This window comes from Engystomops pustulosus, chromosome 10 (assembly GCF_040894005.1).
Source record: "Engystomops pustulosus chromosome 10, aEngPut4.maternal, whole genome shotgun sequence".
Classification (NCBI taxonomy): domain Eukaryota; kingdom Metazoa; phylum Chordata; class Amphibia; order Anura; family Leptodactylidae; genus Engystomops; species Engystomops pustulosus.
In genome coordinates this window covers 26,058,739-26,202,917 of record NC_092420.1, presented here as the reverse complement: position 1 = coordinate 26,202,917, position 144,179 = coordinate 26,058,739, and the positions used below count along the sequence as shown (strand labels likewise).

The window sequence follows — 144,179 nt, the reverse complement described above, 5'->3', positions numbered from 1 at the left end:
CTGTAGGACACAGTGTACAATCTCCCCTGCTCTATAACACGCTGCCTGCAGATAGGACACTATGTACAAGCTGCCCAGTTTCTCCTGCTCTATAAAATGCTGCCTTCAGATAGGACACTATTTACAAGCTGCCCAGTTCCTCCTGCTCTATAACATGCTGCCTGCAGATAGAACTGCATGTACAATCTGCCCAGCTCCTCCTGCTCTATAACATGCTGCCTGCAGATAGGACACTATGTACATTCTGCTTAGCTCCTCCTGCTCTATAACATGCTGCCTGCAGATAGGACACTATGTAAAATCTGCCCAGCTCTTCCTGCTCTATAACATGCTGCCTGCAGATAGGACACTATGTAAAATCTGCCCAACTCCTCCTGCTCTATAACATGCTCCCTGCAGATAGGACACTATGTACAATCTGCCCAGCTCCTCCTGCTCTATAACATGCTGCCTGCAGATAGAACTGCATGTACAATCTGCTCAGCTCCTCCTGCTCTATAACATGCTGCCTGTAGATAGGATACTATGTATCTGCTCGGCCTCCCCTGCTCAATAGCATACTCTTGAAGCAACAAGTGGGTAGGCTACTCACTCTGCATGGACCTTCTGTCTTGTCACAAGCAAGATGGATTTCACCTGAGATCTTGGTGAGTAATATTCAGATAAGGAAGGAGGAGGATAAGGGTCAAAGTAATAACTTTTCTTACCAAATATATATTGCAAGGTTTCTAATAATCACTTGCACTATGGGTTTATGCAGGTGGTAACATTTTAATTTTGGGTCTGTTGTGTTTAATACTGAATGACAGAAATAGTTTTTATATTACTTGCATAGAATATTAACGTTTCCCTGTACTTTTCTATAGTAGTTTTTAGGATCTAGTAAAGTGTCCCCATTGTGGGAGGACAGAAGACACATCCTGTAAGAAATATGGTGGCCCTTCTGGTATAAAGCCTCCATATAAATGAGTTATTTGTCCCTAATTGCTGCTGGGCGGAGATGTCCCTCAGTCCATTAATTCAACACATCGATGTGTTAGGAATAATGATGTCGCCAGAAAATGGAGACCAATCCCGGGAGGTGGAATAGTTGAAGTGACAACTTCTATGGAGACAAAGGGAGAGACAATTAGCCGGAGGTGCTGGGGGACCCTGCATAGGCGGAGCAGTGGTTAAAAGTGAATTAAAAATGCAGATTTCACAGCACAGGTTCAATAGATGACACGGACGTCCCCTTGAAATATCAGGCCACGGGCTCGGCGCTGTTCAGACAACTCTGTGAGGCCTTAGTGCAATCCTTGGTCGCGTCGAATTGGAATTCAGTGACAAAAAGAATAGTCCCTTTCATGGCGAGCACTTGGCAGGGCTGGAGCTTGTTCTTACTCCGGTCTCGTACACTAACAATATTTGTTTTATAGGGAGAGTGCGGTGCTGAAGGGAAGAGTCACTCGCTTCAAATAAAATCCCTTTTATGTTTGCAGAATCCTGTTAATACACACTGTTCACTGAAGTACAAAGGAAATTATCTGAGCGAGCCGAACGAAGCAGCCATCTATACAAGCGCCTTTACATCACCGCCTAAAATAGCTCGACTCATGAGAACGCAGATTTGGTCCCCGATTGTTTGTGGGATGGAGAGATTGCTTTGTGTGCAAATATTTGTCACGTACATGGATAGACACTTAGCGTCTTACTGTAGCCAAGAATAAAAAGAATACATTAAAAAGCACCTACTTGGTACCATGTGGTTTACATTAAAGGAAATCTACCATTTGTTTTTTATGCATTGTGAAACAAACATACCTTGAGAATGCTGTAGCCACATTGATGCAGAAACATATCTTGTTTAATCCTTGATCCGAGTGGTTTTGGTAAAAAAACAATGATAAAATTCAGGACCTTGGGAAAGCTGGGTTGCATGCTGCTTACCAATCATTACACTGAGCTTTCTGAACTGTCCAGGCAGGACTAATCAACCTGAGCTGTAAGACTCATACACAGCAGCTGGGGGATGGTGCAACGATTGATTACTTCTACCTGTTAGGAACAACACAGTGATAACATCATTCTCTGGAGCAGTGCATAATCAGGGTAATAGGAGAAGCACTGAGCCAGCCGCAGGAGCGACTGAGCATCATTATAATCATTTTAAAGTTGTTTTTTCAACAAAACCACTCAGTTCATTGATTAAACAAGATATGACTCTGCATCAGTGTCGCTACAGCATTCTCAAGGTATGTTTGGTTCATAATGCATGAAATCAAATGGTAGGTTTCCTTTAAAGGAAATCTAGTATCAAAATCCATCATGATAAACCGGAGACACTTACTCATAGGCCCTGTGACTGTAGTAATCTTCTTATATTTGTTATCCATGGTGTCTTTCCTTCTAAAACCAAATTTGAAAACTATGCTAATGAGCCAAAAGTTCAGGAGAACATTGAGACTAAGACACAGTCTGAAGAGTTCTCATTTAGAATGTACCAGCCTGTGAAGCTGTAGCACGGAGAAGCTCTGAAAAAATGCCCATAGCCTTTCTGGCTAATTAGAATAATTCTAAAAGTTGATTTTAAAAGGAAGGAGGATAACAAATATAAGAACATAACCACAGTCACAGTGCCTGGATCGATGAGTAAGTGCCCCAGTTTTATCAAGCTTAACTTCTGTTACTTGTACAGACAGTCCCCTATTTAAGAACACCCGACTTACAGACGACCCCTAGTTACAAACGGACCTCTGGATTTTGGTAATTTACTGTACTTTAGTCCCAGGCTACAAAAACCAGCTATAACAGTTATCACAGGTGTCTGTAATGAAGCTATATTGTTATCCTGGTTCTTATGACAATCCAAAATTTTTTAAATCCAATTGTCACAGAGACCAAAAAGTTTTTTTCTGGGATTACAATTATAAAATATACAGTTCCGACTTACATACAAATTCAACCCACAGAACCTATCTTGTATGCCTGTAATTTTACATGCTCTATGACCTGTGTAAAGGTAACTGTGTGAAGGGCAGTAAAGAAGAACTGTAATCATCACCTATACTGATCACCTATATAGTGAATTGCAGACCCTGTGTTATTATAATCCTGTTAGTGTTAGTTAGAGTAAGAAGTGATTTCTACAGAACAGGAAGTTTCAGTTAGTTGAAGTTCAGAGTGAAAATTTCAAGATATTTTAATACTGATTATAACACTGACAATTAAAAAAAATAAACAAAATTTATGAAAAAATGTGTTGGGAGTAAAAAGCAGGTGATGTTTTTCCCTTTAATTGTATTGTGCAGGGTTTCAGCTGAATGCCATCAGTTCTTAAGTGAAAAAAGCCTCAACACAGAATTAATGTCATTGATTTTATTACCTCAGGTCTGGGATTCAAATTTAACTTATTAGCTGAAGACAGTAAATATGGCAGAAAAATCTATTTTAGAATTGCATCTCATTGGAAAATATGTCTTTTCCTGCAATGACCAGAATGATGTTTTATGAGGTATTTATAGGCCTGTGGTCTCACTATTTAAAAGGACACTACACCGTCCCATGGGTTACCTCACAGATGTTTTGTCTTACACATGTAAAGCACTTTTAGTCTGTTCATTAACAGTAATATAGTCGGGGTCAGCTCCAGGTTTCAGTAGGCCCCTGGGCGACACAGCCTCAGTGGGCCCCTTTGCAGTGAACTCACGTGGCAGCATTCAAAATTCAGAAACTAAAACAGTATCTTGTTCCCTAAAATATTCCCTAGTTTATCATCCTATATAGCCCCCTCACCCCCTATAGATTTATTAGATACAGCTCCCTTCACCCCAATGGATTCCTTATGTACAGCCTTATGTGGACTATGTGAGTCCCATGAGGCCTTGTATATTCAGTAGTTACTGCACTGCCCCGCCTCCTTGATCCTGATTGACAGGTCTCACTGCTACAGAAGATGCTGCTATGTGGAACATTGAGAGAGAGAGTTCTGTGACATCATTGGCCACTTCATGACACATGGCCAAAGTAACCATAAGGTCCTGTTTCATTTGCAATGTCTACTCAATGTATGTATTTGATCACATGAAATCACAGCATGCCTCCATGGGGATGAGAACTCTATGGAGTCATGCCATGATACTCCCATGTGAACACATATATATATATATACATACAAATACATACATGGTGAGACAAATGTATCTGTTGCAAATGTATCTGAGTAAAGTACCATACTTGACATCACCCTGGTCACATGACATGCTGAGAAGAGGCATGGGACATGGGGAAAAATAGATGGGAGGGACTGTCCGAGAAGGACACTCCCCTTGTGATGTCAGGTAATATAAGATAAAGTTGATTTATAGGGATGTGAGGGAAACTATTTTTAGCTAATTAATAGGTCTGTATGGGAACCCGTCACTAGCTGTATCTGTGAAAATGTGCTGACAGGTTCCCTTTAAGCAGTGAATTATTGGTGTCCGGAAAACACCAATACAGTAGGAAGGAGGAATATTATTATTGCTTTCCTTCAGGGCCCCCTGAACAGGAAGAATTGCAGGGTCCAGCGCAGGGCCTCCAATAATAATCCAGGTCTGTCCGCATCCACCCCTCCCGTAGTTCCAGGCAGCCCAGGATATGTCACCTTAAAGCACTGACGGATAAGTGCTTTAAGGTGACACATCCTGGGCTGCCTGGAACTACGGGAGGAGTGGATGCGGACAGACCTGGACTACCTTGGACTGCAGATGAATGCCACGAGTCCTGTCTGGTGAAAAGCCTGAGTGCCACCAAAAAGGGCTCTGAGTGCCCCTTCTGGCACCTACATTATAACTGTGTGAAAGAAACGAGTCTTGAGCAGAAACCATAAATGAGCTTTTGTTCCCCCTGTGGAGATTCTGTGTGGTACATTCCATCAGGGCCGATTCTCCCCCTCCCCCCAACACCAGACCACCCCTAATCGGCCTACTGAATTTACAAACTATTAAAAATAACCTACAAGCTGATAAAAGAATGCTGCCAACATTACCTAAAGTTAGTAACTGGCCATCTGTGACACTCAAAGGTGACAATCAGAGCCATCACCGCCCATGACTGTTGAATTTGCTGCTGAATGTCTTCAGCTCCCGCCACATCTCCGCACTGCACCCATAAAACACCACAGTCACTTTCAGTTACGAAACAACAGACCCTGACTATACTTTATACATCACCCCTTATTATATTATATTACAGGTCCCTCATTATATAATATGCAGCCCCCTTACATTATATACATCTCCCCTTATTATATATTACACGCCCTTATTATATATTACACGCCCTTATTATATTATATACATATACTTATTATATTATATCCCCTTATATTATAACCAGACCGCCTTACATTATAGCTAGCCCCCCTTATTATATAAACAGTCATCCCCCTTATTATAATACACAGACAGCCCCCCTTATATTATAATATGACCATTTCTAAAAATAATAAAGCAGTTACTCACCTCAACTCCCCTCACGCTCCCACACTGCCATTTACGCCCTGTGCATCTTCCTGGCTTTTCTGGTCTGTGCCTGGACGTAGGCAGCGTGATGTCTTCCCACACTGCCTGGGTCCTCCAGAGCAACAGAGGGGCACAGACTGTGCCGCTCTTTACATCAATCGCGTCTTCCCAAATCACCCACATTATGGCCCATTTTTTTGCCGCCTCCCTTAGGGCTCAGGCATTTACCGCCTGAGGCAAGATTCTCATCTTGCATCATAGCAAATGCAGCCCTGCATTCCATGCAGTTGGATCATCCTGAGATGGTGAACCCCTTGAGACAATAAGAGATCTCATAAAGAAAAGGATCCTAAGAGTTTTTTTTTATTCAATGACCCCTGTACATGGTATTTAGAGTAGTAATACATGGTACAGATAGGAGCTCCTTGGTAGAGAGAAATCTATGCATCCATATCTCAATTACAAATGCCCCTTTACAATTGCATAACATTACGTCTTACCGTGATTTTGCGTGATTTTTTTGGTTGGTTCTCCCCTGCAAAAAGTCAGTGGTGCCATGTATAAAATATTATAGGTCATTCCACAAATTTAGGAAGCAGCATTTTTTCTTCAGTGTCGCTTATTTATTCAGAACCACGTGTGATTAAGTCACAGAGAGCCAGGCAGTGTTACGCTGTGCCGCCAGCTCTGTGTGGTCCATTTAGCTAATCCCTGTAGGGAACAAGCACAGAACTTTCTCATCTGCCGGAGTCTCGGTCTTGTTACAACTTGTCTCGTTTGTATTGAAGCTGTCATGATGGGTTTCTTTTTTTGTTGACCGAGTATTTGCTATTTCCAATGCTCCACTTTATAATGTGCCGGAGATTAAGTTGTGCTCTTTATACTTGCAGTGAAGTTTGACACAGTAGCTAATACCTAAATGGCAAGTTATACAACTGTGTATGAGTGTTTGGGAATGTCACGTCACTCACCTCTTCCAATAATGAATATTACAAAATGGATTATTAATCTGTGTACACTCCTACATTCACCTGTCATCCCCCCCCCCCCCCAAGACTAATAACTGTGACCTAATGTCCTTCTTATACAGCAAAACAAGAGTTAGAGGATCCAATTGTCCTTTAAAAAATGTTCTTAAACTAGTATTCTCTTATTCAAATAAACAGTTTAACCCCTTAGCGCTCCGCGCCGTAGCTGTACTGCGCAGCTTCCAACGATTAGCGCTCAGCGCAGTACAGCTACGGCGCAGAGACGATGCCGGTTCAGCGCTGCACAGCAGCTGAACCGGCATCGTTAGCCGCAGGATTTCAGCGGTAATTTACCGCTGACATCCCCGGCTAACACCCGTGGTCGGAGTGGGCTCCGATCGCGGGTGTTTAACCCGTTAAATGCCGCGGTCAACGCGACCACGGCATTTAACATGCCTTCTGGGGGTCTTTACCCCACGATCGGCCCCCCCGCACCGTTTTCGGGGGGGGGGGGCGATCGCTGTTTTGGCACCTCTGGGGTCCGATCGGGACCCCAGAGAAGCCTGGAGGGTTTACCTTTAAGATAGCGTCTGTGACGTCATCTTAAAGGTAAAGTGTCAGCCTATGCATCTGCATAGGCTGGCACTGATAATACCCTGCAATACATTAGTATTGCAGAGTATTATCAAGAACAAGCAATCAGATGATTGCTTGTTCATATCCCATGGTGGATCATGTAAAAAAATGTAAAAAAAAAATGTTTTTCAATAAAAAATTACTTTATAAATCACTAAAAATGCCCATAAGCCCCAAAACATATAAAGAGACATATAACGCTCAAAAAATTCTAAATCATAACACAAACCCCACATATATAGTATCACCGCGTCCGTAACAATCCATAGAATAAAACTAAATAACTATTGAACCCATACGATGAATGCCGTAAAAAAAAAAAGTTAAAAACCCGCCAAAAATTATGATTTTTACCTATTATATCCCACTAAAAATGCAATAAAAAGTGATCAACAAAACATATGTACTCCAGAATGATACTGTTGCAAAGAACAACATGTCCCGCAAAAAAACAAGCCATCAACCAGCTCTGTAGCCAAAAACGTAACAATGTTATGCCACTTGGAAGACGGCGATGCAAAAATGATTTTTCCCCACATTAGGGTTTTATTTGGCAAATTTAGTAAAACATAAGAAAAAATATTCATGTCTGGTATCCCCGTAATCGTATCGACCCATAGAATAAAGATAACATGATTATTAGGATATACGGTGAACACGAAAAAAAAAAAGAGTAAAAAATCCAGTACAGAATTGATGCTTTTCTACTCATGACCTCAAAAAAAGTTCCTAAATTTTCAACAATAGGTGATACCAACCCCAAAATGGTAACACTGGAAAAAGCATCTCATCCCGCAAAAAAAATGCTGTCACATGACCCAAATAACGGAAAAACGAAAATTTTATAGCCTTCAAAAGGGGGCAACGAGAAAACTAAAATCCTGGCAGCTGCAGGGTGCTCCTTCCCTTCTGCGCCTCGCTGTGCCCCCATAACACAAGTAATGTCCACATGTGGGGGGTCGCTGCACTCAGGAGAAATTGTAGAACAAATTTTATGGTGAGTTTTCTCTTTTTATCTTTTGGAAATGTGTAAATTTTAGGGCTAAATGAACGTATAACCGACAAAATTTGACCATTCTAAATTTCACCGCCATTTTGATTCAATTACTATGAAGATCTCAAGGGGTTAACAATCTTTGTAAACCCTGTTTCTGATAGTTTGAGGGGTGCAGATTTTGCAAAATGGGTTGGTTATATAGGGGGTTTTTGTTGCTAAATATCTAAAATTTGATTTCAAACAGTATTTATCCCCAAAATAGTCAATTCTGAAAATACGGAAAATCGCTATTCGATTTGTAGGCCGCGTGACGTCAAAATAAATTATCCAAACATTTCAAAAATTATGAAAATGTAAAGTAGACAAATGGGAAATGTTATTCTGCAAGTTATTTAGGTGGTAAATCGATCTGCCTGAAAACGCGGTGATTTTGAATTTCGAAAATGGCAAATTTTTCTAAAAATTCATCATTTTTTTCTTTTTTTTTAAATAAACGCAAAACTTATCAGCCAAAATTTACCACTAAAATGAAGTACAACATGTGGGGAAAAAAACAATCTCAGAATCGCTTTGATAAGTAGCAGTGTTCAAAAGTTATAACCATATAAAGAGACGCAGGTAAGAATCTAAAAAATGGGACTGAGCCTTAAGCTGTAAAATGGCTGCGTCCTTAAGGGGTTAATATTATATAGGTGTTTAGTTTTTTCAATAATGTTCACATTCACTGCCGCTCAAAAGCTTGGGGTCTCTTAGAATTTTCTTTCAATGAAGCTAACATTAAATAAATCATAAAAACACTCTATACATTGTTAATGTGGTAAATGACTATGCAAACGTCTGGATGTTAATGCAATATCTACATAGGTGTATTTAGGCTCATTTTACAACAACCACCACTCCAGTGGTTTAATGGTATATTCTGTTTGCTAACTGTGTAAGAAGGCTGATAGATGTTTAGAAAACCCTTAAAAACTTGTGTTTAAGTATGTTAGCCCTGCTGAAAACAGTTTGGCTGATTAGAGAAGCTATAAAACAAACCGGCTCTATCCAAAGTAGAAAGTGAAGTGGGGAGGCCCCGCTGCACAACTAAGCAACAAGACAAGTACATTAGAGTCTTTAGTTTGGGAAACCAAAGCCTCACGGGTCCTTAACTGACAGCTTCATTAAATAACACCTGCCAAACACCAGTGTCACCCTCTACAGTGAAGAGGTGACTCCAGGTTGCTGCTCTTCAGGACAGAGTGGCAAAGAAAAGCTGTATCTGAGACTGGCTAAAGGAAAAGATTAATATGTGCAAAAGACAACAGACATAGGACAAAGGAAGATTGGAAAAAGTGTTATGGACAGACGAATCTAAGTTTGAGGTGTTTGGATCACATTTGTGAGACGCAGAACAATTTAATAGATGCTGGAAGATGCCTGACGCCATCTGTCACATGGCGAAGGTCATGTGATGGTCTGGGGCTGCTTTGGTGCTGGTGAATTGGGAGATTTGTACAAGGATATTTGAATAAGGAAGGCTATCGCTCCATTTTGCATGCCATACTCTGTGGACAGCGCTTGATTGGAGCCAATGTCATCCTATGGACAATGACCCAAGCTCCTCCAAATTGCTATTTAGACTATTTAGAGAAAAAACAGGCAGCTGGTATTCTATGTGTAATGGAGGGGCCGCCTAGTCACCAGATCTCAACATCATTGAGCTGTTGTGGGAGCAGCTTGACCGTATGGGGCCCATCAAGCCGATCCAACTTCTGGAAGCATGGGGAGAAATTTCTCCAGATTATGCTGTAACTGCAGCAAAGTGAGCATCTTTCATTAAAGCAAAGTTAGAAGTAGAAAATTATTATTTCAAAGAAAAAAAATTAATTTCAAGCACTGTCAGTGTCTGGACTATATTTTCTATTCATTTTGTACCTCATTTGAAAAACAAAAGTATTTTCATGGAAAACACAAAATTGTCTGGGTGACCCCAAACTTTTGAACAGTAGTGTATCATATTAGTTTTATCATAACTTAAAGGGGTTGTTGGTTTTGCATCCTGTGAGCCACCGTAGGTAAGGAAGGCAACAGTGCACAATGGGCCCATTGTGTAAGTATAATAAAAATAATTCTGTAACTATATAGCGCACACTGTCTCCTCTACGCTAGTCCATGCAGACACTACCCAGAGGTTCATGCAGACACAATGGTATTGTGAATATTATGAACAGTAAGTATTCTCTGCAGCTAGGACACATCCTCATTAACTTGTATGGGTTCATGGATACGGCTGTGGAAATCAATGCCCCGTGTATGAAAGGACTGCTCAAGACGCAGGTCGTATTCACGCCCGGGATGTGATTTTCAATGGTCATCGCAGCTTTGGCAGAGCTTACCCACGGATGGTACACGGGATGCAAACAGAGGTCCATGGTACATGTACTCACCGCTCCCACGCCTTCCTTGCTTCTCTGATCTGCGTCATGATGCTTGTTGTGAGTGTTGGCTACAGGACCCAGAACATAGAGGCACCCAAAGCAGGAAAGGAGGCAGAAGCTGTACTCACCTCTCCCGGGTCCTCTCATGCTCTGGACGCACGGCAGAGAGGTGCCACGATCACAGAATAAAGCTGTAGTGTGGCACAGGGAGAGGAGCCAATAAGAGGGTTTATTGACAACAAGTTGGGTGTCTTCATCAGGTTGGAAACACTAGAGGGTAAGGATATGGTGTAGTGGGTTATACATTATTTACTAAATCTAATATATATATATATATATATATATATATATATATATATATATATATACACACACACAAATCATTTGTTGGGTAAACATGGTAACCAAACCATAAGATTTTTGTGTATATAAATATATAGAACTAGTAAAAATTGTACATCACATGACCCCCATTATCCTTTTTGCAAAAATATGCAATCCCTGTATTTTTAATCACCTAGAAGAGTAACTGCAATCCTTTTTTCCTCTATATACATGTGACATTTTGGGGTGTTGACTTAATACACCTGAAACTAGTGGGATTACAGCATCCGAGAGGTGATATTCAAGCTAAGACTCTATTAACAGATAAAGTGAACTAAATTTAACTTATATCCCCCCCCCCCCCCGAGCCCCCAATGCCAATCCTAGTTATATGTGCGCCAAGTGGCGCTTGTTATTGTGATTTTTTACAGTTATTTTATTGTCTTAATTTAGCATTTGGTTTTCAGGTTGAGATGTATTGCTCTAATGGGGTAATTATAATTGGAAGGGCATTTTGGGTACTATGGTTCTTAGTACATCTAGGGTTCTGGTTACTAGTGCGATGCCTTGAAGCTAAGGGATATCATGATGAGGCCTTTGGACAAATAGAGGTTGTTCACTCCTGATCTAGTGTTATATGACATCTTCATCAGATTTTCTGAGAGGTGAAGAAGCCTAAAAACCGGAGAGATGTAAGGAGGACATTTCGGATTACACTTGCTGGATCATCTTCCTTAAAATTTAAGTCTACTGGGAAAGTGAGGGCAATGATTTAATTAAAAAACAATGAGGACCTAAGTGTGCAATCTCAAATAGGGTGAGAGGGCTGTCAATGGCCAAGCTAATTGACCAAGTTTTGAGATATTGAGCAGTTCTGCAAAGGAGTTCCAATGGCCGTGGAGACCATTTTTCCATAGCCTGAATGGAAACTGATCTTTTTTTTGCTAAGGTGGGTTAGGACAGCATGGAAATTACAAAGTAAGTTGTACAAAATGTCTGCTCATCCAAGGCCCTGGTCTTGTAGTAACACCAGATGTCATGTTAACCCATCTCTCCATTTGACTTTGGGCAGGAAAGAAGTAACTAATGTTCTGCCTTTCATTCCGCCGATTGTGTGAATGTACTCAGATTACTCTGTCCAATTTTAAAAACATTGATAGCTAATTAAAACAAAAAGTGAACAAAATCTATATACAGGCGGTCTCCGACTTAAAGGGTTTTCCCATTAATGAAAGTTCTCAAATTTTAACCCCTAGTGATGTTTACACAATAAAGACCATTACTTTACAATGTTACTCAGTTGTATTGCTGTTTTAGCTCCTATCGCTCAGTGTAAGATTCCAGAGGTTGTTGGGGGACTCTCTAAGCAGACAATGTTCTGAGATTATCAGGGTCCAGATTTATCTACACTTTTATTTCGCTTTTGAACATTCGACTAGTATCTGACGCATAGGAAAAGAGACATGAGACAGATCAGAGTCATGAGAGCCATGAGATGGATATAAAACACAAGCTCTGCTAACTCACCTATAACACACACAGGGTCAGCTATGTTATACGCCTCTCTCCCAGATAAAGATCATGGGGCACATTTACTTACCCGGTCCGGAGGAGTTCACAGAAAGTGTATTGTCCAACGATCATGCACTGTGCCGCTATTCACTAAGATTGTGCACCCGATATCCTGCATGTGTCGCTTCCCCGCTCAGGTCAGGGCAAAGTTCTCAATCTTCTTCCTGGTGCATGGAAGTGCATTGTCTTGCGACACAATTTGAAAGTTAAAGGGAACCTGTCACCAGGAGACCCATTTTTAGTACTCCCCCACTCCCCACAGAGCATTGGTTTTACAGAAAAAAAGATATGTTATATTGTACCTTTCATTGGCATCTGCTGTGTGACTAGGCAGTTGCCCAATAGGAGGGGCTGGAAAGGAGAAACCACTCAGGATTGGCTGTAGAGCAGCAGGGGGCGTCGCTAAGCCAAGTGGTGGGTGTTTTCATATATTTGAAAAGGTCACATGGAGTAGCTGTTCCCCAAGGGTGGGGGGGAACTGCTCCTTTCCAGACCCTCCCATTTGGCAACTGCCTAGTCACACAGCAGATGCTAATGAAAGGTACAATATAACATCTTTTTTTCTGTAAAACCAATTTTTTTTATACAAAAACACTTTGGCAGTGTATGTACTATGCTCTGTGGGGACAGGGGAGTTCTAAAAATGGGTCTCCTGGTGACAGGTTCCCTTTAAATCCCACGTTCAGTCTGAATCAGTCAGATCATCCGACTGCCCGCCTCCCCATTTCTGTCCAATGCAAGCCAGCGCAGTGTGCAGACAAGAGAATCTATTCATGAGAAGAATCCAAACATAGTCAGAAGATTTACGGTGGGATCCATAGGCAACCAAAATTGGAAACACCAAGACTGACAGAGACACATTGGACTTACATCTGTGAAATGCTGTATTTTGGTTAATAACCATGAATTAGAGAAGGTGTTATTTTGTTATCCTGAGTATATTAAATTTTGTCGACTTACACACAATCCCTAGTTATAGACGGACCTCTCTGCCCACTGTGACCTCTGGTGAAGCTCTCTGGGTGTTACTTTACTCCCAGGCTGCAAAGATCAGCTGTAAGGGGTCTGTAATGAAGCTTTATTGATAATCCTTGTTCTCATGACCACACAAAATTCAGAAAATCCAATTGTCACAGGGATAAAAAAATAAATAAATAATCTTGTCTGGAGCTACAATTATAAAATATACCAGTTCAGACTTGTATACAAATACAACTTAAGAACAAACCTAAAGAACCCTTTATTGATCGTACCCCAGGGTCTGTTCCTGTGGCGTAACTAGGAGAGGCAGGGCACCATAGCAGACTTCTGAAGGGGACCCCCTGTCGGCCTAAAAATACACATATATTACATTCCTATATACATAAACATACAGTTCATCACTCATACACACACATTTATACACTGTTACACACATATAGGGCATATACACATCACATATAGACACATACAGTGCCATATACAGACATACAGCTTACATACACACATAACATACTGTATTTATACACAGCATATACACATACAGCATATACACATCACAGATACACACACATAAACAATTTATATACCACAATATGCAGCATAATATGTATATAATGGTGCTTATTCTTCATTCTTTAGTGTCAGGTCAGATGATGGGGCCCCCCTGACACTGTGGGCCCCGTAGAGGCTGCTATCCCTGTAGTTACGCCCCTGGTCTGTTTGTTACTGTACAAAGGTATACATCTTACTGGTTAGTTACGTTGACAGAAGCCTGTGACTATATCAGGAGTCATGTTCAGAGAGTGACACCTGCAGGCTACACAATTTGTAAGAATTAAACAGAATTTTATAAAAGTTTAATACCATAAAAATGTCATGATTCATTCATGATACACATTGAAAGGGCATCTGTGCTTGGGTTAGTACGTGTCCTCTCCACAATGCAGCCATCTTCTGGTGGTAGACAGCTCGTGTTTACGGGTGTCGTAAACTCCTTGGAATCCATGACAATCCATGAAACGTGTCAAGGCTCATTTGTGACCTTCACGCAAAACATGACATAATACGGACAGAAATAGAGACTGTGGTGAATCTATTTAAGTCCCAAATGCCATTTGAGCAGGTTGTGCTGTAATTCTGTGTGGGAAGAGCATGAAGAACTCGATAGAACTCAAGTCCTTCCACACAATGGTCTATCGCAACGTAGAGGAAACCGAGAATGAGACACGTAATACATAAATGACTTTCGGATATCCACTCCTCACTCGTTATACTGATGTTTTCTGTGTGATTATTCTATATTAAAAGCAAGCCAATGATCTGCCAGCTCATCTAATGTACTATACATGGACGTTTTAAGGCTCAGGACTGAATTGAAAATGTACATATTTCTACAGGAGTTTGGTCCTAGTGCTATCCAACCATCAGTTTCTTATGTAGTCCTAGTGTCATCCTACAATTTCTCAGCCACTACCTTAAAACATGAGTAGGAAGAACTGTCCGTAAGATGTCAATTTTTTTAACGCACCCATTGACATCAATGGACGTCCTTCTTACAGGACTTGGAATGGGGTAGGACTTTCTGCGTTTTTTGAAGACAGACTGGACTGCACTGGTACGAGAAAACACTAGTGGAAAAAGAGACCTAAGACATTGTCAGGTGACCCGCTACAGCCCACTAAGGTCAATCAGAGTTGATAAAATTTAATAAAATAACATGTTATATTAAAAACCTCCAGAACAAGTTGCAGGTAGTTATAGTCACAGACAGACCCCCTGAGCAACTTCTAGCTGTGACCCATCAATCACTAGAGCTTCTATACTTTGCAGCTCCATAGGATACCAGTTATGTCACCCCCAGACCCTGTCATCAGCTTTAAACCCCTTAAACTAGCCCCCACAGGTAGGGGAAGAAAAGTCCTTTTCAGGATTCCCTCTTTTATATGAAATCTCACCCGTTTACCTATAAAAATCACTTCCAATGTTATGTGAAAATGAGCAGGGAAGAGTCATATTTACTTTGAGTCAAGTTTAGGTGCTGGAGGTGGAGTTTCACTCCAGATGCTGCTCTTTTTGGTTATTTAAAACCTAGAACAATACTTTGGTGTCATTTTAAATGGCATCTACCAACAGGATGAAGGACTGCATGCAAATGAGACTAAGGGGCTCCCGGGTCCATAGGTGGTAATGGAGCCCCTCAGGTTCATTTGCATACAGTCTTTCATCCTGGTGGTAGATGTCCTTTAAGGATAAGAATCTCATCAGGCTTGTGGTTCTGATAGACACGGAGGCACATTTATCATAAGCATGCCAGTATATAAAGGTGCCCCCGCCGGATCCATCAGGAGACTTTGGCAGCAGGCAACTTCCATTCACTGGAGGGGCACCTCAAAATGTCCTGGCATAAATGGGCAAAGGCTATAGGAACCAGGGCAGAGAATTATGGCCCATTGTTAAAAATGTGAGCTGTAAGTAAAGAACTAATTACTACTTCTGACTTCTGTAATTCCCATCTTTAATGTGACAATAGTCTATAACAGTGATGGCAAACCTTTTAGATGCAGAGTGCCCAAACTACATCCAAAACCCACATATTTTTCGCAAAGTGCCGATGCGACAAAACAGTAACTTATTACTCCCCTGCTCTGTCACATGTTTAAATTGTACAGGCACCTGAGGACACCAATACACTAGAAAGATGGAGAAAAAGCTTTGGTTATCATTATAGCTTCCTTCCAGGGTCCTGGGCTGCCTGGGACTGCAAGAGTCCTTGAGTCCTGTCTGGGTAACTCTATGGTGGGGTGAAGGCGCGGGTGCCCATAGAGAGGGGTCTGAGTGCCACCTCTGGCACCCGTGCCATAGGTTTGCCATCACTGGTCTATAAAATAGCGCTCAATATTAGAGAGAAGCGGTGCCTCTTCTCTTGCATTCATACGATTATTGTTACAATTTTTTTTTAATAGGTATTGGGTGAGATTTAACATAAAAGTGGGAATTGTAGAAAGGACATTTCATATCCTACCTAAAAGTGCGGGTAGTTAAGTAGGGTAAAATCCGATGACCGTGTACCTTTAGGCCTATTGCCCACAAGCGAGTTGGTCACTGGAGCACGCTGGCACTTCATTTCACCGATGCTTCAAGGTCCAATTTCGTTCTTCCATTCTTCTAATTGCTAGGCCTCCCAGTGGTCATACTTCCAGCAATCTATCACCTTTACCCTATGGCAGTGGCGGTAAACCTTTTAGACACCGAGTGCCCAAACTACATCCAAAACCCACATATTTTTCGCAAAGTGCAGATTCAACAATTTAGGCAGTAACTTATTACTCCCTGCTCTGTCACATTTTTAAATTGTATAGGCACCTGAGAACACCAATACAGTAGAAAGAAGGAGAAAAAGCTTTGGTTATCATTGTAGTTTCCTTCTAGGGTCCTGGGCTGCCTGGGACTGCAAGAGGCCTTGAGTCCTGTCTGGCGAACTCTGTAGTGGGTTGATGGCGCAGGTGCCCATAAAGAGGGCTCTGAGTGCCACCTCTGGCACCCATGCCATAGGTTCGCCATCACTGCCCTATAGTTTGTATAGGAGGTAATGGTCTTTGGCGGAACAACACCTTATGCTACATTTGCCCTAGCGGCTTGGGGCAATTGTATCTCTAGTAGGGATTGTCAAAAGATGGATAAAATAATTAAGAAAGCCTCCTCGATAGTGGGTTTGCCATTTGATAGATGGGAGAAACTTGTACAGTGTGGGACAATAAGGAAATTGGAAAAAATCTGAAATAACTGTGACCATCCAATGCATGGTGTGCTGCAGGCACAGATTAGTGGTTTTAGTTCCCGTTTTATTCTCTTGCGATACAGGTCGGAGAGATTCAAAAAGACGTTTATACCGGCCGCTCTCGAGCTGTCAAATACCGCAATTAGGGGTAAAATAGGGAAGTTTTAGAATGTATGACTATTGGAAAGAAGGGTACTATTTTATTACTTTTTATAATTCATTTAATTATTTATTTATTGAATTTTAAGTGAAATGTATATTTACGTGTATTGGTGTTACTTTCTGTCCTATGGTATATGTAAGTCCTTCATATATGTGATGTCTTGTTGATTGATGTACTGCGGATGTGACACTCTAAGTTCCCGTTTGGGATAATAAAGTATTATTATTATTATTATTATTATTTGCAATGTCGGGAGCACAACATTAGCGTCAATTCTTGTAGTTGCCATTGAAGAAGGGTTTCCCACTAATATTATGAGTATAGTATCAGCACCTATAAGCTCACTATGATGGGTGTGCCATCTCCGCACTCTTCTCTCTTGGGCATGACCATCAAGGCTTATATAATACAACCGTATAGTTTTTTGATATACAAAGGAACTGAGTTTCATCTGTCTTCCCTGGAGTCAGAGATCCTGAAGCTTCCATGGGCATCAGGAATTTGTAGCATTCGGCGTCATCCAGGAAACACAAACAAGGCGCCCGAGCCACATATCTGAGCATAATTATGGCCGCTTATTGTCATCTATGAACACAGAAATGATTCAGCCTGGTTGTTTGTACAAAAAAGCCAAGCTGCTAACCCAACAGCGAGTTCCACTAGAGGCTGGAGATGTTCTGTGGGTAATGAGGTAGAAAGTGTTTATCTACTCACAGGGAGCATTTCAACACTTCCTAAGCCCCTGGCATGTCAGCGGTAACACGAGGACTTGGAAAGTGTTGATAAGTTACAGTGGAGGTCCCCCAGAAGCTGTCACCTGTTGTTGGCTTGTGAAAAATGCACAGTATTAACATGTACAATCACTGCTAAAGAGCGGCAAAGTATTAGACAAACACGGTAATTCGGCGGTCGTAGGGTCCTGATTGATGACATCTCATCACTCCAGACCTGTCCGCTCCACCCTCATACATGAAGATAAATGTGCGGATTGTTATCTCTGCCGACTTCTTGTCTGTTTATCTTCCATAGTCCTAATGTAAGCTTATTAACCTGCTAAAATAATGCAATACTTCCGAGGATTAGACGGATCCCAAATGCTTTTACACCAGATTGTCAGATAGAACGGCAAAAACAGAACCAGGCCACCGCATCCGGGCCTGTATAGGTCCTACTGCTGGAGCCCAATCTACAGTCTCTCTATTCAAAGTAACCATCTCCATCATCCACTTACAACGGTTGTACCAAGTTATCTCCTATCCATAGGATACAGCATCACAACCTGATCAGTGAGGGTCCTGGGTCATAGCATCATATTATACAGTTGAAAAAAAGACACATGTCCATCAAGTTCAACCAAGGAAGGGAAGGGATTGCATGAGGAAGGGATTTAGGGGAAACATTTCTATATAACATAACCATCCCTTTTTGAAGCTCTCTGCTGTCCCTGCTGTGACCAGCGCCTGAGGCAGGCTATTCCACAGATTGACACTTCTCATAGTAAAAAAGCCCTGTCTTCCATTAACACAAAAGCAAACCCCCAGCAATCCATACCACATAGGTCTTCTCTTGCACAGGTCGTGGTGGGTCCTGATGTTCCAATAAATAGTATGGGAGTGTCAGAAATTGCTGAGCACAAAAAACTCTGGCATCTCTAGTACTCCTATTTACGGTTTATGAGAGTGATGGAGATAACTGGGTGCTGTGTCCAGTCATTTCCAACACTCCCATAGTATTGAGGCTCAGCAAGACACATGCCCAACCATGTAGCCCATTCTCGTGATCAGAAGAAGTTCCAGCAGTCCAACCCTCAGCGATCCAATTGTTGTCAACTATCACGTGCACAGATTATAACTTGTAAACTTGGTACAATTCATTTAAGCTGCAATATCAATTGCAACCACTGGGGAGAAGTGGGAGAGGGAGGGGGGATGCCTACTGTCTTTACAGAAACCACATTTAGCTAGTCAGTGCGCCTTTCCTGGTATTGCAGGAATCCCATGCTCAACTGCAATACCAGACAAAGCCTGTGGAGAGATGTGGCACCATTTCTATAAAAGAAAATAAATGTAGAGTAGGTAATTCTTCTATTCCTACACAACTATTAATCTGGATATTCACACTTCATTCAAAAAGATGCAAAGCAATGAGAATAGGTCTGTACCTGGGGAATATTTTGTAATATTTTTATCAGGAATACACAGTAGGAACCTGTGTGGCGTCTATCTTGTATCCTGTCCAGTCAGTTAAGGGGAATAGTTATAACTATAAACATTTTATACAACAGGAATTCATTAAAAAAAAAATGATGTTCTCAGAATCTGCAATGTACCACCAGATAGTCAGGATACAATTGTATTTCAATATAAAGACTGTGCCAGTGAGTGAGTGTGTGGCGCCCCCTAGCAGGTTATGCCTTAATATTCTCTGTATCAAACAATACAGGAAGAGCAGTCACTCAGTGGGGGAGTTTTTGCCTCAGAAACTTGATGATAAATCTCCCCCACTGAGTGACTGCTCCTCCTGTTATTGTTTGATATAGAGAATATTTAGGCATAACCTGCGAGGGGGCACCACACACTCACTTACTCTTTATATTGAAATACAATTGTATCCTATCTGTTCAGCCAATGTTCAGCGTTTCCCCTTATATGGACAGTTACATCGCTAGGGACCTTCCAGGGGATACACTCAGCGGAGGCTGGGGATGGATGCACTACCATTGCATCCTTCCCCACCATAGGCGGTTGCGTTGCTCAGTAGGAAAGACAAATCTTGAGGGAAAAGAGGATGCCTCCATCTGCCAGTATAGTCTATGGATACATTCAGCGTATATAGCGAGTGCTTTCCTGGCCTATACACTAAACATAGCCATTTAAAGTGGTGGCAATGTGGCATAAACCATGTTATGCTGCAGGATGGATTTTGCAGCGTGTGTTAACCTGCAGCGATCCTACACGGCCTATCCTCACCTTATGGGTTATTACCCTGTAGAGAAGTCATGAGGACCGCAGTATTCATGATAGTTGGAGGCCTCAGCATTACCCAGTCTTGGGATCACTCATACATTTTGTAGGAAATAAATGGATCCTGAAGTCATTTCCTTATATAGGTTGCTCGATTTCTCCGGTATGGATTATACAAAAAGCACAACCTATGTGGGCCATGGCCGCCGCTAGATGAAAGGCACATGGGTACATTTCATAAACCATTAACACCTAATAGAAAATGTCAATGCATAAATCACAGCGGACAGATCCAACAATTATGTTTTTATTGAAGCAAATGTACCTGTACAATATCACATCAGTAACATATCATTATATACCGCACCAGGCTATTACAGGAGACTCGTCCTGACGTCTTAAGAAACCCTAAGAAAGGCAGCGGGTTGTATAGTTGTCTCCTCCCGGGCAAAATCCCTGCCCTAAAACTATGCAACCTACTACCTCTTCCTAGTGGTCCATGGGGCTCCAGGTCAGGACACAGATAAATGCTATAAATACATTGTCATCCATGCTCTGCACCAGCTTTCACTACACATTGCAATGCTATAAATGGGCAGCAGGGGGCGCACGATGACCGCAATTCACATCAGTTTGAGTAGATCAGGTTTCTCCAGGTTGTGAGTTCGCTCCTCAAGGAAGGCAATAGATTGTATAGTTATCTCCAAAAACAAAAAGGTAAAAATCACTACCTCACAACTATACAATCTACTACCTCACCGTGACGGAGCGATGTGCGAGGCTAAAATCATCAGCGTAGGTTATAGGGAATGACGGGAGACTTGAGGGCGGTGATCGGGAGCGGTCGTCGTTCTGACACTTTGGGAAAGACAGTAGATTGTATAGTTATCTCCCAGCGGTGGGTGTGACCCTAAAACTAAACAACCTACTACCTCATCTCACAGTGCAGGTCTTTACTGCAGCCGAAAATCTATACAATACAATATAACGGGATAGGATAAAAACAATAACATCAGAACTACAAGGAAGCTTCATTGTTTACTTTCTGTGGATACATTTTCAACGCATAAGTATACAGAAAAAAAAAACAAAATGACAGATGACATCAAAAAATATATTTAAACTTTATTGAATGCTAATAGTAATACCCAATATATAAAATTGTCATACAGATAGAGGAGTAACATACAGACAAAAAATAATTACAAAGGCCTGAGTGTAAACATAGTAAAGCTAATTGTAAACATATCCTGCAGAAGACAAAGTGCTAAGTAGATAAGACCCGAGTCAGTCTAAGGACATGTTAGGCTCAATTTAAAACATCAGGTCCTGGTCATGTGATGTCACACAGGTGCACGGCTCGTTATATCACTGGTCATGTGATGTCGCACAGGTGCACGGCTCGTTATATCACTGGTCATGTGATGTCACACAGGTGCACGGCTCGTTATATCACTGGTCATTTGGTGTCACACTGGTGCACGGCTCGTTATATCACTGGTCATTTGGTGTCACACTGGTGCACAACTCCTTAGATACCTGGTCATGTGTTACACAGGTGCACAGCTCCGATTACTCTGACATAACGAGTCGTGCATTTATGTGACATCACATGACCAGGGATATATATAACGAGCCTGCACCCGTGTGACATAACATGACCAGGGATATAACAAGCCATACACCTGTGTGTCATCACGTGACCAGGGATATAACAAGCCGTGCACCCGTGTGACATCACGTGACCAGGGATATAACAAGCCGTGCACCCGTGTGACATCACGTGACCAGGGATATAACAAGCCATACACCCGTGTGTCATCACGTGACCAGGGATATAACTAGCCGTGCACCCGTGTGACATCACGTGACCAGGGATATATAACGAGCCGTGCACTGGTGTGACATCACATGACCAGTGATATATAACAAGTCGTGCACCGGTGATACATCACATGACCAGGGATATAACGAGCCATACACCGGTGTGACATCACATGACCAGGGATATAACGAGCCATACACCGGTGTGACATCACATGACCAGGGACCTGTTCTTATCCACAAAGTAAATAATGAAGCTTCCTATAGAATGACAGAAAGCAGAGATCTAGACAACTAGGAATTAATACAGAAAGTATTTGTGAAAATTTCAACCAAATTTCATAAATTTTCATTGGACAATCCTGATATTTACTGCTAGTAGATGTCCCAAACATATTTGCTCGTCCTTTTGTCTAGAGGATGAAATCACTTTTTTTTGTATGTCTGGCAACATTTTGTAAAGAACAACATTACAAAAAATATATATATATTTAAATGAGCCGGAGGCGCTCCGGTCTATGTCACCCGAGTTCCTCTTGGCTCCGCAGTCTTATAACGTATGCTGCCACCTAGGGGTTCATTGAAACCTGGTCCTTCCCACTGATCCGTAGGCATCACTATCAGAAGCAAGCAAGTTCAGGACATCTACCAACAGTAATAACAGGGGAACAGCACAACACTTTTTCTAAAAAGATGGGCCAAAATTTTAGTAGATTAGAAGTTATGAGAGGTGACACATCCTATATACAGCTATTGGCTGACTAGCGAGATATTCCCACATGAACATGTGCAGTCGGTGTATATGTGCTATATGAAGGCCCGATCCCACAGGCTACACACAGTTGCGGCATGGCTGTTCAGCCGGCAGAGGGAACATTATATAATTATAGCATTATATTTCTGTACAATGCAATGAGTCCCGTTCACCGCACTGTGAGCAGCCCCTGGGACCCTGCCACCATACGACATGTATACACGGGCTCCACACACTTGTCTGTAACCGGCCTTAGTATGTATGCTGAGGTAGGTGATACTTTCTTTTAAAGGCAAATATCCAGCTTATCCGATGGAGAGGGTGGTAGCTCAGGCAGGAACAGCAGTGCTGCGGGTGCCTAGGACACATCCTGGGTGCACAGGTTGCCTGATTAGCATATGGATTACTGTAGGAATAACTTGGAAAACAGCATAATGGACAGAGATAAAAAGTGCATTATTCTTCGCTGCCAGCATATTATAACACCCGGGGAGGTGGTAGACCCCACTTAAAACATCCATCCTTCCAAAAAAGTAGACATTGATAAATGCAGTTCTCAAAGATATTTTGGGGCGTAAAGATATTAAAACTATGCAAGTGCACATTAAAAATGTAAAATTTTTGTTTAAAAAAAAAACAACAACTACAGAGGTCATTTATATACGAATACATTTTAAATACAATAGTCATGTATCAAAATGAAATATATAATCATATTCTAAATCAGTTTTTTACAGTTTTTCCTGCAGTTTTTCAAAAACAAACAATACAGATATATTCATATTTTATTTTAATGGCCATGTAATTAAAATAGGACAAAACCAAGTCAAACATGTCACCTACCTGCGATACCCTCAGGCAATGGAATCTGCTGGTGCGGATCCAAAGGCAGCATAAATCTATGAATTAAAAAAACTTACCATATTTTGTTGGCGCCCGGTAAATAGGAAAAGTCAAATGAAATCATAACGAGTACAACAATACTTGGCACGCGGAGTAAACGTGGCGGGGGCCTGAAAATGAGAAACACACAAAACACAATCTAATGGAGCAAAAAGACTGCAAAAAGAGGCAAAACAAATAGCGTAATGATGTACAGCAAGATGTCATTGTTCCGAAACGTCTCCAAAACAAAGCGCAGGGACGGCTCTGCTGAATGTTAATGCCTGGTTATCGCCCACCCTGTGATGTAAGCCGTAACAAAGAGGGCGCACACATCAAATAATAATAATAATGATGATGATGACATAAAACACAAGCTGCGATACCTGCCTTTTACTTGGACCATCTCCTTTAAGACCCGACTGGTCCACTGACAATACATGATTACAGAACGGGTCATTTAGTATTCTGCCAGCGCTTGGCATATATCCCAGACAGCCTTTCACTGGCTCCTATTCCCAGCGTCAAAATCTCATCTAATGCATTTTTTTCCTAGTATTCCAGCACACAGATGGGTACAAGCAGTTGGTCCAAAATGCCCAAAACACAGATAAAACCAGGGGGGGAAATGGCATGGCGACAAACACCGGAGCCGCTGGCACGAGGCCTACAGCGGTCATATTATCCTGCGAATACAAACCGCACATCATCCGGGGGAGAATTAGGATTTTCCTCCTCGCTCACACACGGTATCCACAGAGGGGTCTCTGAAGCTTCATCGTCCGGGGAGAGAGCGATGGTGGAATCTGCCCAATGGTGTTGGATCTACGTCACCGGCTGAGCAGAGGAGGCGCCATACGCAGGACAATCTGTCACACGGAAAGCTGGGACTTCCTTTATTACATTGTGACTACATTACAACAACTGAGCAAAACATAAAACGCAAGGTAAAACCTCTAATTGTGTCCCGCCGAGCGTTATAATCCGGGCAAAACAAAAAAAAGCTTATTTAATATTATTTTGTGCTCACACGTTAAAAATTTTGCGTTTTAGGAGTTAAATCCAGACAGAACAATTGGAGTCAGACCCTGGCAGGATGACACGGCAGAAGGAGGGGGGGGGGGGGTGTAGTATGACGACTCTACACCCCCCCCCCCCCACCATTCCCAAAACGCAGCTGCATCCAATCACGCCAGTCGTACGTACACCCCATTCAATGTGTTTAACCCTTAAAGGGAACCCATCACCAGATTTTTACCTCATTTAACTACTAGCCCCCCTCAGGTGAGGGATGAAGTGTCCTTTCTCGTATTCCCTCTTTTACCCATTTCACCTATTTACCTTCAAAGTCTCCTTTCAAGTTATGCGAAAATGAGCAGAGAAGAGTCAGATTTACCCGATTTTAGACATTAGGGGGGCAGAGAAAGTTCTATAGCACCTAGAAACATTTGTCAGGTGTCAAATCAGAAGGCAAAAATCTCATCTTTCAGATCGCATCAGACTTGAGCCTGACCCCAAAACAAATCCAGAGATAGATAGATATCTATCTAAATATAAAGTAATAAAGGCAAGAATTGGATTTGTATCTACATCTCAAATTTCAGATAGTCTTTAGCTGCCCGTATCTTCATTTACACAGATCACAGAACCACTAGTCTGATGGGATCTGAAGAAATAGATTTCTCATCTTTAATATGTCACCAGAAGCAGGTTTCTATGTACTATGGAAGTGGAAATAAAGGCTTCCAAAAGGGACTACTAAAGAACATCACTAACACCGCAAAGGGACCCCTGCAACCACTAAACATGACTCATCTAAGAAAAAAAATATGACTCATTTTTCACATGACCTCCTAGAAAAAACATTTAATCCCCAACCTGGTTTAATAGGGTAAAAAAAACACAAGTTCTCAGGATTTATGTCATTAATGAACATTAACCCCTGAACGACTTGGCCTTTTATAGTTTTTTCACTTCCATTTTTCACTCCCCACCTTCAAAAATCTATAACTTTTTTATTTTTCCATGTAAAGAGCTGTGTGATGGCTTATTTTCTGCATAACAAATTGCACTTCATAGTGACGGCATTTAATATTTCATGGCGTGTACTGGGAAACGGGAAAAAATTCCAAATGCAGTGAAAATGGTGAAAAAACACATTTGCGATGAATTCTTGGATTTTAGAGCTTTCACTGTACGTCCCAAATGAAACGTCTACTTTATTCTTTGGGTCGGTACGATCACGTGGATACCAAATTTGTATAGGTTTTATAATGTTTTCATACATTTAAAAAATTAAAACCTGTACAAAATTTTTTTTTGGGATTTTGCCAACTTCTGGCGCCAATAACTTTCATACTTTGGTGTACGGAGCTGTGGGTGGTGTCGCTTTTTGCGCATTTTGATGGCGTTTTCATTGCTATAATTTTTGGGACTGTGCGACCTTTTGATCACTTTTTATTAATTTTTTTATATTTTTCAAAATGGCAAAAAAATGCCATTTTCGACTTCGGATTTTCCGTTACGGGGTTAAACGCAGTGAAAAAACGTTATTATATTTTGATAGAACGGACATTTTCGGACATGGCGATACCTTTATGATTTTTACTGTTTATTTATTTATATCAGTTCTAGGGAAAGGGGGGGTGATTTGAATTTTTAGAAATTTTTTTTTTTTTTCACTTTTTTTTATTTATACTTTTAGTATTTTTCAGACTCCCTAGGGTACTTTAACCCTAGGTTGTCTGATCGATCCTATCATATACTGCCATACTACAGTATGGCAGTATATGTGATTTTTACTGCCCATGCATTACAATGTGCAATTGGTTAAAACGAAGTAGCCTCAGGTATTCGGAACACCCGAGGCTACCATGACGACGGATCGCCGCTCCCCATGACATCATCGGGGAGCGACGATCCGCGGCAAGATGGCGGTGCAGCAAAGACTTACCGGCTATGAGGAGGGCTCGGCCCGCGAGCCCTCTCCATGCAACGGGACCCGGCGCGCGTCGGGAAAGGGTTAAAGATGAACACAAGGAAGAAGCTGATGGCATAAAGTATACCATGCATCTTGAATTAAAGGTGGCCACTCAATTTAGTAGTAGTTCTTAGTGCCGGCTCCCCTTTAAGGGTTACCAGCATTTCTCAATTCATTCATTCATTCATATCCAGGAGAACAAACCAAGGAATGGCACCAAGCCACCATCAGCGGCTGAGGCTGCATTCACACCATGCATTAAATTGTGGTTAGAAAGGCAATTTAGACCCAAGCACTTACATAGAAAGACGAGTTATTCCTCGTTAAATGGCACAACATAGGACGCTATGTAACAGACGCAGCTCTGCCGATCTAACAGCACATGTTTACATGGAGGAGCAGCTCAGAATGCGCTTAAAACAGGTTTAAAAATACAGTTACCTATCCACAGTAGTAGATGGGTAACACCCAGCTGTCACTTTAGGGCGACATCCATTGCAGGTGTTGAGCCGCTACGTGATGATTCGTCACGTCTGGAATATGCAGCATCTTGCAGGTGACTATTCACCTTCATTATCGGCAATGAATGTAACCACACACTGCAGAAGACATAACCCAATGTGCGGTCTGGCCCCTGACATGTGCCATTCCTCTGTGCACAACAATCCGCTGGCCGAGGCCTTGGCTTCATTGTAATACTTCGGGTGATGCTACACGGCGGGTTTTTGAATGCATTTGGCTGCTTTGAACCTGTTTATCTTCATTTCTAGGCAGCTGTGAAACAGATTAAAATCAGCCAAACGCATGGTAAGCATTACAAAACGCATTGCTTTTTTAAATGGACTGAAAACGCCGGCTTTAAAACGGTCCATAAACGTGACGTGTGGCATCACCCAAAGGGTCAGTGACGCAGTGTAAAACAGTGGAATCTGTAAAGGTGGAAAGTTAAGATTTACATTGACTGCAAGCAGAAATCTTACACCATGAAAAATGTTAAATACTGCGAATTGTGTAACTTTTAATCAGACAATAAGATTTATTATCTTTATCCTTTGTTCTATCCTTGTGTATTCTTCTCCCGGGTCACAAGACACAACAGGTTTAGAATTACATCCAGGATTTGTCTATTCAGTCACATCTCTTAGGTTACTATGCGATGTTAATGGGGAGATACACAAGGGAAATCCTCTGGGGTCACCTGCACTCGATAAGGATGTGGAGGAAAGCTGCATAAGTCTGGTTTAAGTGGTGTCCCCCAGGGTCCTGTGCTCGGCCCACTATTATTTAACTTCTTTATTAATGATATAGAGGCAGGAATTAATAGCACTGTGTCTATTTCAGTAAATGACTCCAAGCTGTGTAGTGTAATACAGTCTATGGAGGATGGGAGTAGTAGTACAAGTTGTGTAGAGTAATACAGTCTATGGAGGATGTTCATAGGCTGCAGGTGACTTGGACAAAAAGTGTTTGGTCATCCACTTGGCAAATGAGGTTTAATGTGGATAAATGTAAGGTTATGCATCTGGGGGCTAATAATCCACAGGCAAAATATGTCCTTGGGGGAGTAAATATGGGAGAGTCCCTTGTTGAGAAGGACCTGGGGGTACTAGTAGATCATAAATTAAATAACAGCATGCAATGTCAATCAGCTGCCCCTAAAGCCAGCAAGATCTTGTCATGTATTAAAAGAGGGCTGGAAGGGAGTCCTTACATCATACAGAAACATGATTGTACAGTGCAGGCCCTGCTTTTCAGACGGCAAGACCTTGCACCACACAATTCTAACACAAAGGTGCTCACCATTCCAAGCTCAGGCCGCAAAAAAAAAAAGAGCATGCTCTATCTTCGCCCATGAGGCAATATTTTCTATGTAGAGCGGAGGGGCCTCTCCAGCGTGCTGTCGTATGCCTGGCCGGCCCCATACATCCATGTGAATGTAGCCTTAGAAAGATACATTTTAAGTACACTGCAACGGACATACCCAATGGCTAACTACTTAAGACCCTTGCATACCTGCAAAAATGCAGCCAAAAAAACAAAACAAGATAAAGGTACAGGTCCCCCGCAAAAACTCCCTTCCACTGGGCTGCGTTCAGTCTGTTGGATCTGACATGGGCGAGTTTCCATGGGCTGAACGCGATTGTCTGCAGCCGGCCTTACTTATACTGCACTGAATGAAAATAGAAGTGTAATAGGGGAAGAGAAGAAGTTAGCAGAATGGTAGAAACGGACTGTGATTGGTTTTCAGCTCTTTAAGGGGTACCAAAGAGCATATACTCGACCCATCTCTGGTGTATACAGGTGCCCCGCGATGACATGGCACTGACAGACCACCCACCTGCTACAGCAGCAGTTGGGGTCTGTAGGAGTTGCACACATAGTCACCCATACGACTCCGCTGAGCCTCTGTACCAACGGAGGCTTGTGATGACAGGCAGCGCTGCGCCGAAACAGAAAGCTGGCAGTAAGGGAATATAGCAAGTTTATTTTTTAGCCCCCCCCCTTCAATGTGTAATGGAAATTTGACCAATTCATTTGTGCTACACTATACAAAAGAGCTGGGCAACACGGTGGCTCAGTGGTTAGCACTACAGCCTTCGGTGCTGGGGTCCTGGGATCGCGTCCCATAGAGGTCAACATCTGCAAAAAGTTTGTATGTTCTCTCCATGTTTGCGTGGGTTTCCTCCCACATTCCAAAACATAATGCTAGGTTGATTAGATTGTGAGCACCATGGGTACAGGGACAGATTTGGCAAACTCTGTGCAGCGCTGCGTAATCTGTGTGCGCTATATAAAGAATTATTTATATTATAGTGTTCCAATAGAGTTGCTCACCTTGCATTGATAACCCTTACTCTGGCTTTGCATGCTGGGCTTTGCAGTGACTAGGGACACAAATTACAGACCCCTGAATTACTCTGTAGCTTGCCCTCATTTCTATGAAACAACCAGCCGTAGTACTTAACGGGGGTCACCATTTTACGGGTGAAAGAAGTTGCGAACAAGACAAGTGCTTGCACTGTAGAACATCTTGACTAAATCCTAAGTGCAACATTTGCACTGCTACATTTCGGAGAACAGGTCGCTGCCTGCTGCCTGGCGCTCCCCGCAGCTATTAATAATTCAGCCGGCAGAATGGGAAATCAGAACAAGAGGCAGCTAGTGGTTTGTGAGATCATCAGACACTTTCCTGTAGCACATCAGTGAGTGAAGCTTCCAGTCACTGCGCTGCCTCAATCAATTCAATGATTTCTAAATTCTCCCGCCCCACAACAAGAGCACAATACCTGAGACGCTCCCCTCCACTGTTCGGTGGCTCTTATTACTCCATTTCCCAGGCCGCCTGAGGTAAGCTGCTCCACAGTATGTACAACCTTCAAGAAAACAGAAAAGTTATAAAATATTTAACAGGACTCATTTCATACAACATATTCCAGCATCCGCTGTGCATAATGGCAATATATACGGCAGTGGCTTTATTTGCAGTAGATTATATAACCACTTACTGCTGCACAGGACCCGAGAGAACCCCTTTAAAGGAATACAAGAGGATATCTTGTGTGTCTCAGATCATCCTGATCACAATCATGTGTATGGCTGCAAGACAACTGGCTGCAGCAGGAGCCTCCCCTCCCGGTCTTCTCCTCCCTCTGCTTAAAGCTGGGAAGAAGTGGGTTAACCATTGGCTCTCTGTTGGTTTAGCGCAGGATGGTGCAGAATGGATTAGATCCAGCATGAAGAAAAATACTAAAGTCCAAATAATTTCAGTCACTGATCAATCAGATAGTGATGGTTTATCTTAGTAATGCAAAATCCCTCTCCCTCCCAAGACATCCTTTAAAGGAAATCTACCATCAAAAAAATCCATCCTGATGAACCAGGGACACTCATAGATCCAGGCACTGTCACTGTGATAATCTTCTTATATGTGTTATCCATGGCCTCCTTCCTTCTAAAAATCAACTTTTAAAATTATACTGATAAGTTGGTGTTACCAGATCCCTTCCATGTCGTAGCTTCATACTGTGCAGGGGCACTCCCCTCCTATGGTGTGAGATTACAGAAGGCTGAGGGAAGAGGGTAGTGCAGGGGGGAGGGCGAGAAGTGCCTGTACACAGGTTGACAGCCAGTGAAGCTGCAGCATGAAGGGTCTCTTAATGACCCAGGTGCCCCTTCTCCAGGCTCATTACCATAATTTGATTTAAGGAGGAAGGAGGCCACGGATAATAAATATAAGATTACCCAAGTCACTGTGCCTGGATCTATGAGCAATTGTCCCTGGTTTATCATGATTGATTTCAATGAAAGATTTCCTTTAAAGGGAACCTGTCAGCATGATTTGGGGCACTAAATCACCCACAGGTCCTTATGGACTGGTGGTTTAGTGTCCCAAATCACCCTATAAGCTTTCAGCAATTTGATTCTCAAAATGTAATCTTTAGCTACATCTATAGGGGATAAATGTGTGATACCACTGTCTGAACACTGGGGCTTCCAGCAATGCGTACAACAGGGGACCATCAGGCCGGACACTGCAGAGGACTAGCAGCAGAAGCTCCACAGAAATCAATGGAGCATAGGAGTTCTACCTTACACTCAGAACCGCTAATAGGACAAGCCAGTATCAATCTCTATAGTCACAACCCTACAGGGCAGGGGGCAACTTGAAAGAATTAAGGAACATTACATTTGTTATAGGGACACTCCAGCCAGAGCTACTTCACTGAATAATGCCCAGTGCAGGGCCAGAAAGGAGGAGAAGGAGCCATTTTCTTTGTAATACTAATAATAATTCTTTATTTATATAGCACACACAGATTACGCAGCGCTGCACAGAGCTTGTCAAATTGGTCCTTGTCCCGAATGAGGCTCACAATGTAAACAACCTACCAGTATGTTTTGGAGTGTGGGAGGAAACCGGAGGACCTGGAGGAAACCCACGCAAACATGGAGAGAACGCACAAACTCTTTGCAGATGTTGACCTGGGTGGGATTCGAACCCAGGACCCCAGCGCTGCAAGGCAGAAGTGTTACTCACTCAGCCACCGTGCTGCCCTATTGTATTCCTTGAACCTAGGGTCATTCTCCTCCCTTTAGGCCCTGAACAAGGTAAAATTCAATGAATCAGCAGTGACTGGAGTGTTCCTTTAACAAAGCAAAGATGTATAATCTTGGGTTAGGAGACTGCTATCACAATCCTGGGACGGACATCATTTAGGACCATATGGAGGGACAGAGCAGTAAGTGTAAGGTGAAGCAGAAGCTATGACCTTAGATCATCTCCAGACGACATCGCTAACCACTTCCTGTTTACGAATTTGGTCGAAGAAAAGGTTTTATGAGTTTAGAGGGGAAAGGGTGAACCACACGAAAGCACGAGAGGAGCCCTGTGAAATCTTTATACTGGAGGACACTACATAGTGATTTTACACATAACTAGTTAAACAACTACAATTAAAAGGGGGTTGTCCGGTCACTACAGGATAGGGGATGACCTGCTTACTCATGGGGGCCACAGATCACAAGAACGGAGGAGCAGTAATGTCCATATACCATGAAATACAACTAAGGAAATATTTCTAAACATACCTGGTTTGTTTCCACATTTACTTGCTATAAACCTGTGAACAATCAGATTAAAATTCAAGTTAATATGTTGTACAAGAAAATGGCAGGAAGCATGTTATAGAGCAAGAGGAGCTGAGCAGACTGTACACAGTGCCCTATCTGCAGGTACCAGGTTATATAGCAGGAGCTGGGGAGATAGTACATAGTGTCTCATCTGCATGCAGAATGTTATAGAGCAGGAGGAGCTGAGCAGACTGTACACAGTGCCCTATCTGCAGGTACCAGGTTATATAGCAGGAGCTAAGGAGATAGTACATAGTGTCTCATCTGTATGCAGAATGTTATAGAGCAGGAGGAGCTGAGCAGACTGTACACAGTGCCCTATCTGCAGGTACCAGGTTATATAGCAGGAGCCGAGGAGATAGTACATAGTGTCTCATCTGTATGCAGAATGTTATAGAGCAAGAGGAGCTGAGCAGACTGTACACAGTGCCCTATCTGCAGGTACCAGGTTATATAGCAGGAGCTGGGGAGATAGTACATAGTGTCTCATCTGCATGCAGAATGTTATAGAGCAGGAGGAGCTGAGCAGACTGTACACAGTGCCCTATCTGCAGGTACCAGGTTATATAGCAGGAGCTAAGGAGATAGTACATAGTGTCTCATCTGTATGCAGAATGTTATAGAGCAAGAGGAGCTGAGCAGACTGTACACAGTGCCCTATCTGCAGGTACCAGGTTATATAGCAGGAGCTGGGGAGATAGTACATAGTGTCTCATCTGTATGCAGAATGTTATAGAGCAAGAGGAGCTGAGCAGACTGTACACAGTGCCCTATCTGCAGGTACCAGGTTATATAGCAGGAGCTGAGGAGATAGTACATAGTGTCTCATCTGTATGCAGAATGTTATAGAGCAAGAGGAGCTGAGCAGACTGTACACAGTGCCCTATCTGCAGGTACCAGGTTATATAGCAGGAGCTGGGGAGATAGTACATAGTGTCTCATCTGCATGCAGAATGTTATAGAGCAGGAGGAACTTATGCAGATTGTACATAGTGACCTATATGCAGACAGCATGTTACAGAGCAAGAGCTCTCATCACAGACCCTCCATTTTTTTTCTCAATATTAGCCCCTTTACACCATCTTCCTGCATAGCTGCTATACATGTCCTCCTCCATGCTTTGTCTATGGATAGCTCCTCATAGCTGCCCGGCTCTTTCACACCACGTCCTGTGCCTACTGTTTCTCTACCACCTTCCTGCCATCTACCTCCATATTATACACTTCCTTATCTCAGCCTTGTTTACAGCGGCCTATCTCCTGCAGTGCTGCCCTCCACGTACACTGGACTTTCAATGCTTCATGGCAGCCAGGCCTCCTCTGGCCCTTATACCCACTCCCCCCTCCTGGGCTCTATATAGGGTAGGATTGAGGATCGCCGCCTCTCCAGCTCTGCTATGTCTGCACTGCAGCCTCACGCTTCCATGTAACCTCCATGCCAGTAGTTACGCCTCCACATTCCAGGTTGCTCCCCGCTGGAGGAGGGGTTGGGACGGCTTCCCAGTTATACTTCTCTCTGCTCAGAAAGTCAGGTCCAAAACTCCACCGTCGCCTCTGACCGCAACCACTCCAACACACTGCAGCTTCATCTAGCTTATCTGCAAGGCGCGCACACTGCCAACCTTCCCCCCCCCCCCCCCCCCAGTAACCCCCTCCACACTGCCAACCTCCCCCCCCCCCCCAGTAACCCCCTCCACACTGCCAACCTTCCCCCCCCCCAGTAACCCCCTCCACACTGCCAACCTTCCCCCCCCAGTAACCCCCTCCACACTGCCAACCTTCCCCCCCCCCCCAGTAACCCCCTCCACACTGCCAACCTTCCCCCCCCCCCAAAGTAACCCCCTCCACACTGCCAACCTTCCCCCCCCCCCAGTAACCCCCTCCACACTGCCAACCTTCCCCCCCCCCCCAGTAACCCCCTCCACACTGCCAACCACCCCCCCCCAGTAACCCCCTCCACACTGCCAACCACCCCCCCCCCCAGTAACCCCCTCCACACTGCCAACCTTCCCCCCCCCCCAAAGTAACCCCCTCCACACTGCCAACCTTCCCCCCCCCCAGTAACCCCCTCCACACTGCCGACCTTCCCCCCCCCCCCCAGTAACCCCCTCCACACTGCCAACCCCCCCCCCCCAGTAACCCCCTCCACACTGCCAACCACCCCCCCCCCCAGTAACCCCCTCCACACTGCCAACCCCCCCCCCCAGTAACCCCCTCCACACTGCCAACCACCCCCCCCAGTAACCCCCTCCACACTGCCAACCACCCCCCCCCCAGTAACCCCCTCCACACTGCCAACCACCCCCCCCCCAGTAACCCCCTCCACACTGCCAACCACCCCCCCCCCCAGTAACCCCCTCCACACTGCCAACCACCCCCCCCCCCAGTAACCCCCTCCACACTGCCAACCACCCCCCCCCCAGTAACCCCCTCCACACTGCCAACCACCCCCCCCCCAGTAACCCCCTCCACACTGCCAACCACCCCCCCCCCCAGTGACCCCCTCCACACTGCCAACCTTCCCCCCCCCCCCCAGTGACCCCCTCCACACTGCCAACCTTCCCCCCCCCCCCAGTGACCCCCTCCACACTGCCAACCTTCCCCCCCCCCCAGTAACCCCCTCCACACTGCCAACCTTCCCCCCCCCCAGTGACCCCCTCCATACTGCCAACCTTTCCCCCCCCACCAGTAACCCCCTCCATACTGCCAACCTTTCCCCCCCCCCAGTAACCCCCTCCACACTGCCAACCTTTCCCCCCCCCAGTAACCCCCTCCATACTGCCAACCTTTCCCCCCCCCCAGTAACCCCCTCCATACTGCCAACCTTTCCCCCCCCCAGTAACCCCCTCCATACTGCCAACCTTTCCCCCCCCCAGTAACCCCCTCCATACTGCCAACCTTCCCCCCCCCAGTAACCCCCTCCATACTGCCAACCTTTCCCCCCCCCAGTAACCCCCTCCATACTGCCAACCCCCCCCCCCAGTAACCCCCTCCATACTGCCAACCTCCCCCCCAGTGACCCCCTCCATACTGCCAACCCCCCCCCCCCCAGTGACCCCCTCCATACTGCCAACCTCCCCCCCCCAGTGACCCCCTCCATACTGCCAGCCTCGCCCCCTAGTGACCCCCTCCATATTGCCAGCTTCCCCCCCCCAGTGACCCCCTCCATATTGCCAGCCTCCCCCCCAGTGACCCCCTCCATATTGCCAGCCTCCCCCCCAGTGACCCCCTCCATACTGCCAGCCTCCCCCCCCAGTGACCCCCTCCATACTGCCAACCTCCCCCCCCCGTGACCCCCTCTATGATCCCAGCCTGCCCCCCCAGTGACCCCCTCCATACTGCCAGCCTCCCCCCCTAGTGACCCCCTCCATACTGCCAGTCATGCCCTCACCAGCAGGCTTCTCCCGGCCGCTCCTCCTTCCTGTTACTTCTCCGTGTCGCCCCCTTTGCCGGGCTCCCTCCAGGCTGCGGCTGCTGTCACACCTCCGGCTCTGCACTCTGCAGCTTCCCTGTCACACCTCCTCCGTCACAGCCCACAAGGTCTCCCGGTCTGACAAGCTTGCTGAAGCCGGAGGTGACGTTCATGCGTACGTCAGTCGGAAATATTTCTTCCGCCAATCACAGAAAGGGGCGCTTAAGCATAGGCCAATCACAGTGAGGTAGTACAGTTTGGGTGCCGTGCAGGAAGTCACGCCTGGCTGCCAGTCCCGCGCTGTGGTCACGTGGTCACTTCAGTACAGTTTAACCCCATCCGTCCTGGAGTATGAAAAGATACGCGCGACGCCTCAGTCCCAGCTCACACTGTCTGCGTTACGGCAGCACATACTCCGCATATCATTGAATAATTGCACATTTTGACAATTGGGTGTTGCCATTATTGGACAGAATTAGACCATAGAGGGACACGCCCCCAGCTGTTAACACCCTGTTGTCAATATATTCACATGTGCAAGAACAGCACCACCACAACATAAATTTATATGCTCCAAATTATTTAATGAAGAAGTCAAGTAACACAGATGTGTCAGGAAAGGGGAATGGGTACATGGAAATGTTATCCATGGCCTACTTCCTTCTAAAATCAACTTTTAAAATTATACTAATGAGCAGGGAGTTCTATGCTACCTGAAGGGCTCCCTGTAATTTAGCTTCGCTGGAACACCAGTTCCCCTTCCCTTTCCGGTGATGTCATGGGGGTGGATACTAATGTTCGGTTCCCAGAACCCTTTGATTGTCAGTATTAAAAAAAGGGAACCTATGGGTGCTAAATTTCCCCCTCACATGCAAATATTTATACAACGCAGTGGGAAGAGCTTTCACCTGGTGAAATGGTTAGGGCAAAAAGAACCAACCAAGGATTGTGCTGGATCGTTGGATGCTTGAGTGGCTGGCTTGGTCCATGAGAACAGGCCTCGCCCAGGGCCAGCAGGGGGATGCAAGGCTGCAATGTAGTGAAGGGATCCCCCTGTGTATGGGTTGATAGATCCCTGGCATGTGGTGAAGGGGAGGCCTATGGTGTTAGCAGCAGCCAGGGATCACACCTGGAGACCGAAATCTTGAACAAAAACTCAGTGTCTCTTTAATAGCATACAGTCCAACAAAGCAGCAGATAACAGGCTGTAAACATTCCTCTTAGTAGTTAAGAAGAGTACCTCAGCCCGGTCCAGTGGTTAGGAGCTGGCTAGTAGGAGTGAAGAAGGGCTCTGCTGCTCAGGCAGCCATCCGGATGCAGTCTCTGGAGTATTGGCACGCAGAGAGAGGGAGAGGGGTATCCCTCTGAAGGAAGACTGCCTGACTGTCTCAGAAGGCTGACTAATTCTGCAGTCCTAAAAATCCAGCCAGAGAGAATATGCCATATCTGGGGATTTCCAATGGCTCCAACCAATCACTGACCCTAGAGTTCACAGGTATAAGATCTTGTAAGATCAGGCATAAGATCTTGGCTTAATGAAGCTAATCTTTCGTAATGACCTGTCACACATTACACACATGCCATGTTGTCCAGGACATCGGCTTGAGCGTTGTAACCTCTTATTGCCTACCATGCATACTGTAATGGCGGTGTGAAAAGTGGCAAGATGGTTGCAATACCCTGAAACGTAATCACTAAATCACAGCCTGTGTAATGTCCCGCAAGACGGGTCATCACTACATTCAGCATCTTTAAAAGATATCTTACGTCAGGTTACCTGAGGGTAGATGTGTATTACTTACCTCCCCCTACCAGCACAATGCCGTGCACAAGAATAGCAGAGCACCTCAAGCTGATTCGAACATTTTATAGGCTTATTTTGTTGAAATGTGGGCATTATAAGTTATATAAAAAGATCCGGGAACGGGACGGGAAGGTGAGTAATACACATCTACCATCAGGTAATCTAATGATAGATGTTTTTTAAACGTGCATCACCTGAGGTGCATCTGGTCTATACTAAAGCAATCTAATAATGATTTTTTGCTGCCACTTACTGTCCAAAAGTAGCATTTACATCTGCATTACATCATGCCTGCCACAAAGGAGTTAATGTGCTTTTTACGTTATGCTTGAAATTAATGTAACTTCTCAGAGGTAGGCAAGGCTGTGATTGGTTGGAAAGCTCAGAATATTCCAGAACTTTTTAGACAGACAGTCTATATTCAGGCTCTGTGTCAGTCAGTCTCACTGAGATTTCTCCTGAGTGATGCATCCCTGTACCTAGCTTGCTGCAGAATTAGCAGAGCCAATCTGGCTCATATTTCCAGTAGTAATGGGAATTACCGCTCTTCTTAGTGAGCTGGCTCATGAGGCTCCACTCGCTAGGAGGAGCCGTCTCTTCTGGCTTAAATATATAATAGGGAGGCGCAGGCCAGTGAGTCACTCCTCCACTTTTAATCCAATTGTATTGGGTTTAAGGGGGCATAGTGAGACGGTAAATGGTGGGGTTAAGTGAGCCATCGGCTCACTGAGGGGAGCCGGCTCTTAGAACCGGCTCGTTTGCGAAGGAAACATCACTAATTTCCAGCACACTGACTAGTAAATCAAGAATGATGTACTTCAAAGGTCCTATTTCACAATAAAATGATCATCACAGCTAACCAATCCACTTCCTTGTGTGTGCCTTTAGGAAGGCTTATCTACTGCCTGTTACCCACTAATGTTCTGGGGACTGTGTCAGAGATATGTCAAGATTTCCATTCTCCAGTGAGATCCCTGGACTGCCACTAACATTACAGGCCTCATTTTCACCATCTTCCCAGGGATCCGTTACCACACCGAGATGGGCGCAGAAGAGCCCTGTTCAAGTGAAACAGTTGGCCCACAACAACATCTACTTCACAACCTACTGGTAGTGGTTTATAAGGCAAATTTTTGCTGACAGGTTCCCTTTCACTATTTGCTGACAGGCTCCCTTTCACTCAATAAATAATATATTTTTACAATTGGCTGCAAGATAAATTCAATATAGAGGAGAGGACACCATATGTTACTCTGCCCTGGCATCTGTCTTTAAAATAGACAAGGAACTTCTATTTTCCTATGGAATATTTCTCATTTTACAATGAAATATAATCTGTGTGATTATGAAAATGTGCATAAGGGGCCTTGGTGGCAACTCCTGGGTGCAATCTGTTGGCATAGAACTTGTGCCCATATGGTATTTGTGATTTGTAAGCCTTACTAACTCTTGGCATTGTATATGCAGCTTGTACAAGCAAACATAAAAGGGCACCCGTCAGCTAAAATTGTACATCATCAATAAATGACTCTTCCTTAGAACTCAGTGTTGTCTTGTTCCTCTGTTATTCCTCCTGGAGTTGTATGAATGAATTGGAAACGACCATTAGATGTAGGTCGAATTTATACAACTGAACGATGCACCTTGTGACCCCTACGTAATAAATTAAAAAGTCGAGAATATCATTTATCATAATCTGAAATTGGAATACACCAGAAACAAAAAAACTAAAGCCAGAACTAGAAGGATTAAAAAGCTTTTATTTATGAAACAGTAAAATGACAAAGATCAATAGAAATATCACGAGGGCTATCCACCTGAAGAGCTTCCCCCTCCGAGTCTCTCTCACCCCCCCCACTACAAATCTGTTGATAAGCCGTTACAAAAGCAACAAAAATAAATAGTTCTTTAGAGCGAAATGTCTTCTAAATGGTGAATTCTCCTTTAAATAATAAACATTATATAAATCTACTATAATTTTCTAGAATCTAGCAAAACCCAATGTCCACGGGTATAATACCGACTTAAATAGGCATTCAAGATTTATCAAAAGTGTCTGAGAGGAAAACTGTTCTACTTGCCCATGGCAACCAATCAGAGATCAGCTTTCATTTTCCCACAGCAGTTTACATAATTAAAGCTGAGCACTGATTGGTTGCCATAAGCAACTAGAACAGTTTTACCTCAGACCCTTTTGACAGATGAGGTCATATATAAACAACAGACATATACACGTATGGACACACACAGGACAATATACACAAGTGTTTTGGCCCCAGATACAAAAAATAATGGTAAACATTTGACAAGTAACAAGGAAGGGTCGTCTCCCAGAATAGTGGATATAGTGAATAACGTATCACTGGGGGTATATGGATCTCAAGCAAACAGGAGAATAAAAGCCCCCATCCCCCTGTTTTACAGTCCACGTGTCATCAGTGTTATCCGTGGATGAGACGCATGTCCGCAAAACTATCCGTGTTTCATCTGATTTTGCAGATCTGCAAGACAAATTAGGTCACTGGCTCCTAACCTCTTGAAGGGTCACATGATTGTGTTACCTGGTAACTGATCCGCAAAAACGGATGGATATGTTCCCATAGACATTTATAGGATAGCCTGACATGCAAAATGTTCATGTGCATGAAATGAGTGCGTCAGTGTGCCATCACTAGGGCTAAGGGCTAATTCAGACGGGCGTTTTTCACGTCCATATTTTTTGTGCATACAGATCAATTGATTTCTACGGGTCTGTTCAAATGTCCTTTTTGTCTGTGAGAAAAAAAATCGCAGCATCCACTATTTTTTTCCTCACACACCTCCATAGATGTCCATGGATCCTCAACAAAGAAAAACGAAGACATCTGTATGTGGTCCAGTTTTTCTCAACTCTTGCTAGGTAACCAACTGGGCAAGGCAGGAATTAGATTTCAAACTCATCCCTAATTTTTCCACAAGTGAAAAAAACAGATGCAGATACAACATGGACATCACATTTTTTGCAGATACACCCATCTGAATGATCCCTATGTTAAATTTTAATCTATCTACCTTTTTCGTGACACAAAGCCTAAACCCTGCTTCTGCAATAAGGCTAAAGGAAATCTACCATGAAAATCCATCGTGATAAACCAAGGACACTTACTCATAGATCCAGGCACCGTGACTGTGGTAATCTTCTTATATGTGTTATCAATGGCCTCCTTCCTTCTAAAATCAATGTTTGAAATTATGTTAATGAGCCAAAGGGCTCTGGGGGATCTAACCACAGTCCCTCCCAGCTGTAGCTCCACAGGCTGGTACTCTGTCCCCCCTCCCTCTGCCTGATTGAAGGCAGATCAGCTCAGTGAGACGGTTTAAAGGAAATCTATCTTACTCATAGACCCAGGGAGTGTGGTAATCTTCATATATCCATGGTCTCCTTCCTTCTAAAAATCAACTTTTAGAACTATGCTAATGAGCCAGAAAGGCTCTAGGGGAATAACCAGTGCTGTAGCTTCACAGGCTGTTACACTGTAGAGAAGCACTTCCATACTCCCACTGTGGGAAATTAAATCAGCCAGATGGAGGGGAAGTGCGGAAGGAGAACGGGGTACAGTGTAACAGCCTGTGAAGCTACAGCAGAGGCTCTGGTACCGCCCCACATAGCATTTCTGATTGATTAGCATAATTTTTGTTGATTTTAGGCCATGGATAACAAATATTTAATTACCACAGTCACGATGTATGGGTCTACGAGTAAGTGTCCCTTGGTTTACCATGATGGATTTTGATAAATGTTCTTTCGATGACTACTAATACACTCACCGGCCACTTTATTAGGTACACCTGTCTAACTGCTCGTTAACACTTAATTTCTAATCAGCCAATCACATGGCTTTTAGGCATGTAGACATGGTCAAGACAATCTCCTGCAGTTCAAACCGAGCATCAGTATGGGGAAGAAAGGTGATTTGAGTGCCTTTGAACGTGGCATGGTTGTTGGTGCCAGAAGGGCTGGTCTGAGTATTTCAGAAACTGCTGATCTACTGGGATTTTCACGCACAACCATCTCTAGGGTTTACAGAGAATGGTCCGAAAAAGAAAAAAAAAATCCAGTGAGCCGCAGTTCTGTGGGCGGAAATGCCTTGTTGATGCCAGAGGTCAGAGGAGAATGGGCAGACTGGTTCGAGCTGATAGAAAGGCAACAGTGACTCAAATCGCCACCCGTTACAACCAAGGTAGGCAGAAGAGCATCTCTGAACGCACAGTACGTCGAACTTTGAGGCAGATGGGCTACAGCAGCAGAAGACCACACCGGGTGCCACTCCTTTCAGCTAAGAACAGGAAACTGAGGCTACAATTTGCACAAGCTCATCGAAATTGGACAGTAGAAGATTGGAAAAACGTTGCCTGGTCTGATGAGTCTCGATTTCTGCTGCGACATTCGGATGGTGGGGTCAGAATTTGGCGTCAACAACATGAAAGCATGGATCCATCCTGCCTTGTATCAACGGTTCAGGCTGCTGGTGGTGGTGTCATGGTGTGGGGAATATTTTCTTGGCACTCTTTGGGCCCCTTGGTACCAATTGAGCATCGTTGCAACGCCACAGCCTACCTGAGTATTGTTGCTGACCATGTCCATCCCTTTATGACCACAATGTACCCAACATCTGATGGCTACTTTCAGCAGGATAATGCGCCATGTCATAAAGCTGGAATCATCTCAGACTGGTTTCTTGAACATGACAATGAGTTCACTGTACTCAAATGGCCTCCACAGTCACCAGATCTCAATCCAATAGAGCATCTTTGGGATGTGGTGGAACGGGAGATTCGCATCATGGATATGCAGCCGACAAATCTGCGGCAACTGTGTGATGCCATCATGTCAATATGGACCAAAATCTCTGAGGAATGCTTCCAGCACCTTGTTGTATCTATGCCACGAAGAATTGAGGCAGTTCTGAAGGCAAAAGGGGGTCCAACCCGTTACTAGCATGGTGTACCTAATAAAGTGGCCAGTGAGGGTCTTTGTAGTATGGTATATATGATAGCACATTGCTATCTAACACACATCAATATTAGTGCAGACACCCAATCACATCATAGAAATGTCAGTGGAGTCATGGGGCCACATTAACTAAGGCAAAGGCTGGAATGATTGATGATCTTCAGGTCTTAGATAAGTTGTGGCACATGGACAAGATTCTGAAGTGTCCGTGGTATTGTTCTACTGGGGCCCGACATTCCCAAAAACAGTAAGGGTTGTTAAACTGGTCATCAGTAACAGATTGGTGGGTAGTGTCGGACTACGGTTCCTCGGGCCCCCTAGATAAGATTATTTGGAGGGATGGATCTCAAATCACCCCTAAAAAATAGACTTTAATAGCTTCCCAATTGGGTTGTCTTCTACTGGTCCTCTGGGGTCCAGTATTGGGTCCAATGAAGGATTCTCTACTTGACCAGTCCAACAATGTTGGTGGGGGTCCCACACATAGCTCCCCATTCCCACTTGAATGAATATGTCAAGTTGCAGTACCCCAGCACCGCCACAACACAGTGGATGGAGTATTTCTGGCTTAGTTACTATATACAGTATTTCCAGATCCAGGGGTTGAGGGGAACAACAGAACAAGGTGCTGGACTCCTATCAGTATGAAAGAGACAGAAAGTCCCAAATAACCACATTAATGGTGGATTTGGGATCTTTAGAACATAAAAACGTACGAGACAATCTACATCTGGTCTATGGTCAACTCATCCTTCAGTCTATCGAATACGTAGACTTCAAACCACGTCAACTATAATGTTGATATGAAGGTGAATACTGACTGTAAGTTACGCCATTATTCTAGGACTAACGAAATTAGTATAAGAGCTAAAAAAAAAATAATTTACAAACCAAACATTTTCAGTATTGTAAAAGTTTAGTCCTAGAGGTGGAGTCACATCTATAAATATCTTTGGAGGTAAAAACCCTTCAAGAATAAGTATTTTTTTTATATTAGTTACTTATACTTAGTTACTTATTTAACTAAGTAATTTCCAGATCTACGTAATGCACAACATCGACACACGATGACAACGAATGAACACAAACACAATGAATACATTCAACTCCCGATTAACAACATGAATGTAGAAACATTACAAGATAAAGTTTTATATAAATCGTATCTATAGGGCCACTAACATAATAAATAGTCCCTTACTGTTCCCTGATGCTTCCGATCCCCATTCCACTGGACTTCCTGGGTGTCGCCCAACCTAACTGAAGGGGCTGCTCAGCCAATCACTGTCTGTTTCTGGAGTGGCCTCTCCTAGCACTTCCTGTGGCGTCAGGAGACACCAGAAAGTCCAGTGCAGTGGGATACAGGAGCATCAGTACTGATGCTGCCCATTTATACATCGTTTTATCTCACTGGATAATAACTATATACCTAAAAAGTCTTGATAATTTTATTAATAGGACTAGGATAAAATCACATGGACTTAAAGGAAATCTACCATTTGATTTAATGCATTACGAAGCAAACATACGTTGAGAATGCAGTTGCGATACTGATGCAGAAACATATCTTGTTTAATCCCTGAGCTGAGTGGTTTTGTTGAAAAAACAATTATAAAAGTCAGGATAATGAGGATGTTGCTCCTGTGGCTGGCTCAGGGCTTCTCCTCTTACCCTAATTATGCAGTGCTTCAGAGAATGATGTAACCACTCTGTTGTGTCTGACAGGCAGAAGTAATCAATCACTGCACCATACCCCATCTGCTGTGTATGATTGATCCAATTCAGGTTGATTAGTCCTTTCTGGACAGTTCAGGAAGCCCCATGCAATGTGTTTATGAACGGCAAGCAGCATGCAACCCAGCTTTTCCTTAATTATTTTAAATGTTATTTCAGCAAAACCACCCATATCAGGGATTAAACAAGATATGTTTCTGCATCAGTGTAGCTACATTCTCAAGGTATGTTTGTTTCATAATGAATTAAAACAAATGGTAGATTTCCTTTAATTAATGCACAAGAATGGCTACCTCATGCCACCTTACGTGCAACCTAAAAAGAGGAGGTTGTGGATATGAAAAGTATCTAACATGGGAAACCTCTTTAACACAGTAAACTTATTAAACATGAGGCCCATAATATTAAATTACACGGTGGGATATGTTACTGGAAATAAAAAAAATATCCAATCTAAAATACAGGTTACAAATTTAAGGCCTGAGTGAGTTACTTTTAAAAATTCCCTTATATTTTTTATTATTTTTTTTCCCTGATGTACACTTTAATGCACCTATTTTGTAAGGTAGGTCTCTTTAGAGGCAATATCAGATTGCTGGTGGTACAACCACCAGGATCTCCACTTTTGAACTGCTGATAAAGCAGACAGCTCCATTCTTTAGACAGTGGCTGAAATGAGTCACTACAGCTTAGCTCCCATTCATATAAATAGGAGATGCTCTTTAGTAACCTGGTCTGACCTCTCCACTGAATGGCCATGTCAGGTTCCTGTTTCATACTCTGAAAGAGGAACTGATCTGTGGGGGTAAGGGGTGTCGGACCCTATCCGATATTGGCGACTTATTTTTTGAACATGTTATCCATATTTTTAGCATAGTAAACGCCTTTAAGAATATTACATACTACAAATAGATATCTCTTAGTAATTATACCCCAAACCTTCATAACTGTATGGCTCTACATATGTCACAGTAGGTCTCATCCTTCACGTTTAAAGGGAACCTATCATTACGGAGATCATTTGAACTTGAAGCCTGAACAATAGCCTATATCACGTTCATTTCAAAAATGCCTTTGTTAGCAACACAAATAAATCTAGTGCTTTCTAATCGCTTAATTTACATAATCTGATTCCCTGCCAGCAACATGTAGTGAGTCCTGGAGGGGGCAGCTGAAACAATTCTCTTCTCCTCAATCCCTCCTCCCCTCCACCGCACTCAGGGAGGGGACAAGGAAGGGCAATGAGTAAGGAAGAGGAAAGAGGTAATTAAAAAGAAGATGACTCCTTTGAACTACCTCCCGCTGGTAGGGGGCACTGTTTCCGTCTGGAGAAAACAAGATCACCAGAGGCGACAGGGCTTTTTTACTATGAGAACTGTCAATCTGTGGAATAGCCTGCCTCAGGCGCTGGTCACAGCAGGGACAGCAGAGAGCTTCAAGAAGGGTCTAGATGCCTTTTTACACCTAAATAACATTGATGGTTATGTTATATAGAATTGTTTCCCCGAAATCTCTTCCTCATCCAATCCCTTCCTTGGTTGAACTTGATGGACATGAGTCTTTTTTCAACTATTAAAAACTATGACTCGTTTAAACCTCCTGCAGAACTCCCGACTTCTGGTTGAGCAGAAGGTGATTTATGCCGTTTAAACTGCTCCCCCACGGGACTCACCACACACTGCTGGCAGGGAGCCAGTTAATGGAAATAATCGATTAAAAAGCAATGGATTTATTTGTATTGCTGACAAAACCACTTTTTGAACTGAACATGCCATAGGAAACTGTCTTCAGGTAAAAAGTACCTCCCTGATGACAGGTTCCCTTTAATATTCACAGTGCATTTCCTGGGCGCATCCTGCCCAATAATAAAATAAATACAACAAATACACTTCATACAATAAGAAACTGGCCCGTCGACATATAAAGGTGCTGCAAAACACAGTGAGCGGAGCTTATTAGAAAGAGAGAATAGCTAATAGCACATGACATTTCTACATTCTCTGTAGTCTGAGCCCTTTATGTAGCCAACATGTAAACACGAACCTCACGCGAAACACACACGACACTTAGAAAGTGCACACAACATTGCAAGGCCGAGCTTGTGCACCGCCGAGCCTCTCTATTTTCGGATGTAAGTCAAGGCATGGCGAAGGATTGGTCTCAGGGTATTGTACACCAGAGAGCTGTCTTCTGAGTCTTCTTTGATCTGCAAAAACCAACACATCTCAAGGTTAGACCCAGCAGAGATATCACATGGAGCAAGAAAAAAATTCTGTTTTCTATATAAATTTTTCTCATAATTAAAGGGGTTGTCCAGCAACGTCAAGTTCCACGCGATACGGGATCAATGGTTTCCAGTAGCTGTTCTGTTCAAGCAGACCAATGCAGGTCCCTCCACAGGGAACCCCAGCAATCGGCAGGTTATCCCCTATCCTGTGGGGATGTAGCTGGAGAACCTATTTAACCCCTTAATGACCAGCCTTTTTCATTTTTGCGTTTCCATTTTTCACTTCCCACCTCCAAAAAATGAGTTATTTTTCCATGTACAGAGCTGTGTGAGGGTTTGTTTTCTGTGTAACATATTGCGCTTCTTAGTGACAGTATTTTTTATTCCATGCTGTGTACTGGGAAGCAGGAAAAAAAATTAAAAATGCAGTGAAATTGGTAGAAAACCGCATTTTCTTGTGGGCTTGTTTTTTACGGCTTTCACTGTGCACCGCTAATGACATGTCTTCTTTGGGTCGGTGCGATCCGGGGAAAACTACATTTATATAGGTTTTATTGTGTTTTACTACATTTACAAAAATTAATACATTCGGTAGGGAAAAAAAATCCTCACACTGCTTTTCTCTTAGCTCTCTGTATTGAGTTACTCCTCAGCCCCTCCCCTCTGCATTGTAGCAAGCTTCTTGTTGAATACTACAGCAGCCACTCAACACAGAGAACGCAGGGGCTGTAGCATTGTAGTGCAGACGGCTAAGGATGATGCCACGCATGGCGTTTTGAACCCGTTTCTGGTCCGTTTTAACTATCCGTTAAAAAATGCATGCGTTAAAAAAACACATCCGTTTTTGACAGGTTTTACCAATTACCAATTAAAACTGGTCAAAAATGGATGCATTTTAAAAAACACATGCGATTTTGGACGGACTGCTTAAATACAGACCAAAAACGGGTTCAAAACGCCATGTGTGGCATCACCCTTACACCACAGAAGTGCGAGAGACTACTTCTAGTGCACTTGGGGAATCTGCAATCCTGGAATATAAATGTTATTTTCATAGTCCTGCTGCTACTAACAACAAACATAAAGGTATGGTTACACAGATCTCCATGGCCAATACCTAACACTGTTTGCAGCTTTGTATGTGGTTAGAGGATGAATAGCGATAAAGCCCCTTCAAGTTGTCAAAAAGTAATAGTAAAAAAAACTTTTTTTTTTTTATTTCTGTTGGATGGGAGAAACATAATTGTCAATGGAAATATGAAAAAGTCATGTGACCTTTACTAGGTGATAGATAAGTGACATCGTAGAAGAGTTATCGCTTTACTTCTATTTTAGGGTGAAGCTGTAGTGTTTTTTGGGTTTGCCTTAGTCTCCCTCTCACAATGGACAATGTACACTCACGGGCCACTTTATTAGGTACACCATGCTAGTAACGGGTTGGACCCTCTTTTGCCTTCAGAACTGCCTCAATTCTTCGTGGCATAGATACAACAAGGTGCTGGAAGCTCCTCAGAGATTTTGGTCCATATTGACATGATGGCATCACACAGTTGCCGCAGATTTGTCGGCTGCACATCCATGATGCGAATCTCCCGTTCCACCACATCCCAAAGATGCTCTATTGGATTGAGATCTGGTGACTGTGGAGGCCATTTGAGTACAGTGACCTCATTGTCATGTTCAAGAAACCAGTCTGAGATGATTCCAGCTTTATGACATGGCTCATTATCCTGCTGAAAGTAGCCATCAGATGTTACAGGGTACATTGTGGTCATAAAGGGATGGACATGGTCAGCAACAATACTCAGGTAGGCTGTGGCGTTGCAACGATGCTCAATTGGTACCAAGGGGCCCAAAGAGTGCCAAGAAAATATTCCCCACACCATGACACCACCACCACCAGCCTGAACCGTTGATACAAGGCAGGATGGATCCATGCTTTCATGTTGGTGACGCCAAATTCTGACCCTACCATCCGAATGTCGCAGCAGAAATCGAGACTCATCAGACCAGGCAACGTTTTTCCAATCTTCTACTGTCCAATTTCGATGAGCTTGTGCAAATTGTAGCCTCAGTTTCCTGTTCTTAGCTGAAAGGAGTGGCACCCGGTGTGGTCTTCTGCTGCTGTAGCCCATCTGCCTCAAAGTTCGACGTACTGTGCGTTCAGAGATGCTCTTCTGCCTACCTTGGTTGTAACGGGTGGCTATTTGAGTCACTGTTGCCTTTCTATCAGCTTGAACCAGTCTGCCCATTCTCCTCTGACCTCTGGCATCAACAAGGCATTTCCGCCCACAGAACTGCCGCTCACTGGATGTTTTTTCTTTTTCGGACCATTCTCTGGAAACCCTAGAGATGGTTGTGCGTGAAAATCCCAGTAGATCAGCAGTTTCTGAAATACTCAGACCAGCCCTTCTGGCACCAACAACCATGCCACGTTCAAAGGCACACAAATCACCTTTCTTCCCCATACTGATGACCATGTCTACATGCCTAAATGCACTGAGTTGCCGCCATGTGATTGGCTGATTAGAAATTAAGTGTTAACGAGCAGTTGGACAGGTGTACCTAATAAAGTGGCCGGTGAGTGTATATCAGAATGGGCCTCCAAGATCAGGCCGGGGCCAATGCTCCTCAGCAGGGGCGTAACTTGAGGGGGTGCAGAGGTTGCCGTCAAACCCGGGCCCAAGAGGTTTAGGGGGCCCTTATGGTGTCACTTTCCCATATGAGAAGACTATTACTATAAACCATACATTATAGTCGGGGGCCTGGCACAGACTTTGCACTGGGGCCCATCAGCTTCTAGTTAGGCCACTGCTCCTCAGGACACAACATTAAGTTCAGCTTTTATTAACACCTCGGCTCCCGCTGCACAAGCCCCGGCACATTCTTCTTTATAGCTCCGCTCTTCCTGTATCCAAGAGAGTCCAAGTAATTCATATACAACATGTCAAGACCTGACAGCGGAATGCAAAATCTAAACCAGCTCCTCCAGCAACCATCACAACCAGCAAGGGAAAAGTATTCAAATCATGTGCCCAGAATTCTCTCATCATAAAAGTTTGTCATACAGTGTCCATAGCATGGAGCAGATACCAGGAGATACCATGCCCCCCAGTGTATAGCCAATCCATGCCCCCTAGTATATAGCCAGCCCATGCCTCCCTGTATAAAGCCAGCCCATCCCCCCAGTTTATAGCCCGTCAGCCCATTCCTCCCAGTATATAGCCCGCCAGCCCATGCCTGCCAGTATATAGCCTGCCAGCCCATACCTCTCAGTATATAGACCACCTTCCCCCAGTATATAGCCAGCCCGCGAACCGCAGTATATAGCCAGCCAGCCCCTATCCCCAGTATATAGCTTGCAGCCCCTGTACCACAGTATATAGCCAGTCAGCTCCTACCCCCAGTATATAGCCAGCCCATCCCTCCCAGTATATAGCCAGCAAGCTCCCAGTATATAGCCAGCCAGCCATGCTCCCTAGTATGCAGCCAGCCCTTGTCCCCCAGAATATAGGTAGCCAGCCCACGGCCCCCAGTATATAGCCAGCAGCCCCTACCCCCAGCATGTAGCCCACAAGCCCATGCCCCCTAGTATATAACCAGCACTTGCGGGGGGAGTACAGAATGAATGTTTTCATTATAGACTCGTTTATAACCCAAGTTAGGTTTTTTCAGCACATTTTTTTGCTAAAATTCTTGGCTTATACTCAAGTCTATACAGTAATTTAGATTTTCATTGATCATTTTTAAGTTTTATTGTTCTAAACGCCTTGCACTAAATAATGAATAAAGAATTGCAAGTGTAATAAAAATAAATAAAAATAATAAAAAAGTGTGCCCTTTATTTTTTGAGCAGTATAATATATATATATATATATATATATATATATATATATTTTTGCAAATTATAGCAATTTCTTTCATAATAATCTTTCTCTGATGACTTCTACCTAATATATGTAAATGTACATCTCTGTCTAATATCACCAGGTGTTACCCTGTAATAGCCATATGACCCCCCTTGAGGCCGGGTGCAGCTGGACCCTCTAGAGTTACCCCAAGGTGACCTGACCCTACACTGTTAACTGCTTAATTACTTCACTAACTACAACCACATGGACACATCCAGCTTTGGTGTATTTTGCATATTCCATAGACTTTTCCTTGTCAATAACATAAGCAGTTTCTCACCCCTGATGTCAAACCCTGTGACTCTCTAAGTGGCCTCAGGCCAGCGTTATATAGCGCTACACGTATGCGCCGGCTCCATCCTGCGTGTGGTCTGTGCTTGGCATACACCCTGCACTGCTTCTACCATAAAATGTAACCGGAATAATTCTAACTTTGTACTAATTCTGGCTGAAGACGAAGTGTTAAAACTGCATGGAAATACCAGCTGCTACAAAAGAAGGCAAATTACAGCAGAAAACGGAAAGAGATAATTACCGCTATTTTTATTTCGCACCTTTTTTTTGTAAGTATTTTATAATATTTTCTCACCTTGCTTGTATGTGTTCTTCTGCATCTACTATGGAGACTCATGTCTATGATTTAAAGTGGCCAATACACATAAGACTCACATAGATTATCCGCACCCCATGCACTTCTCAATCCATATCCATGCAGATTCAAAGCAAAATTTCATTCAGATTCGGAATTGCGCATTTCTCCTCCATTTTAGCCCAAAGACTAGGAAATTCAGCTCCCCACACGTGGTCTTATAGCACCTACCATAGTAAACGCTATGATCATCCGGGTCAGTATTGCATCCTCTATGTCGGAGGGGAGCGGCCGCAGGTTACTCACACAGTGCAAAATGCAAAGGATGGTCTGATGCTGCCCCTAGGAAAAGAGGAATTCCAATCGTTTATTAACCCTTTGCCATACTGCAACATACAGATTGGGGCAGATTTATCAAGTGTCTGAAAGTCAGAATATTTCCAGTTGCCCCTGGCAACCAATCACAGCTCCCCTTTAAAATATTCATGAGCACTGGTAAAATGAAAGCTGAGCTGTGATTGGTTGCCATGGGCAACTGGAAATATTCTGACTTTCAGACACTTGATAAATCTGCCCCATTGTGTTTCTAGATACCAGAGAACCTGAGATATCCACTCTTAAAGAGGTTGTCTGACTATTAGAGAAATTTAGCAGGTGGACTGGGCAGGGTTTTAAAAAAAAATTAAACCTTTACTCACCTCCCGGAGTCCACAGTGTTGGGGACAGCAGGGACGGCAGCTCCACTCAGGCAACTTCTGGTGGCCTAGCACGTCCAACCGTCTCCTGTCCCAGCATCTGATGCAGAGACAGGTCCAGTCCACTGTAGCAGAGCTGCCCCCTAAGGGCTACGATGTGGGACACCCCGGGAGCATCGGATGAGGTGAGTAAAAGTTTTTTTACGGACATCTCCCAACTGTATCTTTAACAGTGGAAAATGCTTTTGTTGCATCTAGAAAAACATCCCTGGTGCAATATTAAAAGGAGGATTCTCCTCTATAATATATGATACCAGGACTGTGTTACTAGGTACCACGGTTCAGAAGATATGGGTGGTTGAAGTGCACCCCTCTCTAGTGCTCCAAGTCCATCTACAATCCTGGAATATACTTCCTTTCTCACAGTCCTGCTGCTACTTACACATATAAAGGGCGGGTTACATAGATCTCCATGCACAATACATAAAACTGACTGCAGCTTTCTATGGTAACTTTTCTGAGACCCCTTTCTATCCTGCAACCACCTGCCGATCTGGTAGCACCAGTCCTTGTCCTCACAACACTTCTTGTTTCTCTTTTCTTTGGAAAGACAGGGGTAATGCTACTGGAGTGGCAGGAAGCAGTAAGTTTTGTTTTATTATCTTACCAACCCCCAGTTGACCCTTAAAGTGTGTGGGTGCAACATTTCCATTCAGTGACAGCTAGCAGAATTCTGAAATTTGTAAAATAAAAAAAAAAAACATTATATAATTAGAAGAACCAACATTGGGATAGAAAACAACTGGGCCGCACAACCCCACACTATACAATGATCTATTGCCGCTAAGCTACATTTACAACAAACATAAGCCAACTACTAACCACTTCACGATGACCTCATTGTAATAAGCCCCTACGCTATTGTGTACGTATCACATGCATCCACCTCCACCTGCAGCACAGTACCAGCAGGAACCAAGACCCAGGTGCCCCCCAGCACCCATAGTGGCAGGTATTGCCCCCATCGCTCTGGGCCCTGGGTCCCCACTAGCACCGCACCACAGAAGCAGCAGATGCCATGCAACACCGCACCATGTGAACAGGAATAAAATGCTCTCCATGTGTGAACAGGTGTTGAATAGTCCCTGTTCCATGTGGTCTCAGACACTGGCTGAGAGAAAGTAGGTATTGCATGTCATCTGCTGCTTCTGTGCTATGGTGCTAGTGAGGACCTGGGTCCTGGAGCCATGGGGCCAGTATGGGTGCCGGGGGAGAACTGGGTCTTGGCCCCTGCTGGTGCTTTGCTGCAGCGGCGGTGGATGCCATGTGATGCGCACACAATAGCGTAGGGACCCACTACAACGAGGTCACGGTGAAGTGATTAGTGGGATAATACAATTTAAACAAAATGTAACTAAGAACCTTGAGTTTGTTATATAATGTAGCCTAGCAGAAGTAGATCATTGTGTGATGTGTGAATGCGCGGTCAAGGTCTTTTCTTTTCTCCCCGTGTTGGTATAATATATTAGAAGGTTGTCTGCATGTTTTTACACTTACCTTCTCTAGCAGGTAGAGGGCACTGTCGGGGTCACTGCCATAACTAGCTAAAAGAGTCACCCCCTCCCTGGTGATCACCGGCTCTTTCAGCTGTTCTATCCATGACCACATCAAATTGCTTAGGACAAAGGGGTTTCTCTCGGCACAAATCCGATCCCAGGCGGCTTCTCGAGAGTTCAGCTCTTTCTGATTGAAGGAAGGTGAATGAAGATCATTATATGTAAATGTTGTAACAAACGTAATTTGTGCAAAATGTATAAATCAGAAATATAGTACATTGCCAAATCCAGTAACAAGAACCAATGGGTTTATTTTTAAAAAACCTTAACACTCAGAGTATGACCATCTTATAATACTTCATTAGAACACATAAATAATAGGAAAAATGACAAATAAAATGCCTAAAAGTGACAAAAATACATAAATAGAAATAAATAACAAAATACAAAACCAAAATATGAACAGAAATAAAATAACAAAAAATAATATACATAAAAACAATAGATAAATTGAAAGCGTAAAAATGCTAACAATATATAAACAGAAATAAAATGACTAAAAAAATCAAATAAAAAATATTAAAAATGTCTTACATAAATAAAATATCTAAAATTAAGCACAAATGCAATAAATAAAAAAGCATAAACATAAATAGAATGAAATAAGATTAAAATAAATGAAATACTTAAAAGTCATATAAATAAAACAAAATATAATTTAAAAAAAATAAAATGACAAAAAATACATAAACACAAATAAAATATATGATGATAATACACATTAAAAATAAATATATCCAAACAGATATTATCATTAAAAATAAAATTCATAAAAATACATAATTGTTCATAAAAAACATATTAATAGAAAACACAGATTTTAAAATGTACCTGCCAGGTGACCACTTTTTCGGCGATCTCTTCTACATCGTCACAGTCCAGGTTTGCCAGGGCCTTGGCAGCCAGCAATCTCCTGGCCTCTAGGTTTAGCTCAGACTGGAGGACAATCTGCGGGATGACTTCTGACGTCTCGTTACAACCAAGGTAAAATGTCGCTTTCCGAGACGTGGTGTCACTATCCTGATCAGCAGAGGAGCTCTCAACCTCCAGATCTCTGCTACTTCCAGAGATACAACCACAATCCGGAGTGTCCTGAGGAGGAATGTTTGGCGCTGAGATTTCCGAGTCCATTACTGATGTTTGGCCACTTAATGGTGAAGAAAACCCTAAGGAAAAAGTGCGGCTTCTTTGCATCTCCCTGGCTGATTTCCGCCTATAGAACAGTGGAGAACCATCTCTTGGAACATCAATGCTACCAACTTTACTTTGACTCCAGAATGAGAATGCATTGGGCACACAAGTTTTCAGATTTGGCGTGGGTATAGGTAGAACATCCTCATGGTCTCCAGATACAAAGCATTGCTTTAATCTCAAGTGTTCATTTAACTTGCTTAAGAAAGTCATCTGTGAAGGTTCTGTCCAAGGAGTCTCACCTTGCTCTAGAAGAATTTCTGCCTTCTTCAGGTCTGAGTCGCTGTAACTTAGTCGTTTCTTTAGATGGGACAAGGGTTGGAGACATTCTACGTTCCTCCTCTTCCATAAAGGGTCAAACTCCTGTTCGCTGGACAATACTGAGTCTTGTACCCCGTAACAAGCAGCAGTGGTGACCGAATGGGTCAACGAATCCACCGGCCCAATGTCCACGCCTAATACTTTATCAAGTTGCTCTGTGGAGAGCTGGGACATGGTCTTCTCTATTTCAGCAGAGAGGTCGGGAACATCTAGTATCTGCTCCTCTACCACCAGCCTGTTCTCCACCAAGTCTATCAATAACTTACAGATCAGGTGAATAATTTTTGGCACATATTTCAGATGTCGGGCTTCGTAACCGTGGAGTAAGTGTTGCTGTCGAATTAGGTATTGGGATAAAGTGACTGAATGGGCTTTGGGATCACAGCAGGAGAAGACGTTATGGAGCGGGATCAGGAACTGGGTGAACTCTCGCACACATACAAGTTGGACCCGGGTCTGAATTGCGTTGTGTCTCTTTGCACGGACAAAAAGAATGGCTTGGTCCGCTGTCATCCTAGTGGCATATATGAGATAGCACGCTATTAACACGCCTGGAAGGTAAAGGAGGACAACAATAGAGTTATACTCTTACATGAGGCTGGAAGGGAGTGCACAGTGAAGCATATTAATACTCACTTAAAGGGGGTCCCACAAACTAAAGTTAGGCCCTATCCACAGGATAGGGCCTAACTTGCTGATCAGTGAGATCTCAGTGCTGAGACCACCACAGATCGCAAAAACGAGGGGTCCGATGGGGCACTAAGCAATTTCCATCAGCTCAATAGAGATTAATGGAGCAGAACGGTAATGTACGGCCAACGGACCCCTTGTTTTCAGTCTCAGCACGGAGACCCCCACTGATCAGTAAGTTAGGGCCTATCCTTTAGTTCATGGGAAAACCCCTTCAATCCACATTCGATTTCCTACCATAGATTAGACATACTGATTATCTCCTTGACAAAGCCATTCTCAGTCTGACATGTCTGATTCCCCCCCACCTACATGCGCGTGTGTCACACAGGGCTTACTGAGTCAGTGACCATTTTGTGAAGTCGTGATAAAATACACTCCTACTCGACAAATATATGATAAATTATAAAAAAATAATACAATTTCCTTTTACATAATTGTTCTTTTCCTGAACGAAGGTTTTAAGGCCACGAGTCGGCATTTATTGGTCAAAGGGCCATTTGGTCAACTGCTCAACTCTAAGGGGCCGTATTGGTAATAAGAACCCTAGATCCACCAACACCCACAGTACGGCCAGAAAATAATAAATACCACCCCAACATTCGAATAATGCCTTAAGAGCTGACAATAGTAGTGGAGACCCCAGAGCAGACAACAATAATACTGGAAAAAAAAAGGTTTTCAAGAAAAACCTACGCCCGGTCGGACCTATTGTCGTTGTGCCCTGTGGCCGCGCCTGATACATTGAGAGGCCCTAATATCTGTCTGCAGGGGATTCCTCAGATGAGGCAGGGAATCCTGTGTATAGATGCCCGCACTCATCTTAGAACTGCTATAGGATCAGTGACACAGGGCCGAGGGGTCAGAGTCCTGGAGTTAAAGTTGTGAGTCGGAAGTTTGGCTTAAGACTCCACAGCCCTGTTTTGCAGGATCAATTTGGGATCATTTATTGTTAGCCACTGTCTTTCCTCTGAGATGGGGGTCTATTCTCCCTCACGAGGATGAGTAGGAAGACCCCCTTTATACGATTGACCACAGGTGCACCACCCATTTACTTCTATGAGTGCTTCACCCACCAATGCTTCCTGCTCCTATAGTACAGTGCCTGGAGAGATCAGCGCTGTATACCAGCTGCGGCACCCACACTGATCACTTACCAAATCAATAAATGTACGCTAGAAAAGATAATTGTTTCTTATAAACAAGCAAATAATTTTAAAAATATCCTGATCTCTTATTATTTCTCCATAGATGTGACTTATACGTGAGATTGGTAACATCTCTCATGTGCTGCCCCCTGCTGAGAAACTGACGTCGCCTCTGACTTCTATTCTAAAAAAACAGCAGCTCTGTCTCAAGATTTACTTTCCTAACATAGAATTAAGATATCATGTACTGCCAGGTTCCTAATTCTAAAAAACAAAAAAAAATGCCACACATGCAGGAAGCGACACATGCAGGAAATTGGACGCACAATCTTAGTGAATATTGGCAGATCCGAATCCTCGTGGGACAACGCATGGCGGGGATCGCAACGGGGCAGGTGAGTAAATGTGCCCCATTGTTCTTTACAGGCTGTTATACTGTATTAACCCCCTCGCACTCTCAGCACATCCTCCCTCCCTCTGTCTGCCGTAATCTCCCATAGTGGGAGGGGGAAGTGCTTCTTGCACATTGTAACAGCCTGCATCACGGAGGGGCTTTGGAAACAATCCCCAAATCCGGTCAGGCTCATCAACAATTATAAAAGTTAATTTTAGAAGGAAGGAGGCCATGGATAAGAAATATAAAAGGATTACCACAGTCACGGTGCCTGGATCTATAATAATAATTCCTTTATTTATATAGCGCACACAGATTCCGCAGCGCTGCACAGAGTTTTGCCAAATCAGTCCCAGTCCCCAATGGGGCTCACACTCTAATAAACCTACCAGTATGTTTTGGAGCATGGGAGGAAAACGGGGGACCCGGAGGAAACCCACGCAAACACGGAGAGAGAACATACAACGAACATTCAAGATGTTGACCTGGATGGGACTTGAACCCAGGACCACAGCGCTGCACGGCTGTAGCGCTAACCACTGAGCCACTGTACTGTGATCTAAGAATAAGTGCCCCTGGTTTATCATACTGGATGCTAATGGTAGATTTCAGGGATTCAATATGGCTAAGTGGCAACTCTTGTGGGAGTTATGGGGACTATAACTATGGACTACTCTATCGATCTACTTACCTGTCCGCCCCAGCCCAGCATGGCAATGAATAGCTACTTTTCCTTCTTGTAAGGCAAAAGACATAACCTTAACCATGTCCAGAATGGTGGTGAGGGAGGCGACGCCATAGTCTTTCCATCCAAAATTGTAAAAATATACTGAAAGAGAAAAATATTCTTTAATATTTTTAACTTTACCTTTAAACAGGACAGAAAGAGTAGAAGCAGGAGGATAATTGACACGCACAGTGAGCACTGGGACCTGTGGATTAGGATATAATATCGTGATGACAAAGCTGAATTGTGAATGGCGCACGACGTATGAGGTGTGAACAGGAGCTGATTCAGCTCTAATTAAGAAACAGAATACAGCAGAATATAAAAGGGTCTTGAGTCCTGATTATGTCTCGGAGAATTCATTGTATCCGTCTTTTCATCACATCAGTCATTCAGTAACTGATCTACAGAATCATTATTTTCATTTATAAGGGACACGGGGTCTTATATTATTTATTTCCGAACAAAAAAAAAATCCTAATTTATTCACATATAATCAAATCTTCATCTTCTGAAACATCGTCATAAATCTCCAAACCCTGAATGTCTTGTGACTCTATTGTCTTTAGAACCCAATTTCTTTACCTGAGCCCCTGTTGTCCATGTAGCTGCTCATAGCCACCGCATCTGTCAGCTCCCTCCTCCTCCTGCTGCCTCCAGGAGACAGAACGGAGGGGGCAGAATTCAAACCTCCATATCTTTTGAACATGTAGTTCTTTTATTCAGACGAGAGTCTTCCATTAAAAATTGTACAAGGAATGTGTCTCTATCCCATATCTATCTATCTCATATCTATCTATCTATCTATCTTATATTTCATATCTATCTGCTTTCTATCTATCTCCTATCCATCTATCTATCTTATATTTCATATCTATCTGCTTTCTATCTATCTCATATATAGAGAGAAGGCAGATAAATGATACTATTCTATCGATAGATAGATAGATATATATGATATAGATAGATAGAAAGCAGATAGATATGAAATATAAGATAGATGGATGGATAGGAGATAGATAGATAGATAGATAGATAGATAGATAGATATGAGATAGATAGGAGATAGATAGATAGATAGATATGAGATAGATAGATAGATAGATAGATAGATAGATAGATAGATAGATAGATAGATATGAGATAGATAGATAGGAGATAGATAGATAGATAGATATGAGATAGATAGATAGATATGAGATAGATAGATAGATAGATAGGAGATAGATAGATAGATAGATAGATAGATAGATAGATAATGAGATAGATAGATAGATAGATAGATATGAGATAGATAGATAGATAGATAGATATGAGATAGATAGATAGATAGATAGATAGATAGATAGATATGAGATAGATAGATAGATAGATAGATAGATAGATAGATAGATATGAGATAGATAGATAGATAGATATGAGATAGATAGATAGATAGATAGATATGAGATAGATAGATGATAGATAGATATTAGATAGATATTGATAGATGGATAGATAGATAGATGGATAGAGAGATAGATATGAGATAGATAGATAGATAGATAGATATGAGATAGATAGATATGAGATAGATAGATAGATAGATAGATAGATAGATAGATAGATAGATATGAGATAGATAGATAGATAGATATGAGATAGATAGATAGATAGATAGATAGATATGAGATAGATAGATGATAGATAGATATTAGATAGATATTGATAGATGGATAGATAGATAGATGGATAGAGAGATAGATATGAGATAGATAGATAGATAGATAGATATGAGATAGATAGATATGAGATAGATAGATAGATAGATAGATAGATAGATATGAGATAGATAGATAGATAGATATGAGATAGATAGATAGATAGATAGATGATAGTTAGATGTATAATTCCATTTACAGTAAACATAAGAGGAAGTTATTATGTAAGCAGTGTCTTTGTCCCGGTGACACCTCAGCGTGGGGCTTTCTTTCCAATTACTTGTAGAATGATTGTCGGAGGCGAGTGCAGGATCTTACACGAGGCTCGGCTCCACGCGGTGTCATAATTAATGAGAACAATCAGCGGGTGGCACTTACTTTCAGCCTCCATAAAGGCCTCTGGAACATAGGTGAAGCCACTTTCTTGCTCCAGAGCGTTGCCGCAGCTGGCGTGCTCCCCAGGACGCTGCAGGTTAATGACTGTTTTTATCCCGCAGCTGGAGGAATGGAGGTAAACAAGGCACAGGGTGTTACCTCATATTAGGCTTCATTACATGTCTTATATATAGGTCACACACTCAGTATTACAGCGTGTCTATGGCTGGAGCACAACGTGGCTGTACAGCTTCCAACCCCGAGATTATACAAAATAATGTCCATATTACTCCGTCTGTCTCTCTATCTAATATACAATGGCTGAGGTTGCTGCATAGCTCATGTCCAGAGAGTAACCACAAGTCTAATGTGGTGGAAAGCACAGATAGTATTATCATCCCAAGCATAGATAATAATGTCTCCTAGTTTTTCAGTGAATATTATTTAGGTACAGGCACCAGGTTGCATTATGCTAGGTTCACACCACGTTTTTGTAAGTATGTGCTTATAGTGTATGCTCTTACGCGAGTTCGTGCGCTTAGCCGAGTTCGTGCGCTTAGCCGAGTTCGCGCGCTTAGCCGAGTTCGCGCGCTTAGCCGAGTTCGCGCGCTTAGCCGAGTTCGCGCGCTTAGCCGAGTTCGCGCGCTTAGCCGAGTTCGCGCGCTTAGCCCAGTTCGCGCGCCTAGCCCAGTTCGCGCGCCTAGCCCAGTTCGTGCGCCTAGCCCAGTTCGCGCGCCTAGCCCAGTTCGTGCGCCTAGCCCAGTTCGTGCGCCTAGCCCAGTTCGTGCGCCTAGCCCAGTTCGTGCGCCTAGCCCAGTTCGTGCGCTTACCCGAGTTCGTGCGCTTATAGAAATGTTTGCGCTTATGCAAGTGTATGCGAGTGTATGTGCTTATGCAAATGTATGCGCTTGTAAGTGTATGTGCTTATATGAGTGCATGCACTTACAGAAGTATATGCACTTATGCTAGTATATGCGCTTATACGAGTGTATGTGCTTATACAAGTGTATGTGCTTGAATCCATAGTGTATGATACATTTACCTCTGAAATTGCTTAATGATGTTATACTTCTCCAAGATTTCTGTGGATGGTCTCGCCATTGCCAGAATGTTATCAGTGATCCTGAAATAAAAAGAAACTTTAAGTGAACATTTCTTTATATTCTCATTTATTTTATTTTCTCATTCAATTTAGTAACCAGGTAAACTCTAAATTTACAACTTTAATTTACTTAAAGGGGTTGTTCTCTTTTAATAGAACTGATCGTAGGGATTTGCTGTAGGGTCCCTCTACAGTTAAATTAACTGGTGGCTAAACTCAGCAGGAAGTGCACTATTCCTTAGCAGCGCCACCACAGGAGGAATGAGGTATTACACAGATACAATAGTACATCATGTCTATGTAATGCACAAACATGGTGATTCCTCCAACGCAGGATACACTTTTAGCGTCTCCAATCTCTGATCAGATACTCATTTCCATTATGGAGTTTGGTTTTTCAGGCCACCTTTTAAGATGGAGCCTTAAAGGAAATCTGTCATTAAAATCCATCATGATAACCCAGGGACATTACTCATAGACCCAGACACTCTGACTGTGGTAATCTTCTTATATTTGTTATCCATGGCCACCTTGCTTCTAAAATCAACTTTAAAAATTATTCTAATGAGCCAAATGGGCACCATGTGCTCGGTCTTCACAGATTGTTGCACTTACCCCTTTTCACTGAGATTACAGCAGGCAGAGGGAAGCAAGTGTCATGGGAGCAGAGGAAAAGGGGGAAGTGTGTCTTTCACAGTGTAACAGCCTTTAAAGCTACAGCGCAGAGAGGCTCTGGAAACAACCCCCCTTCCCCCCGCCCCCCTGAGCCCTTCCTTTCCATTGGCATAGGTGGATTTTAGAAGGAAAGAGACCATGGATAACAAATATAAGAAGATTACCACAGTCTCAGTGCCTGGATCTATTAGTAAGTGTCCCTGGTTTATCATGATGGGTTTTTTGATGATAGATTTCCTTTAAAAAAAATTACATCTGAATCAACATATGACTTTCAAAATGCCTAGTGGCATGATGTTTACTCATAGCCAAATCATTGAGTCTTTTCCAAAAGAAATTACCACCTACAGTATTCTGCAAAGCTTATTTGCATATGCCTTACCCAGAACCTCTAAGCAAACAATTTCAGACTCCATACAACTGAAAGGTTGACCTACAAAGGGGATCTCCATTTGGAGAATAAATCCCCTCCTGACCCCTGTTGATGGCTTGAGTGGTTTTGCTGAAAAAACAATTATAAAATTATGGTAATGAGGCTCTGTGGCTGGCTCTGCTCCAGACAATGATGTAATCACTGTGTTGTCCCTGACAGGCAGAAGTAATCAATTGCTGTACCATACCCCAGCTGCTGTATATGAGTCATCCAGCTCCAGGTTGATTAGTCCTGTCTGGACAGTTCAGGAAGCTCCATGTAACGTTTATGAACGGCAGCCAGCATGCAACCCAGCTTTCCCAAGGTCCTAAATTTTATAATTGTCTTTTGTGCAAAACCACTCAGCTTAGGGATTAAACAAGATATGTTTCTGCATCAGTGTAGCTACAGCATTCTCAAAGTATGTTTGGTTCACAATGCATGAAAACAAATGGTAGATTTCCTTAAACGGAAAATCCTTGTGTTGGGAAACATGAGAAATATATAGCAATTTTTGACAGTCACTCACACCCAACTTAAGAGGGATCACCGAGTGCTTACCAGGAGGAGTACAGTCCTTTAATTGCTTGTTCCTCATCGCTCCACCGCGTGGGGTTTTCATATTTACAGGCACGACCTCCACAAGTCATTGAACACTGCATGTGGCCTGGAATGACATGACGCAGACGCTCTCCCACTTTGGTGTATTTTGATGTTGGACGTCTTCCGCTCCCTACGTCAGGGAAACACGGAAATATGTGGCGTATTAGTTCATGGCTGGTAGAATATTCTAGAATTAGTTCTCATTGTTTCATTGATATATTGCGATCATTCCAACACAGCGAGATCTCAACAAGTGCGCCGGAACATGGAGTTCATAGAGATACACAACACGTACAGAGCCCAGGAACCAAATGTGCAACATGTACAGGCAGATTTCTATAATCATAGCGGCACAGGAATGAGTTTATATTTACAGTCTCATACGCTGTGATGTTGAAACTTAAAGGAAATCTACCATCAAAATCCATCACGATAAACCAGGGACACTTACTCATAGATCCAGGCACCGAGACTGTGGTCATCTTATTATATATTATAAAATCAACTTTTAAAATTATGCTAATTGGCCTAAAGGGCCCTGGGGGTGCTACGAGATCCTGTCTGTATTCTGACTTCATAGGTTTTTTCACTATCTCACTTCCCCCTGCTCCCTAAGCACTTCCCCCTGCCTCTGCTTGATGTTATCTCACAGAAGCAGAGGAAGCTTTAGCACAAAATGGGAGGGTCTATGGTAACACCACCATGAGTTCTACTGGCTTATTAGCATAATTTTAAAAGTTGTTTTTAGAAGGAAGAAGGCCACGGACAACAAATAAAAGAAGATTACAACAGTCACAGTGCCTGGATCTATGAGTAAGTGTCCCTGGTTTATCATTATGGATTTTGTATCTTGTCCATACATTAAAGGAGTTGTATGAAGTGTAATTGTTATCCCCCATCAACAGGATAAGAGATTTTGACCAGAAGAGATCTAACTGATGGTACCCTCATCCATCACAAAAACAAGCTCTCTGCTGACAGATGGGTGGTCCTAAGCTGCAGAAGACAGTCTGGCTCCGCCCATTTGACTAGAGAGATCTGAAAATGATGACATTCATTACTGAAGAATGGTGGGGGCTAAAGAGAAAATTCCATCTATACAAGAAAAAGTGGAAGGAGCACAGATTAAAGCATGCAAACAGTTGCAGCTGATGGAGGTAATGAAAAATCCCCTTTAAGGCCACACAAGATGCTTTTTTGCAACAAAATGTCCATTGCAGGCATAGCCACATAAACACCCAATATGGGTAAATTTTTTGTAGCATCCGGAAGGTTGCAACCTATGACATAGGGAACCTGAACATTGATAAAAAAAACATAATAAACCGAAAATGTATGCAAAATTTTAAAAAAAAAAATTAAAATATACAATTTCTGTCACATAGTGATCATCTCTATGCAGTTACTCGTTACAGACACAGAGTGGCACAGTACGTATGACAATCAAACCAATTTACTAAAATTGTTCTCCGTCTTATAAACTGCAAGAACTCAAGAGCTCCAATTATAACGAGTGAAATAAAACCGAGAAATTTTGATAAAAAATAAATTAACCCCAGTCGTGGGATCCGTGAGTGCAAATGTCTTCCGAAATCATATAGAAGTAAATGTGCTAAAGAATCTCCTCCGTATTAACGAACAGAAACGATCCCAAGTGGTGTTCCGAAAAAAGTTGTATGCAAAAAAACTTAACTTTTTAACTGGAGGATAGTGGTAGGCTGGTCTTCTGCGGTGATGGATGACATGGCCACCATGACTCTGTGGGTAGAGGTGGACAGCACCTCGATGGCTGAGCTGCGGCGGCGCTGGAGGCGGGTGCTGGTGGCGGCACACGTGGAATGTCTCCGTCCATGGAGAAAGTTACTGACCATATTCACGGCTGACAGTCTCCGGGGTGGTCCCTGCATGCTGGGCTGTGTGTAGCCGGCTCCACTGCTGCGGACGGATTTATAGCATCTACCTGCCCTTCCTGATAGGCTGAGAGGTTTCTATAGAAACAGCTCACTATGTCTACGCTGCGCCAGCTCAATGGCTCTGCTACACCTATAGCAGGAGGTGTCAATGGACTGAAAAGACCTGGAAGCTTCAATATCAGTTTCTCCTAAACGCCTTATATTGAAGCAGCGCAGAGATCATATCCTACACTGCAAAACCCAGAGCCACTGATGTTTTTTAAAAAAAAATAGTAATCAGCTTTAACTAATAATTAACTGTAATTAATAATAACGGTAATAATAATTACTAATAATAATTACTGTAGTAATAATTAGTAATAATTAACAGTGTTTAACTAATGAACCTCACATATTGAAAAAGTAGTCATATCTACAACAGTATGTTATAGAGCAGGTTGTACATAGTGTTCTAAATGATCTGCTGGCAGCATGTTATAGAGCAGGAGGAGCGGAGAGGACTGTGTATAGTTTCCAATCTGCTGACAGCATGTTATAGGGCAGGAGGAGTGGAGAAAACTGAGTATAGTTTCCAATCTGCAGACAGCATGTTATATAGCAAGAGGAGCTCAGAAGATTGTGTATAGTTTCCAATCTGCAGACAGCATGTTATATAGCAAGAGGAGCTCAGAAGATTGTGTATAGTTTCCAATCTGCAGGCAGCATGTTATATAGCAAGAGGAGCTCAGAAGATTGTGTATAGTTTCCAATCTGCAGACAGCATGTTATATAGCAAGAGGAGCTCAGAAGATTGTGTATAGTTTCCAATCTGCAGGCAGCATGTTATATAGCAGGAGGAGCTCAGAAGATTGTGTATAGTTTCCAATCTGCAGGCAGCATGTTTTATAGCAGGAGCAGGGCCGGATCATAGGGGGGGGCGCACGGGGCGCGAGCCCCGGGGCCCCCACCACTTTGCTCTTAAAGGGGCCTCCACCAAATGTGGGCGATTCGAACGGTCGCATGACCGCCCGATTCGCCCACTGTGTATTTTGGTCCGGGCTTACTACCGCACTACCGGGGCATACTAACGCTTAATGCTATGGCAGAGCCAGGGAACAATAAGTTCCCTGCTCTGCCATTTGACGATCCGTGTAAAACCAAGATGGCGACGCCCTGTGTTCACGGCGCCGTGCGTGACGTCACGGCGCCGACGCCGTGTGTGATGTCACTGCGCCGGCTGCTAGCAGGGCGCCGCTATCTTGGTACACCTCCGAAGATAACCGCGAGGGAAGAAGACAAGGACTGCGCGCATGGGGGGAACGGAGGAAGGTGATGTACAATTTTATTTATAAAATAAACTGTATATAACTGTAAATAGTTATCATTGGTGGGGTATATAGTTAGTTATTATAAAAGGTGTTATGTATATAGTTATTATTGGGGGGTATATAGTTAGTTATTATAGGAGGTGTATATTGTTATTATAGGGTGGTGTATATAGTTATTATAGGGGCTGTATATAGTTATTATAGGGGGTAGATAGTTATTGTAGGAGGTGTTGTGTATATAGTTATAATAGGGGAACTGTATATAGTTAGTTATTTTAGGGTGGTGTATATAGTTATTATAGGGTGGTGTATATAGTTATTATAGGGTGGTGTATATAGTTATTATAGGGTGGTGTATATAGTTATTATAGGGTGGTGTATATAGGTATTATAGGGTGGTGTATATAGTTATTATAGGGGGTATATAGTTATTATAGGGAGTAGATAGTTATTGTAGGAGGTGTTGTGTATATAGTTATAATAGGGGAACTGTATATAGTTAGTTATTATAGGGTGGTGTATATAGTTATTATAAGGGGTGCATATAGTTATTATAAGGGGGTGCATATAATTATTATGGGGGTATATAGTTAGTTATAGGAGGTGTTGTGTATATAGTTATAATAGGGGAACTATATATAGTTAGTTATTATAGGAGGTGTTGTGTATATAGTTATTATAGGGGGGTGCATATAGTTATTATAGGGGGTATATAGTTATTATAGGGGGTGCATATAGTTATTATGGGGGTATATTGTTATAGGAGGTGTTGTGTATATAGTTATAATAGGGGAACTGTATATAGTTAGTTATTATAGGGGGTGCATATAGTTATTATGGGGGGTATATAGTTATAATAGGGAACTGTATATAGTTAGTTATTATAGGTGGTGTTTATAGTTATTATGGGGTCTGTATATAGTTTTTATAGGGGGACTTTATAAAGTTAATGCTGGGGGTGCATATAATGATTACTAGGGGCTGGGTATAGTTATTGTTAGGGGGTTGTATATAGTGATTGCTGGGGGAGCTGTATATAGTGATTGTTAGGGGGTTGTATATAGTGGTTGCTGAGGGAGCTGTATACAGTGATTGCCGGGAGATGTATATAGTGATTGCTGGGGGAGCTGTATATAGTGATTGCTGGGGGAGCTGTATATAGTGATTGCTGGGGGAGCTGTATATAGTGATTGCTGGGGGAGCTGTATAAAGTGATTACTGGGGGCTGTATATACTGATTGCTGGGGGAGATGTATACAGGGATTACTGGGGGCTGTATATATAGATTACTGGGAGCTGTATACAATGATTGCTGGGGTGCTGTATATAGTGATTACAGGGGGCTGTATATAGTGGTTGCTGAGAGAGCTGTATACAGTGATTACTGGGAGCTGTATATAGTGATTGCTGAGAGAGCTGTATACAGTGATTGGTGGGGGAGCTGTATATAGTGATTGCTGGGGGCTCTATATAATGATTGCTGGGGACTGTATATAGTGATTACTGGGAGCTGTATATAGTGATTGTTTGGGCTGTATACAGTGATTACTGGAAGCTGTATACAGTGATTACTGGGGGCTGTATATGGTGATTGCTGGGGGACTGTATATAGTGATTGCTGGGGGGCTGTATATAATGATTACTGGGGACTTTATATAATGATTGCTGGGGACTGTATAAAATGATTACTGGGAGCTGTATATAGTGATTGTTGGGGGATGTATATAGTGATTGCTGAGGGAGCTGTATACAGTGATTGCTCGGGGAGCTGTATATAGTGATTGTTGGGGGATGTATATAGTGATTACTGGAAGCTGTATACAGTGATTACTGGAAGCTGTATACAGTGATTACTGGGGGCTGCATATAGTGATTGCTGGGGGCTGTATAAAGTGATTGCTGGGGGCTGTATACAGTGATTACTGGGGGCTGTATAAAGTGATTGCTGGGGGCTGTATATAGTGATTGCTGGGGGTCTGTATATAGTGATTGCTGGGGGTCTGTATATAGTGATTGCTGGGGGTCTGTATATAGTGATTGCTGGGGGACTGTATATAGTGATTGCTGGGGGGCTGTATATAATGATTGCTGGGGACTGTATATAGTGATTACTGGGAGAGCTGTATATAGTGATTACTGGGAGCTGTATATAGTGATTGTTGGGGGATGTATACAGTGATTACTGGAAGCTGTATACAGTGATTGCTGGGGGCTATATATAGTGATTGCTGGGAGCTGTATACAGTGATTGCTGGGAGCTGTATACAGTGATTGCTGGGAGCTGTATACAGTGATTACTGGGGGGCTGTATACAGTGATTGCTGGGGGAGCTGTATACAGTGATTGCTGGGGGAGCTGTATACAGTGATTGGTGGGGGAGCTGTATGCAGTAATTGCTGGGGAGCTGTATATATTGATTGCTGGGGGAGCTGTATACAGTGGTTGCTAGGGGAGATGTATATAGTGATTGCTGGGGGAGCTGTATATAGTGATTACTGGAAGCTGTATACACTGATTGCTGGGGGAGCTGTATACAGTGATTTCTGGGGGAGCTGTATACAGTGATTTCTGGGGGAGCTGTATACAGTGATTGCTGGGGGAGCTGTATGCAGTGATTGCTGGGGGAGCTGTATGCAGTGATTGCTGGGGGAGCTGTATATAGTGATTGCTGGGGAGCTGTATATCGTGATTACTGGGGGGCTGTATATAGTGATTACTGGGAGATATATATAGTTATAGGGGGCTGTATATAGTTATTGCGGGGGGCCTTTGTATAGCGATTTCTGTTCCCTGTCTGGACTACATTTAATGGGGGGCCCCCACCAGATTTTGTGCCCAGGGGCCCCCACCAACCTTAATCCGGCCCTGAGCAGGAGGAGCTCAGAAGAGCACAGAGCTTGCTGAGTCACGTTATAGAGCAGGAGGAAAGGAGCAGATTGTTATAGAGGCAGTATGTTATAGAGAAGGAGGAGCTCTTCAGATTGTATATAGTGCCCTATCTGCAGGCAGTATGTTATAAAGCAGGAGGAGTTGATCAGATTGTATACGGTGCCCAATCTGTAGGTAGCATGTTAAACATCGGGAGGAGCTGAACATAATTGTACAGGGTTCCTGTCTGCAGGCAGATTATTATACAGCAGGAGGAGGTGAGAAGATTGTACAGTGTTCTATAGGCAGGCAGCATTATATAGAGCAAGAGAAGCTGTCCACATTGTAAACACTGGCCTTATCTGCAGACAGTATGGAATAAAGTAAGAGGAACAGTATGTGTCCTAGGTTCAGGCAGCATGTTATAGAGCAGGAGCTGTCCAGATGAAGGCAGCATGACATAAAGTAAGGGTTACCTCCCCTGCTTTGGGCTACATTGCTTTTTGAGGTCTTGTTTCTCTAGATAAAGTATTTTTGTAGAATTACCAGTAAATATTGTTGCATTTAGCACCTTTCATCAGATGCCAGTTTTAAGAAATACTTCTATTCCCCATGAATGGATTATGCGGCACCTATCCTAATCACTCTATGCTGTGATGTTCCTCTGTTATTCCTCCCAGAAGTAAATAGCCAAGTGGGTGTTTCTAGTTGGAGGTGCGCCCCTACAGAATCAGGCAGGCACATACTTCCAAATGGTAAAACCCAACTAACAATCTGCTCAAATATTTCTAGAAGGAATAACAGGGAGGTAATAATGTGAGGAAAGATGCTCCAGAATTGTTATGTAATAGTGAATGTAATTATTTAGCAAAACAGCCACAACAAAAGAGGGTACAGGTCCTATGTATAGGTATAGTATCCCATCATACAGCATCACCACCAAGAACCCTATAGATAGAATGTAATGAATGGTAGAATGGGTTTCTACTGTATACATATTGAAGAGTTCTGCTTTCTGTCTAGTGGCCAGGACATGTAACTGCAACTCAGCTAAAAATAGTTTCCCTTACATCCCCATAAATGATTCCCCGACATCAGAGGGGACGTGTTCTGCTTGGACGGACCCTTGCCTCTGCGCCTCCCTATGTCATATGATCAGGGTGATTTCATCTAAGGTCCTTTACCCAGTTACAGATGCAACGTCTTCCCCATGTATGTATCTGATCAAATGGCATGATCACAGCAGCCTCCATGGACTTCTAGTCCTCCCCATCCTCCATAGAGGCTGCTGTGATTTCATGTGATCAGATACATACATGGAGTAGACTGTGCAAATGTAACAGGCCCTTTGATGACATCACCCTGGTCACATGACATGAAGTAGCCAATGTTGTAGCAGAGCTCTCTCCCAATGTTCCACATAGCAGCTACACCTGTCAGTCAGCAAGGAGGAGGGGCAGTGCAGTAACTACTGAATATACAAGTTTTTAATGAAGTATATATTTTAGGTGATAATCTGAATGGAAGGTTCCCTATAGATCAGATGAAAGTATTTTACGGATGATGGTCCTAATGGTGGTTCGTATATATGTATATATGTACATAGTTTACTATTGATGTGTCACAATGCTAATGCAGAGTATTAGATAATAGACGGGTGCAGGATGCCATACAGCTTATACAAGGGCATAGCCATGTGGGCATAGGTTACATCAGTGCACTGTTGGGTCAATGGACCCAACTCATTACGGTCATCCCTATATCTACCTCCGGAAGTGACGGACATATGAAGACGCGTACCTGAGCTCATCGCTGCTTGCTGCGTGCTGTTTGCCGCCGTACAACACAACAAGTCATTCTGAACCAGGATCCCGGACGCCATTGCAGCCACTGAAAAACATAAAAAACGTTAAAAAAAAATTAGTTTAACAAAACTCTAAAACCTATCACATGGTAGACCAACGGTTTTAATGGTATTCCATGTCGCCAAAAAACGAAAAAAAGTAAAAGGAATTCTGCCGACATTTTGAAATAATAAGCAAAAGGCACACATTTGAACCCGTTTTTGGGCCGTTTTAAAGCAGTCCGTTAAAAAATGCATGCGTCTTTGACTGGTTTTACCAATTATCTTAATTAAAACGGGTCAAAAACCGCACACAGTTTTTAACGGACTGCTTAAAAACAGCCCAAAAACGAGTTCAAAACGCCACGGGTGCCGCCGGCCTAAGACCCCATTGAAGGGGTTTTCTCATTTTGGAAAATTCCTTGAGGTTTCTTCCCCTTGAGGTTCTGCATTTGTTAAAAAAAAAAATGTCAGCACTTCTAGTCTGATGGGTCCATAAGCAGCATAATTGTGGTGGCCCACAAGAAAGGTAAGTCCCTCAGTGATTTTTCAAAAAGTGGAGCAGACACGGATTAGACACTCTTTGCACCTTTCTTTTTTTTTATCAATTCTGTTTTTATTAAACTCTTTGCATCTTTCTTAACAAAATGATGTGTCACTGGGTCACTTCGGTACTGAGCGGTCCGAATCCAATGGGGTAGTACGTGGTTACATCTCTCTCTAATAACAACGCTAGTGTTGACCAATCAGAGTGGAGTAGTCAGGACATGTGACACTATAGCACCACTTCCTATCATTCAGTATGGAGTCTGTAGCAGGTAATAAAGTAGTACCCGGACCAGATACAAAATAGTTGGATCAATTTTTATTAGACAGGCTCTCCAAATTTATCTATTACATACGTATCAATAACTGTGAATTGGGTGCATTTTTAGACTTTTTGGTCTTAATTTGTACTACAAAATTATCAAATAGGAAAAATAAACCTACCCCAATGCGTCAGGCGGTAGCATAACACACAACTCTGATTACTTTCTGTGATATAACCAGCTGTTCACCTGTGTGACACCACATGACCAGGGATATAACGAGCCATACACCGGTGTGACATCACATGACCAGGGATATAGCGAGCCATACACCGGTGTGACATCACATGACCAGGGATATAGCGAGCCATACACCGGTGTGACATCACATGACCAGGGATATAACGAGCCATACACCGGTGTGACATCACATGACCAGGGATATAACGAGCCGTACACCGGTGTGACATCACATGACCAGGGATATAGCGAGCCATACACCGGTGTGACATCACATGACCAGGGATATAGCGAGCCATACACCGGTGTGACATCATATGGCCAGGGATATAATGAGTCGTGCACCTGTGTGACATCACATGGCCAGGGATATAATGAGCCGTGCACCTGTGTGACATCACATGACCAGGGATATAACAAGCCGTGCACCTGCGTGCCATCACATGACCAGGGATATAACGAGCTGTGCACCTGTGCGCCATCACATGACCAGGGATATAAAAAGCCGTGCACCTGTGTGACATCACATGACCAGTCATATTACGAGCCGTGCACCTGTGTGACATGACATGACCAGGCATGTAACAAGCCGTGCAACTGCGTGCCATCACATGACCAGGTATATAACGAGCCGTGCACTTATGTGACATGACATGACCAACGAAATAACAAGCCGTGCACCTGTGTGACATCACATGACCAGCGATATATAACAAGCCGTGCACCTGTGTGACACCACATAACCAGGGATATAATGAGCCATGCACCTGTGTGACACCACATAACCAGGGATATAATGAGCCGTGCACCTGTGTGACATCACATGACCAGGGATATAACAAGCAGAGCACCTGTGTGCCATCACATGACCAGGGATAGAACAAGTCATGCACCTGTGTGACACCAAGTGTCCAGAGACCAGTTTCAACAGGAAGTAAGCAATGAAGCTTCCTGTTAAGTGTCAGCAAGCAGAAATCTAGAAAATAGTGTGTAGATGATACAGAAAGTATATCAGAAAATTGTAAAGCATTTGACTACATACACAATATAAATTATTTGCAGTTCTATCTGGAGGGGTGACAGGTGTCCATTAATTTTTCTCACAACTGAGGGCAATGAAATATGTGCCATGTGCCTGCATTGGACCACCCAAAAAATCAGTCACTTTAAAGAAAATCTACCATAAAAACCCATCATGATAAACCAGGGACACTTACTCATAGATCCAGGCACCAAGACTGTGGTAATCTTCTTATATTTGTTATTCATGGCCTCCTTCCGTCTAGAATCAACTTTTTAAAATTATGCTAATGAGGGGCTCTGGGTGGCTTCCAGAGCTCCTCAATCTTGCAGATTCGCAGGCTCTTATACTGTCTTCCGCTCTGCTCCCTCAGCACTCTCCCTGCCTGATGTAATCTCAATGCAGCAGAGGAAGTTATAGAGCACACAGTGGGAAGTGCTCCTGCACAGTGTAACAGCCTGTGAAGCTACAGCATGAAGGGGCTAAGTAAACAGCCCCAGTAGCCTCGGTAGCATAAAGGATTATTTTAGAAGGATGAGGCCATGGATAACACATATAAGAAGATTACCATAGTCGTGGTGCCTGGATCTATGAGTGAGTGCCATGGTATCATGATTTCCTTTAAACTTTGCAAAACCATGGATTTGCATCTATTGGCAGCGATTTTTAGGCAAGTGACCCTCAGGTGACAGCCCCATTTCCATATATTCTCCTGTGGTATAATGTAATACAATACACATTACAAGTGAAGAGAAGGATAATGACAAACTGGTGGGCTGCGGAAAATAATTCAGCATTTGATCTACGAGAGAACGTGGGCAAGAGATCTGCAAAATCATTGCCTATTGTGTGTGGCTGAGTGTGGGGGCCGTGCTATGACACGTCCATTGAAGCTGGAGAGGACCTTTACACATAATACACCACACACCACAGGAACAGGTTATTTCATCTGACATCTACCGCAGCTCATCATCACGACTGCTACATAAACATCACATTATACTTTCAGATCATAACCAAGGATAGTCGAAAAACACAACTTTCCTATCCGCCTTGGAGATCTGTGTAACCATAACTTTTTTCAAGTGTGGTGTCAGCAGCAGCACTGGGAAAGACTGGGAAAATTACTTTTAAATTCCAGGATTGTAGCTGGACTTGGAGCATGGGGTGCATTCCTTTGTGAGATCTCTTCACTGGACACAGCCCAGCTCCTCCCCTCTTATCTGGGGCAGGCTTTTGGTTAGCTATCACAGCAGAGCGGAGGAGCTGGGGAGTAGTTTAAATGCAGAGCTCCCAGCAGAGTGAATACATTCTCCTCATTATTCCAAATCCAGCTACCATCCTGGAATATAAATACAATTTTCCACAGTCCTGCTGCTACTAATAATACAGGGCCAATAACCAACACTGTCTGATGCTTTGTATGGTCTAGACCAGTGATTTTCAACCTGTGTGCCGCGACACAAGGTTGAGAGTGCCGCGGGGAAAGTTCCCCGAACTACGCTGCCCCTGTGTAGAGCTGCCCCGTATTTCTGTGCCCATACTTACCTCCAAGCCCCGCGTCGGCGATCCGCCCATCTTCTGTAGCTCCTGCACCGCGCGGCCCATGTCACGTGACTGACGCGACCTGACGTCAGGTCGCGTAAGTCACGTGACCAGAGGAGTGAAGGAGTGAAGGTACGTGGTATATTATTTGTATAGGGAAGGCAGCTAGGGTCTTTTTTTTTTTTATTAGTAAAGGTAGGCTGGGGCTTTTTATTAGTAAAGGGGGGCCTCTAGGGCCTTTTTATTAGAAAAGGGAGGCCTCTAGGGCCTTTTAATTAGTAAAGGGAGGCTCTAGGGCCTTTTAATTAGTAAAGGGGGGCTCTAGGGCCTTTTAATTGGTAAAGGGGGGCTCTAGGGCCTTTTAATTAGTAAAGGGGGGCTCTAGGGCCTTTTAATTAGTAAAGGGGGGGCTCTAGGGCCTTTTAACTAGTAAAGAGAGGCCGCTACGGGCTCTTAATTTGTAAACTGAGGCCTCTAGGGGCTCTTAATTAGTAAAGGGAGGCCGCTAGGGTCTTTTAATTAGTAAAGGGGGGCCTCTAGGGGCTCTTAATTAGTAAAGGGAGGCCGCTAGGGGCTTTTTATTAGTAAAGGGAGGCCGCTAGGGACTTTTTATTAGTAAAGGGAGGCCGCTAGGGACTTTTTATTAGTAAAGGGAGGCTGCTAGGGGCTTTTTATTAGTAAAGGGAGGCCTCTAGGGCCTTTTAATTAGTAAAGGGGGGGCTCTAGGGCCTTTTAACTAGTAAAGAGAGGCCGCTACGGTCTCTTAATTTGTAAACGGAGGCCTCTAGGGTCTTTTAATTAGTAAAGGGAGTCCGCTAGAGGTTTTTATTAGTAAAGGGAGGCCACTAGGGCCTTTTTTATTAGTAAAGGGAGGCTGCTAGGGACTTTTTATTAGTAAAGGGAGGCCGCTAGGGGCTTTTTATTAGTAAAGGGAGGCCGCTAGGGGCTTTTTATTAGTAAAGGGAGGCCGCTAGGGGCTTTTTATTAGTAAAGGGAGGCCGCTAGGGGCATTTTATTAGTAAAGTGAGGCAGCTAGGGACTTTTTATTAGTAAAGGGAGGCCGCTAGGGTCTCTTAATTAGTAAAGGGAGGCCGCTAGGGTCTCTTAATTAGTAAAGGGAGGCCGCTAGGGTCTTTTAATTAGTAAAGGGAGGCCGCTAGGGTCTCTTAATTAGTAAAGGGAGGCCGCTAGGGTCTTTTAATTAGTAAAGGGAGGCCGCTAGGGGGGGTTTTTATTAGTAAAGGGAGGCCTTTTATGACTGTTTTAGTGTAATTTTGTGCTATTTTGGTTGGTGGTGTGCCCCAGGATTTTCTAAGTATAAAAAGTGTGCCGTGGCTCAAAAAAGGTTGAAAATCACTGCTCTAGACCACTAGTAGACTCTTTTTAATGCCTGTGATCCACTTCAGTAGTGGGAAAATGTTACCAGTGTAGGTTTATATGTGAATAAACTCATACTAGCCAAAGGGGCGGTAACATATATTTCTACAGATGAGGGTGCGGTCACACGTTGCAATCAGTTTTGAAACTTTATTTTGATGGGGAAACCTGTTTAAAGGACATCTACCAACAGGATAAAGGACTGTATATAAATGAGCCTGATGGGCTCCAGGTGTTAATGGAGTCTGGAGCCCCTGAGGCTTAATTGCATGCCGTTCTTTATCCTGTTGGGAGATGTCCTTTAACAAATGTCATTCACCTGTTCCGTTAACATTTTTCACCTGTTAAAATAAGAAAAGGCACCTAAAACCCCCTCAAAACAGATGGCAATCAAGTTTTAACTGCAACGTGTGACCGCACCCACAGAGATAAAAAAATAAAAGGTTAACGCCTCCTTGGCTAATAGTAGCTAAATCACAAAAAACTTAAGGGAAGTATCTTGTTAAAGAAAAAAAAAAAGTCTCTCTCCAAATTAACTGACAGGTCAACTTTAAAGGGGTTGTCCGGCTAAAAGCTTTACACGTACGTATTTAACAACTTTTAGAGTTTTAAAATAAAATAAGCTGTATCTACTTTACCGATCCCACTCCAACGACCAGGGATCCACATAGGTTTAACAATAATTCTTTATTTATATAGCACCTACACACGCAGGAGGTGGCCCCTTCTCCCTCCATAGAAAACAGCGACTCACGGCCGCACACTCGCCGAAAGATAGAGAATGCTCTCTCTCTCTGCTGGACGAATCTGTGCCACACATGTGGCACCATACCGCCATTGCAGTCTGTGGGGACGTATATGCGAATGAGCCCTCAGTCCCCGTCATCATGGGGCTCACAATCTAATCAACCTACCAGTATGTTTTTGGAGTGTGGGAGGAAACTGGAGGAAACCCACGCAAACACGGAGAGAATACACAAACTCTTTGCAGATGTTGACTTGAGTGGGACTAGAACGCAGGACCCCATCGCTGCAAGGCTTTAATGCCAACCACTGAGCCACGCTGCTTTCTACAACTTGATTTCTTTTGACACAGGAAATTACCTTTCAACCAATCAGCGACCAGAAAGGGAATTAAAATATATATAATCAAATGGGAACCAATGCAGACGCTACCTACTGGCATATTAAAGAAAATCTGTTATCAAAACCCAGCATGATAAACCAGGGACACTTACAGATCCAGGCACCGTGACTGCGTTAATCATCTAATATTCTTATTGTACAAGGCCTCCTTCCTTCTAAAATTAACTTTTAGTGAGCCTTTGGTGGTGGTTCCTAAAGCCGCTCCGTGCTGCAGATTCACAGGCTGTTACACTATCTCACTGCTTCCTCAGAAACTCCCATTCCCTGTGCCAGATGTAATCTCACTGCAGCAAAGGAAGTATCAGCACACAGCGAGAAGGGGGAAGTGCTCCTGCACAGTGTAACAGCTTGTGAATCTGCAGAATGGAGGGGCTCTGAGAACCGCTCCAGGCACATTTTAGAAGTAAGGAGGAGCCAGGAATGACAAATTTAAGAAGATTACCACAGTTACACTGCCTGTGTCCCAGATTTATCTTGATGGATGCCACCAGGATGCATGACTGTATACAAATGAGCCTGAGGGGCTCCAGGCTCCATGAGTGTTAATGAAGCCTGGAGCCCCTATTTGCATAGTCTTTCACCCTGGTGGGAGACCTCCTTTAAGCACATATACTAGTGTATGAGGTATAAAAAAAAAAAAAAATTAGGCAATTTGGGTAAGAGAGTACGGTACCATAAAACACTCATTAGTAATCTTACACATCTTTTATATAGCCATAATCTCATCTCTTTTCTCTGCTCCCCATGTCCTGAGGTGACACCCAACACCCCAGTTCTCCGCTCTCGACATAATGAAAATTAGGCTCACCCCGATTTCTTCTTTTGCCGGCAGAAAGTTTATAAGACATTGTTGAATCTCTTCTCTCACGTCCAGAAGATACAAATGCATCTTCCATTCAGATGCCTGAGAGAAGCTTTTAGCATCGAACAATCGCCCTTTTGTCTCCCGAGCTCTTTTCACTTAGAAAGGCGGCATTATTCCCCAAGCCATGACTGAGTACATGCCACGGCATGACGTGTACCGTGACGTGCCACCCACGCGCCATACTGACAGTGCGGGGAAATCATTGTTGCCGTCTTGAAATTTTTTTTTATTACAGGATTTGGGCCAGCTGAAACAAATCAAGGTCTTCTCGTTATCCACAAAGAGAAGAAAAAAAAAAAAACGTTACCATCTCCATGGCACACGAAGGGTTATATCCGCCTGAGCCTTTACTGAAACCTAAAGTCCACAAGCCTAAGCTATGAGTATTACCTATAAACCTGACAGAAAAGGCAATACAAAACCCGGATTAACTTTACAATATAACATCGTGTAGCGTCCAGAAAAGGAGAGGTTCCCACAGAAAAGGTCAGGGAGTGGGGGTGGGGTTGTTATCGAATTTACGGCTGCGCTTCAGTCATATCCAAGGTTCAGTACATATTAAACTAGTCCCACCCAATATGTACATGAGGTGTAACTTTTGAACAAACTGAGGAGAATTTGAGTAAATTTGTAGTACATCTTAGGAAAGAAATATGCTGCTTTCTCTACTTATCTGGCTCTTTTCCTTCTCCCACCTAACCTGACAAAATGGTATACAAAGTCACAGATTACACAGAAGTCTTCATTTACAGGTTGAGAGAGCTAAATAGTAAACTGCTACCTCACCACAAGTGCTTTATGCACATCAAGTCAGTGCTACACTGTAACTCCAAGGGATAGAGATTGGCCAACTTTAGCAAACTTTAACAGGCTAAGTATAAGACCACGACAGGGTCACCCATATTACACTTTACCTGGTTAAGGTTTGCTGGACGCCCCTGGTCATGTGACCCCCGGGCAGCTGGACTCAGGACTTCCTGTGACAACTTGTATCCTGCTGGCTTCCAGGAGATGGAGGAGGCCGTGCAGTCATTACAGTCGGCCACGCCCCATATGCCATAACTACACCTCTATCAGTGGTTGGAACATATAAAGTTTAGCGGGAGCCTACAAAATGTAACAGGGTAAGTATAATATGGGTGATATAAATAATTGCCCTCTTAAATGTTGCCATTGGTGACCAAACTCTTTAAGGAGCAGATTGTACTCTATTTGCTGTGTGTAGTATATGGAAGACATGAGTGCAGTCAGACTATAAACACTACTTGTGACATAACTGAAGGGCATCCAAAAAGGAGAAAACATACATACAATGGTCAACAGTGTTACACATACTGGACTAATACATGCAAATTTCACATGAACAAGTGTCGCCTGTACCACAGGAGCAGGGGGAGGAGACAGTCCACTCCAGCCAGAGGCACTTCTGTAAGGAGACCAGCTCTACATACAAGACAAGGTCCTGATCCAGGGGAGGGGGCATAGCAGTGCTGTGTGTGTGTGCGCGCGAGTTTCATTGGTTAGATGAGGTAGCAGAGCTGAATGTGTCATTGTGTCTTACATCAATCTCATAATTGTGACCAGTCTCATCTCTATACCCCGATAATCTAAGCACATTGTCAGCACACAATATCTCATGCACGAGCATAGCCCAGAGGAAATGTCTACCCACAGAGCCGGTTCTTACACTGAGCAGTAATGCAGCAATAAAACTGAGTAAATTGCAAAGTAAAGGGTTTAGAAGTTATCTTTATCGTCAACATCCCTAGAGGATTATGGATTTGAGAACTTTCTTTCATAGGCAACCCTTTTATCTGATCAAGACCCTAAGCACACTGGTCCAAAACTTATTCCATGTTTGTTTAAAAAAAAAAAAAAAAAAAAACACACCTTCAAAACATGACACACAAGACCTATTGGGAAGGAAAGGGGATACAATCAGAATTTATATATTTTTGCTGCTAGAAGCCCAAGAACTTCGAAAAAGTTTAACTAGTGTTAGCCCAGCTTTGTGTTCCTGTGCACCAAATCATCAAGATGCCGCGAGCATTTGCGAGTGGAGAATTCTTTGTTTTTTTTATATGCTAATCCCAGCAATACCCAAAAACCCAAACCAGTCAGCTATGATACAGTCATGAAAGGCTCTGCTATTCACAATGTCATATCAGTCATAAGTACAGTATATGGGCCAACCACAACCCCACCCTCTACAATAAGTGCCTATTCTCACCCAGATAATTGTGTTTTCCATGAAAACTCACACTTTTATTTTTAAAACGAGTTGCAAAATGAATATAGTCTTGACACAGACCCCCCCCCCCCAAATCGGAAATAATTTTCTACTTCAAACTCCCCGTGCTACAATTCCAGCATTGCAGACCTCTGGCCTCTAGCTGTTAGTTTTCAGAGGTAATTTGGAGAAATTTCCCACCATGCTTCCAGAAGCCCTCCCACAAATTGGATCGGCTTGATGGGCACTTTTCTGTGTACCATATGGTCAAGCTGCTCCCTCAACAGCTCAATGTGGATGAGATCTGGAGGCTGGGTTGGCCCCTCTATTGCAGATAGAGACCAACTGCTGCTTCTTCCCTAAATAGTTCATGGATAATTTGGAGGGGCTTTGGGTCATTGTCCTGTTGTAGTAGGAAATGGGCTCCAATCAAGCGCTGTCCACAGGGTATGGCATGGGGTTGCAAAATGTAGTGATAGCCTTCCTTATTCAAAATGCCTTTGACCTTGTACAAATCTCGCAATTTACCAGCACCAAAGCAGTCACATGAACTCCCCCATGTGACAGTTCTTCTTAGATCTACTTAGATCCATCTGTCCATAACATTTTTTCTAATCTTCTTTCTTTCCAGGATCCTGGAGTCACCTCTTCACTGTAGAAGGTGACACTGGCTTTTGGTGTGGGTGCTATTTAATAAGGCTGCCAGTTGAGCACCTTTGAGAACTTGGTTTCTCAAACAAGAGCCTAATGTACTTGACTTGTTGCTTAGTTGTGCAGCAGGGCCTCCCACTTCGCTTTCTACTTTGGGTTACAGCCTGTTTGTGCTCTCCTTTGAAGGGAGTAGAACACAAATGTTGTAGGAAATCTTCAGTTTCTTTTGACAGTTTGTCTCAGGGAATGGCCTTCATTTCTAAGAAAAATATACTGTTGCGTCACATGAAAGTTTTTTTTGGCAATTCACATTGAACAAACAATGAACTTTACCATTTTTTCTTTTTTTTTTTTCTTTTACATGTTTTCCCCTGTAACTAAGGCATCTATAAGAGCCCTAGTTGGAGGGGAAATAAGAAGCCCTAGTTACAGGTGGTCATCAGAGCTGTACTGGGTCTGATTAGACCCCCAGCACCTCTGTTTAACACTTTAGAGCCAGCAGTCAAGTGACCGGCAAGTCTATGGAGCCGGCAGCCACACCAGCTCCACTCCTCTATAATAATATAATAATAATTATTCTTTATTTATATAGCGCACACAGATTACGCAGCGCTGCACAAGCATGTCAAATTGGTCCCTGTCCCTAAGGGGCTCACAATCTAAACAACCTAACAGTATGTTTTGAAGTGTGGGAGGAAACCGGAGTACCCGGAGGAAACCCACGCAAACACGGAGAGAACATACAAACTCTTTGCAGATGTTGACCTGGGTGGGATTCGAACCCAGGACCCCAGTGCTGCAAGGCAGATGTGCTACTCACTCAGCCACCGTGCCGCCCTATGCATGACGCTCATTCAGCAAGATTCTCTGAGGAGCGTGGAAGGGAGCAGCGGTAACGAACTGCATCTCCCTTCTCCCTAGTGTCTCTGACAACGAGACCAGGGCATGCTCCTACGTGCAGCGACGTGTAAATAAGTCAGCAGATGACCAAAGAAGAGTTAAACCACTGGAGTGGTGGTTGTTGGAAATGGGCCTGTATACACCTATGTCGATATTGCATTAAAAACCAGACGTTTGCAGCTAGAATAGTCATTTACCACATGAACAATGTATAGAGTGTATTCAGATACATTTAATGTTAGAATGTGCTTTTCTTTCAAAGACAAGGACATTTTTGAGCGGGATACCCGTAGTTTGGGTTTAGGATTCAGCATAAGATCTGGATTAGAGGTTCCCTTTTTCCTTTAAGGGGTTGTCAATTTAATGAAACCACATTGTTTAAAGAACAGCACTGTGCTGTATGCTGGTCATATGCGGTATTGCAGCTCAATCCATTCCAAGCCACTGGTGATTGATAGAAGTGGTGATTTTTTTTTTTTTTTTTTGAGAGAAAAAAAAAATGTTTTTCTACTCCTGGGCCATCTCTAATTCTGCAGGCTTTGTTCTTGTCCATTTGGCTAAATTTGTTTTGGATACATAGAATAGTGTAGGTGACTGCTATACATGCTGAAAAATATTAATCTGAGCGTGTGCCATGGAATGCAAATAGTCTGACATATACAGACACCTATAAGTCAAAAGATTCTCCCATCAAACACTGCGACGCACAGACATGTAAAGAATTTCACAAAAATACAATTTTTTTTCATTATCAAAAGCCTTTATTTTAAGGCATGGAAGAAAAATCCACCGTGTAAGCCTACATCAACAACAAAAATACTTTATTCAGAAAAATTCTAAAGCAGCAAGGAAAAAAAAAAAAAAAAAAAAAAAATCAAGAACTTAAGTAAAATCAGAAATTCAAGCTGAGCACATTTTGGCGATCTGAAACGGCGACACTTGTACATTCAACCAATACATTAGGTAGTCTATTGTACAAAAGGCAAAACACAAATCATTGAAAAATCATGATATCTCCATTTTTTCACCCCAAAAGAAATATTGCCACATGCAAAAAGTACTAGGCAGCTACAAAAAGTTCCCCTGACATCAGAAGGAATCGATGTCCACCCTGTCCTACCTATATCAGCGATAACCCACCAATCCCAAACCATCTATGAAGGATTCAAGCTTGCAGGGATCAGGATCCCCAGTCTCCAATTCAAATTCCAGTTCTAATTTCTGCCCTTAAGTTGATGTACCCTACCACCACTACAGGTAGGTATACATTGCTTTTTGGCGCTGCAGATACTCGAGTGAAATCTTTCCTACATAAGGATTCCTCTAAGAGGCACTTTGAGAGGGCACAGGTGGGTCTTGTTCCTCCGGTTCAGGCGGTGGTAGCGGAGGAGCCGGCGCTACTTCCTCTTTTTTCTGAGACTCCAAGTATTCATGAATAGCTTTTTCGATCTGCGGCCGGAATATATGATGCATCTTCGGATCCACCACCTGAGAGATAATTCGATCTACGCCAATTTCAAGCATTCCGGATTGAACAACTTTTTGTCTCAGCCCATTTCGGAGCTGGTTCTTGTTCATTCCAGCATTCCACTCCTGTTCGTCTAGGTGGGTAGAGACAAAGTTGTCCACTTTCTGTCGCAGGTTCTGATATGCTGGTTTTGTGTCAACGTCAGCTATGCAATCCCGACGGAAACCATCGAAAAGGCCCCGACTCTTGAGGTGCTCCACAATCAATGCAATGAGTTGTGTATCACCGGGAGGAAGGGACGAAACATTTGTAATGCCGCCCACTGCAGAAGATCCGCTTGTCCCGCTGCCACTCTCGGCCATGGTCTTCTCCAACCAGGTCACCACCTACAGCACACCTGAAACACAAAAGAACATTAGGCTTTAAAATAGGTAGAAGACCGTGATCATGCTTCACAACAAAGCTACTGAGTAACAAAATGCTTATCGCTGTCTATTGAGAACGTCAGGTCTGACTCTTTGATAAGTTGTTCACTTTTGGAGACTTTTTTACATTGGGGAGGGTGGTGGGGGGGCCTTTGTAGGGTCTACTACAAAGGCCCCCCAATGTATGCAAGAGAAACATCTGTCGAACCTGCTGATTTCATCAAGAGTTCCACATATCTATTGACAAGACCTTCCCGATTTATGCTCTTCTACAAGGGAAGAACAGAAATAAAAGCCCAGTGTGTATTAGTAATACCGGACTCTCCCGGGCAGATGGGTCAGGGAAAAGAAGGATCAAGCTGAATTAGAACTTTAGTCCCTATAAAGTTCTTAGGGGAGATGGATCTACTTTTCAGTTTCTACCGTTATAACGCATCCTAAGGCTAGTTGCCTCTGAATGGAGGTAGGCAGGTCAACAGCAGTTTGCTCAACAGCTGCCGAAAAATGGCCAACCTCTTTTAACCCCTTAAGGACGCAGGGTATTTTTGCTAATTTCTCGCTCTCCATCTTCAAAAATCCATAACTTTTTCATTTTTCCGTGTACAGAGCTGTGTGAGGGCTTATTTTGTGCGTAACAAATTTTACTTTCCCATGATGTTATTTATTATTCCATGCCATGTAGTGGGAAGCCGCAAAAAAATTCCAAATGTGGAAAAATTGAAAAAAACTGCATGTACATCACGCTCTTGTGGGCTCAGTTTTTACGACTTTCACTCTGCGCTCCAAATAACAACTCTACTTTATTCTTTGGTTCGGTACAATCGCGGTGATACCAAATTTATATAGGTTTTATTGCGTTTTAATACATTTTCAAAAATTAAACGAATGTGTACAAAAAAGGAAAAAAAATTTTTGCCATCTTCTGACGCTAATAACTTTTTCATACTTTGGCGCATGGAGCTGTGTGAGGTGTCATTTTTTGCGAAATGAGCCGACGTTCTCATTGCTACCATTTTGAGGACTGTGCGACATTTGGATCATTTTTTATTACATTTTTTATGTCATCTAAAAAGGTGTAAAAGTCGCGTTTTGGACATTTGGGCGCCATTTGCCGTTCCGGAGGTCACCGCCGTCAATAACCGTTTTTATATTTTGATAGATCGGGCATTTTGGGACGCGGCGATACATAATGTGTCTGTGATTTTTACTATTTATTATATTTTATATCAGTTCTAGGGAAAGGGGGGTGATTTGAACTTTTAATATTTTATTATTTTTTTACATTTTTTAAACTTTTTTTTTCTTTTTTTTTCCACTATTTCTTAGACCATCTAGTGTAAATTAACCCTAGATGGTCTGATTGCTCCTGCCATATACTGCAATACTACTGTATCGCAGTATATGGCATTTCTGCTCACTATACATTACAATGAGCCACAGGCTCATTGTAATGAATATGCAGAAGCCATGTATCCTCGGGTCAAACGAAGACCCGAGGTTACCATGGCAACCGATCGGCGCCCCCCCCCCCCGATGACGTTCGGGGGAGCGGCGATCGGAGGTAAGATGGCGGCGCCCATGCGCCGCCAAATTTAAAGTGCCGCCGGCGACTTTGCCGGCGGCAAAGAAAAGGTTAACACCCGCGATCGGTGCAAGCACCGACCGCGGGTGATAGCGATGGGTCTTTGCTGCGATATGCAGCAAAGCCCATCTCTGTATGAAGAAGGCTCAGCCCGTGAGCCTTCTTCATACACCCTTCATAGCTCCGTGGCGGATATATCCGTCACGGAGCGTGAAGGGGTTAAAGGAGTCTGTATATCTTCATTATTGTTGGTATACAGTGCATGGGGCTCTGGCAGAAGCTTCCCATCTGAGCTTGTGTATAAGCAAAGCTTGTGGTGACAGGAGCCACCATGCTAAACCAGAGACAAGAACCTAGGTAGGTATTAGGTCCTTTTTTTGTTTTTATTACCGCATCTAAAAATAAAGAAGTCCCAACAACCCCCTTAAAAGGAAACCCGTCACCAGGAGACCCATTTTTAGCACTCCCCCAGAGCATAGTACATACACTGCCAAAGTGTTTTTGTATATAAAAAAAAAAGTTATATTGTACCTTTCATTAGCATCTGCTGTTTGAGTGGCACTCGTCCCCTTGGAGTGGCTGGAAAGGAGCAGGTCCCCCCCACCCTTGGGAAACAGCCGTGACCTTTTCAAACATATGAAAACACCCATCACTTGGCTTAGCGATGCCCCCTGCTCCTCTACAGCCAATCCTGAGTGAGGGGAGTTATTCATATATTTGAAAACACATGGAGGAGCAGTTTCCCAAGGGTGGGGGGGGGGGCTGCTCTTTTCCAGCCACTCCCAGGGGACTAGTGCCTAGTCACACAGCAAGGTACAAAAAGGAACAATATAAATTTTTCTGTAAAAAAAAAAAAAAATAATAATAATAATATAGTACATACGCTGCCAAAAACACTTTGGCAGCAGATGTACTATGCTCTGTGGGGACTGGGGGAGTGCTAAAAATGGGTCTCCTGGTGACAGGTTCCCCTTAAAGGAAATCTATCATCATGAACCTATATACACTTCGTAGATCCTGACTGAAGATTCTCCAGTTATTCCTTATCCCTATACAGATTTTACTACAGGCGGTCCCCTACTTAAGGACACCCGACTTAGACGACCCATAGTTACAGACGGTCCCCTCTGCCCACTGTGACCTCTGGTGAAGCTCTCTGTATAGGGATGATGAATATTTGGGGAATCTACAGTCAGGATCTACGAAGCAAGTAGGTAAAAATGGAAAGATTTGCACTTGTCTCATACTTTTGAGCATACAGAAGTTTCAGTAAAGCCTTGAGCCTTAGTAACATATATATAATCCGGCACTTCTATTTCCCACATATTTACGCATTTTTTCATATCGTTCTATAAAGAAATTTGGGCTTGCAGTTATAAGAGACCAGATTGAGGGCAATAGAAGCTGTAGAACCTTTATATAAAATAAAAATACGGAACACAGGACAAATTACTGTGTAATGTTCATTTATTAATAGTGCACCAATGTCAACCAATGTACCAAAGATCCTACTGTAGTACATAAGGGGCACAATACAAGTCCTTGCCTGATTTCACTACATCCCTTGTACTACAGTATTTATTCTATTGTCGGCAAAGTCATCAAGGCACTTAGTTAAAGATAATTTACTGGTCAGTAATAAAAATAGAAAAAAAGTCGGGTTTAAAAAAAATAAAAAATTACGCTGAATAGAAAAAAGGTGAAAATTTGGGGATTACAGAAAGTTGCATTTGTGCTGGAAGAATGCAAGTGTCCCTATATTATCATGGCCCTGCAAGGTAGGCAGGATCTGTTTTGCTACTAATCAAATTTTTATTTTTTGGAAAAAGCTTCTGCCTACCAACCCCTGCCATTTCCACTACCATCAGTTTGTCAGGAGTTTCAGAAATCATCATCTCCAGGACAGTCAAATTGATCTTAAAGAAAATCTACCAGCAAAATCCATCATGGTAAACCGGGGTCACTTACTCAGATCCAGGCACTCGTGACTGTGGTCATCTTATTTTTGTTATCCATGGCCTCCGTCCCTCTGGGTAAGGGGGCAGTTACCAGAGCCCGACCGTGTGCAGCTTCACCACCTTCCCCCTCCTCCCTGCCTTCTGTAATTTCACTGAGAACAGTTTGGGTCTAATACAGGCAGCGACATCACCGGGTCCCCCATCCTGCCGCTCGACGAGGCTGCGGGCGGATGCAATGCACTGCATCCGCTCTCCATAGCAGTCCATTGCGTCCGCTAAGCGCAGCCATGCCGATCAGCCAAAGGCTGCACTATTTGCCAATGTATACGCTAAGCGTATACAAAAAAAAAACAAAAAAAAACACATCCTTAATATTTGAAACCCTGAAAAAATAGCCAAAAAAATCAGTAATAAAAGAAACATCTACCGCAGCAATATGAAAAACATCTAAAACGGAAAGGTAAGGCCTCATGCACACAAACAGATATCGGCCTCCATTGTGGCCTATGGCGCCCGGTGATGGTGTGATGAGCACAGGTTGTCTCAGCGTGACCTTGCATGGAAAAATGCCCTAGATTTCTCCCTGCGGCCGGGAAGGGATCGGTGGGTGATCGCTACTCAGACCCTGCCCATGTTTCGAGCAAATTAGCATATCCTCGACTCGCTCGTAGGGCACGTACACAACAGACCTCAATGGGACGTGTGAATTGGCCGCCATTTGTGCGTCTACCTCACAGTCCCCAATTGGAGCCGTACACATGAGGCACAACTTTGCAGTCTAGCTTTTACACAGTTGACAAACCTGCCCCATAGCGCCTAGAAATATTACTTCATGCAGCATACAATGGTTTGTAAAGCAGACATTTAAGAAGAGATGATCACACAAATAATGTCCGATACCATTTTCTAGGTAAAGACTTGAAAACCGCTTGGTTCTAGGTGCTATCGTACTCAAGATATGGGTCTCAGAGGGAAAAGGTGACTGACTATTCTGAGTAGAAAAAGTGACTTCTCAGCTCATCGGAATAAGAGAGATATATACACACATACAGAGGACTGAAACATAAAAAGAGGGAATTTGAGAAAGATCGCTCATAACCTACAAGACAGGGCTGCTCGTGTGACAGTTTCTTTATGAGTATTAAGCAAAAGCTGTGAAAGGACATTTCTTATTGAGCGCCATTGTCCTATAAGGCCTGGAAATTTGTGATAAGTCAACATAAAAGGAACCTGTCATCAGGAAGGTAATTTTTTCATGAGGGCAGGTTCCAATAGGCTCTGGCTTGTCGATTTGAAAAATTACTTTGTTGTGCATCTGAATCGTTTTTCACTGTTTCTTCAACATTATCTGCCCCCCTGCCTGCAGCTTGTATGGAGTCCTGTGCGGGGGGGGGGTCAAATGAGAATTATTGTGGCGGTGAGCAGAAATCAAGCGGAGAGAGGGAGCAGGGGAGGAATTGAGAAGAAGACGACTTGTGAGGTTTAACTGGACTCACCGCTGGCAGCAAGCCGGGTAATGTTAAAGAAGCAATTAAAAAGCAGTGTAATTATTAAGATGCACCTCAAAGGCATTTTTGAATCAACATGCCAAAAGCTATTGAAAACTCATGTAAAAATATCCTTCCTGATGACAGGTTCCCTTTAATCCTAGTCTTCATCTTTGCAAGGGTTTTGGGTGGGTTTCCAACCTGAAGAGTTTTCTGCTCCATGTCCTATTTTCTCCCCTTTGAGTGACTGCTGTAGTATCCAACCGGCAGCTACTGCGGTATCTAACCAGCAGCTACTGAAGTTACTTGAGGGGGGTATGGGTGGGGCCTTGTGGAGCAACTCCTTGTACATCTTGAAGAGCTTTCTGCTGTGTCTTAGTATCCAAAGATATTACCAAGCCATCTGTCAAATATTTTTAGAGTATAGCTCAAAGGAATCATCTGGTCACTGTAACCACAGTCTGGATTCTCACAACTGCTGGAAGTCTATTTTATACCCCATTATATTTTTATAACAAGTAAGCATGGAGTAGCAGCTTTATATTTAACAAGAAGTACAGGCAGTGTATGTTTGAGAGGGGGCATTGTCATAGTGTACAGCAGTATACACAGAAAAGGTACATATAAGGATGAGTACTCACCTGTACATAAAGCACGACTCCAGCACCTCGTTCCGAGTGCAAGATGGGCTCAGTGTTCCTATATACTGAGCTGTCCGGGATACACGCTGAAATCTGGAAGAAAGTGGGGGACACGTAACTGCAAGGAAGCAGCACCCACATCTTCGGTGCAGGAGTCAATTGCTGCTTGGCTGAAATCTATTCTCATGAAGGCGAAGTGAAAAACGCAGAACATGTCTAATCCGATGCAAAAGCGCGATTTTCAGTAAAAAATAAAGGCTAAAGGTTAAGCTTGATGGAAGAGTTCATCTGAAATGTGCAGATCTGGTTAAGTGTACCTAATTTTTGAACAAATGTTGCAGAAATTGGTTGTTACAAGAAGAGTAACAACTGAGTTTTAATATTAAAATTTTCCTGCAGTTTTTCCCTCTGCAGACTAAGGGTGAAGACACACGTGGAGTTTTTAGGGGTTTTTTTTTTTCAGATCGTAAAAAAACGCATCCGTTTTTGTCTGGTTTGACCAATTATCTTAATTCAAACTGGTTCAAAAACATGCTTTTTTTTCCGTTTTGAAAACGCTCTACTAAAAACGGCCTTAAAGCACCACGTGTGTCTTCACCCTAAGGTGGATAGAGATCTAGAAGCTGTGCTCCCCCCTCCAACTCCATAGAGATTCTATGTAATTTGCCATCAGTGAGCTTCTTGCTAGCAAGATGGAATTCAGCTGAATTTCAGAGAGTGAAAGCAGATGAGGAAGAAAGGAGGGAATAGGATAAAAGCAGGAGTAAGTGAAGACATGGCTCCTGTAAAATATTGGACACATTTTTTGCAGGTTACTTGCAAGTTTTGTATTTCGTTTATAAACCTGAACATTCTAGAAGGAAAGTTTATATTGATCCCATATTTCTGATCTGCAAAAGCTACCATTATTTAGGTAGTAGACCCCGTTATCTGACAGAGAACATGTAAAGCGCTACGGCATCTGATGGCACTATATAAAGATTTTTATTACGTGCTGAACTGCAGTACCCCTAAACTAGAAATTGAACAGTAGCGATGTTAAAGGGGTTCGTCACACGGCGGAAGTTGATCAGTGGGGGCCCAACTCCAAGTCCCTAAACTGATCAGCGCCACATAAAAGCAGAGGACATAGGTCAAGTTGCTGTCAATTTGTCAAAACTTCTACTAATTTATAAACTCTGGAAGAAGAATACACATCATAGGCTCCATAAAGACAGACACAAACTTTTTAGACCTCCCGCCACCAAGCTATATACAAACTATATACATTTAGTATATGTATATTGCCCATCATAGTAACACTTTCCATACATCATCTCTAGAGAAGTCAGAAATTCTTCAGTTGCCAAGACCGGTGAGTCGTGAGCGAAGGCAAGAGAAATGTTTACTGAAATTGTTGCCTGGAGATAGAAAAATGACACAAAAAAAAAAAAGCTGCCGCGGCCTCGGTCCAGCGTTGGCGGACGTCTACCACGTACTAACTAAATACGAAAAACTACACAAAAGAGTCTACATTGTCAATTAAATGGAACCTTTCACGTTGAACACAGTCTGGCAACTAGGCAGCATGTTATAGAGCAAGAGGAGCTCAGCAGAATGATTTACAGGGAGGCTGTAGATCAAGTAGGACCATCCACTCAGCAAAGATCAAAATGTATACCAAAATCTTTGCCCTAAAATTATAAATAAAAAAAATGAAAATGCTGCCTGCAGACAAGACACTATGTACAACATACTCTGGTCCTCCTGCTCTGTAACATGCTGCCTGCAGACAAGACACTATGTACAACATACTCTGGTCCTCCTGCTCTGTAACATGTTGCCTGCAGACAAGACACTATGTACAATCTGCTCAGCTTCGCCTGCTCTATAACGTGCTTCCTGCAGGCAAGACACTATGTACAATATACTCTGCTCCGTAACATGCTGGCTTAGATAAAATGTTTTTGGGAAGAGGTTTACCTTAAAACATAGCTTTAGCCAAGCCATCACATGCTTTCATTTAACAGGTCCAAAACAGCCAAGTGTTTAAAAACACATTTTTGTGAATGTTTAACAAGGACGTTCCATAGGAGTTTTCCCAATTTTAGCCGAAAGTGTTTGATATTAGTGGAATGACAGGGATGGGGGAGAAATCTCCTCATGAATACATCAGTCTCATAAGTAGGAGTATTCTTTGAGTACCCAAGCTGCGTGACAATTTTGTGCCATTTAGCTAAAGGCCATAAGATCTATAGTGTAACGCTCTTACATAGGACTGCATATTTAGATGACAGATCCGTTATTAGCTCCAGTAAATGCCCATATAATCATCATTAAAAAAAAGAGCGACAAACTCCCCAAGGAAACGTGTATGGCATATAATTACAGTATCATTATCAAGTAGCGTGCACACAAGTGAGACGCTCGGATGAGAAGGTAGGTGGGTGGAAGCAGAGCCGACAGCTGTTGACAAGTAGGCAAACAAGACCTCGAGAAATCAGCAAGTGTTATCATAAAATTCAAATAATGCAAATACTTATTTCTCTTAAAAACTCTAATTCATCTAAAGTGGTGGCCTCCATCAGATGGCTCTAAAGCCCTTACAAAACTACAACTCCCGACATGATGAATGCTGGTAGCTGTAGTTCTGCAGGGGCTGGTTAGACATCAGATTGAGGCCACCGATCTTATATCTTCCTCTTAACATTTCCATCCATAATTTAGCTACTTGGCAAGAACAAAGTACACTAGAAATATTCGGCCTTGAATTCCTGGTAGACACTAGACGTTCATTGTAAATAAGACAGACCTGCCCCTATAAACCTATCAGGGGGAGGGGGATCTAAAATAAGTGACCTGCCACTCCATTGATCTAGCACACAGACACCATTTCTTGAGTCCAGACCTCCACTTATTCTCCATCCTCTGCACAGAAGTGTGTCTAAAGTTGGGCAACCCAATTAAAGGACACCTGTCATCAGGTCTGTGTCAATTGTCCTGTCACTACTACCTGTTGGAGCAGCTCACAAGGATCCCATCACAGCCTTTATCTAGTTATTTCATACATTATTCATTGTAAAATCATCTATTTTTTATCATGCAAATGAGGCTGGTCACATGGTCAGAGGCAGTGATGTCACTCCTGTTATCCCTCCCCTCTCCTCCCCCTGCTCATGTCTGTGTGTAATGTATAGTAAAGCATGGCTAGTGTGTGTGCTGCATCTGCTGACATGCTGCATCCTCCTAATATACAGGTGAGAGACACAGACATCAGCTACACATGAATCTGACATGTTCTGCTGTAACATGGCTGCCTGGAGCTGCTGTATCTCTCCTATACACACACACACACACATACACACACAGGCTGCAGGGGGCATGGCCACCAGCACCAGGAAGCACATCATTATACAGGCTGTCAGTCATGCACTGGGGGTGTGGCTGTGCCTCCCACTCATGAATAAGGTGGACAACTTGAATATGCTAATGCTTCATTGGACATTTCACAGGTCATTTGCATACAGCTTTAGGACCTCATTGCTTAGGTTTACAGGCATGTAGAGGGACAATGAAGGGATAGTGGCAATGTTCTCTAAAGGCAGTTTATGAAATGTATTTAGTTTAGGGGGGTTAATTTGCATGACGGGTTCTCTTTAAGGTGACCACACACACACGTAAAATTAAGACTATCATCTGGTCACTTTAATCCATTCTGTCCATCCCAGTCACTCTTCTTAATCTATAAATACGATCAATGAGATCCAGGTTCAACCCTTCTGGGAACGTTCTGTCAAGGAACAATCTGATGAAGGTCTCCGCTTGTTCAGCAAAAATAATTATCATTTGTAAAAATTTTAGTACAGTCGTCAACTAAAGATCACTATGTATGAATACTTTTGGTGGCAACGCAGACAACGGATAATATTTTAGTGAAAAATCATTGTGTGAATATAAAGAAATGATGGGAAGACCTTCTCACCCAACTGGTCTCCAATAGGCAGCAGCACATGGAAGATCTAGTGGATCTCAGACCATCATTGAAGGTCACTACTGTTGGTACAGGAAGGGCCGAACTGGTGGTCCCTTCAACTTGCTGTCAGTAATATAAATGGATATCTGTCTAATGTACATTGGCTGCCACAAAACCTTTGAAAACATTCGCCCTACTGCCAAAACAGGTCTACACGATGAGGCGTCTTCCTAGCACAAATTCAACAAGACCATCCAAGACATTCAGTACAAGATATGTAGGATACAGTCTTCTGGTATTACATCCCTACATAAGCAAAGACCCAACAGACCAAAAGCCATCAATATTTCCCTCACCTACAAGTATAGATTTTTGATGTTGGTAGGATGGTCAAAATTGAAATTTACCTCAGTGAAGTGAAATACGACGAGAACATGGTCATCTATAACCGGTGTCCGTTACTTACCACCTGCAGTACACGGACATGAAATATCACTTCAGGAGATCACACGACGCAGCTGAGACGGTCTAACGCTTAGAGCAGCTTGTTACCATATCCAGCTTCTGTCATGATCCTCTTATCTCCAACTTAGGGATCTAGCCTAATGAGCAGACCTCGATCTCAGAAAGCCTCTACTACACAGGTCTCTAGGCAAGGTGATGTACACACGTAGAGTATGTGCGTGTAAATGCTGTACAATAAGCACATCAGTAAGCGCTTGGCATCAGTGTATTGTATACAATGGGAACTATAATGAGATGAGGCAAAGCGGACAAACTGGACAACCCGGTCTACCAGAAGCCACTGTCACTTCATACTCCTAGAAGACACTGTCACTTATAACAAGAGGTTCACTCTCTAATAAAAGATTCATGTACATATACCCACCAACGGAAAACTAGAAATCACTATTTATATGTAAATAGGAGAAAAAAAAATTGCAAACCTTAAAACACAATTTTGTAAAAATCAATGAATAATTGGTTTTCCTTCTAAAACACCAAGTCTAAATTAATCGGTATGATATAATCCTTATCGAGGGGATGTCAGCAATTACATGTACAGAGAAACAATGAACATTGGCAAAGGCGGTAGCGGACTAGATTGGAGATCCTTGACCCCCTACAATCTGTTATTTTGCACTATGCCCTCCACTGAAACTGCTTTCTAAAGTCTCCAATGATCTCCTCACTACCAAATCCAAAGGTGACTATTCTCTCCTCATTCTCCTGGATCTATCGGCAGCGTTCCATACTGTGGACCACCAGCTTCTCCCTAGGATGCTTCGCTCCATTGGCCTAAAGGACACCGCACTTTCTTGGTTTCCTTCCCATCTCTCTGACCGCACTTTTAGGGTCTCCTTTTCTGGATCTTTCTCTTATCTTCCTCTCAGTGTCGAGGTTCATCAGGGCTCAGTCCTAGGTCGTCTTCTCTTCTCCCTCCATACTGCCCCAATTGGACAAACCATTAGCAGATTTGATTTCCAGTATCATCTCTATGCCGATGACACCTAGCTACACTCACCGGCCACTTTATTAGGTACCCCATGCTAGTAACGGGTTGGATCCCCTTTTGCCTTCAGAACTGCCTCAATTCTTCGTGGCATAGATTCAACAAGGTGCTGGAAGCATTCCTCAGAGATTTTGGTCCATATTTACATGATGGCATCACACAGTTGGCGCAGATTTGTCGGCTGCACATCCATGATGCGAATCTCCCGTTCCACCACATCCCAAAGATGCTCTATTGGATTGAGATCTGGTGACTGTGGAGGCCATTTGAGTAGTGACCTCATTGTCATGTTCAAGAAACCAGTCTGAGATGATTCCAGCTTTATGACATGGCGCATTATCCTGCTGAAAGTAGCCATCAGATGTTACAGGGTACATTGTGGTCATAAAGGGATGGACATGGTCAGCAACAATACTCAGGTAGGCTGTGGGGTTGCAACGATGCTCAATTGGTACCAAGGGGCCCAAAGAGTGCCAAGAAAATATTCCCCACACCATGACACCACTACCACCAGCCTGAACCGTTGATACAAGGCAGGATGGATCCATGCTTTCATGTTGTTGACGCCAAATTCTGACCCTACCATCCGATTGTCGCAGCAGAAATCGAGACTCATCAGACCAGGCAACGTTTCTCCAATCTTCTACTGTCCAATTTCAATGAGCTTGTGCAAATTGTAGCCTCAGTTTCCTGTTCTTAGCTGAAAGGAGTGGCACCCGGTGTGGTCTTCTGCTGCTGTAGCCCATCTGCCTCAAAGTTCGACGTACTGTGCGTTCAGAGATGCTCTTCTGCCTACCTTGGTTGTAACGGGTGGCGATTTGAGTCACTGTTGCCTTTCTATCAGCTCGTACCAGTCTGCCCATTCTCCTCTGACCTCTGGCATCAACAAGGCATTTCCGCCCACAGAACTGCCGCTGGATGTTTTTTCTTTTTCGGACCATTCTCTGTAAACCCTAGAGATGGTTGTGCGTGAAAATCCCAGTAGATCAGCAGTTTCTGAAATACTCAGACCAGCCCTTCTGGCACCAACAACCATGCCACGTTCAAAGGCACTCAAATCACCTTTCTTCCCCATACTGATGCTCGGTTTGAACTGCAGGAGATTGTCTTGACCATGTCTACATGCCTAAATGCACTGAGTTGCCGCCATGTGATTGGCTGATTAGAAATTAAGTGTTAACAAGCAGTTGGACAGGTGTACCTAATAAAGTGGCCGGTGAGTGTATATGTCCCCTATGATTTGTAAAGTGCTATGGAATTTGATGGAATAAATTATTATGGTTTCTAAACAGAAAAAAAAAAAAAAAAACACACGCAACAAAAACTCACTGCCAAATAACCCCTTTATTCCAGGGCCAGTAAATTGGGACCCCAGATTTGAATGCTTGGGTCTCTTTGCTACCTTCATAGTGCACCATTATACAAGGCATTGCAGCTCAACCCCATTTACTTGGATAAAACTAAACTGCAACCAAGCGTACAGAAACCGCATCCTGGAGTTTAATCCATCCGATATTAATCGCCTATCCCACATTATCAATTCTGGAAAACTGAAAAACCCATTAGAGGAAGTCCATTCACATTTCTGACCATACAAAGCTTCAGACATTGGTAGCATAGGGGTTGGAGATCTTGTAATCATACCCTTCTGTGTGCTCATAGCAGCAGGACTGGAAAACATGCATTTTCCTCCAGGGATTGTAGCTGGACTTTGAGCATTGCATGGAACGTCCTTACACTGCTGTTCCTCAGCCCCCTCCCGTACTGTGTCTAGGTCCAGTGCTGTGTTCAGTGAGAGATCTCACACACCAGTGCTCCAAGTCCAGCTACAATCCTGTGATATAAATTCATGTTTCACAGTCCTGCTGCTACCAACACCGCACAAAAGGTTACACAGATTTCCAAGGCCAATTCCCAACTTTGTTTGGAGCCATGTTCAGACAAAACAGCCAAGTATTCACTTCCATCTATATGACAAGTTCTTGTTCTTAATAGCCACATCATGGACTTGCCTTCAAAAAAAGCCAATAATTCTAAACTTGCCTCTTTACCCAAATATTCTACTTTGCTTAATTTATACACCAGTACATCAAAAAGAAGGAGAATGTGGAAAGTAAGCAAAATGACTCTAGACAACACTACATTTCTACAGTCCCACTATTTAAAGGGAACCTGTCACCAGGACCCCTTTTTATTCTTCCCCATAGGCAATGGTCATCACATTCTCAAACCTTTTTTAGTTCTAAAGAAAACGTATGAAAGTCAAAACTGAGGGGAAAAAAAAAGCGCAGTAATTATATAAACTATTTAGGAATGTGATAACCATTGCCTATGGGGACACGGAGAATAAAAGGGGTCATGCTAACAGGTTCCCTTTAATACTATGCATTTTATTTCCAAAATCTACATTACTCAATACACCATCTACAGTTTACATCGCAACATCTTTACACCGGCTTTCTGTCAGCTTACTGACACCGTATGCTTCTACGATAGTCAACAACTCCCCAAGGTAAGTGGATATATAACTTATCAGCAAACTACATAGTTTAGTTACCTCTCCGCAATGCAGAACATCTTGGATGCCCCGGACTGTAGAGAGAACGTCTTGGTTCCAGGAGAGCCGGGTCTCAGAAGATCACTTACACACACACACACATCAGAGACTTGGCAGCACAGAGCCGGCTCCCCACCTGTCACCGCACGTCACATGGTCTCCATCCGTCTGACCAGGAGTGACTCGGCTTTCAAGACATGTACTTAATCCCTTCAGCCACCCAGTAATGGACAGTGCCGCCACGTGACTCCAGCTTTCCTGAGAAGCAGAGGAGCTCCTCATACATCTGCGGACATCTCCAAGGATTGGCAGAGATTATGTGCAGCCATAATACTGAGACAGCAGAGGCACCTGACCGGGGAGAAAGTCATCTCCCAACTCTTCCACTGTGTACACGAAATATAATTACGTATACATGATTTTTCCACAATGGCTGCGAAATTGCCATAGGTTTCACTCTGTCACCAGATTTTACCCCATTACACTTGCAGCCCCCTCAACTAGGGCATGAAATGCCCTTTCTAGAATTCCCTCTTATGTGAAACTTCACACATGTACCTATAAATAGTCTCCAAAGCCATGTGAAAAAAAAAGAGCAGAGAAGAGTCATATTTGCCTAAGATGAGTCAAGTTTAGCAGCTGCAGGGGGGAGTGTCACTTCAGATAACCCAAACTTCTGTTCTATACTAACTAGAAATATGCTTCTGGTGTCATATTAACCCCTTGCACCTCCAGGACATACAGGAACATCATGGTGCCGCAAGGGTTGTATGAAGAGGCCCCATGGGCTGAGCCCTCTTAAAAGAAAATCTACCATCAAAATCCATCATGATAAACCAGGAACACTTAACTAGGCACTGTGATTGTTGTAATCTTATATTTTAGATGCATGGCCTCCTTCCTTCCAAAAATAAACTTTTTTAACTTGTGCTAATGAACATGAGGGGCTCAGGAGCACGAGTCCAACAACTAGCAATCAAAAGGTGGTACAGGTTCCCTTTCATTTCCACCCAGATCACACTTACTGCAGTAATTGTGCAGTAAATCTGACTGCACTCAACAGACAGGACCCCTGGAGACTACAAAACACCTTTGACTGGGTCACTATAACCAAATTTTACAACTGGTAGAAGCTCTGACCTGCAAAAAGCTTGTTATGGTGGTTATGCTGGTTAAGGCGAAATGAAACCAGCCCAAGCCATGGCTCCAGCACCTGCCTGCTCCCATGGGTGCTGTATTAGTGGAATTTTACTATGCAAACAAATGCAAATGCACTGGAGATCTAAGAACATACAAGAACTGACAGGACCCCTGGAGACTACAAAACACCTTTGAAAGGGTCACTAGAACCAAATTGTAAACCCATTAAAGAGATTCCCCAGTGACAACAAGTTAGACTCCAACCAAACAGAACGTTAGACCCTATTCTGTGGATGGGACCTCCTTGGATCAGGAGAACGGGGGTCTCTATTTATCTCTATGAGATAAGGTTTTACATTAAAAAGTTAAAAACACAATCTTCATACATTTAGTATCCCTGTGTTCATATCGACTCATAGAATAAAGGAGACATGTAATGTGTGGCACATAGTGAAAGCTGTATAACCAAGCCCACAAGAAAATGGTGCAAAACGGGTGAGATTTCACATAAGAGGAAATTCTAGAAAAGACATGAGGAGCTGAGGGGGCTGCTAGTTTAATGGGGTAAAATCTGGGGACAGGTTCCCTTTAAAGGAGGAAAAAAAAAATCCAATAGCATTTAGATTCACACACGAGGCCATAGAACTTCACAGAAGAAGAGTAGAACGTAAAACATAATAATTAGACCAAAAAAAAAAAAAAAAGCCAAACAAACAAGGCCATCGTCGTCGCTATGCAACGTTGCATCCTCCGTTCCCAAGATACCAGATAACGCACTCTGTGAGGTAACATCTTCTGACAAATGTATCAAGGTTATGGCTCCAGGTCATGGCCGAACAGGTTCCCATTGTCTGTCATCCTGACGTCTCTAACCAAACACCAGTCCTCCCAACAATCACCCACACACATAGTAATGATCAGTCCTTAATCCCTTTAAAAGGGGTTTGCCCACAAAAGAAAGGTCTCACATTTTTATACCCTAGTGATGTTTACACAAAGATAATTTTTAATCTCAGTGTAAAATTCCAGGGTGTGGACAGGGACTCTAAGTAGACACTGCATGAATCCTCTAGTGCTGTGCGCTGACAATGTGGTTAGAGTATCAGGGTCCAGGGTCTATCTACACTTTTAATTTAGCTTCTAAACATTGTGCAAGTATATGACACCTAGAAGACAGATGAGAGATCAGACATGCGGAGATCGGTGAGATGGATATAAAACAGTCACACTCAGCTCTGCTAAGTCACCTATAACACACAGTCAGCTCTGGTATATGCCTTCCTCCCCCTGATAAAGACCTCATCTTTCTGTAACTTGTAGATAAGTCTCTGCACTGCTTGCCGACAGGAAGTGCCTGTGTCTGAGCTGGTAATGCATGGGGAGGGGCACTGAGCACTCCATTGTGCAGACAAGAGAAGCTATTCATGAGAAGAAACCAACCATAGAAGATGTACGGTTAGATCCAGGGGCTCTTAACCATGCAGAAAGGTTATATTTAAGAACCCGGTCTTTGCAAAACAAACCCTGTCACTCTAGCAGCTTCCTTACTAAAAGAAGTTCCCTAGCCTTCCCCCAGTTGTAGCACAGTTAAATTTCTATAGCTGTGAAACACTGCAGTACGGAACTGGCCAATCGACTAACCTAGCTTCCGACGGTCCGGCGACTGCAACATCAAGTCTGGCAGTCACAGACGGCATCTGGTATGGCAGTGGCGGCTCCCAGAGAGAACCTTAAGAAAGGATAGTGCCTCAGACCATGCCCTCATGACTAAGCCAGACCACCGGAAGCTAGGTCAGTCTATCAGACCGTTACATACTGCAGCGTTTCATAGCTTTTCGACATGTTCCAATAAAGCTAGAAATGTAACAATGCTATAACTGGGGGAGGGCTAGGGAGCTACTTCCTTTAGTAAGTGCTCCTAGAGTGTTTTATTGTCATGACAGGTGTCCTTTAAAGAGAGGAACTCCTCTCCAAAAGATCACCCCCTATCCAGACCAGGTCTCCCATCTCACAATAAATTTAAAACCAAAAAAACCACAGCGGAGAATCCAATGGGGAACACCACCTGTTCTGCCAGATTGCTCAAACCCAAACTCTTGAAAAGCAAAAAGATCAAGAAGTTCATCCAGTTGCCCAATCTTTGTCTCCACTGGAATGATAAAGCCAATGATAATTTAGCCATGTGTGAACTGTCCCTATGAGGCATTGATACACACAATGGATTTTTTTTTTAAGCAAATCCTGGAATTGTCCAGTTTATTTGAGCAGGGTTTGGAGAAGAGAATGCATATGTTGTGGAAGTGACCCCATTCTGTGTGTGAACATACCTCAAATCTATCCAGACTTTAAACACTGCTTTAGTAAAGAGAAAAGAACATGACATTTTTTTTTTTTATTGCCCCTTTAAAAATAAAAAATCTTTAGGAATTTTTATGAGACTTGACGTGTAAACAACTATCCTATGCTCCTAGCATAGAAGTTATTACAACTTTTTGGACTAATGTGTGCAAAACAAGAGTGCAAACTTTTTATGTCACTCACTCCATGGCTGGAAAAGTGAGAGAGAGTGTGGTTAGCTGAACTTTAAAGGAATCTTCCATCGAAATCAATCAATGATGATAGATCATGGCACTGGGACTGTGGTAATAGCCTACTTCCTTCTAAAATTATGCTAATGGTTCAGAAGAGCCTTGGGGGGGGGGGGGGGGTGAGAGTGTAATGGCCCCAGAGCCCTTTTAAAAGTTCATTTTAGAAGAAAGGAGCCCATGGATAACAAATATAAGAAGATTACCACTGAATCTATGTAAGTGCCCCTGGTTTATCATGATGTAAGATTTCATTTGAATGGGGTTGCCCACTTTCAACAAATTGGTGATCATTTGTGTAATAAAATGTTACAGAAAGTATTTTGGAAAATTTGTGTATCAGTGTCTCACGGTTTTCTAGATCTCTGCTTGCTGTCATTCTATAGGAAGATTCATTGTTCACTTCCTCTAGCTAAAAAAAAAAAAAAAAGTCCCTGGTCATGTGATGTCACACAGGTGCACGTCTCATTACATCTCCCTGGTCATGTGATGTCACACAGGTGCAAGGCTCGTTATAACACACAACCCTACAGTCACACTCCTGCACTGAAACCCAGTAGCAGATGCATGGCTTGAGATGTGCATCACCACCAGCCTCTCCATACACACAGAAGTCAGCAGTGACAAGTGACGCTGTGGCATAAGCACAAGTTTTTTTTAAATTTTTTTTTTAAGACTTCCTAGCCATATATTAAAAATAAACGATTCCCGGACAGCCCCTATAAATATTATTATTTTTTAAATTTTATCTAATGTTGCCATCAGACACGCAAGTGAATCTCAGAAGCGCACTGCTCATTATCAGAGCAATTTTTGGGGGGTCCTCTGACAGCCTGTTCCTGCCAATGGCTCTAGGAGTGCACAATGACATCGTATACACCACATACAGTATTTTTTGGACTAAGGCGCACCGTATTATAAGGCGCACCATCAATAAATTCCTGCTAAAACGTCTAGATTCATATATAAGGCGCACCTGATTATATGGATGAATGACCAGCAGGTGGCACACCGGTACATAGCTCAAGGCAGCTGTTGTCTATAAGTACTGTTCATATGTAAGGCGCACCTTTGATTGAATAAGGGGCCTTTATTGAATAACTCTAGCCATTGATGTTAACGTCAGATGATCCCAGCTGCGGCCAAGGGAGAGTAAAGCCTCATTTGTTTTATACGCATTACACTTTTTTTTTTAGTGTAACATTTCCTGCGTGTCTATGGCTAGATAACACATATGTTGTCAAGTCATACACCACATCCTGAACTACAAGCATTACTTGTAGGGGTTTCAGGATCACAACGACTTGTGACCGCCTGGTTCAGAAATGCCAGACCCAATCTGTGGCCTCAGCGGACCGTGGGGAATCAATTCCTCTACCCCCACCAGTAATGTCCTATGACACTGAAAGTGGGTGTCCGAGAACTTTCTTTTCCTTTGTCACCCTGGTCCCAGTCCTCTTAAAGGGATACATTCTCACAACTGATTGGGCAGCACCCAACAGTAAGCATTCAGTGAGGGGGTTTGAGACAGCATAAACACTATACTAAATAATGTCCATCTAATAGGAATAATAGTATCATACATGGTGCAAATGCAAGGTCTCAGGACCATCAGCGGCGGTGTAATATCTTACATAACAGGTGTATGGAGCACAGGGGCAGCCACTTACTTATCACCAGGGGCAGCGTCCGGCAGTACTGAGCATCGGCAGGTCAGGAGACATTCCAGACTGAAGAAGGTACGGATAGTCACAGCAGAACAGGACGGGCAACCACCTCTGCCTGATGTCAGCAGGAAAGAAACAAAGGTAAGTAAAACCCTGACACAATGACTACATCCTACAGACATACACCAAGCACCCAGGACAACGACAGAGCAAATATTTATCCGGCAGATAACGCTGCGGACGCTGACATTTCCACATACGATACTTGTGTGGTTGTAACTAGTGACTGATCCCACAGAGCACGCAATTTCCTCGCGGCATTAGAAAGGACTAAGAAGAGGAACTTAAAGGGGTTGTCCCTTGGAGGAAATCACAAGATTAATAGAAGCTATTGCCACACATATACAAAGTAAGCTGCAGTCACTCTTCCCTGTACAACTTGGCTGTACCCCCGCCACAGTAAACACAGGGGTCCCTGAAGTACAATTCTTGTGTCATATTTGCATGAGTAGGGGTGACAGGCTTAAGGGCAGGACGCCTAGAGTATTGAGCGTGTAGCCGTGACATTGGCTGTGTTTTAGTGATTGAGGTTTCACTGTTGTATAGATTGGACTTTATTGCGTTTCCGCTCCGATATCCTTAAAGGGCACCTACCACAACGATTCTACCTAAAAAGGTAGATCGGGTGGTAGGTGGATGAATGGGACATGAGGATAGCTTTTTTTTGGGGCTAATTCTCACGTCCCTACTATCCTTTAGTAAACTTTAATCCGCAGGTATGCAAATTTTTTTAAGCGGCTAATGGGGCGGGGAGTAGACGGACATGAGGCTACCGTCGCGGCTACTCCATGCCCCAGTAGCTTCTTTCCTCCGCCTACCATGGCATCTTTGGCGCGCAGCTACGCGTGCCTCGTCCGAATTCCCGGCGTTCTGCGCATGAAGCTCCTTAGGCTTGTTAGCATAGTTTTAAAAGCCTTTTTTCTTAAAAACCATGTCATAAAAATAAATCTAGCTTCTGGGACCCCCAGAGATCATGAGAATGGGGGTCTTGTTCTAACGGGTAGAACAGGTTGAGTATGCGTCCTGCTGCTCTATTCAATGCTAAAAGAGTGTCAGATATTGCTGAGCAAAGCGCTCTGATATCTCTGGCACTCCTTATGTCTATGTCATAGGCGGGCACTGTTCACAATATTTCCAGCGCTTCTCTATACTACCGAATTACGGCTGCAGGACACATACTCCAATCATTAATTAGAATGGGACTGCCGCTCTCATGATCAATGGTCAAAGTCTCACCAATCAGCGTTTACCCTCTGCGGTATTGCAGCTATGCGCCAATCATTTCTATAGAACTCCGCTACAACACCAGTACCAACCATGGCCAGGTGTGGCAGCGTTTTTTCAACCCCTTTAAGACTAAGCCATGTCAGGTGCTGTACAGGAGCCCCCTATATACGGCAATGGGCATATTACATACACAATTTGACATCATGGACAAATCCGATGCGTAATTTACATATAAATCTCATTGGATATTCACAATCCGTGTATAAAGCGTGCATAGATCTGCCCGTGGGGGGGATATTAACCAATTTTGGGTTCATTTGATGTAAATAAAGCAAAACTGGTATCTATATGATGGGTCCTTATAGCACCACCACATCACAGGGGCTGGCAGGTGACAGGACCTATACAGGTGTATAGACCCCCCTGCAGCCCCTCTCTTCCACCATTGGGGCACATTTCCTGCATTTGTCTTGTGTTCTTCTCTTTGTGAGCAGAGGGGCCTGCAGAGCATCGCACAGCAGAGCATCCTCTGCAACAGTACCGGCCCTGCTGCCCCCTCCGCCATGCACTGACCACCAAGCGCCCCTCTACCCTGCAGCCGCTCCATTACCTGCACCCCAGAGGCCGCCACTTTCTTCCCTCTTTCTTCCTGCAGACTGAAGGTGCCATGTGCGGAGAGGAGGGACTTATCCCGGCCCCGCCCCACTACTGAGGCTGTGCGCCCCGGCTATTGGCTGGCGCGGGGTCACATGTCTCCCCCGCTCCCGGGGGGAGACGTCACGTGCCTGGGGCCGTCGGAGCGAGTAGCCGGGGATTTTAACCCCACAGATGCTGGAGCGCTCGTGTTTCCCGGGCTGCCGCTATAGACGCCAGTCCCATGCGCATGCGCTGTACAATTACCGCACAGCTGTCCCGTCACTGAGCATACAGGTGCTGCAGCGTCACTCATATGTGCCTGACAATGAAGAGTGTGATTTCTGGTAGATATCCCATAGAATAACACATCTCACTCTTAATATTTGGTTGGTCATATTGGTTTTCAGGAGCCTAGCAAAGCTGGGTGGCTGAGGCTACATTCACACATGGCGTTTTACATTGCGTTTGCTTTGCTGTTAACAATTGCGTTTACAAAACTAAATATTAAAGGAAATCTACCATTAAGATCAAGGATTTTAAACACAGCACACTTACATGCTGGTGCTTGCCGTATCTCACAGGATCTGCTCTTCTTTTAGCTTTTTATCTCCTTATTTTTACAAAAAAAGGCATTCAAAATTATGCAAATGAGCCTGAGGAGCTCCAGGCTCCATAGATGTTAAGGCTCATTTGCATAATTTTGAATGCCTTTTTTTGTAAAAATAAGGACATAAAAAGCTAAAAGAAGAGCAGATCCTGCCCCAGGGGCACACACCAGTATGTCAATGCACTTGGTTTACAATCCTTCATCCTGATGGAAGATGTCCTTTAACCCGATGTTCACACTTGGTGTTAATACAACAGTTGAAGAGAGATTTGCATAATTACATTGTTAACACTTGTGTTCACAACACTCAACTGTTAACACAATGCTTACATATAAGTTAACCCATCAAGTGTTGACACTTATTTTGCAAATGCAAATGTTAACAGCAATTAAATTCATCTGCTCTTCAGCTGCTGTGTTGCATTTCAAAACGCATGCATTCACACCATGTGTGAACGCAGACTTAACATTGTGTTTACATTTTGTGTTTTGTTAACATGATTTTAATGAAACCTTAATGCCGTCACATTGCTGTTAACATTTGTGTTTAAAAAAGGCAATGTACTTCTCAGCTGTTGTATTTTGAAACACAATGTAGATGAAGCGGAATAGCTCAGGAGTTTTGTGAGTCTTGTTTTTCTTTTAGACTTTTTTCTGAAAAGTCACACAAAAATCTCAAATGTTTAAAGGGAACCTGTCACCAGCCGAGTCACTTTTCATCTATAAAATATACCTTATATGGCCACTTCCCCTTGTGCTGGACAGGGTTGGCTCCAGGTTTCAGTAGGCCCCTGGGTGACAGAGCCTCAGTGGGCCCCTTTGCAGTGAACTTGCATGGCAGAATTAAAAATTCTAAACTAAAACAGTTACCTGTTCCCTAAAATATTCCCTAGTTTATCATACCAAACAGCCTCCTCATGGTTATTGTATATAAAGCCCTCCTTACCCCTTTGGATTCCTTATGTACAGCCTTATGTGGGCCCCCAGCAGCTCTGGGCCCTGGCAATTGCCTGGGTATGCCCAGTGTTGGCACCAGCCCTGATGCTGGATATTTCTTTATAAGCGACAGGGAGGTGGGGTTCTCGGAGCAGCAGTCAACCAGGCACCCTTCCTCACCACGTTGACTGCGGCATTTAACGGGTTAAACACACGCGATCAGAGCCCACTCTGACCGCGGGTGTTACACTGGGGTGTCGGCTATCGGTCACAGCCGGCACCCCGTGTGTCCCGATGCAGTTTTGGCTCAGGTCTTGAGCACCAGCTCAACGTCCAATATATCGGGCGCAGAGCGCTAAGGGGTTAAAGTGGTTTTGAGAAAAAGTTCTCACATTTTAACCCCCTAGTGATGTTTACACAATAAACACAATTACTTTACAATTTGTCCTTCGTTTTATTGGTGTTTTAGCTCCTATCACTCAGTGATGGTCAGTGTAAGATTCCAGAGTGTGAGCGGGGACTCTCTAATCAGACACTTCATGATTCCTCTGTGCTATGAGATGCTAATGAGCAAAAGAGAGACAGATCAGAGATGAGAGATGATAAGATCCATGAGATGGATATAACACACAATGCTAACTGCTAACTCAGCTCTACACACACACAGTCAGCTCTGCTGTGCGTCCTTTCCCTGATATAAAGAGCGTATCTTGACTGTAGCTTGTAGATTTACTCTCCTCGCGCTGCTCTCTGCCGGCAGGAAATGTGTCTGTGTATGTGTGAGCTCGTCTTGGAATGCAGGAGGGACCATGCCAAGACTCTGCAGTGTGAGACGGGAGAAGATTTTCATGGGAAGAATCTGTCCTGCCCGACCCTAAGAAAATTTACGGCTGGATCCCGGGGGCAACCAAAATTGTGTACAGCAGGACTGATAGAGACAGGTTGGACTTATATTTGTGAAACGCTGTATCATTATTAATAACAGTGAATTAGGGAATGTGTTATTTTGTTATCCTGAGTATATTTAAGAATCTTGTCTTTGTGGTAATACCCCTTTAATTGCTGCGATTAAGCATGATCACGACAGCTAAGGAGAGAGACCGAGGTAACAGGGTTCATGCAATCGTGGGGTGTCGAAGGCAGCCAGGCCCAGTCCAAGACTCATTCACACGCGATATTCCAGGGCTCATTCACACGCGATATGCCCGCCGTGACCCCTCCTCCCTCCATAGGAAACAGCGGCGCACGGCTGCACACTCGCAGAAAGATAGAGCATAGCACATGTGTGGCACTATACCACCGCCGGGCCCCCATTGCTGTCTATGGGGACGTATACGCGGCCGCAAATTTTGCGACCGCATGTGTGTCCCCATGAACGGCCATGTGAATGAGCCCTAGTCCTAATAGGCAAACTGTAAATAAAACACTGACAGATACAATACATTACAATACAGAATACTGACAGATACAATACATTACAATACAGAATACTGACAGATACAATACATTACAATACAGAATACTGTACTGCATTGCATTGTATTGTATGAGAGATCAAGCTGTCCCCCAGTGGGACAGTAAAAAAAAAGTTAAACAAAGTTTTAAAATAAATAAATAAAAATGAACAACACCACAAACAAAATTTCCCCATGTATAATTATATTTTGAGTTAAAAAAAAAATAGGTATTGTCATGTCTGTAGTGACCTTGTGACCTAGCGGCCAAGGAGATATTACATTATTATACCCAAATTGTGAAGGGCATAAAAAAAATAAAAATTAATAAACGAATCAAAAATGTTTAGGGCTTCCTACCTAGAAAGCAAAGTCATATGCAGCCTACAGTAGTGCCAGCCTAACCATTACCTTTTTACAGCAATAAACCATCCCTAATAATCCACTATTGATTGAGGAGTATAAAACGTTTTACCTTTCAAAAGTGGGGGTTACCGTATTTTTGCTAAAGTAGTAAAACCTAAGAAAAACCTTTTTGGCGTCTCTTTAATCGTACTAACCTACAGAATAATTTTATCGTATTTAATATACTCTTTGGTGAACTGTGTAAAAGTTTTAATTCAAAGTGGCAAATTACCTGTTTTATTCTGTTCCGTTAATAATTTTGAATCATTATGCTACTTACCATAAAGATTTACCAATTGGAAAATACAAATCTTACGACAAAAAACAAGCCTAAACATACCCATGACAGATAAAAATTTTTTTAAAGTTATGTACTTTGGAATTTGAGCAGGAAAAAGGGAAAAAAAAGTGCTGTGTCCTGAATGCCATTTTAGGCTGTATCCTTACTAAAGTAAGCAGCTCCTAGTGCTACAACAGATGTAGCAGAGTTACATTGCTAGCGTTATCGGAAACCTCTGATAACGCTAGCAGACAGTGCCACGATGTACACTAGAAACGCCTGACCGCTTTGAGCGCAATCCGGCATTTCCAGTGTAAATCGGGGCAGTGTCTGCTAGCATTAAAGGAAACCTACCACTTGAAGTGGTAGGTGTAAGATGGGAATACCGGAGCTTATTTTTGTTAGTGTTTTAAACAGCTGCTTCGTGGTTTAACCCCTTAAGGACGCAGCCATTTTACAGCTTAAGGCTCAGCCCGATTTTTTGGATTCTGACTTGCTTCGCTTTATATGGTTATAACTTTTGAACACTGTTACTTATCAAAACGATTCTGAGATTGTTTTTTCCCCACATGTTGTACTTCATTTTAGTGGTAAATTTTGGCAGATAAGTTTTGCGTTTATTTACAAAAAAAAGAAAATATGATGAATTTTTTGAAAAATTTGCCATTTTCGAAATTCTAAATCATCACGTTTTCAGGCAGATAGATTTACCAGCTAAATAAGTTGCTGAATAACATTTCCCATTTGTCTACTTTACATTTTCATAATTTCTGAAATATCTGGATAATTTATTTTGACGTCACGCGGCTTACAAATAGAATATCGCTTTTCCGGATTTTCAGAATTGACTATTTTGGGGATAAATACAGTTTTGAATGAAATTTTACATATTTAGCATCAAAACCCCCTATATAATCTACCCATTTTCAAATCTGCACCCCTCAAGCTATCAGAAACAGCTTTTACGAAGATTGTTAACCCCTTGAGATCTTCATAGTAATTGAATCAAAATGGAGGTGAAATTTAGAATGGTCATATTGTTCCCTTATACGTTCATTTAGCACCAAAATTTACACATTTCCAAAATATAAAAAGAGAAAACCCACCATACAATTTGTTCTGCAATTTCTCCCGAGTACAAAGACCCCCCACATGTGGCCGTTACTTGTTTTATGGGGGCACAGCGAGGCGCAGAAGGGAAGGAGGGCGCTGCAGCTGCCAGGATTTTAGTTTCCTCATTGGCCCCTTTTGAAGGCTATAAAATTTTCGCTTTTTCGTTATTGGGGCCATGTGACGGCATTTTTTTTGCGGGATGAGATGCTTTTTCCATTGTTACCATTTTGGGGTTGGTATCACCTATTGTTGAAAATTTAGGAACTTTTTTTGAGGGCAGGAGTAGAAAAGCATCAATTCTGTACTGGATTTTTGACTTTTTTTTTTTTGGTGTTCACCGTATAGACTAATAGTCATGTTATCTTTATTCTATGGGTCGATACGATTACGGGGATACCAGACATGAATATATTTTCTTACGTTTTACTAAATTTGTCAAACAAAACCCTAATGTGGGGAAAAATCTATAATTTTTGTATTGCCATCTTCCAAGTGGCATAACTTTGTTACGTTTTTGGCTACGGAGCTGGTTGATGGCTTGTTTTTTGCGGGACATGTTGTACTTTGCACCAGTATCATGTCTGAGTACATATGGTTTTTTGGTCGCATTTTATATCATTTTTTGTGGGATTGAAAAGGTAAAAATCATAATTTTTGGAGGGTTTATAACAGTTTTTTTTTACGGCGTTTATCGTGGGGGTTCAATAATGATTTACTTTTATTCTACGGGTTGTTACGGACGCGGTGATACTATATATGTGGGGTTTGTGTTATGATTTAGACTTTTTTTTTGAGTTATATGTCTCTTTATATGTTTTGGGGGTTTGGGGCATTTTTAGTGATTTATGACTTTATTTTTTTATTGAATAACTTTTTTTTTTTACTTTTTCACTTTTATACCATGGGACATGAAGAAGCAATCTTCTGATTGCTTCTTCATGATAATATTCTGCAATACTCATGTATTGCAGAGTATTATCAGTGTCAGCCTATGCACTTGCATAGGCTGGCACTGTGCCAGTAAGATGACGTCACAGACGCCATCTTACTGGCAATTCTTGCTAGTAACTCTGGGGTCCAGATCGGACCCCAGAGTTACTATAGCAACGATCGGCGCCCCCCGAAAACGGTTCGGGGGGGCCGATCGTGGGGGAAAGACACCCCAGATACTTGTTAGATGCCGCGGTCGCGCTGACCGCGGCATCTAACGGGTTAAGCACCCGCGATCGGAGACAACTCCGATCGCGGGTGTTACACTGGGGTGCCGGCTATTAGTTACAGCCGGCACCCCGTGTTTCCCGATGCCGGTTCGGCTCTGATCCAGAGCCGAGCCGGCATAGGAGCCGTGGCGGATATATCCGCCACTGAGCGCTAAGTCACTGCGCTCCGTGGCGGATATATCCGCCGCGGAGCGTGAAGGGGTTAAAACACTTTTTAAACTCTACAGCTGAAGCACCTTCAGGGTGGTGCCGGAGCTTATTTTTGTTAGTGTTTTAAACCGCTGTATTGCGGTTTAAAACACTTTTTAAACTTTATAGCCGAAGCTGCTTCGGCGCACGGAGGTACGCGCTCGGCGCACCATGCGCGCGACCGTACGCACAGCTCTCCTTCACTTCCTAAGTAGCCGCGTGCACGGTCGTGTGCATGGTGCGCCGAGCGCGTACCTCCGTGCGCTGAAGCAGCTTCGGCTATAAAGTTTAAAAAGTGTTTTAAATAAAGCTCTGGCACCAGCTCACCCTGAGCGGTGCTCGCTATTTCCATCTTACACCTACCATATCAGGTGGTAGGTTTCCTTTAAAGGAGGTTTCAGATAACACTAGCAGTGTAACACTGCTACATCTGTTGTAGCACTAGGAGCTGCTTACTTTAGTAAGCAGCTCCTAGTGCAGTGATGGCAAACCTTTTAGAGATCGAGTGCCCAAACTTCAACAAAGACCCGCTTATTTATCGCAGAGTGCCAACACAGAAATGTAATTTGTGATCTATACTTCCTTCTCTGTCACAGTTTTCATTGATACCAGCACCTGAGGCACCAATAAAGCAGGAAATAGTCCCAGGTACAGCTGTCACTTTAAAATAGCTCTGTGCACAGCAAGTTCTGGGCTGTCTGGGACTGCAGGAAGATACCTGGAGTCATCTCTGGTGATGGCCTGAGTGCCCACAGAAAGAGCTCTGAGTGCCACCTCTGGCACCAGTGCCATAGGTTAGCCATCACTGTCCTAGTGCCTCTTATATGAATAACAGGTCCTCTTTAAGGTGTAATGCAATGCAACCAGGCCAAGCTCCTCCCCATCACCCTTGCATTGCATTTCAATATGTAAAACAAACTTTATGGGGCACATTTACTTACCTGGTCCGCGGCATTCACCAAAGGTGCATTGTCTGACGATAATGCACTGTGCCGGGATTCACTAAGATCATGCACCTGATATCTTGCATGTGTCGCTTCCCCGCTCAGGTCCACCGGAGTTCACCTTCTTCTTCCTGGTGCATGTAAGTGCATTGTCATGCGACACAATTTGAAAGTTAAATCCCGTGCTCAGTCGGATCGTCCGAAGGCACGTCCCCCAATTTGTGCCGCATGGAAGCAGCTGTGCCAAAAAACGTGACATAATCCCAGCGTAGACCCCTGTTAAATACCTGCCACAGCTGTGCAAATCCCGAAAACGGCGCAAAGTCTTACAAAATTGCACTCCGCGACCCTTAGTAAATAAGCCCCTATGTGTGATTTCAGACCCGGGGGAACTTGTATCATTGCTGTTGTGTCAGTTTTGTGTCTGCAAAATTTCTCAAAATTGTCGCATCTCTGCAGAGCTCATGAGACACTCTGATTAAATTGTAGTAAGATCCTTCCTGCACTGAATGTCCTCCATGTACTACCACACAGGCTCTGTTACTCACGTCTCAGGACATCGCCGTATTAGTTTCTAGTCACATCTGACTCATGTTTCAATTCGACCAACATGTGGTGACGAATCAATCAAAGAATGGGCACCAATATAGCTGATCTTCTTGCCTCTGGTGCCTATTGAAAGCAAAGCAGTAATTACATTTTTTTCATGACTCGGAACATAAATGAAGAACAGTTTACAGATGTCAACAATTACTAATGCAGCTGGAGGCCAACAGGGTATGGAGGGCAGCAGGTTACTAGGGGAGGAGTGGGTGGCTTGATGGTGACGTAGTCTCTGGTGGCACGGTAACCTTGTCCTAGCTTTGTCATTGTCTCATCAACATAGGGATGGCAAGATAAAGCAAGAAGAGGGGGCGGTCATGTGACAGTAGAAGTTCCCCATGGAGCAATCCCTGTGTAGGTGACAGATTCCCGACAAATAGTAACAGGGAGGCTCACGATGGAAGCAACAGCCCGGTGATGCAAACAGCAAACAGATGTTGTAAACTCACAGCCACATTTAACAGGCTGGTAACAAACTCATGCCTTTGTGTGCTAGCAGAGCTGTTAGTTGCCTGGCTGTAGCAATATAAAAGTCCTTTTGTTGCCTGGACCAGTGGTCAACTAGGCTGCAATAATGCCCAGTGAGCCTGGTCGATGCATCAGCAGCACAATTATCACAGCAAGCAGTGTGTTCTCACTGAAGCGCCACAAAAGCAAAAAGGTCCATAGCCTAAAGAAAGACCCAGAATTACAGATAAAGCTGAAATTTATAGGCTTGCCCTTTCAAAACACTCTGGGTGTCCAACCAATGACAGCCTGCAAAGACTCAGGAAAGATATGAAAGTTACTTGGATAATGTAAATACAATTTTAAGCCCTTAGGTTAACAGACATATAATAGTGCACAGTGTAAAATCCTATTCTTGCCACTTGTTGGTGATATGGTACTATTGGGGCTTAGTGGGGCACAAATATAGTTGAATAGATCCTGGAATACTTTACCTGGATATCTAAATTGGGGAAAACCTACTGGGGTGATCAGTCCCACTTAGTGCATACGGCAAGATTTCACAGTGGCCCCACTCCAGGATATTACACTGATATAACCAATATTGTAACTTTGTCACACAAATAAAATATAGATAATAATAAATTGATGCATATTCTGACACAAGCCACATTACTATTGAATAGTATTCTAGAAAAATGGCTTCCAAAGACAATATAATGACGCACAGAAGTGCTATATGAAAGCACATTGGGGGGGGGGGGTTATAGTCTTCAACTGAGACCTCCTGAGATCCAATAAGATGATGGATCCTCTAACAGAAATCACAGGTGGTCACTACTGGTAAGTGAAATCAGAGGCATAACCACAGCGGTAGCAGCCATAGCAGCTGCTACGGGGCCAGATTGTCAGGGGGCCACAGAATCCTCCCTGACACACTAAAGAATGGAGAATGTATGCCATGAGATATGTTATGCTGCACATTGTACATAATAGTATGTATATAGCAGTGCACATCTTCCACACTACACAGCATGAATTAGCAGCAAAGATAAAAAAAATGTCGGGGAGAGGTAGGGGAGAAGAGGACTAGGAATCCGTCATCTCCACTTCCTGTCGTCTACTTCCCCCATGTGGTCAGCAGCAACTGGGACTGTATAAGCGTAAAAACATATATCAGTGCAAAAATGTGTGTGCATGAGTGTATAAATGTGCCTGCATGTAAGAGTGTATAAACATGTGCGTATATATATGTATATTTTTTTGGGAGGGGAAAGGAGGGCCCCATTCAGAAGCCCCGCCTCTCCTAATTACGCTCCTGGGTGATATGGTATCCTTATGTTAGGATACCAATGCATTTGTGATCTTTATTATAAAATGCCATTTATTATTATTTTAGGACAATTAAGGTCATATACCCGACTACCCCTCACCATTTATATTTCACTAAATACTTTGGTGCCTAAAAAATACAGATCCTGTTGAGTGCCGCATTCTCGTATAAGTATCCCCCTCCTATAAATAAATGGGTTCCAGCTATTTTACAACTTGTATATTGATCGTCCCAATGGAGGACAGTGTGGTCCTATTCCCTATGCACTAGTAAAGGCAAGCAAAATGGGAGCAGGTCATGACTACGCTCTCATTCCTGGAGAGAAGCCTCATCCATCCTAGCAACAGTAATCTTCTGGGAGATCTGGTATAACAATAGAATCCTCAGCGCACTGAGCTCTGCAATAACTCTTCAAATAACAAATGCAAAAATCGAATTTTAGAAGATATTGGGCTGCGACTGTGTATTATGCAGCTTGTCATATCTATAGACCCTACATCACTACATGTACATCATCTATGGAGGGTTTTTATGGCACTCCAAGCCATTTTCTGGTCTGTAAGGTTATTTTAGGCACATGATTTCACAGACTGACCACCGCATAGAGAACGGGACTCAGAGCTTTATAGTGATATATGATGCAAGGAGTCCCTGCTTCCCCACAAATCCCAGGGTCAACATCTGCAAAGAGTTTTTATATTCTCTCCGTGTTTGAGTGGGTTTCCTCCGGGTCCTCCGGTTTCCTCCCACACTCCAAAAACATACTGGTAAGTTGATTAGATTGCGAGCCCCATGGGGACAGGGACTGATTTGGCAAAACTCTGTGCAGCGCTGCGTAATCTGTGTGCACTATATAAATAAAGGAATTATTATTATTATTAAAGCAGCAATGCCACACTGTAGTACATGCTTATAGAAGCACACCTCCCCCTGTTATTCAATAGATCACTCCTTCAATGGAGTCTCAAACTACCAAGGGAATTTACAAAGCCCCATTTTCGTCATCTTTGAGCAGTATGGGCCTGAATGAACTACTTCAATGAAGCCGGAGCTGTACACTCAGGCTTTATTGCACAAGCGCCTTAACCACAGTGCATGCGCAGTACAGCCAGAGTGTAGTTCGCTGGTTTCACTACGTGATTCCACAGGTGCAGGGAGCACTGGCATCAGGTAAGTATAAACCTTTTTTAATTTTAATTGCAGGCACATAGGGACTTGCTAAAGGGCGATTTAGGACACTAAACCACTGGTCCATAAGGACCTGCGGGTGGTTCAGTGTCCCAAATCGCCCTGACAGGTCCTCTTAAAGAGCCTTGGTACATTTCAGCTATAGGCTCTGCCAGTTTTCAGACGGAGGTCATAGTGCCCCTGCTGCTCCTGAATATGTGGCTTTTTAATGCATTCTACTAGTAGGTGTAGAGGAGTCAGCAACACCCCCTGCCAATGTATAGGCAAGGGAGTAGTTGCGAATAAGGCGCTCTATCTGTCAGGATCCATCTAGTGAGCCTGCGCAACTCACCCGAGGGATAATGCAGGGGGTAATTAGCAACTATAGATTCTCCCTGAACAGGCGATAGTTAAATGGGTGTAAGATATTAACCAATGACATGGCTCTATTGTAAACTGGAGTGTGATTGGAGAGGTGCTACCACCTGACCAGGGGGAGTATAAAATCCCTGGGCAGTGGGAGCACAGGCCTCTTTACCACCCGCTCTCTTGCAGAGCACTTGCTCTAGACCTCATGGTCTTTCCACAGAGAGTCTGTCTTTGCCTGTCAGTCCTCTCTGGGCACATGCTCTTACTATCAGGACTCTTTACCACAAGGTCCTCTTTAGAATCTGGCAGCAGTCCAGACCACATGGTCTGAGTGAAGAGAGAGCCAGTGTTCAGTACACCTGCAGTACTGACAGAACCCAGGACCAGAGTCAGGAGACTCTAATCCAGAGCTGCAGCTTCCACACTTTGGACACAGCTCCATCCAAATTCTCCCAGCCTGCATCTACTACCAGGCTGGTACGCTGTTCCTGACCTATTCTACACGACCACTCCAGTACCAGAATCTGCTGTTTGACAGTTTAGGCCCACTGCTACCTGTTCAATAAAGAACCGTGAGTTGATTTGCACAACGTTGCCTCCGTCTGATCCCTGGATACGGCTGTCTACCACCACGGGCTGCCCCATCCATTACCCAGGGACTTATCTAACAGACACTCAGGGGCTGCCCCAGGGAGAACCAGTACATCAGCCCTCCGGTCCCCATAACAAGCGCCATGACATCAGCGCGCCCTATGTCGCAATCGCCAGCCACTCCGGTATTTTGGGCCCCGGCTGCCTCCAGGCCCACAAGAAAAGGCTAGGCCCCGGTGGGGGATCTTGCAAGTCTATGAAGTCCAGAGGAGGCAAAGGAAGCAGAGAAAACACACCGGAGCATCAAGATTTTATTATATGTACTTAATATGTCCTTATGTTTTTTCACATCCATGAAGGGGGATACAAAAAACATAAAGATAGGGTACAAATAAGTACGAGCATTGTTGCACAGACGTAACAAATTACACAAAATCAACATGAAGCAGGGAGAAACCCCAACAACCTGCTCTATAGATGCGAAATGGAAGGAAGGTTTAAGGAGAAACAAGGAAGGACTAGAGAGTCGACTAGAGAGACAGATACCTCAGTAGTTCTAGAAAGTCATCAAGGTTTGTCATGAAAGATTAGGACTGTCCAGAGTGCCAGCCTCTCCTGCAATTACCTCCTGGGGGTTGTTAACCTCATGAACCCATGCCACAATACCTGGCGTGCTGGTGCTGTGCCAGTAGCTGGGGATTATGGTACCCGTTGCTGTTAAGAAGTGTTTAAGAATGTCGTGTTTTATACAATAAAATAAGACACTATAGAGTACAAACAATCATATGGAACAATACGAGTGAGGGCCCTACTCAGGGCTGGCGCCAACACTGGGCATGCCAGGCCAGGACCCAGAACTGCTGGGGGGGGCCCACATAAGGTTGTACATAAGGAATGCGTGGGGGTGAGGGGTCTGTTTCTAATGAATCCATAGGGTGTGAGGGGAGCTTATATTAAATTACCATGAGGGGGCTGTTTGGGACGATAAACTAGGGAATATTTTAGTTTCAGAGTTTTGAATGCTGCCATGTGAGTTCGCTGCAATGGAGCCTATTAAGTCTCTCTTGTCCAGGGGCCTACTGAAACCTGGAGCCAACCATGGCCCTACTCACAAGAGCTTACAGTCTATGAGGATGAAGGTGGTGACACAAGTGGTATATACGAGCCTGTATAATGGTACAGCTATTCTTTATAAGAGAACTTAATAAAAAATTTAATAAATAAAGATACTGCTGCTTGAACCAGTCATCAGCTGCATCTTATATATCCAAGATCAATGGGACTGCAGAGAAACCTGGAGCTTGGTATCTGGTGTTTACCGGATAACAGACGGGAGGAGGACACAGGATGGGTTAGTAAACAAAGAGTTGATGTTTCATAAGGTTAGCAAATGTGATCAGCTACCTAAAGAGATGGGACTTTCGAAACTTTAGAGATTGGGTATTAGTCTGATAGACCAGGGAAGAGCATTCCAGAGAATTGGTGCAGCTCGGGAGAAGTCCTGGAGCTGTGAGTGCGAGGTTCCATTTAAGGTAGCGATTGATCTAAGATCACTGGCAAACAAAACAGGAACACATAGAATGATAAATCAGATGTATCATAGTAGCTTATCCAGATTGATAAATGCGGAATATGAGTTGTTAATGTCTGCAGTGAATGTTTCACTTTTTAGTTAACGGAGTTGTCCGGAATTTAAAAAATACTATTTATATGACTTATGTCTCGGAGATGAGGGTTAAACAATAAACACACTGGGGCAGATTTACTTACCCGGCCCATTCGCGATCCAGCCGCGCGTTCTCTGCGGTGGATTTGGGTCCGGCCGGGATTCATTAACCCCTTAACGCTCTGCAAACCCCCACCGCTAATAACCGCGGTCGGTGCTTGCAGCGATCGCGGCTATTAACCCGGCACAGGGAGGTACGCGCTCAGCTCTTACCGCTACATAGGAAGTGAAGGAGAGCCACGCGCATGGTAAGCGCCGAGCACGTGCCTCCCTGCGCCGGCTATAAAGTTTCAAAAGTGTTTTAAACCGCGATACCGCGGTTTAAAACACTAACTAAAATAAGCTCCGGCACCAGCTCACCCTGAGCTGGTGCTCGCTATTGCCATCGGAAACCTGCCACTACAAGTGGTAGGTTTCCTTTAATAAAAAAAACCCTTAAAATTCAAATCACCTAGAACTGATATAAATATAAATAAACAGTAAAAATCACAAACACATTAGGTATTGCTACATCCAAAAATGCCCGATCTATCAAAATATAACGTTTATTCACTGTGTTTAACCCTGTAACGGAAAATAGTGCCGTGAGTCGAAAATGGCACTTTTATGCCATTTTGAAAAATATTAAAAAATCAATCGGTGATCAAAAGGTCGTACAGTCCTAAAAATGATAGCATTGAAAACTTCATCAAAAGTCGCCAAAAACAATACCACCCACAGCTCCGTACGCCAAAGTATGAAAAAGTTATAAGCACCAGAAGATGGCAAAATAAAAAAAAATTCTACACAAGATTTTAATTTTTGTAAATGTATGAAAACATTATAAAACCTATACAAATTTGGTGTCCACGTGATCGCACCGAACTAAAGAATAAAGTAGACAGGTAATTTGGCGCGCACAGTGAAAGCTGTAAATTCCAAGCCCACAAGAAAAAGCTGTAAATGAGTTTTTTCACCAATTTATGCAGAAAACAAGCCATCACACAGCTCTTTACATATAAAAAAAAGAGGGTCATGGATCGCACTTTCGTCAGTCTGTCTGCCATTTTCGGTTTTTGAGCAGCTTTAACAGGTATTTAACAGGGGTCTGCGCTGGGATTGTGTCGCACGCGATAGGATTTTGGCACAGCTGCGCTGGCTTTTATGTGACAGAATTTGGGGGGGGCATACCATCGGACGATCCGACTGATTCAGACTGAGCATGGGATTTAAGTTTCAAATTGTGTGGCAAGACAATGCACTCACATGCACCAGGAAGAAGAAGGTGAACTCCGGCAGACCTGAGCGGGGAAGTGACACATGCAGGAAATTGGGCGCACGATCTTAGTGAATCGCGGCAGATGTGCATTATCATCGGACAATACACTTTCTGTGAATTCCTCGGACCGGGTAAGTAAATGTGCCCCAGTGTGTAGTCGGCAGTGCCGTCCCAAATACCATTGGCCTCTTCAAACAAACGGAGACCCCGCAGGTGAACAGGAGAACCAGAGGATGTAAGTATAAGATATTTAATGTTTTAGTAGACCCCCAAAGCCATTTATAGGGTTTTTTTAAAATCCTGGACAACCTCTTTAAACATTTTGAAACAAAAAAAAGTTACACAATTTCAATGATTCATCTTTACCCCACAGCCTCATTGTATTTCACACATCTGGGATATACCAAACACTCTAGTAACAATTAAATAGGAAACCAATGATCAGAAATGTGTATGGGTAGAACTAGAGGGCCCGGATGAAACCAAAGCAAGCACGGGGAGAACATACCCGTGTTGCCCTTGGCTGTGTGATGTTACTTGGCTGCCGACTCGGAACTTTGGAAAATAAGGAAGACAAACCAGTCCCGGGAGACAATCACTCCATGGAAAACCCTATTTTAGGGGGATTTTTCCTCTATATAAAGCAAATATAATATAGTAAGGAGTTGTGTTATTTTAAGCACTAAGTTCTAAAATCTGAACCTGTGATACTTGGAAGTAGAAATTGACTTGATTTCACCAGCTTGGCATCTTGGAACGGGATAGCATGAAGATCCTAAGCATATGGCCGCTTATACAGTGAGACTAATGTGAATGCAGCTCGCTCAGCAAGTTCTGGGAATAAACCCAAGTTTGCAGGAGGAAATCTCCAGGTCGATAAACCTGTCCCCCTGCAGAGGAAGGATATTTACTCGCTTCCTATGTCACTGTTGCCCTTGAACGTCTATAGTTAGCGCTGCTGATTTCTCTCTTTGACCCTCCTGTATACGTGGCAGGTTCTACCAGTCTGTGGGCATCACATTTGTCATGTGTCTTCCAGCGCCAGAACCTTTCACAATGCTACGGGTCTGCACACAGCAGCTGCTGTTGGTTTTGGATTCAGGCTTTGTGCAGAAAAATATTAAACTGCAAAAAAAAAAAGCCCCTTTTACTCAACCGTTTATTTTATATATGAATATTATGTTGTTGCTGGAAAGACTCGCTCCACAAATGGTAGTTTCCCTAATTTCCGTCCAAATATACATTAATGTATTACCAGATGTTCGGAGCTCACATCCAGGACAAGCAGCTCTAATATTAAAAGGTTTACATCATATATTATTACTAATATTTCTATGTATTATATATTTGTTATAATGATGTTGTTGTTTATTGTACTTTTACAATTTAACATACACATAGGGCGAGATTTATCACTGCTTCTACGCCAGTTTTCTGCGCAGTTCAAGAATTTGTAGCAACAATGTCACCATGGCGTGGGTGGGGCGTAGAGGGGCGCGTCGGCAAGTGGAGGGAACACCCCGTGCCTGCCTACTTTTGAAAAACGTTCAAACGTTTGGTTTTTTACGCAACACTACTACAGATTGGAATAATATTACTATAATATTGCTCATTTTACTAGATAAGCATAGCTGTTCTGCACTGTTATATGCATATGCAGAATAGGAATAGTACAGTACAAACATGTGCAGGATACCAGTAGTAGTATTTTGCTGTGCACTTATTCTATATACAGGATAACACAGACACATAGGGGCACATTTACTTACCCGGTCCTGTCGCGATCCCCGCTGTGCGTTGTCCGACGATCATGGACGATTCACTAAGATCATGCGTCCGATATCCTGCATGTGTCACTTCGCCACTCAGGTCCCTGGAGTTCACCTTCTTCTTCCAAGTGCATGTAAGTGCATTGTCTTGCGACACAATTTAAATGTTAAATCCCACGCTCAGTCCGAATCCATCGGATTGTACGACGGCCCGCCCCCCCCCCCCCCCGAATTTCTGTCGCATGAACGCTAGCACCGATGCGCGAAAATCCAATCGTGTGCGACACAATCCCCTTCTAAATGCCTCTCCCGTCGGAGTGATCCACGAAAACGTCGGAAAACCCGTTGGAAATGCGGCTGTGGGACCCTTAGTAAATAAGCCCCAATGAGTTTGCAGTGCATGTGCGTCTACTCTCCTTTTAGGTTTATGGGAGCGCCAAAAATAGCCAAGTCCTTCAATAGACTTTAATCGATAATGAAAAAGATTCAAACGATCCAGCACGTTTTGTATGAAAAGTTTTTGCTTCTTTATTAAATCATCATATAAAATCGATCAGTACATAGTGGATGCCATATCTGGATACCACTATGTGCTGTTCGATTTTATATGATGGTTTAATAAAGAAGCAAGAATTTTTCATAAAAAATGTGCTGGATCGTTTGAATCTTTTTCATTGTCTGCAAAAACCTGCAAAAAAAGGGTGTATCCTTTTGCACTTTCAAGAGGACATGGAGGATCACCAAATGCTCACAGGTGTAAGGATTTCCTTCAAAACACACTTGCCGCATGGACTTTTCTTTTAGACTTCAATAGATATTGAGGGGTCATTTACTAAGGGCTAAAATCGCTATTTTTCTTTGGGTTTCCCGAATATTACTAATTTGCGACGTTTTTTCCCTGAATTGCCCCGGGTTTTTGGAGCACGCGATCGGATTGTGGCAGATCGGCGCTGGCATGCATGCGACGGAAATCGTGGGCGTGGAATTCGGAAAAACCGCAGAATTTTTTTGTTGACACGCACTTACCTGCGCTTATCTGCACCCAGCAACGGATGGTGAACTCCAGCAAACTCCAACGGACTTCAGCGCAGCAGCGAAAACCCCCAACCCCCCCGGGCTATATACAATACATACCCTTGATAAAAGGAGCACTTTACTGCTTCACATCTGATTTGGCAGCATTAATACTCATGTACTTTGAGACCATTATTACACAGAAAACAAAGGTTATTCACGTCCAAGCCATGAGATACCGTGAGAGTGGACTGTGAGATATAGTACAGTCCATACGGTGCAGTTATTGTGCTTGCAATTTCCATATTCACTGGTATAAAGAAATAAATGTATAAGGATTTCTATTTAGCTTTTTTGCATATTTAAAAAAAAAAATCTTACTAGTGAGAAATAGATTTTTCCATTTGTGGGGTGTTAAAGCTCCTTCTAGTGGACAAATAGAATCACTACAGTCAGTTCTATTTTACATCTGGTAACTATCCTGGCAGTTCTTTGGAATACTTGTGACTATGTTGTATTCTTCTGTGTATGTCTACAGACTGTTGTTGTCACAGGTGCTCCTGCGACCCATATGCCGGGTCGCAGGGGCACCCATGTACCTCTGTGTGTCCCTGGAGCCTCTACACAGCAGAACTCGCCTCTCCTGGCTCCAGCGGCGGTCTCTGCGGCTCTTGTGGTTCGGCGCGCGCGTTCCCTATCTCCCAGGCCGCGTGCACTGACTCGCAAAAACTTAAACGGCCACCGTGCCGATGATTGGCGCTGGCCTGCCGCCTTCCCAGATAAATTCCTGCCCCTTCCTGTGACCCTTGCCAGATCTTTGTGCCTCACAGCCTTAGAAAAAGCTCTCCAGCAATATTCCTGCGTTCCTGTGTCTCCAGCGTTCCTGTGTGTTCCCATGTATCCTGCGTCCCTGCTCCCATGTGTTCCTGCTCCTGAGTTCCCGTGCCCTGAGTCCTGTGTGCCTGTGTTCCTGTTCCCATCTGGCTGGACCTCCCGTTGCTGACCCCGGATTGGACTTTGACGTTGCATCTCTGCCACCTACCCTGACCCTCTGCCTGCACCTGACCACGAGTCTGTCTTCTGCTAAGGTACCTCGACCTTGGCTGCCACCGCGGGCTAGTCGCACCTGTGGAACGACCTTGTGGCACCCTGCAGCAGCAAGTCCATCTCGCTTTGTGGCGGGCTCTGGTGAAGACCAGGTGCCACTTATATTCCGGTCCCAGGTGTCGGTTAGTACCACCTCCCGCGGTGGTCCAGAGGATCCACACATCCGGAATCCTGACAGTTGTTCAATTCAAGTCTTATAGAAACTGCATTTTCCTGTTACAGAACTGATGCAGATCTGACTTTTTTGCATCAATAACTGAAAGTACACCTTAGGGCTAAAACAATCTTGGCAAGATCAGTCAGTGATCATGGAACATGAAAATTTCTGTGTAATGGACTGACCACCCTAGCAGGGACAGAACTCCATATACAATGCATGAAATTCCTGCTTCCCTGATGTGCAGCAGAGCAGACTTTATAATCATTCTAGTGTCTGATGTATATCAGTGGAAGCAGGAACTTTGTACATCATATTTCTATACAATCCATGGAGTTCTGTCCCCGACAGTGCGGTCAGATAGCAACACATTTCACGTTCTGTCATGACGTACTGATCACAGCAAGTTTGTTTTAGCTCTTAAATTCTTAGGTTGCTCTCACAGGTATACTGTGATCTATACACAGCGCCGTTCCTTGGCTGCTAGTCACTTCCGCTCTTTGTGCATCAAGTGGATCTGATCTTTGTTGCCTACCTGACCTGATGGTTCTGGTCGGAGTCCCGGTCTTGCTGGTGGTGGCTGCATCGTGAGTCTTCTGGTACTGCTTGCTTTCCTAATGGCTGTGCTGAGTTGATCCGGAAGAGGGTCCGGCAATAGAATTTCCGCTGGTGTAACTTCCTGGTACTGGTTCTGTGGATTAACTGCAGTGTCTTTTTGGACACCTTAAAGTCTCCGCACACCTTTAAGGTGGCCTTAATTGGCAATCTCTCCATAAGGAGAACACCTACCGCCTGACCCTAATTAATAGCCTCTCATACAGCCAAACCAGTTCCCTACGTTGTACTGAGGAGACCCAACCAAGTTGAAACAGTGCCGTCTACAGTTGGGAGTCTGTTCCTTCTGGAATACATATACTGGATTGGCTTAATCCCACGTCATGTTTTTAGACTTCTTGTAGGTCATACTTGGTGTTAAGGGGGTAGCTAAAGGAGGCTTTGTTTTCCATTTAACACCATGGAAAATGTATTTTGCGTACTTCCCACTATGGGTAGTTGGGGCAATCTGTGAACCCATCGTCTGCCCACAGGGCTGTATTTATGCATAGGCACTGGGGACACAGTGTCTAGGGTCAGGGTCAGCTGCCTTAGGTGAAAATGGAAGAGGGGCTTGTTAGAGATGCTATCCTGGAATATCTTACTGTACATAACCTTATAGCCCAGCATTAGCATGGGTTTATGAGGGACCGGTCATGTCAGACTAATTTGATTGGCTTCTATGAGGAGGTAAGTTCCAGACTGGACCTGGGGGACGCTGTGGATGTTGTATATCTGGACTTTTCCAAGGCATGTGACACTGTGCCGCATAAAAGGTTGGTACATAAAATACTAGGGGACTAGGGGAAAATCAGTGGATTTGGGTAAGTAATTGGCTTAGTGAGGGTCGTCATTAATGGCACACAGTGGAGTGCCACAGGGGTCACTTCTTGGGGCCACTTGGGGCCACTTCTTTTTAATATTTTTCTTAATGACCTTATAGTGGGTTTACACTGTCAAGTTTCAATATTTGCAGATAATTCTAAGCTGTGTAAAGTAATTTATACTGAGGCCGATAGTTAAGCATTACAGAGGGATTTGTGGAAGCTTGAGGAATGGGCAGAGAAATGGTTGATGAGGTTTAATGTAGATAAATGTAAAGTTATGCACTTGGGCCATAGAAACAAAACGTTATATTATGTTCTAAACAGTCAATTACTTAGTAAAACCGCAGCTGAAAAGGACTTGGGGGTATTGGTGGATGGTAAACTTAATTTTAGTGACCAGAGCCAGGCGGCTGCTGCTAAATGAAATAAAATTATGGGATGTATCAAGAGAGGAATAGATTCTCATGATAAAGACATAGTTTTGCCCTTATACAAATCCCTGGTCAGACCACACATGGAATATTGTGTACAGTTTTGGGCACCAGTGTATAAAAAGGATATAGTAGAGCTGGAACGGGTGCAGAGGAGAGCAACCAGGATTATTAGGGGAATGGGGGGATTAGAATACAATGACAGATTACAACATTTGGGATTATTCAGTTTAGAAAAAAAGACGACTGAGGGGAGACCTCATTACAATGTACAAATACCTGAACGGACAGTACAAGGATCTCTCAAAAGATCTTTTTATACCTAGGCCTGTGACCGGGACAAGAGGGCATCCTCTACACCTAGAGGAGAGGCGATTCTACCATCACGGATGGTACATATGACTGTACAAGAAAAAATAAAAGAGAGATTGCGCTCCCATAGAGTAGTAATCGCACAGTTAATATAAGATGGCCCACTAGTACCCGTCCCCTGATATAAGGAGGTTACCTCAGGAAGGCTTCATTAAAGCCTGTAGTAATGGAGGCAGCACAGTGTCCTAGATTCTGAAACACGGAATGTTCTGTGTAGTAGATCATAAAATGTTGCTATCTGAAGTTAGTACTCACCAGAATAGGTAGCCTGAGGCGCTCTTCATTATCACAGGGCATTTCAAACAGGTGCACCCTACTATCCCGAAGTTTTGGCTATATGTAACAGCACCTACAAGTGGTGCTTGATCTCCTGTTTGAACACATATGGAGGGGTCTCATTAGCACCTGACCATATCCTGATGTTCTTGCAACCATTGTACTGCCCGGTTACGAGTCTGGTAGATTCAGTGGCGAAAGAACTAAGTGCTTGCTTAGAGGTCACAGATTGGGATGTAATTTGAACAACTGTCGGGTCAGGATCTGGACGGCAGAGTGGAGACGATCACCGATTATAGCAAAGAACATGATCCCTGAGAAAATCATAAAGGCATCTCCAAATAATAAACCATGGGGTAACTCTGAATTAGGACAGTTGTTAAGAAAGCGGTGTCAGCCTATTTGTCATAATGATGTCTAAAGTGTAAATTCTCACACAATCTCCAAAGTTTGGGGGGCTTTAGGACGTCCATTCCCATACAATGGTCGAGTTTCCAGTGGTCAGAGCACTATTCAGTGTTATCCTCTATTCACTGGTTACAGCTAAACATAAAACAATGACCTTAATGGGGTATTCTCATGTATTGGAGTTTTGAGATATCCACAGCATACATGCCCACCTCTGGTCTGCTGACCCCATTGCTGTGGGTGGATGACTAGAGATTGCACTGAAAATAGCTATCCTGCACCACCAACGGACTAAAACTATGATTCTTGGCTGAATGAACATTCATGGGTGCCCCTATCTCATGTAAAAGGACCGTCTTTTCCAGCTGACTGTACCCCATTAAAAATAATCGTTGGTCGGGAATACACTTTCCCATGTAAGCAGATGCTGGACTTCCTCCAATAATAGACCATATGAACAAACATGGTATTTACACTGTACAATATAAACAGGTGCAATGTAGACAATGAGCATTGACTGACTTAGGCACAAGGACCCTTAGATGAAGGTCCTTAGTACAAACTTGTAAGAGTCATTTTTTTTCTTTACAAGAACAGTTAATATTTATTTAATAAAGAATCTATGAGTTTTTTCAGACTCTTTTCCCGCCACCTATACACATAGGGGTTCTGGGTTCTTATCTTTTCATGTATTTTACGCCTCATAAATAATTGTTCATGTGTCTAAATGTACATAGGAAAACAAGCAGCAATTAATCTCCCAAGCTAATTACTGACATCAGAGAAAGCGCCTTCAGGTAAATTGCTTACAAGGTTTATACTTCCTCCTGCACCCTGCTTAAGGGGACCATACACATTAGACAGCAGTAGGTTGATGGTGGAACGGCCATTGAACGATCATTGTTCTGGTAATTGTTCATGGCAGTGAAGCAGCCATGTCCCATCGTCTATATTGGCTATTACAGACAATCCTACTGGCTGTACTGGTTAAGAGGAAAATTAAGTAATGTAAGAATCCTTAGAAAAAAAAAACTGGAAAGTGAACTGGGCAAGAGTGAATCTAGAGAAGTATGGAAAAGGTTTACATTAATAACTGGATCAGTCAGGGCAGACTAAATTAAGTGGGGGCTTGGCAGAAGAACTCAATCAATTTTTTTTAGCAGGTTTTCGTTAGAGGAACGAAAGTGACCGCTAATGAACACAGGGAACCAGTGCAGGTTATATCGATTGTTTGCCAGGACAATACGGCAATTGGGGATACGCAGGGGAGTAACTACAGTGCCAACAGCCACAGCAGCCGCTATGGGGCCCGCATTGTCAGGGCGCTCCAGCTTCGGACAGGACACTAAAGAATGGAGAATGTGCACCGTTGTATACATATTATTCTTCATGTGTGTATGCTTTATATGTGTCCGTATGTGTGTATGAGTGAAGAACTGTATGTTTATGTATATAGGTTTATAAATGTGTGTGTGTGTATATATGAGTGTAATATGTATATTTCAAGGGGGAAGGTGCCCCATTCAGAAGTCTGCCATGGAGCCCTGCCTCTCTAACACCCCTGAGTTAGAATCTGCATTAGAATATCTGTTAGAGTACTGTCATTTGGATTCCATGGGAAAATGCTGTACGCTTAATGTTTTTTGCTTTGAGCAGTGCTTTAAGCTGCATTATCCCTGAGTTATGAACAGATAAATTAGGTAGTTTATCAGTAGATCAGGGATTTATCTGAATAAACTGAATATTTAACTGAATATTAAATTATCTGATAGAGCACAGGGGTGAGAATGGGTAGTCACTGACCAAGTGAGTTTTTGGCCAGTGTCGGAGTTCCGCAGGGACCTGTTTTATCTCCTCTTTTTTTATTTACTATCCATAGAGCGGATTTTAGGAAATGATGGGGAGCGTTTTATACAGAAATACTCTGATGATACTATCTTAACGGAATTGATTTGGAGTAATGAAATACAGTCGTCTCTTTTTCTCGTTGGTGTACGGCAAGAGTTTAAACGACAGAGATTGTAATTTATTTTACTAGAAACAAGCAAGAATGTTTTAAACCACTTGCCTTTGATGAAAAACTGTGAACCGGCACGGATCACAGGACGAAAAATTACATTGGCAGCTGCAAGTGGATTCGGTGTATAGGAAGGCGACAGGGAAGCTGTTATTCCTTCGGTCACTCCGATCGTTTGGGTTCTCAGTTTTATGGGACATGTGCTCCATGTTTATCCATTAATAATAATAATTCTTTATTTATATAGCGCACACAGATTACGCAGCGCTGCACATGCATGTCAAATTGGTCCCTGTCCCCATGGGGCTCACAATCTAAACAGCCTAACAGTATGTTTTGGAGTGTGGGAGGAAACCGGAGGACCCCCACGCAAACACGGAGAGAACATACAAACTCTGTGCAGTTGTTGACCTGAGTGGGATTCGAACCCAGGACCCCAGTGCTGCAAGGCAGAAGTGCTAACCACTCAGCCACTGTGCCGTCCATTGGGGAATCATGGAAATCATGGCCGATCGGAAGCTGAACTCAGCAAAGCTTCAGTGCCCCTGTAATAATAGCAATCTTTATTTATATAGTGCCATCAAATTCTGCAACACTTTACAAATCATAGGGGACATGTACCTGCAAACAAACAGGGGCATTGCCTGGAGAGAGCGCGGCGTGGGGCCCCTGGGAGGGACCACAGAGGAAAGTACAGGTTTATGTTTTTAAACAGCCCCCTCCCGGCCACATAAAAGTTTTGGAAAAGTCTTGGACAACCCATTTAAATGTCGAACTGACGGGTATAGAAAATAGTTTTCCATTAGATGAACAATCACAACAGCCTTAATTGAGATATCCTATTGAAACGCATAGGCTTTGCCTGCAGAGCTGTGTATCTGTCTTCAATGTTCTATCCTTCTGTACACCGTTTTTAATTCCTTTTTGCCAATAAATTTTCAAGTTTTTAAGGGGTTTTTGCATCTGGAGCTGGATTTACTTGTTTTTTTGGAACAAACAGAACTATACCAGGGGCAGGGGCCAACACCGAACAGGAATTAGTATTAGTATGTGCCAGTTGAGAAGCTCCAGTGACTATTGTCAAATATGTGCAGATACGTGTCGTGTAAGTGTTTTTTGTTATGTTCCTCATATTTTTAATATGTATTGTATGTCATGTAAACGTTATTTTTCTCATGTATATACTCAATGTTTTATTTGTTTTTTTACAGAACGTGACAAATTACTTTCCCCTTTATTTGGGCAATACATTATTATCATTATTATTATGATGACATATCGGGGAAGCAAAACCTCTGTGCATCATATATCAATATTCCACACAGAGAATGTATGATGTAAATGACATGTAATCGTATCTATGACAAGAAAATGATATTGTCATGTATGTGATAAAAAAAAGCACAATTAAAAAAAATATAACGCACAGAGTTCAGTGATCAGTCCGTGGCATGGCACTTCTCACGGCTGTGATCTCCAACTGATCACAGAATGACGCGAAATTTGCCAATTTGCACAATTTTTTGAGACTATGCCATACCCTCGCAACTATTCAATTCTCCTACATGCTCCTCATTTGTTACTAGAATCCAGATGTCAAAGGAAACCATCAAAATCATGCATGATAAACCGGGGAAAGGCACTGTGACTGTGGTAATCTTCTGATATTTGTTATCCATGGCATCCTTCTTCGTAAAAATTAAGGTAATGAGCCTAAGGACTTTGGGTCCTTTGTCCCTCCATGCTCTGGCTTCACAGGCTGTTACACTGCTTGTCTCTCCCCACCCTACCCCCACACTCCTCAATACTTCCCCGTCCTAGTACAGGGAGTTCTGATAGCGGCCTCAGGAGCATCTCTGGTTCATTAGATAATTTTAAAACTTGATTTTAGAAGGAAGGAGGCCATGGTCTGTTAAAGGACATCTACCACTAGGATGAAGGATTGTGCCCCCTCTGGCAGGATTTGTGGCTCTTATGTACTTAGCTTCTTATGCCCTTATTTTTAAGAAAAAGTGCTTCTAAAAATATGCAAAAACACCTTTTTTTTCTTAAAACCAGGGCATAAGAAGCTAAAAGAAATCTTGGTTCACAATCCTTCATCCTGGTGGTAGATGTCCTTTAAAGCACCACAAAAACTATTATTTAGACATTTCTTTTAGAAATTTATTTTAAAGGAAATCTACCATCAAAATCCATCATGATAAACCAGGGACACATACTCATAGATCCAGGCACCGTGACTGTGATCATATTCTGATATTTGTTATCTATGGCCTTCTTCCTTTTAAAATCAACTTTTAAAATTATACTAAACAGTGCTCTTGGGGTGTTACCAGAGTCCCTGCTGTGCTGTAGCTTCACAGATTGTTACACTGTGCAGAAGCATGTCTCAACCTCCCCCTCCTCTCACAGAACTTCCCCCTTCCCTCTGTCTGCTGTAAACTCACACAGTGGGTGGGGGGAAGCGCTCTTGCACTGTAATAGTCTGGGAAGCTGCAGTACAGAGGGGCTCTGGTAACCTCCTCAGTGCACTTATGTTTAGCATAATTTTAAATATTGATTTTAAAAGGTAGGAGGCCATGGAAAATAGATATAAGAAGACTACCACAATCACGGTGCCTGGATCTATGAGTAACTGTCCCTGGTTTATCAGGATGGATTTTGATAGTAGAATTTCTTTAAGACTTTGTGACTATTACATGAGTTAGGGTCTTGTTCTTGTATCCGCATTGCGCTATGACTATTACAGTGCTGTGCAGTAGGTGCTCTCTGCTCTGGAGGAGATCTTGTAGGAGGTTGTCCGCTCTGATAGAACTACCACCCGTCGTTTCATTTCCTTCCCATTGTGTGCAGTTTTCTGCCTCCCTTTGATATGAGATAGGATGATGGACTTCATTGTTATCATAACTCTCCGCGAATGAGTCAATTGAGTTTATTTATATTATAGTGGCTTGTGCGAAAAATCTGGCAAAGCCCCAAATCCATTACTAAAATAATATTGTCAGTCGTTGCCGGTGTTCCAGGCTGATTAGACCACAAGTAACTAAATCCTGATTGCAGCCTATGATAGGTTAATGACAAGCGAAATGCGGCACCTTCAGATGGCTCAAGACTAATCATTCCCGACTGTAAAATTACACAACCAAAATTGAGTTATTCAACCTGTTAGGACTGCTGATCGTTTTCTGAGAGATCTTAAGGAAATTGAGTTGAACGCAGTCCAGAATACATACCGCGTCTCGCAGCGTCTCAGCGTGTCAAGGATGTTACAATTAAACCTTCACTTATCCTTATTATAAACTTTCATTTACTTTGTCAGGAAATATACACATTTCTCACTCGGCACAGACTGGCTGACAGATGAACAGAGAAGCTATTGCGGGAGACATCGGAGGATGAGGCGGGAGACCTTCACGATGAAAAGAGCAAAACTGGTACAGGCTTAAAGGTGAAGATCATATAGAAGAGAGAGAGAGTCATAAAATAACAAATATTTCATTGTCCCAAAGCCTTCATTTTGAAGAATGGAGTTGGAATGGAGTTGGAAAAGACAAAGGCATCACGTCGGAAGAAGAATGCGAACGGCGCTCAAGGCTGTTCACTAATTAACAAGGAATGTAAAAAACAGAAGAAGATGGGTCACAAAAATAATCCCAAAAGGATGGCTGCTGTAGGATTCTATACCCTTCCCATAGATTGGAACATAAGAGCTCTCTAAGAACATCCGCACTCTCCAGGTTCTTTGATAAGCCACTTTATTGGGGCACATTTACTTACCCGGTCACTGGAGTTCACAGAAAGTGCATTCTCCGTCTATAATACTGGGTGTGGCAATTCACTAAGATTGTGCGCCCGAAATCATGAATGTGTCGCTTCCCCGCTCAGATCTGACAGAGTTCACCGTTTTTATTGTGGTGCATCTTTGGGCTGGGGCTTGCGACACAATTTAAAAGTTAAATCCTGCGCTCAGTCCGAATCAGTTGGAAGATCCAACAGCACGCCTAAATAGTGACGCATGGAAGCAAGGCAGCCGCGCCACAAAAAGGGACGTGTGCAACACAATCCCAGCGCACACGCTTCTTAAATGCCTGCACAAGCTGTTTTAGCCCTGAAGTGCACAGTCCGACAAAAGTGTGCACCACAACGCTTAGTAAATGAGCCTTATTGTGATTCAGCATGACAAAAACACTGTTTATGTTGGAATACAATAAAGTGGATTATCAAAGAACCTGGAGAGGGATTTGCCGGATCCTTCCTTATGTCCCTGTGTTTGCTCTCCTGCCTTGAGCCTTCGTGCACCTTCTGGACTTTCACAGTAGATGATCGGCGAGCTGGTGATTGGGTTGGATTTGCTGGAGCTGATTTGAACCGACTGATTTTGATGGATCTTGTTTCTTTGACATATGACTGTATTGTGGGATTTACTGTATTAATTGATCATCTATAATTAAGATAAGATCAATATCAGGTCACAGAGGAATGACACCTGCCATCCACATCATTCACATCTGTAAAGAGTCCTGTGCTGCAGCTTCTTTACAGTTTACCAAGCACAGCGCCATAAATAGAATAGTGGCCATGCTTGGTGTTGCTGTGATTGGCACTGAGATGCAAACAGACTATGGACAGAACATCTTAGACCTGGGAAGTACAACAGCTAGTTGGTGAAGGCACACGGTGACCCCCCCCCCCCCCCCCCAGGGACACAATTACTTACCCAGTCCAACGGAGTTCATGAAAGTGCATTGTCCGACGATAATGCACGATGCAAGATCGTGTGCCCGATATCCTGCATGTGTCGCTTCCCCGCTCAGGTCCGACAGAGTTCACCTTCTTCTTCCCGGTGCATGTAAGTGCATTGTCTTGCCACACAATTTGAAAGTTAAATCTCGAGCTCAGCCCGCCCCCCGATTTCTGTCGCATGAAAGTCGGCGCAGCTGTGCCACAATCCCATCGCCTGCGACACAATTCCAGCGCAAACCCCTGTTAAAGCTGCGCAAATCCCGAAAACCGTGAACAGTCCAACGAAAGTGCGATCCGCGACCCTTAGTGAATAAGCCCCCCAATGTTCTTTTCAGCTCCTCCTGCTCTATAATATGCTGCTTGCAGATAGGACATTCTGCTCAGCTCCCTCTACTCTATAACATGGTGACTGCAGACACTGGGGCAGATTTACTTACCCGGTCCATTCGCGATCCAGCGGCGCGTTCTCTGCGCTGTATTCGGGTCCGGCCGGGATTTATTAAGGTAGTTCCTCCGCCGTCCACCAGGTGGTGCTGCTGCGCTGAAGAGCATCGGAACGCACTGGAATACACCGAGCCGGGCTGAGTGAAGGTAAGTGCAATTTTCGCGACACATGCGGCGGTTTTTCCGAATCCGTCGGGTTTTTGTTCGGCCACGCCCCCCGATTTCCGTTGCATGCCTGTCGGCGCCGATGCGCCACAATCCGATCATGTGCGCCAAAATCCCAAGGCAGTTCAGGGGAAATCGTCGCAAATCTGAAATATTCGGGTAACACGTCGGGAAAACGCGAATCGGGCCCTTAGTAAATTACCCCCACTATGTACAATCTGTTCAGCTCCTCCTGCTCTATAACATGCTTCTTGCAGATAGGACACTCTGCTCAGCTCCCTCTACTCTATAACAATCTGTTAAGCTCCTCCTGCTCTATAACATCCGGCTTGCAGATAGGACACTCGGCTGCAGACACTATGTACAATCTGTTCAGCTCCTCCTGCTCTATAAAATGCTAACTATATATAGGACACTATGTACAATACTGCTCTATAAGATACACCCTCTAGATTTCCATGGTAACCCGTTCCATTAAGGACGCTTTCAGAATACTTAATAATTAATAATTAAAGTGTATATTGGGTATATAAGTGGATTTATTCCGCTGGTAAAATTGATATGATTTTTCATTAGCACATGGGAGAACAATAAGCTGCGTGTCCGCTGGCGCTCTCCAGGCTAATTACCCTCTTTCATGTCAGTACATCTAATGAGTAAATTATCACCACAAATCTACTGAAATCTAACTGGTTATTCAGAGCAAAAAAAACATAAAGCAGCGTGTTTTTACCTTGTTAATGAAGAACACGATGTCCAGAAACGTACAACATCTTTCACATTGAATAACCTACAACTGCATATTCATGTAGAATGGACAAAGGGTAAACAGACATCAGGACTGAACAGATGATTATTATTTGTGGCTGATGTGATTGATTTAGGGAGCAATTAATCCTTGTCCTTAAAGGAAATTTACCATTTGATTTGATGCATTATGAAGCAAACATACCTTGAGAATGCTGCAGCTACAATGATGTCTTGTTTAATCCCTGAGCTAAGTGGTTTTGCTGAAAAAACAATTATATAATTCTGATAATGAAGCTCTGGCGCTTCTGTGCCTGGCTCGGCACTTTTCCTCTCACATTAGTTTTGCACTGCACCATAGGATGATGTAATCGCTGTGTTGTGCCTGACAGGCAGAAGTAACCAATTGTTGCACCTTCCTCCAGATGCTGAGTATGAGTGATCCAGCTCAGGTTGATTAGTTGTGTCTGGACAGTGCAGACCGCTCCATGTAATGTACAGGCTGAAGGCAATCCAGCTTTCCCAAGATCCTGAATGTTATAACTTTTTTTCAGCAAAACCACTCAGCTCAGGGATTAACCAAGATATGATCCTGCATCAGTGTAGCTACAGCATTCTCATGGTATGTTTGGTTCATAATGCATCAAATCAATTTCCTTTAAAGGGGTATTCCAATAACAAGAAGTTGTAACCTTTCCGAATGATAACATGACGATTGAGGAGGTCTTAGGGACAGGACCCCCATGGATCTTCAGAATCGGGGTCTGCCACACCCAAGGAACTGGTTGCTCATGTACTGTGATGGAACTGGCATAGATAGCACAGTTCTCCACCTACTCCAATCAGTGCCATAGACAGTGAATGGAGAAAGATTGTGTATGCTTTACCTGCCGCTTCATTGACATTGGGTACAATAGGCCCCCATTCTCATTATATATGGGGGTCCAACCACTGGGACCCCCACAGCACCGACTTATCCTGTATCCTTTGGATAGAGGATAACATGTTGCTACTGGATTTCCCCCTTGAAGGTGTTTTCACTGAACAAGTTAGGCCCTATATACAGGACCTACAGGGCCTAACTTTCTGATCGGTGGGGGGGTCTAGTGAACTTGCAAATCATGAGAATGGGGGTCCGACGGGGTCTGAGATACATCTGTCAGACCTCTTGTCACTCCCCGAGATCACTAGAGCAGACAGCCACACATCCATCTGCTCCATTCACAGGGACCGGCAATCTCCGTCAGCTTCATAGAGATGCCCCCTCAGGTAAGGTATAAAAAGTACTTTCTAGAATTCCCTCTTTTATGTGAAATCTCAACCGTTTACTTTTATATGCAAATGAGCAGAGAAGAGTCACTTTTTGCAGTAGATTAGTGCTGTGAAAGCTTGTGAGATTGTCCCTTTTAATGGATTTTCCAGCCTAAAATATTGATGAAATATCCATAGGTAAGGCCGTCAATATTAGTTGATGGGAATCCAAGAATCAGATTTCTTAATAGCTAAACAATAGTGAATTGAACAGGAAGCAGACAGCTCCATTCTTTGTGTAGTGGTCAGTCCAGGTTACTGCAGATCATATTGTACTTTGAATGAAATCAAAGCTTTATGTACAGCCATGTTTTATTTCCATGACATCTGAGAAAGGATAATTTCCGCGACAGCCACAGAGATGAACCTTCACCCTCGTACAATGAACAATAAGTAAATCTTTGTGTCAGACCTTGAGAATATACACAAAGATACAATAATATATCATGAGTATTTTATTAAAATACTGGAGAGAAGCGACCATATAGAGAAATTCACATCACTTGATATACAGGCAGCCCCCGGGGTAACATACAAGATAGGGTCTGTAGGTTTGTTCTTAAGTTGAATTTGTATGTAAGTCGGAACTGTATACTTTATCATTGTAACCCCAGCCAATTTTTTTTTGGTCTCTGTGACAATTGGATTTTAAAAATGTTGGATTGTCATTAGAACCAGAATTAACAATAAAGCTTCATTACAGACACATGTGATAACTGTTATAGCTGTTTATTGTAGCCTAGGACTAAAGTACAGTAAATTACCAACATCCAGAGGTCCGTTTGTAACTAGGGGTTGTATGTAAGTCAGGTGTTCTTAAGTAGGGGACCGCCTGTATATAGTATTTACTCACCATAAATTTTAAGTTGAATATTACTATTACAAAAATATTAGTTGTCTCTGTAAATCAGAAGAACGTCAGCTAATGTTTACCTAAGAACTTTCTAACCTCTAGAAGGTTCTTAGAAGATAGTCGGAAAATCACTTTAAATTTACATAGTGCACGTAGTGAGCTCCCCCTAGTGGTGGCCACAGGAACACCATTTGATTCATCTAGAAAGCAAGAAAAGTATTTCAGTACTTGCCCTCCCTCTTGCGAAGGCACTGTAGCAGTTGTATTGTATATAAGTCATAGTATAGTGGTATGTCATAAGTCATAGTATGTGGTTTTAAAGGAAGTCTACAGCCGAGATGAAATATTGTAAACCAAGCACACTGACATACTGGTGTGTTCCCATTCTGATAGGATCTTCTCTTGTTTTAGCTTCTTACGCAATTGTTTTTTTTTACTAAAAAAGGCTTTAAAATTATGCAACTTAGCCTGAGGGGCTCCAGGTTCAATTAACAGCCCAGAGCCTCTCAATTTCATTTGCATATTTTATAAGGTCTTTTATTTGAAAAAACAAGGGCAGATCCCTGCAGAGGGGAAACACACCAGTTTGTCAGTGTGCTTGGTTTACAATCCTTCACCCTGGTGGTAGATTTCCTTTAATAACTCAGGAAAATCTTTTACGTCGGTGACACATATATTGGCAATGTCTCCTTTATTTATGAAGGTTATATTGGTGGTGAGTGATGTATGTCTGTAGGTTACATTACCCATATACAGTGACATACAAGACCCCAGTGCGCCCCAGTGCAAACTTAGGACCCCATATACTTTAATCCTCACTGCAGTCCGTATCCAGTGCTAGTGATGAGAAAAACCCATCAGTATTTGGAACCAGCAGGTTCGTGGACCCAGATCTGAATCCGAACATCCATGTCAGTGCTGGCACCGATCACTATCCTTTATATATCTTAGCCTGTGGCATGTAATTGCCGGAATATGCACACGAGGGAAGGACATTCGTCTGGAAAATTGCCTGCACAGCGATATATTGGCTGGGATTGTCGCTCTTCATGACGTGGAGCCTCAAGTTTGGTGCCACAATGGCGGTGCGTTTAAAGGATAACACCCATGATTGGTGCCAGCACTGATCGTGGGTGTTACTGGTGGGGGAAGTGAACCAGGCCCAGACTACCAACTGAACCTGAACCCACAGGCCCTAAAATAATACCATTAACTTGCAACCACCAGTAATTGCGATTATTTTTCCTTTGACGCCACCTCCACAGCAAAGGGTATAAAGCAAAGCGGCAGCAAAGCGGGCCGGCATGGGGCATGCCTGCCACACCCCTGCAAATGTTTATGGGCAGATCTATGGCAGGTAGGGCATTGCGTAGAATTGCCTGGGTGGCACAGCTGGCCACTGGATACATCCGATGACTTAGACCTGAGGCATATCCGCCATGACAGGGGGTGGGGCTTCTATCATCCACCGACGCACACAACTTTATCACAAAGTGATTCAAGGTTAGAGGGGACTGTATCACATTTTACTATGGGTTCTGTAATATCTATGTAATCAGCTGTACTAAGGCTTTGGACCTACTGCTAAAAGAACCAAACAGAACCAATTATTCATTTCCTGATGAATAATTATAGCAGGAAATTCCTGTTGGTCCTTTTTTGATATTGTTGGTTTATTTTAATAACACACAATCTTCCAATGCAGGAAATCTATGGGGGTCATTTGTCTTATCTCTCTTTTTTTTCCATCTGCTTCTTTGGTAATTTATCAATCTCACTTTTTATCCTTCTGTTAAATGTTTTTTTTTTTTTTCAGATCTCTTTTTTTCCTTTTTCTAAGTTTTCCTTAAGTTTGATTTTGTCTGGAGTAATTTTACGCCAAAAAATATCGCAAATTGTATGCAATTTGATAAGATAAAAGTAATTTGATAATGATGATAAACAAATGACCGGCAAAAAAAAAATTGGAAAAATTCAAATGCTCACAAAAAATCTCAAAATGAAGAAAAATAAAAATAAATGACTCCCTATGTATCCAGTGTATATTGTATGTGCAGTAAACTATGTACAAGAGTAATAATAAATTCTTTATTTATATAGCATACACAGATTACGCAGCGCTGCAGAGTTTTGCCAAATCGGTCCCTGTCCCCAATGGGGCTCACAATCTAATCAAACTACCAGTATCTTTTGGACTATGAGAGGAAACTGGAGGACCCGGAGGAAACCCACACAAACACAGAGTGAACAGATGTTGACCTGGATGGGATTTGCACCCAGGACCTGTAGTGATGAGTGAACCCAAACTGCAATGTGTGGGTGAGCATTCAGGTTTGGCTAAACACAAACTTGAAAAGGTCTGCTCATCCCTATCCAGGAGCGATCACATAGGATTGCAAGTTAAAAAGCAGTCAATCTTTTAAAAAAAATGGCAACATTTTAAAGTTGCTGTTGCCATTATTCACTTCAGCCACAAGATGGCGCCATCAGACTAGAAAACAAAAGCATGGGGATTTTGGGAGGGTATTTTTCTGCCTGTTTTTAAGCTTTTATGTAGCTCTGTACTGAGAGTCCCCATCACATTGAGTTACAGGACATAATATGAATAAAGCAAAAGACACATAAATACTCCAAATCTTAAAGAAATGTTCAGAAATGTAATTAGAAATGTCTCATTTTTACATAACTGAAAGTAATAAAACTTTTTTTTTGAATGAAGAAGGACTCGGGGCTCTTTTGTTTACCTGATGCCCCCATTGTCAGGCATCCCGACAGCCAGATCACCACCAATCTGACATGTTATTCCCGATATCTGTGAATACAGATAGTGGGATATATGACTAATGCTGAACAGGTTAGGTGAAACAGAAATCAGACAGCACCATCCAATATGCAGTGGTCGGACCAGGTTACTGCATGTAAGTTTTTATACATTTAAATGGGAGCTGAGGTGCAGTGATATTCCTTAGCCACAACACAGATAACGGCGCTGTCTGCTTCTTTCTATCTTAAGCATCTGCTGAGGACAGATGATCTTTGGGGTCTGAGAGTTGGACCTCCACTACTCTGATATTGATAACTTATTATATAGATATCATTTCAATATATCTTTGTATTTTGGTATGTGATTAAAATTGTTGTCTTGTTCAGAGAGAAACATATACAGAGTCTACCAGTAGTTTCGACCTAGAGAGATGTAACACCATACCTTTATATGTGTTGTTAGTAGCAGCAGGACTGTGAAAAATCTGCATTTATATGCCAGGGTTGTGGACTTGGAGAATTCTGGTGCACTGGTGTGTTAGACATTACAGCAGAGGGGAGTTTGAATGCAGTGATCAAGGAACACAGCATTGAGAGGAGTCCAGCTGCAATCCTGGAATTTAAATGCATTTTTTATAGTTCTGCTGCTACTAACAACAAACACACACAATGGAAGGTTACACAGATCACTAGAGCTAATACCTGATGCTTTGTATAACACCTGCTGCTTTGTAGGGTCAAAACCACAGGTAGACTCTTGTAAAGGTCCTTTCTTGGCTACTAAAGCAGAGCTACAATAATAGGGCATATGATCACTGCTCATGTCCTATAGACAGTAAGAAGAGACCAGGGGAGCTAAGTGAGAGGCAAGTGTTGATTCTTCAAAATTTTTGGGAGATTTGAAGGATCTTTTTTTAAAGTTAGAACCTTGGCATTATAGGAGGTTACAGAACATGTAACATTATGGCTCACACACACATGTATTATCCTTTAGAGCTACCACCGAGGTGTAGAGATCCAGCTCCTCAATGGGCTCCGCCTCCCTACATAGAACTCTATGAGGAACAAAGGTGAACAGAAGACCTTTCACCTTTTCTATTTAATTTTGGTTTTCTATGACGGAAACTCTGCCTGATGCAGGTGTGAACTGGGCCTTATACAACTTCTATCCAAGTTAGGTGTTGTGTGCACCATCCATAGGCAGAGGCAGAAATATTCCACGTAGCCTTTGTCTCAGAGAGGCAAACAGCCATAAAATATTGATAATACTACCTATGTAAGAATATACTGTCTTCTGCTAAGATTTTTTTTTTTCGCTTTTGTTCTGCCTTTTATAATAGAATTTTTTTTAACATAAGAACACAAAAAAAATGTCAACAATCTGCAAAAATGATCCCTACATAGCAGCCAGGTGTTGCAGCTGGGGAAATCGGAATAAAATTGCATTTATATCAGTTTCACAATACAGATGATCCCCTACTTAAGAACACCAGACTTACAGACGACTCCTAGTTACAGACCGACCTCTGGATGTTGGTAATTTACTATAGCTATAACAGTTATCACAGGTGTCTGTAATGAGGCTTCATTGTAAATCCTGATTCTGATGACAACCCAACATTTTTAAAATCCAATTGAGACCAAAAAAATTCTGGCTGGGATTACAACAATAAAATATACAGTTCCGACTTACATACAAATTCATCTTAACAACAAACCTACAGAACCTATCTTGTATGTAACCCGGGGACTGACTGTATATGATAAAAAAAATATTCACAAATATCAATTTCAATGCTAGTCCTGGGCATGCTCATTATTTTAACATTTGGGGTGTTATTTTTCATTCGGCAGGATCCATGGGACAGTTCTCAGGGCCGGATTACGACTGCCATGGGCCCTGGGCTGTATGAATATTATAGCCCCTACAAGTCCGGAAATCATGGGAGAAGGCCTTTCTCAGTATAGAATTTAGAGGTTGGATTGGGTGGCCGTGGGCCCCCTAGAAGCCTTGGGCCCTGGGCTACTACCCAAACCACCTATTTTATAATCCACTATTGACAGTTCTATGTCTGTCTTTGGAGCTCTGCTGCCCATCAGATTCATTAAAGTGGCTTTAGCCCATTAATAAATGTTCTTATGCTCTATCTGCAGTCTGGGATGTCCCAAAAAAGTCTCGAAATCCATAGAAAGTCAGGAGTGACTGTGCAACTTTTTATGGGACTTTTTGCAAAAGTCGCAAGTCATGAATCTGGCTTTGCACGGTGTCGCACTCGCAGAAGTTCTAAATCTACGCATAATAGTGAAGTGCCGGAAATAGCCATGTGCAACTTTTCAGCAGTGAAAAAAGTTGCAAAAAAAAAATCAATGCCACTTTTTTGAGGTTTTTTTACGTCAAAAAATCCCAGAAAAACCAATAAAAAAGCAACCCTCTTTATGTTATTTATAATAAACGTTTTTCTGCATCATGTTTGTCATTTTAAATATCATGACTTCAAGGCTGTTATATTTTTCCATTATTCCAAATTGTCATCTAAAGGCCTTTCAGAGGATCCTTCTCCCGTAGGATTCATACGACGGAGGCAAATACTAAAATTTACAAAATTGTAGCAATGTAAACAATTGTAAGAATTCAACGTTATTTTTGAATATCCTTTTTTCATCTTTCCTTAAATATTAATATTAATGAAGGGTTAACCATATTTTGTGATGAAAAAAGTACTGTCACAGGTTATGGATAGATATTTTTTTTTTATTGTACTGGAGTTTTTTTTTTTTATTTGCAATTTTTTCCTGAATGTAAATAATTCAAAAAATTTAAAAAAAAATCAAAAAATTAAAAATTCCCAGGTCATAGCCTAATCACAAACTGACCTAATTCAGCAGAAGGAAAGGAAAATGTAATGTTTGGTACATTTTTCCCCTCTATGCCATCCTATATATCACGTAAGGCGACTCGATGCGTCTGTACTATGTAAATCATGTTTAACACGGTCTTTAGCGCTCAATCCCCTGTTCTTCCCAAACATTAATGTTCCATTCATACAAATGTTGCTGTCACTTTTTCCAAACACCTTGCACCTCCAAGCGGAGGGTTTCCTGAGTTTCATATGTTCTCATCTAGAAACTGAATAACAGGCCTTACTTTCTAAAGGAACCACAAAATAAGAGAGAGAAGAGGGGGGGGGAAAAATTCTACCAAAAATACCAAGAAAAAAGAAAAACAACAAATGTGCCTCAGGACTGCGAAAGATGGTCAGAAACTGCTAACTTCCCCTTCCCGATGGCCTGAAGTGCTTGGAGATGGCCCAGAATAGCACCAAGGTCAGTACCAATTACATCCAGATGCAGGTCAGGTACCGAGAGGAAAAGCAGGCTCGGATAATCACCCCCTCGCTGTACCTGCCGGGGTCATAGCTCAGGGGCATCAAACTGCTTACAAATAGACCTTACCGCTCACTGCTCTTTGTCTCGAGTGTGTTATCCCACAAGTGAAAGAATGTAGATTCTTGCATTTTTCTAAAAAAAAAAAAAATTTTAAAAATTATTTTAAAATTTATACCGAAAAATGAATAGAAAAAATATCGTAATAGAAAAATGGTGAGCGAATAAAATAAACTTATAACATAAAAGTAATTGACTATAAAGTATGAATTTTGAGCGTAAAATAATGTATTTTTTACTACTTGTCATCATACATTATGACTATAATCTTTGTGTTTTATTTTATTTTAAAAAGAAAGTTTACCAAAGTCAATTATACAATTGTGTATGGTCAACTAAAAACTTTTTTACTGTATGTTTTTTTTTTGTTTTTTTTTTGCAGTGTAATTGTTTTTGTATACAGGCAGTCCCCGGGTTACATACAAGATAGGGTCTGTAGGTTTGTTCTTAAGATGAATTTATACGTAAGTTGGAACTGTATATTTTATAATTGTAACCCCAGCCAGAACTTTTTTGGTGACAATTGGATTTTAAAATTATTATTTATTAAAATAAAGCTTTAAATAAAGCTTAATTGCAGACACCAGTGATAACTGTTATAGCTGTTTATTGTAGCCTAAGGCTAAAGTACAGTAAATTGCCAACATCCAGAGGTCCGTGTGTAACTAGGGGTCGTCTGTAAGTCGGGGGGTTCTTAAGTAGGGGATTGCCTGTATTTTGTTTTTATTATTATCATTTTTGCATAATTATAACTAGAAAATCTACATTATACTGTCCCTGTTGCTACTAGTGAAACCTCAATTTTACTATTGGATACTGTGGCTTTTTTAAAAACCGTTTGATGCCCTGTACTGCCTTCAGATGCACAGGAGATGCTGCCTAATTGGTGGTTTATAGGGATCAGGTGACTGCCTAGAGATCAGTCATGTGATCAGCTGAGGGCTCTAACTTCAGCAGAGCTCCATTATGTCTAATGAGTTTTCCTCTGTAAGTGCAGAAAAGTTTAAAAATAGTTTTTTTAAAAAATTGGTCACACCCTAGTAACAATTAAACAGTTAAATTAAATCTATGAGCACTGATTAATTTTTCTTTAAAATCAAAAGCATCCCCTAATGTCATTCTTTGCTATATATATATATATATATATATATATATATATATAATATATATATTCTACCTATTTTAAGTTGAATTATAAAATATCATTTTTCTCGAATCATGAAGGCTCTGGACAACCTTGGGGCAATTTTTATTGTATGTATATGGGGTAAAGACCATAATAATTTTTATACTTTTTTTTTTATATATTTCAAAACAAGTTTATTCTGCTTCCTCTGTGTAAGTCATGGAACTGATTAGCTTCCCTTTGAACAGTATTGAGATGAGGTTGGTTTTTGTGGAAATTCATCCATCAGATATTTTGACTGATGGCTTTCACAGTACAGGGAGTCATCGGGTTAGGCCCCTTCCACACTAGCGGTTTTCACGCGCGAGTTTTGACGCGCAGAACTTGCATTGCACTCTGTTCCATTGTTTCCAATGGGTCTTTCCTTATTTGCGTTGTTTTTCACGCGCGTGCTTGCGTTTGTGTTTTTCCCGCCCCATTCAAGTCTATGGAGACGCATCAAAAATGCATTGCACTCGCAAGCATTGCAAGTGCAATGCGAGTGCAATGCGTTTTAAATGGATGGGTTGCTAGGTGACATGAATAATTCCCCTGCTCGAGATCGAGCATTTAATTAAAAAAACACATTGAAGAACAGTGAAGAATAGAATAAAAACAGTGAACACAGTGAACACAGGATCAT

The 144,179-nt window shown here is 43.0% G+C and overlaps 2 protein-coding genes and 1 long non-coding RNA gene across 6 annotated transcripts; all 3 read right to left on the bottom strand.

Moving 5' to 3' along the window:
• Positions 1-23,789: 23,789 nt before the first annotated feature.
• On the bottom strand, positions 23,790-36,052 carry LOC140104222 (uncharacterized). Its single transcript, XR_011850274.1, has 4 exons — positions 35,747-36,052; positions 32,315-32,346; positions 30,013-30,099; positions 23,790-23,876 (listed from the first exon to the last, which is right to left on the bottom strand). It is a non-coding gene; the product is annotated as an uncharacterized lncRNA (long non-coding RNA).
• A 3,282-nt stretch (positions 36,053-39,334) lies between these two features.
• Positions 39,335-104,289, bottom strand: PTPDC1 (protein tyrosine phosphatase domain containing 1). Of its 3 annotated transcripts, XM_072128495.1 has the most exons (11): positions 104,262-104,289; positions 102,368-102,479; positions 70,563-70,652; positions 62,633-62,804; positions 60,925-61,005; positions 59,886-60,004; positions 57,772-57,909; positions 54,168-55,399; positions 53,278-53,463; positions 51,257-51,367; positions 39,336-46,504 (listed from the first exon to the last, which is right to left on the bottom strand). In XM_072128495.1, coding segments are annotated over exons 2-11 (2,217 nt in total). In that variant the 5' UTR covers positions 102,369-102,479; positions 104,262-104,289; the 3' UTR covers positions 39,336-46,417. The 3 variants fall into 3 exon arrangements, with proteins under 3 accessions (XP_071984594.1, XP_071984596.1, XP_071984595.1); XM_072128494.1 differs by lacking the exons at positions 102,368-102,479; positions 104,262-104,289 and adding an exon at positions 77,552-77,676; XM_072128493.1 differs by lacking the exons at positions 70,563-70,652; positions 102,368-102,479; positions 104,262-104,289 and adding an exon at positions 64,368-64,581 and having other exon boundaries at positions 39,335-46,504.
• Positions 82,179-104,290, bottom strand: BOD1 (biorientation of chromosomes in cell division 1). 2 transcript variants are annotated; one of them, XM_072128496.1, is made up of 4 exons: positions 104,262-104,290; positions 102,368-102,479; positions 88,951-89,043; positions 82,180-83,254 (listed from the first exon to the last, which is right to left on the bottom strand). In XM_072128496.1, the coding sequence occupies exon 4, from the start codon at positions 83,217-83,219 to the stop codon at positions 82,713-82,715; it is 507 nt and encodes a 168-aa protein (XP_071984597.1). In that variant the 5' UTR covers positions 83,220-83,254; positions 88,951-89,043; positions 102,368-102,479; positions 104,262-104,290; the 3' UTR covers positions 82,180-82,712. The 2 variants fall into 2 exon arrangements, with proteins under 2 accessions (XP_071984598.1, XP_071984597.1); XM_072128497.1 differs by lacking the exon at positions 88,951-89,043 and having other exon boundaries at positions 82,179-83,254; positions 104,262-104,288.
• Positions 104,291-144,179: the final 39,889 nt, after the last annotated feature.

Coding starts and splice junctions, on each gene's coding strand:
- PTPDC1 (XM_072128493.1), bottom strand. CDS start 64,581: ATGCAGGGACCACCCCGGAGACTGTCAGCCGTGAATATGGTCAGTAAC. Junction 61,006..62,632: donor AAAGGACTGTACTCCTCCTG/GTAAGCACTCGG, acceptor TTTTTATTTCAG/GATCACTGATAACATTCTGG. Junction 53,464..54,167: donor AAAAAGTGGTCACCTGGCAG/GTACATTTTAAA, acceptor TCCTTCAATCAG/AAAGAGCTGAACTCTCGAGA.
- BOD1 (XM_072128496.1), bottom strand. CDS start 83,219: ATGGCCGAGAGTGGCAGCGGGACAAGCGGATCTTCTGCAGTGGGCGGC.